The sequence below is a fragment of the Rhopalosiphum maidis genome, chromosome 1 (genome assembly GCF_003676215.2).
Source record: "Rhopalosiphum maidis isolate BTI-1 chromosome 1, ASM367621v3, whole genome shotgun sequence".
NCBI lineage: Eukaryota > Metazoa > Arthropoda > Insecta > Hemiptera > Aphididae > Rhopalosiphum > Rhopalosiphum maidis.
In genome coordinates this window covers 83,940,755-84,084,634 of record NC_040877.1, presented here as the reverse complement: position 1 = coordinate 84,084,634, position 143,880 = coordinate 83,940,755, and the positions used below count along the sequence as shown (strand labels likewise).

The 143,880-nt window shown below is 26.6% G+C and overlaps 8 protein-coding genes across 19 annotated transcripts; 2 read left to right on the top strand and 6 right to left on the bottom strand.

Moving 5' to 3' along the window:
• Positions 1-6,004: 6,004 nt before the first annotated feature.
• On the bottom strand, positions 6,005-13,154 carry LOC113555984 (transmembrane GTPase Marf). 2 transcript variants are annotated; one of them, XM_026960647.2, is made up of 12 exons: positions 12,903-13,154; positions 12,309-12,540; positions 11,350-11,479; positions 10,355-10,517; positions 10,059-10,292; positions 8,524-8,631; positions 8,428-8,445; positions 7,945-8,237; positions 7,295-7,472; positions 6,803-7,228; positions 6,573-6,719; positions 6,005-6,516 (listed from the first exon to the last, which is right to left on the bottom strand). In XM_026960647.2, the coding sequence occupies exons 2-12, from the start codon at positions 12,487-12,489 to the stop codon at positions 6,115-6,117; spliced, it is 2,280 nt and encodes a 759-aa protein (XP_026816448.1). In that variant the 5' UTR covers positions 12,490-12,540; positions 12,903-13,154; the 3' UTR covers positions 6,005-6,114. The 2 variants fall into 2 exon arrangements, with proteins under 2 accessions (XP_026816448.1, XP_026816449.1); XM_026960648.2 differs by lacking the exon at positions 8,428-8,445 and having other exon boundaries at positions 6,006-6,516.
• A 6,502-nt stretch (positions 13,155-19,656) lies between these two features.
• Positions 19,657-24,325, bottom strand: LOC113557192 (vesicular glutamate transporter 1-like). The gene is given in 8 exon segments (XM_026962561.1): positions 19,657-19,934; positions 20,444-20,818; positions 20,878-21,024; positions 21,116-21,339; positions 22,443-22,518; positions 22,520-22,762; positions 23,811-23,998; positions 24,221-24,325. Coding segments are annotated over 8 exon segments (1,413 nt in total). The 5' UTR covers positions 24,228-24,325; the 3' UTR covers positions 19,657-19,781.
• A 5,817-nt stretch (positions 24,326-30,142) lies between these two features.
• LOC113557191 (vesicular glutamate transporter 1-like) lies at positions 30,143-37,109 on the bottom strand. Of its 2 annotated transcripts, XM_026962559.1 has the most exons (10): positions 36,990-37,109; positions 36,697-36,902; positions 36,303-36,536; positions 36,161-36,245; positions 32,757-32,983; positions 31,876-32,022; positions 31,693-31,825; positions 31,439-31,594; positions 31,101-31,186; positions 30,143-30,400 (listed from the first exon to the last, which is right to left on the bottom strand). In XM_026962559.1, exons 1-10 carry the CDS (start codon positions 36,994-36,996, stop codon positions 30,209-30,211), a joined length of 1,473 nt encoding a protein of 490 aa, XP_026818360.1. In that variant the 5' UTR covers positions 36,997-37,109; the 3' UTR covers positions 30,143-30,208. The 2 variants fall into 2 exon arrangements, with proteins under 2 accessions (XP_026818360.1, XP_026818361.1); XM_026962560.1 differs by lacking the exon at positions 36,990-37,109 and having other exon boundaries at positions 36,595-36,718.
• Positions 37,110-54,807: 17,698 nt separating this feature from the next.
• LOC113557071 (sialin-like) lies at positions 54,808-80,930 on the top strand. Of its 3 annotated transcripts, none has more exons than XM_026962366.2 (10): positions 54,808-55,194; positions 76,247-76,371; positions 76,524-76,729; positions 76,994-77,230; positions 78,106-78,190; positions 79,320-79,540; positions 79,616-79,765; positions 79,853-79,985; positions 80,068-80,309; positions 80,395-80,930. In XM_026962366.2, the coding sequence occupies exons 2-10, from the start codon at positions 76,302-76,304 to the stop codon at positions 80,602-80,604; spliced, it is 1,554 nt and encodes a 517-aa protein (XP_026818167.1). In that variant the 5' UTR covers positions 54,808-55,194; positions 76,247-76,301; the 3' UTR covers positions 80,605-80,930. The 3 variants fall into 3 exon arrangements, with proteins under 3 accessions (XP_026818167.1, XP_026818166.1, XP_026818165.1); XM_026962365.2 differs by lacking the exon at positions 54,808-55,194 and adding an exon at positions 68,761-68,934 and having other exon boundaries at positions 80,395-80,604; XM_026962364.2 differs by lacking the exon at positions 54,808-55,194 and adding an exon at positions 68,761-68,944 and having other exon boundaries at positions 80,395-80,604.
• Positions 80,931-82,764: 1,834 nt separating this feature from the next.
• Positions 82,765-93,116, top strand: LOC113555576 (lipopolysaccharide-induced tumor necrosis factor-alpha factor homolog). Of its 4 annotated transcripts, none has more exons than XM_026960013.2 (5): positions 82,765-82,997; positions 90,230-90,336; positions 90,566-90,748; positions 91,381-91,507; positions 92,599-92,704. In XM_026960013.2, exons 3-5 carry the CDS (start codon positions 90,571-90,573, stop codon positions 92,702-92,704), a joined length of 411 nt encoding a protein of 136 aa, XP_026815814.1. In that variant the 5' UTR covers positions 82,765-82,997; positions 90,230-90,336; positions 90,566-90,570. The 4 variants fall into 4 exon arrangements, with proteins under 4 accessions (XP_026815814.1, XP_026815813.1, XP_026815815.1 ...); XM_026960014.1 differs by lacking the exon at positions 82,765-82,997 and adding an exon at positions 90,015-90,157; XM_026960012.1 differs by lacking the exon at positions 82,765-82,997 and having other exon boundaries at positions 90,003-90,336; positions 92,599-93,116.
• LOC113555575 (m7GpppX diphosphatase) lies at positions 84,496-90,015 on the bottom strand. 5 transcript variants are annotated; one of them, XM_026960008.1, is made up of 8 exons: positions 89,712-90,015; positions 87,518-87,767; positions 87,284-87,441; positions 86,979-87,218; positions 86,797-86,914; positions 86,050-86,187; positions 85,538-85,613; positions 84,496-84,694 (listed from the first exon to the last, which is right to left on the bottom strand). In XM_026960008.1, exons 2-7 carry the CDS (start codon positions 87,759-87,761, stop codon positions 85,567-85,569), a joined length of 945 nt encoding a protein of 314 aa, XP_026815809.1. In that variant the 5' UTR covers positions 87,762-87,767; positions 89,712-90,015; the 3' UTR covers positions 84,496-84,694; positions 85,538-85,566. The 5 variants fall into 5 exon arrangements, with proteins under 5 accessions (XP_026815809.1, XP_026815810.1, XP_026815811.1 ...); XM_026960009.2 differs by lacking the exon at positions 89,712-90,015 and adding an exon at positions 87,838-87,981; XM_026960010.2 differs by lacking the exon at positions 89,712-90,015 and adding an exon at positions 87,834-87,954.
• A 1,109-nt stretch (positions 93,117-94,225) lies between the features above and the next one.
• LOC113557452 (mediator of RNA polymerase II transcription subunit 24) lies at positions 94,226-102,162 on the bottom strand. Its single transcript, XM_026962981.2, has 20 exons — positions 101,856-102,162; positions 101,582-101,720; positions 98,331-98,456; positions 98,167-98,268; positions 97,872-98,100; positions 97,666-97,762; positions 97,416-97,596; positions 97,017-97,348; positions 96,829-96,955; positions 96,526-96,762; positions 96,297-96,466; positions 96,047-96,224; positions 95,872-95,972; positions 95,732-95,815; positions 95,521-95,671; positions 95,310-95,446; positions 95,119-95,254; positions 94,810-95,061; positions 94,600-94,745; positions 94,226-94,543 (listed from the first exon to the last, which is right to left on the bottom strand). The coding sequence occupies exons 2-20, from the start codon at positions 101,687-101,689 to the stop codon at positions 94,534-94,536; spliced, it is 2,904 nt and encodes a 967-aa protein (XP_026818782.1). The 5' UTR covers positions 101,690-101,720; positions 101,856-102,162; the 3' UTR covers positions 94,226-94,533.
• A 3,652-nt stretch (positions 102,163-105,814) lies between these two features.
• LOC113555661 (dynein heavy chain 7, axonemal-like) lies at positions 105,815-126,881 on the bottom strand. The gene is made up of 41 exons (XM_026960143.1): positions 126,606-126,881; positions 126,329-126,532; positions 125,402-125,691; positions 125,216-125,338; positions 125,005-125,158; positions 123,341-124,004; positions 123,155-123,270; positions 122,807-123,085; positions 122,519-122,749; positions 121,783-121,948; positions 121,573-121,718; positions 121,242-121,490; positions 119,673-120,005; positions 119,394-119,573; positions 119,188-119,319; positions 118,679-119,107; positions 118,161-118,609; positions 117,945-118,092; positions 117,521-117,733; positions 117,148-117,462; positions 116,971-117,087; positions 116,761-116,901; positions 116,544-116,702; positions 116,188-116,417; positions 115,155-116,131; positions 114,862-115,090; positions 114,629-114,782; positions 113,556-113,689; positions 113,289-113,480; positions 112,518-112,923; positions 111,904-112,086; positions 111,627-111,810; positions 111,392-111,543; positions 111,157-111,306; positions 110,363-110,514; positions 109,913-110,289; positions 109,679-109,845; positions 108,332-108,569; positions 107,848-107,999; positions 107,350-107,487; positions 105,815-106,168 (listed from the first exon to the last, which is right to left on the bottom strand). The coding sequence occupies exons 1-41, from the start codon at positions 126,873-126,875 to the stop codon at positions 105,815-105,817; spliced, it is 10,077 nt and encodes a 3,358-aa protein (XP_026815944.1). The 5' UTR covers positions 126,876-126,881.
• Positions 126,882-143,880: the final 16,999 nt, after the last annotated feature.

Sequence of the window (143,880 nt, the reverse complement as noted above, 5' to 3'; positions counted from 1 at the left end):
TTATTGTTTTAATCGTAATGCGATTATGAAATTTCGTTCAATTATTTTTAAAAATCAATATTATACTTTTGCATTTTGAAATTTGCTACAATATTTTATAATATTATCATTATCATTAGAAAAAATGCAAAAATGTATTGGGCGTCGAAAATTATCTAATCTCCACCATAAATTATTGTAAAAAATAATTTATGAGTCAAAATCCAAGAAAAAAATTTTAATTTTTTGATAGTCATTTTTTAATTTTTTTAAATAAGTTTATTTTATTTTAAAAATCGGTTTTTAATCGATTATTTTTTTTTTATTATTATTTAATTAAGTGATTATTTTTGTAGTCCTTGAGCATCAAATTCCTAAATACAACCTTGCATCGCGGTACTGCGGGATACAAAGTGGTATTATTGAATACCTATAATGGCTATTACAAATAAGTGCACGCTCCGCCGACGGATATATGGATCGCGTATCCTGCTGCTGTCCGTGTGCTCACTGACCATATCTATACACACACACACACACACATATATGTGTGTTGTACACTATCAGCACATAATATAAGAGTATAAGGATGAAAAAGCGCCATTACTGTGATGACCCGAATGCTGAAACCCACTTCGGTGCCCGTATATCACGCACGGCGAATTCCATCAATCGGCGGTCGTGTCTGTGACTCGCTCGCCCTTCTCACGACCACGCACCAAACCCGCATTTCCATTCGAAAACGACCGGCGAGCGAGTGCACCTAATGTATATTATAAGCTCTCACGTTTTACTGCGACGTAGTTGCACCGCCACCACCGCCGCCGACAGGTTCTTTAAGATTAATTGTTGTATTATGCAGTTCGGGTTTTGGTGATGTAAATCCTATTAGTTCGGCACCGTTGCGGAGGGCGTGCGGTCCGCGCGTACCTATAACATACACATATATATATATATATACAAGCTATCCGCACTACGATAATAATAATATATATTACGCCGTTGTACGTTTCGAGGAGGGTTTCATTTTATTTTTATTTTTTGTTTTTGGCCGCGAGTTTTAATTAAAAACAAAATCGCACGCAGTTTACGCCACTGTGCAGTTTTCGCGAGCGCGTGTGAAAAAGACAGATCGAACAATAGTAAATAATTATATGATAGAAACACAACAAACCGCGGTTCTGCCGGACGAGCTTCGACAATAATTGAAATGTCCTTTATATTATGCACCACTGCAGCAGCTGGTATAATATATGCGTATAATAATATTATACGTTTGAATGTTAATTGCTTCATTTTCCGCCAACGATTTATCGATGATAAATTAACGCTGTCCCAACATATGTCACACTAAAAATGGCTCTTGTGTAGGTACCGTATTATTTAACTATAAAATAATAATATACAATGATATATACTAACACGTATATTGTCCTATAAAATCGTTTATTATGTCGCATTATAATGTCGTGTTTCGTGTAGTAATTAGTAGATATACTGTGTCATTTTTAAATAACGAAGAATAATCGCGGTGTTAATATCATTACAATATTATATACATAAGCACCCACCAACGTACTTGAAAAATAAGAGCGAAACTTTTATTTGTAACTCGCCTCGGACACCACACGCCGATAACCCATCACTATTTTTCATTTTATCGTGCGTCATCGGGATATCGAAATTATTCAATCAGGTTATTTTTCTCCTTGATTGCACACTGCGCACGTAATTGAATAATCTTTATAAAATATGTTCTATAGTCCTATTGTCAAATACCTTTAACTTAATCTGCAAAATTGGAAGAAACTCTGAGCAAATGAAACATTTACATTATTCATGATGGATTGGGTTTCGTATACTTACTAGTTAAAAATATTTTTACCGTTATTGGATCGACACGTTTACCACAAATATTTTGAGCCTCTATTATAAGATTTTAATATTGTGTGTTATATAAGTTATAGGAAAACTAAACTTTTTCATTGTTTGATGGAAGGTATTCAGTCAGTTTCGTTGTGATGGTTCTCATCCTTGTTCGCCATCACCATTTTTCGTATTTTAATATGTTTCTTAAAAACTTATTGCATTTGATATACTTGGGTGCAATAATTCCAATAAATCATAGTTTCAAGTACTTCAACATTAATACAAAATACATCACGTTAATTTTGGTATACCTTAAAAAATAGACCACTCTGACAGTAATGTACCTATTTCACCTATCGATAACGCCGTATGATAATCATATTGTATTAAAAATGTGTCGAGGTAATACTATTGCAGCATTATCAGTATTATTATAATACAAACTATATTACTACGAGTACATAGCATATAATTATTATATTTGGTATAATACGGGTAAGTGGGTATGTTGAGTTAGTTGTGATAGAAAATTTGATTTATGGAGTTTTCAAAATCTATTTACTTAAAGACTATATTTTCAAATTCTTGAGAATTTTTGTGTTACTTGTAAAGTATTTTGTAGAGATACAATTAAAATTCGAACGAGTAGTTTAGTTTTTAGTTGTTTAACTTTGTGTATCTAAGGATAATAGGTCTATACAATAAGTTTGGAAGAATTTGAAAGTGATTTAATTTGAAAATGTTAGTAATTAATATTAATTTATCAACATTAATAATCTTAATATAAATATTTTAATAACTGAAAAATTACACTCGTTTGAATTTTTAATGAAGTCCATTAAAATTGTTTAAAATGTTATCCATTAAATAATATACAATAAAAAAGGAGATTGTTATTTGAAAAACAGAAGTTTGTATAGTCATAGGACTTCTAAGATCGTTTTAGTACAACAAATCTCAAGAACTTCAAAATAAAGTCTTTAAGTAGGGTTTATTTAAATTTAAACAAATTTATTATCAAATAAAAAAATGGAAGTAAACATGGATGGTAAACAGTGAATCATCCTGTATATAAAATAAACATACTAGATTTGAATCGAAATATATTAAAACTGTACACAGATTAGACGATAAATTAAAACTAAACGCAATTTATTATGTTAACATTAAACGGCGAATATTCGTTATAATAATAAAGGAAAACTATTTGTTAAATAATAGATTTGCATAGATACATCAACATTTTTAAAAAAGTATTGTGGTTTAGGTCATGAAATTAAAATGTTTATTGGATATGTCGCCGTTTAAAAATTAAAATATGACATTTAGACAGTGGTTTCAATGACAAACATGTATAAGGACCAAAAATAAATACAACGTAAAACGTTAAAATTGCATGTGTCTATTTTAAATTTTCCAAAAATAAATATTTTGAAATAGGTAATGAACGACAACGTTCATTGAATCAATCTATACGTTGTTCTCGTAATATATTATAATTGGTATACATCAATATATTTTCCCGTCAATTGGCACATATTTTGTTTACACTCCCAAACTAAAATCAGACGTATACTTCACGAATGAACCACTTTGTATTGATGAGAGGGTAAAAGTTTAAGTTATATTATAATACTATGTTTACGTGTCATCGCAACAACAGCGTATTCAAGAACAACAATATGTGGATTCGCGAAGTGATTGACAGCAAGTGGTAGTAGATACCTATATAAGTTATAACCACAAAAATAAAATATTCTATGTTATGCCGTGAACGGCAGTTCACTGTGGCGGCGCATGGCTGGCGATTAACAACAGAAACCCGCGACCTCATACATTATTATTATTATTATTATTATAATTATTACTATTACTACATCGGTTTGGCGCCATGACCATTGATTCCAGCGACTCCGCGTGCGAGACTGTACAATATATTATTGTGTGCGTCTTATATGTACACCCACCTCCGCCCACGCAGATCGGTTGCGTTGCCGGTAGCAACCGAGACGGCTTTCCTCCGGTAACGCGTGCGACGGTATACAGCGGTTCGGGTCTTCTGTCTTTGATTCCTGCAATTATTATTCACCTACCCGCCCGTTTTGTTCCGTCCAAAGGGTTCTCTGTTCTGGATGATAATAATAGTATTATGACGACTACTGTGCGTGTCACGACTTGCGAGTTTCGCGGGCGGGTGTAGACGCAGCAGCCCTCGAGGGTGGTTATAAGGGCTGAGTATGATTGTGATTCACTTGATTGTGAATATTATATCATATTTCAAAATAAATAGCGCGCGCGCGTATTTGACATGTATATTATTATTATTATTATTATAGCGGATATAGGTACCAGCGCCGGGTCTAGGGGAGTACAAGTGTGGGGTTCCTCGCCTCAAGCGCCGTTTTACAGTGCGTCTAGACATTTATTTGAAAAATGAAATACACCGAGAATTTAATTTTAAAAACTGAAAATTCCCAAACTATAAAAAAAAAAATGTATTATAATATTATCACTTATCGTTTATAATTTATTTGGAGTTGTAGTACCGTAACTATAGAGTATAGTGACTGTATACCCATAAAGTAGGTAGGTAACTATAGCTGTATCTGTGTTATTACTTTGCTATACAATATATTCGTATACAAACTAAATCCGAATGTATACGATAAAATTACAAGAACAATGTTTAGTTATTATGATAACAATATTGTTGCAGAAGCCTAAAAAAATTAATTAAAAATATTTAATTCACGCCTAATTCTAGATTCTAAGCACGGCTATTATATTATTTTATTTTATCTGTCATCGCGCCTTGGAGCAGAAAGTATTTTAAACATATTAAACATCGAGCATATAGTTGCTGGTAGCAAAATGTCAGCAACTTTTAATTGGAAAAACTAAAAAAAAATTCAGAAAAAGAAAAATATTTACGCATCATCAGATTCTAATAAAAATATTGTTTTTTTGTATAATTCATTAGGTAATAGCTATGATAGAAACTTTAAATTTTCACCCAAATAGCCTAACTAATTTTTTATGTGTCTATAGTATAGTTCTCAAAGTACTAAAGTTCTTTTTGAACTATAAATAAATATTTTCAATTTTTTTTTATAAATATTGAAAAAACATTTTCGCTCAGTGAGAATGTTTGAAAATGTAATTCACGGTTGCTCAAATGTTTTGGTTAGATTTTAAAAATATTAAAGATACGTAAGCACAATTTTTTTTATATAAAAATTCAGTTTAAATTTGAATTATTATTCATACCGTTCAGTGTGGCATCTATGATAGTATGATCTGTATTTACTTAAGTATACATTATAATTATTTTATAATGAATGCATTTTTGTTGTCAAAAATTAGTTGAATCTACCGTATATAACTTATAGAAAAATAAATTACTAATATAAAGCATTACAATCATTACATCTATAATATATTAGTCCTTAAAAATTCGGCTTAGGTAAAGATTTTTTTCAATTGATGGCGGTACTTTGAAGTAGTTTTATGCCTATACAATGATTTATTACTGAATTCAAATTTAAAACTTTCAATATTATTTAACTATTAAATACTAAAAATAAGTACTTTTAAAGCTAATAACTTTAGAGTAAAAATGATTATATTTTAATTAAAACTTAATTTTAAATTTCATTCATTACTCATAACACATAACAATTTAAATTGTGCATTTTTTCCTAAGTGCTTATCATAACAGTTTAAAGTACTTTATAATGTATCAATGCTCATACTATATCTCAAATAAATTGATTAAATTATTGTTCAATGATAATAAATGTAATATATCATTATCAATTTATTTTCATCGTTTAAATTTGATAATAAAACAATTCATTATAAATATTTTAGTATTTATAATCATTAATCAATGAAAAAAACCCAATCAAATTAAAATAACTTATGAAGGTATTACCTATTAAATACTATTTACCTTTTTATCTTAGAAACCATAAAATATACAATAAATTATTCAAGTATTCTTTATTTAATTTTTTCAAATATAACAATCATTATTTTGGTGATATTATGTCATTCAACAATAGTCAATATATTAATCAATGGCTTTAACTAATTTAAAAAAAAAAAAAGAACTGAAACAATTATAAATTCAAAACTTTTAAAAATGATTGAATTAGGTAATGAAGTAACTAAGATAAAATAAACATTATACACCTACTCTAAAAATAACAAAGAAATACTCAACAAATAGGTATAATACAATCATTTTACATTTTGACTAACTAACTAATTTTTTACACACAGGAAAGTATCATCAAATTGCTTCAATTCTACTTTCAAGAAATCTGCTTTATTTCTTAGAATCTTTGCAATTTCAGTAGATTTAGTTAACATGCTGAGTTCTCGATCCAAATTTTTCATTTCTTCATTTAAATCAGTAGCTGATTCATCAACCAATTGACACAATCGTGCAAAAGTAGTAGAAAGTTCCTGTTGTACTTGATGGCTACAATTTGCAGATGTGAGATCTACAATTAAACGGAGCTTGGCAGTAGCATGATCAACATATTGCCTTTTAAATTCTCGTTCTTTTGCTTTTGTTGTCCAAGACAAACGCTCATACAGATAAAGCACTCCGTAAATAGCACCTGTAGCTATGATTAAACGCCATCCAACTGTTTTTAGCATCTAAAAAAGAGAAAATTCAAATTCCATTCAGAACACAAAAAATGTTTAATACTTACAAATCCTGCTAATACAAGTCCTCCCACAGTACCTTGAGTACCAACAGACGCAGCTACAACACGAGATATCATGGATAAATTTTGTTCCACAGCTAAACTACTGAATGAACCATCAACAGCACTGGTTGATGGATTGTGAGATGGGGACTAAAAATAATAATGTTACAGTTACAATGATGTTTGAACAATTAAAACTAAAATAATATTTAAAATTAACTAAAAATATTTACTATTAGAACCCTTGATTGATTACGTGACCAATTAGCTAATGATGATATACGAGTAACTAATTTGGATAAGCCCCAAGAGAATTTGAACTCAAGCTGTTCATGAAAATCACCACATAGATTATCACAATGTAAACGATATAAAACTTCAAATGGTTCACGTTTGGGATTTGTTACATTTATATTTCGTTTATCTTCTGGCAATAACGTTGACATCTTATCAATCATTTCTCTTTGGCTTTGATCTATATTCATAGCCAATGCAGTGGATAGTCTAGCTCGTAAATTGCTACCAAGACCTGCTTCCACATGGCTATGGAGTTCTTTTTTATAAACATTTAAAACTAATGCTTCTGGGTGAAATGGTAAATTGAATTCATCAACTAAAACCGATAATCTGCGAATTTCATCATTCAGCGCTTTAGATACCTAAAAACAAAATAAAAATACAAATAGTTATTTAATAAACATTTGGATAGTATAAAGTAAATTCACTTTATCCTCCACATCATCAACCATTTGATGGATTTTCATTTTCATTTGATTTGTTATATTTATAAGTTGTTGTTCAGTAAAATTCAATTTTTCTTGAAATTCTTTTTTCTGACACATTTTTAAATTTGTTTGTTCTTGACTTCTATTGTAAATTGTTTCCATAATTTTAAGCATTTCTCTAAAAATAATACAAGAACTTTTAGTATTAAAATAATGCAAATTATTTAAATAATATTTTAAATGTTTATTCTCTATACTTCTTCACATTTAAATGGAACCTTGGTTACTGATTAATGCTTATGAACATAGATCTACTATAGAACAGGAGCACAGAGCTAACTATACTCTGTTCCAAAAGAGATTATACCAGGTGGCGACCGATTTAAGTCCAGCAGTACACACCGCCTACATAATGGCTAACCTAATTGATGTAAGAGGAAAAGTGTGGATAACTGGTGTATTCTCTTTTAGAACGGAGTATAAGTAGGGGTGATAACTAGTCACCAGGGAAGTTTCTTCTTAAAATTAATACAAAATGGAGTATAAAGAATAAAAATTGTAATTACTTTTTTATAATAATATTTTATAAATTTTTCAAATATATGAGTAATGTTAGTAACATTAGCATTAATAATCGATAAAAATCTCACTTGACTAAATGTTTCCCTTGCTGTGAATGATTTAAAAACTTAGTCTTGATTGCAGATTTTGAGATACACTCCTCAAATCTACGTTCAAATTCTTCAAACTCCATATATCTAGCACTAAAACCTTCAGCTAATGCTCCACTATTTAGAGGTAATCCATTACGTTCTTTAACACGAGCCTGCAACACTTCTTTAGCAGAAATAAAAAATATACGAGACACTGCTTCTTCAGGTGTGCAAACTTTCAGCTCCTTTACTAAGAAATCCGTAGCACGCTCCATATGTTGTTTACGCACCTAATAAAATTATTTAAATGATAAATTGTTGAATAATTTTTTTTTTAAACAAGCAAAATAAAACAATCATTATAAAACTTCAAACTTGAAATTGTAAAATGTTGATATATACTTATATATACTTGTATTACAAACATAACACAATAATTATTTTTTTAGAAAAATTTGGCAAAAACAATGCTTTTCTTACCTGGTCTTGGCTATTAAACTGGATGGAAAGATAATAACATAAAAAAGGATAGGTATTTAATAATAATATTTACTTAAATATGATCAGAAAATTTACCTGATCTAAGAACTCTGGTTCGTTAGCAGATGCATCCCAGCGATTGTTTAATATAAATATATTTGGCTTTGATAATTTTGTTGAAACCTTATGAAAAAAATTTTTCTCCTGGAAAGAATATAATTTGTATTGTTAGTATAGATTTATAGCTGATTATTATTATTAAAAAATCTAATTTTGAAATTATAGTTTTATAAGTTCAATTATATAAATTATATTGTAATTAAAACAATGCAATTTACAATGTCTTCCAAAATGACACACAAATAGTGATATATTATTATTACTATCGTTATTTTTAATATTTTACTAGAAATGCAACCAAATATACTCATCAAATACATTGCAATTTAAATTTAATATAGATTAAAAATTGTTTTATAAAATAAATTATTTCAAATTTAAAAATTATAAACATCATTGTGTTCTTGTAAGAAACACTTTAAGTTAAATTACAGTTTAAAACCACAATAATTCAAAATTATAATTACCATTCTACTAAATTTTTTCAACTAAGAAAAAGTAAAGCTAAAATGCTTTTAAAATTAAACTCTATTTTGTAATTAATTAATTAATTAATTTATGGAAAAATAACTTTTAAACCAAAAAATGAACAATTTAAAATGTATTAAAATTTAAACATTTAATGAAAAACAATAAAACAAAAATAATATAAATCATACTTTTGCTAGTATATTGACATACACTTGTATAATAATATTTAAATTTTTAAAGTAATTTCATTCAAATTAATGAATTAAAAAAATTATTCTTGACAAAAATGTATATATTTTTTATACTATACTAATATAAACATAATATATATTATATATATAAAGTATTATAATCAGATCAATTTTGATTATTAACCGTTTAACATTTAGTTTTTAATTATTGTCATGAAAGTCTATGTATGATAAGAAAAATGACCTCAGGTACTTTTTTAACTAATTGATTTTTCTCATTAATTTATTATTGAATAAAACACATTATAAGTATCATGGCAATATAGACTATAAGATTAATCAAAGTTAACAAGCAACAATAAAAAATAAGACGATGAAACAGAACAACTTAAAAAGAATATTTTGTAATATGAAATAAGGAATAGAAGTAAATGTGCATAGGTCCCTGGTATAATAGTGATACAATCATCAAACTGCTACGATCACAGACATTTTAATTAAATATAATAACATTTATTTGTGTCATCTGTGACCGTCATCAGAACTATTGAACAGAGCCAAGCACCAGGGTCCTAATAATTTAAACAATAACAAATGCATTAAAATAAAACTATTTATATTCATATAGTCTAATAATATATATGATTTTAGTTTAATTATAAATTTATTTATCATATTTTTTTTTAAATAATATATTTTTGATTGTTAAATATAGAATAATGATATTTAACCTAACCAGGGGTACCACTAAAAATGTTGGTATATTAACTCAACTAGACTTTAAATACTAATAAAATACTACATTAAAAATTGTTGAAATATTATTTATAATATACACAATTGACTTACAGTAACCATCAATGTTGATTCAGCATTAGCCACTAGCACAAAAACATCGGCATCAATGCAATGTGCATCAATCCAATCATCCAAATGTGGTGTAACATCTACTCCCGGAGAATCAACTAAAGCTACATCATCTCTTAATAAGCTACATTTGTCTTTTGGCCAATATACATGTACCAATTCTTTTTCATTCAATTGTTTTTCATAATTCAATGCATGTGCCAAATGTGTAACGGACTAAAAAATAAATTTTATAATTTAAAAATTAAAACATTAATCAATAATAAACCACTACTTACTTCTACATTCTGTTTTTCATTACTACCTTCAGTAACTAAGTATGCATCACCAGTTTGAGACCCTTCAACTTGCAGAAAACAATTAGTTGTATGACCAATACCACTTGGAAGCACTTTTTCTCCCAACATAGCATTTACAACTGTACTCTTTCCATTGCTTGTTCTAAATATTGTATTAATGTTTAAATTAACATTTAATCGATAAACTAATATTTAATAAGATATATTATAATAATAATTTTAGACTCCATATAAACATGTTTAATAAAGAGTGTGAATAAGCTCAACACATTAGCTGCGTAGCATGTTTTAAGTTTATTTGTTGTTACACTAAAAAAATTGTAGTTTAAAAAAATAAATTTTAAAACATCAATGAACAACTTGCACATAGTGATACATTTTAAATAATACTTGTATACTCTATTTCAAATAAGAACAGTCTTTGGCGGCCAACGTGTGTGCGTGGGCGTGGCTTTACAATACAGCTGCCACAGAGTACGTGGGAGGTAGGTTAGGACAAACGGATGTTCTCTGACCACCAGCCGACGTAAACTGGTTGCCGCCGAACACTATTCTTATTTGGAATAGAGTATAAAAGATACTAACAATAAACCAGTAGTTCAGTTAACATAATTCAGCATATACAAACTATGAATTAACACCATTTAGTGTCATCAACAGTGAACATGTAAAAAAATTTTTTTTAACTTCATAATACTGTGATTTTTCAATTTTAATTCTTAGCAAGAAAATATAAACAAATTCATGTAATTTGCTTATCTGTTAATAGTGAATAACGCATGTAATATTTATAATATAGTGAAACCTTCTCGACAAACATCTCTAAACAGTTAACAACTCTAAATAGAAAATGTTTTTCGTGATCAAACTACAACTGAACTCTCTGAAGAGAAGAAAACATTTTAGAGACCGAGAGTATCAGGCTCTTAGAGTTTTCAGCGTATTGGTAAATTTCAAACCAAAAGTACACAAACCTGCCAAAAAAAGCAACTTTCATATGATCACGTGTCAACACTTCACAAATTCCTTTGACTTTTGATCTATAATCCAATATGGATTTTAATTCATTTCCATTGATCACATCAGGACATATTTTATTCACATCTAAAAAAAATATAATTATAACTATAATATGAATAAATAAAAAAATTTAGAATTTTATGAATGTATCAATGATAAAAAGTGTTATACTAGGTTTGAAACATAATACATTAACATTAATATTTTGATTTTTTTTTTTTTAATACGTGTTATAATATGATCTAAAATTATAATAGTTTATCACTAAGGAATGTTATAAACAATCAAGAAAAGAAAATATTATTATTGTCTAAGCAAAATTCTACTGTTCATAATATATAATTTAATACCTATACATTTTTATTTTAAATTATTTTAAATTTTAATTATATTTGTATATATTAATATAACTATTATTAATTGACCAATATATAATAAGATTTATAGAAAATTTGTATGTAAGTGCAATAGAAATATATTTATTAACATCATAACCTAGCTACCATTAAGACTGACAAAGATTGTTTCGGTTGTTTATGATAAATAATCTGCACAATTTATTAGTCAATTTATAAAACACTAGATCATAACTCATTAGCTATAACCTAATAAATGTTAAACTACAGTGCAATAGAACATAGAATGATTTTCCTAACTCCCTCTTTTTAAATAGAATACATTTTACAATCTACTAAGCAAAATAAAATAAGACACTGAAAAGTAGATTATAAATAAAAGTTCCATTGACATATTAGTATTCAGCATAAACATTTTCTATACTCTATATTTCATAAATATCCAATAACTATCCATAATAAATTAGTCAAAGAAAGAGTCTTACATAAATATATAATATCTATAAGGTAGTATAAAGAAACTATAATAAATTGTTAACAAATTTAATAATAATTACCAATCATGCGTTCAGATGCGTCAGCCACATAGTCTTGAATATCAACAAAAATGTTATTGATTTGTTTTTTAGCTTGGCCAAAGACCTGTAAAGGTGAAGAAATTTGTTCATCTGTTAATGGACTACGAGGAGCCACTAAGGAATCACCAAATCCAATTGTGCGATTTATGTAAGCAGCCATTTATGAACAAACTATGAAAGACGATGATAACATGCAAAGCTCAAATGCTACCTGCCAAAAAACAAGAAAAAACAAACAAAACAAATTAGAAATAATAATTGATAAAATAACTTAAGAAACATAAAAATAATATAATATGTGGTTGAGTGAATACCCTAAAATAAAATATATCCTATAGGTACTTTTAATATCGTGCATGTTTATAACTTTGGAATCATACCTGTTTATTCCAAGACATTAATACTAAACAAATAGAATGTTATTATTCATTTATAAAATCAAGTGAACTTTGAATGGGTCATAGTTGCATCATATATATTAAATAGATTAATCTTGGTCTAGATGGGGTAAACTTTTGGACCATAATCCAACACCCCAATTTATATCGGAATGGTTGTATCATAGATACTTACGTTAATCGATTTGAGAATATGTCAATTAAAATAACCAATATAAAGTCGGTGGTCTATCTTCAATTGAAATCGTATAATACAATTACAAAACTCATATTTTCCACAGAATAACAATAACGTCAACACACAATGTTACCGTGACAAAAAATGAATATTACGCCGGGTTTTTTTTAATATCTTCTTTTTCTACGACGTTTTCTTGGCAGTTTTTTGCAAAAGAAAAATAAATATTAAATTATTAAATCCGTGCGGTCCGTGCCTAGAGATAGCGTAAAAATGATAATAAGAAATACGATAAAACTGAACAGGTTGACCAAGAGCATAAAAATACTACTACTACATGACGGAGAAATATTCATGCACTTGTTGGTGAGACTGTGTGCAAGCACCACAGCCGATATTGCACAAGGCGGCATTTCGTTTAGCCCATCATCGTGGTTGTAGTAGATTGGTTCTATTTACAATTCTTTGACCAACGACTGACTACTGACTGCAACTACATAGTCTTCAACCGTGGATCAACAACAGGCACTCGAATTTCTGTATTTGGTACACGATTTGCTAACAATAATTTTAACCGCAACAGTCGGTGAAATAATATCTTTTTATTCTATCGAACCAAGAATCAGAATCCACGTACCGTGCCTTATGCATACCTGTCTAACTAAACGCTTATTATCTCCGACCGACAAACGCTCTCATTTTAATCTAAATCTCATAAATCAATGTCTAAAGATATGCACAGGTACCTACGATTTTTGCTATTTATTTCTACGAGATATTTATAGCCAACAGGTTTGTTCTGCCGACTACCGCGAACCACATACTGCAAATGACGGTATTTGCACGAACCATGCCATAGTCAAGAACGCGCTGATATAACGTGACGGTGGCGGTGGCTAATCAAATCTCGTTAGAAGCGTTTTGCTGAGCGCCTTCGAGGACCGTGCAAGATCGTCGTGACCCCTCTAGCACACCCGGTCGTTTTAATACTACAGCATAGGTCGAGTCTGGAAAAAACTGAGCGCTTAACTATGTATATTAAGTTGCCAATACAGTAAAACATTTTCTTGATTTTTTTTTTTAAAAACTATATTATAGTATATATTTATTGTATTTGTAAATTCTTCTGATTAAATCACGAGCAATGACATTTTATATTACCTAACCCTTTCTTTTTAATTTAATCTGGGCATACGCCGCTTACCTCGCTTGCCCTGACTGCACACCACCGATGCAAGTGTGGTATACACCTACACTTCGGGGAGAGGTATTCTTGATTCTTATGACCATTTTGCAAATTCCTGTTCATCCATCATATTCTATTGCTGCTACAACACTCTTTAGTACCTATATCTAGTTGCTTATTTTTCTCAGTCTTCCCGGTGTATTCTTACAAGTAATGTTCTTCTCGATAGTTCTAAGTTCTAACTACTATCTAATTGTTGAACCTATTTTGCTGCCTTTTCTTTTAAATCTCTCTTGCAATAAGCTTTGACAATTTTTAACGATTTTCTAAGTCGTTAGTTTTTAATAATTGATTTATATACACAAAAATAAAACAATAATTCATTTTAATTATAAAATTTATTTTTTAGTCCGTTACACATTTGGCACATGCATTGAATTATGAAAAACAATTGAATGAAAAAGAATTGGTACATGTATATTGGCCAAAAGACAAATGTAGCTTATTAAGAGATGATGTAGCTTTAGTTGACTCTCCGGGAGTAGATGTTACACCACATTTGGATGATTGGATTGATGCACATTGCATTGATGCTGATGTTTTTGTGTTAGTGGCTAATGCTGAATCAACATTGATGGTTACTGTAAGTCAATTGTGTATATTATTAATAATATTTCAACAATTTTTAATGTAGTATTTTATTAGTATTTAAAGTCTAGTTGAGTTAATATACCAACATTTTTAGTGGTACCCTGGTTAGGTTAAATATCATTATTCTATATTTAACAATCAAAAATATATTATTTAAAAAAAAATATGATAAATAAATTTATAATTAAACTAAAATCATATATATTATTAGACTATATGAATATAAATAGTTTTATTTTAATGCATTTGTTATTGTTTAAATTATTAGGACCCTGGTGCTTGGCTCTGTTCAATAGTTCTGATGACGGTCACAGATGACACAAATAAATGTTATTATATTTAATTAAAATGTCTGCAGCCATTTATGAACAAACTATGAAAGACGATGATAACATGCAAAGCTTAAATGCTACCTACCAAAAACAAGAAAAAAAAACAAATTAGAAATAATAATTGATAAAAATAATATAATATGTGGTTGAGTGAATTTTTGGTTAGTTTGTTTTTTTTATTTTTATGTTCAAACAATTTCATGTTATGCAGATACAAATACATTTATTCAAAAACTAAGAATGATATAATATTAAAAAAATGTTATTAATGATAAATATACCTGGATGTCAGTGAATGCAGTAAAATTAGTCCATGCTTCCTAATGATCTTTATCAAATGGATCTTCAATAATTGATACTATTGTTAAATGGAAATTATTTAATGATTATTTGTAAAAGTCTCTTAAAGTTTCAGTTGAGATAATTTGACTTTTGTCTTATCTGTATGTCTTTACCTTATTTTTGAAATCCAAATCGTACTTTCCATCACTGAAATTATTAGTTATTGGAATTCATGTTATAAATCATATCATACATCATTAAAGCTATTATACAAACATTTAACTAAAATAAATTGCTTTACACCTGAAACTCAGAAGCAGTAACGTTCATTCCAATTTTAATTTTTCCCATATATCTAGCATTTTTAATAGCTGTTTCAATTAAACGCAAACATTCTTTGCTATCAAGAATATTTAGTGCAAACCCACCTTCATTACCAACTAATGTAAGTAATGTAACATCCAATCCATATTTACTATTTAGCCTTGATAACATTATTAAGATTTTGGTATCTACAGATCTCATTAAAAAAAGTTATTATACTGCCAAAAAAAGAAAAAATTATCATTCAAAAAAAAATTATCGTTAAAAATATATCATTGAATTTACGTAAATAACACTAAATAAGAAAAGTTCATAATTCAAAAAAGTGGACATAATACTTTTAATATAATATTTAAATTTAAATTTAAAACCCCATACCTATTTGCAACTATGGCCAAATACTTAAGTAAATTTTATGGTGCTTTATTTTTTATATAATGTTTGTGTACAATATTCAAATTTTCAACTTTTTGTAATTCTTCCTTCGATTTTGGTTTAATTATTTCTTTGGAATTGATAAACGGATTTACGATTAAGGCGTTAACCTAAATATTTCACAACGTTGCTTAAAAGTAAAAATTATATAGCGCGCGCAATCGTACGCCTAAAAAGGTACCGCCGATAAGGTTCGCGTGCAATCGTGTCGTACCCGTTTGTCGAGAGTGGTAAACTGAGTCCTGACTAATAATATTTTTCAATAGAATAATTTATAAAAAACAACGATGTACCTATTTAAAAATAACAATTCTCTACATTCAATGAGTACTATAAAATAACTAGTCACCAATTAATGATTATCGATTACCGATTTGCTTATTTAAATACATTCAAAATAGATACATATATAAAAATACATAGCAAAGAGGTAATTAAAATGAAAAAAAATAACAATAGAAAAAATATTTTTTTAAGACAAGAAATGTTGAAATATGAAAATAAAAATATTTAAAATTCATTAAGAACATATCAAACTACATTGTTACCATGTACATAATAACAATAAATAGAAATAAATAAAAAAAAATGACTTAAATTTGTATATTATATATTTAATTAATTGTGATTTTTATGTACAACTATGTAATGATTTATATTAAATATTAAAAACAAAAAAAAGCACATTTTTAACCACGCCAGTTATGTTAACATAACAGATAGTATTAAACCTGTAAAAGAGAGAAAGAAAATGTTCTGTTTTAGAAACTAAACATATTATAATCAGGGACTCAGTTTACCTTATACCTTTTCTAATCCGGGATTCAGTTTACCACAAAAACGGTATTTCGGACTCAATTTACCTAGCCCACCCCCCGTTTGTTCAGATGAGAACAATATACCTACAATATAGGTACATACCTTTCCCTATATATGTTGATATATAAATCTTTTGAATGGAAAAAGACAATAGATGAAACTACTTTATTATTATAAATAATTATGTAGTAAAATTAATGTTATAACATAAATTTTAGTCATTTAGAAGATTGTGATACCATTTCACTCTGAGATTTATTATGGCAAAAATATAAATTATTAGAAAAGTTAATACATATTATTATAAATTTATTATTTAAATATGTATAGGTATATTTTTAATCATAAATTACTATTTTAATTATCTACTGATTAGGTATAGGTACAGTGTAATAATATATTTTACGTTTTAATAGTATCACTGTAATAAAAATACAAAATTGAGTGTTTGCTTTTTCATAGAAACGAGTGTTTTCGTGAACTACCTATTCATTTGAAATTTGACTTAGTCATTCATCCAGATCTTAGCTAAAACCATATCATACTTAGTACTTATATTACCCTCAGGTGATTTCTTGGGTCACCAAGAGTTCTGGGAAAACCCTTGGGATTTTTAATTTCTTTCTATAATCGCCATCAAAAATTAATGAAAAATATAAAAGAAAAATCAGTGACCTTTAAAAAAAAAAATTAAATCGTAATCTAGGTAATACTCGTTAGTTTTCAATAAATATAAATGTATACCATATTTGACAGCATGTCGTCGTTCCAATAGAATAATGATGTACGACTGGTGCGCAAATCGGTTTTCAATGTGTAGGTATAAATCTATGTAATATGTAAGTATAAAATATTTGTACAATATATGGCCTCCCTTTGTACAGTGTAAATTTGTCGCTTTGCGGTTTGTTTATAATCGCATAAGTATTATAGGAAAATATGGTATATAAATACCGCGCACGCACGTCATGTCGAAAGTTGCTTCAATGTTTTTCAATAAACATCTGTAATGAAATTATACATTTATATCAACTACTTGTGTGCACAACAGTAACGAATAGAACTTTCACTGAATTTGATAATTTATTTTGGATTTAGTGGGTTAGCGAATATTTTTTTAATAGGGTAAGTACTTGGGTATGAATAATTTTTAAAATATTGAATTTAAAATAAAATGAAAATGATATAAATATTAAATTTTGATGCTTGATCAAATGGAAAATTATAAAATTATTTACCAATGTGAGAAGTCTATGATAAAATCGGATTAACTTTATACTGATAGTCGTATCCGCACATGCTCGTCGTAGCTAAGCTATAACCAGACATAAGAAGATATATTACTCCTAAAGTATTCCCCGCCTTAGTTGCGATAACACAATGAAAAAAAGTCACATGTTAACTATGTAAATTACTCATTAAATGCTCATATTCCACTTTTACATATCAATGCTAAACGACATTTTACTCCATTGTGACATCGTATGATTGAAAAAATAAATATAATAAGAGTATGTAATTTTTACCGTGGGTACATTTCACTAGTTTTATCTATATGACTATATCCTATGCCATAATAAGAGAAATAAGTTAAAAAATATATAGTATCTACTCTAGACAGAAAATCCTGAGCACGTTTATGGTCTTTAAAGAATATAGAGTATAATTTATTATATACATCAATAATACATTTAATGAATATAATATTAGGAAATATAGCTTTTTTTAAATTTTCCGGTTAAATTTTAAATATCTTATAGTATATAAGTGTCTTGGAGATTCAGGATCTTGGCTACTCATCCACCATTTACTAAACTTTAAAACTTCTAAAATTTGCACATTATCTTTAATAGATTAGTATAATAAATTTCGAACACTGATAATTGAGAGGGGGGTTAAACTCTATGATCTTTCTCCAATAGGTCTGCCAGTAGGTTTTACCTGCTTCTTAAATGTCAATACTTGGATATCACCGCCAGTCCAATTCACATTAATGTACTAAATAAACGTACACTTTTTGTATTATCAATATATTTATATATTCTTATATAATAAATGGATCAGGGACCACCGTGTTTTTGTAATCCATAATATGTAGAACCATAGCTGCAATGTCGACGCGAGGTTGCTTTAATAATATAGTACGGTATGTAATATAATATAACTTGTATATGTAGAGGCGTTGGATATAGGGACACATCAAGTATTTATTTTAATTAATTGCCATAATAATTATTTATAAACATTTAAAAAAATATTATTTAGAAATATGAACAACCAACAAGATATAAAGGAAACACGAAATAGACAGCAACGTAGTAGAAAAATGTGTGTAATTCAGCCAGTTTACATTTTCTATAAAAATATATAGAAATAAAAACAAATTCATTTTAAAAAAATTCATTAATTTATATTTACAAATTTTACAACTGCACATAACAATTATTCAATGATTTAATTCTCACAGAAAATTAGTATTATCCGACACTTTAAGATAACATGGTCAAATAGAAACACAATTAATTTAGGTAGGTACTGAAATTTAAAAATTGTTCCTGAAACATATAGGCGCTACTTTATTTATATAAAATAAGATAAATCGAAAAATACCTACCTATACAATAATAACATATATATATATATATATACCATATATTGTAATTTAAATCATTTTCATATATACTTTAAAAATATTAGATATAGAAATATATTTAACCTTTTTAAAAATAATATTACTTTTAATTTTTATGGTATTAAAGTTTAAATAATTTTAATACATGTCTTTGTAGTGTATTTATACAATGTTTATTTCTTAGACGTACTTTTTAGATTTTAGATTTCTCACGATCATACTATAGGCTGAATTTCCTTTACGTCCTTTTGTTCCTCATTATTCCATTTTTGCAATTTAGAACTTCCAAAAATCAAAAATGCAATTCCTGTTAATGAACAAAATGCCGCTGATACAATGAATACTTTTTTCCATTGTTCTATGGTTTGCTAAAAAAAAAAATAAGCTAAAATTAAACGATTTCATTAAAAAAAAAAATATATTGTAATCAGCATAATGGAAATTTATAATAAAATTGAAATTGTCTATAGTTTGTACAATTCAATCTTATTTATATGTAGATTATTATAATATTAAATATGATGCACTACTATTAATACCCTCAATATCTTTAACTTAAGATTAAACAATAATGTACTAATGTGAGTGTTTTACCCTATGGACGTGTATCTAAGAAATAAAAATATGAGAATGAGGACAATTTCCTAGATTATCATGCTTTCTAATATAAAACATCAACAGTAAATCTCCAATATTAAATACTTTTTAAATTACTATATTCACTATATTTGTATTTAATATAATTACTTATACACTTAACATCAATACATCCATATATTTATGAAACTAGTCAAATTTTATATCTATAATGAGTGAAATGTAGAAAAATTTCAAAAAATTACGAATTAGTAATTAAAAAATCACAATGATATAATACCTGTTGAAATGTGATCAATCCTACAATGTATGGTGATATACTAATGCAAAATATCACAATTGTTCCATTTATGCCTTGCAATACTCCTGCAAAATTTGGAGCTAAATCGACAATTCCTGGAAGTGCTCCTGAAGAAATCGCACCGCTTACGACCACCGCACACACCAAATTAAATATGACAAAGATATCGTTACATCCAGAATACGCAAACGTCAATATAAATAGGCCATGGACTATATTGCTGAAAACGCAAGCTAATTTGCGAACGTTCGTTATAGACATTATATTAGCTTTAATTAAATAATCACATAAACAACCAAAACTGAATGCAAATGGCCATAGAAACAAATGTGGTACACCAGACCAAATACCTGTCTAGTAATGAAAAAAATGTATTATGTCTATAATTTCAAGTAATGAATAAACAAACTTACCTGTTTCAAGTTGAAACCCAACACAAATTTAAAATACGTTGGTGCTTGGAGAGATATTGTGTACATTCCCCAGTTATAACCTATTTGTGATATAATGTTTACTATTAAAGGCAAAGACGTCAAAATTGATTTCCAAGGAGTTGAAGACTATAAAATCATTTTAAATATTATGAAAACATAAGTATTTTACCTAATGCAAATATAATATGAAGTGTAATAATAATATTATTCTACTTACGGATACATTTTTGACGATAGAGTTGCCTAGACTGTTTTCTATGTATTTTAGTTCTTTCTCAGTTATAGTTGGATGCGTTCTTGGTGAATCATATATAAGAAAAGTCCAACACAAATGCCATAGCAAACCAATTGATCCAGTAATATAAAATACACTCTCCCAACCCAACCAATCCATTAAATAACCACATACTATATAAGTTATAGCCGTTCCAACGGATGTACCTTCACAACACACGCGATAAACATATAACTTTTAAAATTTGTTTTTCTATAAAGTTTATGTAATTACAATTTTGGATTTTTTAAGTTTATATAATATTATATATTATGGGTAATAATTAATAAATAAATTATATTACAGTATAATATGATTCTATTATGGCATTTTGATATTTGAGTTACACAATATAATTAAGTAGTAATAGTATGTAAATGTACGATTTATACATAATATTAACAAATATCTGGTTATTCAACATTAAATCTAATAAATAAGCCGATAGCCTATGTGGGCATACGTATAATTTGCTGAGGCATATCTAATAATTATAAAAAAATGATGTAAGATATTAAATGTAATCTAGCACGTCTCTAAATACTAGGCCTGCTCGTTATATCATTTAAATAGTTAATTTAAGTCCATTATTAAGAACCCATCCAGCAATATTATGTTTATAAAAATAGAAAAATATTTCCATGACAGCTTGCCATAATTATTATACTTATATATACTTATAGTAGTCTTGCAAAGGATACTTTTTCTATTTTCAGAAAGTCAGAATAAATCAATAAAATAGGCATATGCCTATTGTAGATTAATCAAAAATCTGTTGGAGTGTATATTTCATATTATTTGCATTCATTATTTATAACCAAATTTCCATTCAGCTGCTTTTTTTTCAGGATCTTGGCCATAGAATAATATACTGTTTCATTCAAATACAGGTGATATAATATATTTATATTATGTAAGTGGGTAGAAATAATGAGAACAATATTATACTAATTACACTATTTGGGTCTTTGCCGAATTGGATAATTTTGTTATTTATTAAAAATAGATAAGTTGTTATAAGATATTTACACAAATATTTTCATTTAAATACATAAAAAAATGTAAATCGTTGTATATATTTTATCGAGTGATTAATTTCGAAATGCGAACCTCATATTGACAAAATAATTGAATTTTTCTTAAATGCCAGACCCAGAGTACTGAGCATCAAATCAATAAATTATCATATATATATATATATATATATTAACTAATTAAAAATTATATTCTATAACTAATTGTGAGTAAACTAAAGTAAAAATTTAAATACCTAAATATGCTGACACGAAACGGCTTCTTTCGTGAGGTGGTATCCATTTACCCGTCATCGTTTGCATTGATGGCCACTGCTAATCCAGCTATGAGGCCTTGAAAAATTCGTATTGAAATCAAAGCTTTGAAATTGAATTTGGCCGATAAAGGTATCACACAAGTAAGTAGAGCAACTAAACCATTACTGTAGCCAAATATGGATTTAGCGCCAAATTTTTGTGCTAATAAACCACCAGGAATTTGCAATACCATATGTAACCAAAAAAATGATCCCTTAGCCATATTTTGTTGGTGTTCATCCCATTCGAAATATTTGTCCTGAGGATAAACAAATCGAATCATTTTTTAATTAAAAATTAAAAATATTTAAAATATAATATTCTAAATAAAATATTTAATTTAAAATCAATACATTTAAATAGTTAAAAATTGATTTTCTGTTTTCTTCTTATTCTAATATTTTGTATTATAGCTACCAAATAGTGATCTGTATTGAATAATAAAATGTACAATATTAATACTTCACATATAAATATTGTTATTAATTCTTATTTGTCGTTACGTTTAAGTACATAAACAAAAAATTACCTACTACAGCTATTTAACAACAGTTTTTATTTTGTATAATATTAATAAATTATTATATTTTTATAACACTTTTGTATTTTTTTTTACACATGACTATTTATTATATCCAAGTCAATACATCATCATTTGTCGAAAGTGATATTAAACTTTTCTCATACTAAGAATTTGCTTTAGGTAATTTCTTAAATATTTTATTCAAGATAACTTTTTATTTAATATCGTATAACTGTAAAAGTCGTTAGAACACATACGGCACCAACTAACATCGCTATAGTAATTTTAAAGAAATCAGCATTGTAAAATTAGTTATAAACATCAATCATCAAGATTTGATGATTGTAAAATATACATGATATTTTTTTGTTACATGGATTGTTGATATAATGTTGTTTTATTACATAAACCTATTCTACCTATCTGTAAACAAAGGTTTACAGCTTAATATATACATGTAACATTGGTGGGGAATGATCACTTTTATATTTAAAATTTCACTGTGAATGATTTAACCTGGCTCAATTCATACCGGTTAGGTACTATCAAAATTTAATCAATATAAAAACTATTAAATACTTAACTAACAATAATAATTGCCTGAATACATACATTAATAATAAATTTACCTTTAAAATTTACAAAAAATAATATTATTTTAGCTTTTGGTATCTTTTTGTATTTTCAATCTTAAATTCGTAGTGTAACTAAAAATTTGAACATTGTCAAAACACATGCCATATATCACACGTATTTTATAAATATTTGTAAAAATAATACTTACATTATCTATACTAGTGTCAATTAGATATGAAGTATTCTGCAAAGCACTACGGTTTTCATAATATTCGATTTTCAATCCGCTTTTCACAATTGGTCGAACCATAGACACTATTGCTATGTTGAGATTCATTCGTAGCATGAAATTCATTCCAAATCCCCAAAAAGTCATGTACCATAATATTGTTCTTTCTAAAACATAATAAGTAGTTACGTTTTAAATTTTTAATAAACAATTTTTCCGACAATTAAGAATAATTCTATGTAAAATAAATATAAACTAATAAATCGAAACAATTACAAGTTAGTCACGATGAAATTCATAATTACGATTTTAATATTATTTAAAAATTTAAATTGACTTAGTTACTATTTTTAAACGCAATCAAAAGTTATTTAAGATATTTTACCAACTCTGCATGTTTTAACTGTTAAGTTTTTGCTTCACAAATATTTGATCGCTAAATATGCGTGAATAAATCACCACTATGCGATGCTAAATTAAACTGTTAATTGATACATTGCAAATATGATTATAAAATATGCAATCTTATTTTATTGCCGGATTACACGTGCAACTTGAAGAGCAAAACAATGTTAAAACCACAGTATATCTTTAATCTTTACCTTTGATTGTATAATCCTCGAAAATCCAATAGTTTCTTAATATTTTAACAGCTATATATTTATTAAGTCATGCGAATTATGACAGTTATGAATTTACGATACTAAATTATTTATTTTATATATAAAAGGACAATCTATTATTTTTCAATGATAACTAGAAATAAATATCCCTACGTATAATATACCTATAATGAGTTAGTATACAATATTATGAAATTGATTTTTATGATTTTATTTATACTCGCACAGATCAGAGTATAAATAAAATCATAACATTAGTCAAATTAGACATTTGAAACATTAGAAATTGCGATATTAATTAATTTGATATTTTATACTGATTGTAGTTATGATTTTTTGATTTTATAAAAATATATATTGTAGTATATCTAGCCAGTAGTTCTCAACTGGTGGTGGTACACGTCTTTGAGTAATTAAGAATATTAAACATTATATATTAAGACATTAATTAATAAACATGTATACAAATAAACAAAATATGTCCGATTTTAATAACGGTTTTTCATAACGAAGTACCTTCACATAGAATCCTCTTCACTCGTATGTTATAATTTATTTCACTTTATCTTGCTTATTGATAAATATTTTGTAACAGATAGTCTAGATACAAGATTATGTTTAAAAAAAAATTATATATATATAATGAAAACAAGTAACCCGTATGATTTTTATAATCATATCAATGAAGATATGTATTATTATTATTATTATTATTATTATTAAGACACAAATATTCTTTCAAGTGATATATAAAAGTTTTAAAAGCTTGTAGGTGGTATTGCGATATACTAATTTTAAAAACCACTGGCATATACCAAAAATAGATATATGTACAATTTAATTAAATTTAAATATAATAAAAAGTTTAAATCTTAAAATTATTTTTGATCTGTTTTGGATTTGTTTGGGCAATAGCTTTGTTTAAGCCTTGTAATAAATTTTCAAATTGTTTAACTAAACATGAACATTGTTATCAACATTTATTAAAAGTAAATCTAAAATTTTAAATACTATTTTTTATTTAATATAAAATAAATCTCAACATTTTTAAATATTATTGTAGATAATTTATATAACAGTAGAATGTTTGATGGTTAATATTTTTTGAATTACTATAAAAAAACTAAAATAATTATTTTTAAACCACTATTATAATTGAAGTTTGAAGAATTTTGTGTTTTACAAAAAATGCATAAAAATAATAAAATAAAAAACATAACTTTGTAAAACCAATATATTCATCGCTATTTTTAGAATTTAAAATAGAATATTAATAATTTTTTTTCATCCATTGCCACTTAAAAGTGGCATATTGATGCACGTGATTAATCTTTTGCTGAACTTGAGTATTATTCACATACTTTTATTTTAATAATTATAATCATGATATAGCAGTAGAGTAGCCATGGGGGGCAGTAGCTATGCTCCTCCATCAGTTGTATCAACTTAATATAAAAATGAAATGTTATTGTTAATTGTTGATTATGTTATTTTTTAGTATTTTTGGTTTCTCCTCGTCCATTTTAAAATTCTGGCTACGCGCCTCCCGATTAGAATATATTATGTATAAGCATTATTATATTATATTATAATATAATTTAGACATTCAAAATGTATACTTACTATAAGTTTCTTACTGCATTTAATCACGTCTAGTAGATTCCATATTTTTTCATTTTTTTCTCATTAATTCTTTTGACATTTGATTTTGAAAATTATTATATGATATGTTAATAGCCAACAATGAAGTATTAAAATGCACATACATACAATCTACATATCTAAACTCAGAATGATAATATTATAAAAATGTTAAATTCAAATTTAGGATAGCCAATTTATAGCTAAATAAATATTTTTAAAATTAAATTATAAATGATTGTCAAGTATTTAAATAATCATGCAATTTAAGACTTCCAAATAATAGGTAGAACACTAGAATAATATATTATATAAAACATTAAACATAAAACACCTGTATACGTCTGAAAACATTTTAATTATTTTGAAACATTAAAATGTATAATATTTTATACTTTTTTTTTTAATGACATAAATATAAATAATATAATTATATTTTCATATATTTTATTTAATATTCAAGTATTAATAATAGAACATTTTATTTTATTAATATTAAATTTTAGTAGAAATATTACCCACTTTTCCTTATGTATTTGTACTATAATTCTGTAATTATTTTATATAAAGTTAGTATTTAAATGAGTAATGAAAAAATGATTATATTTTTACAATTTATAGAGTGGAGATGACTGTTTTAAAAACATGAAAATAACATTGTAATATTAAAATTAAATGTTATTAAGGTTTTAAAGAAAATATAATATTGTATTTCATCAATTAGTACCCACTTCATGAAAAGTAATTGGATAATACAATGTTCATATTTTTAATATGTAAATTATGTAATTAATAAAAAATGCATATAAATTCAAATAAAATAAGTAACTAAACAGCAAGTTATAACAGTGCAATTTTTAAGTAATTATCTGCAATATTATAAAAAATAAAGACTTATCAGTTATCATTCCTATATTTACAACAATAATAAACATTACCCCTTAGGTAATTTTAAGGGTAAAATAAAGTATTTATTAATTATAACCAAGAATCAAAATATTGTGATATTTTGATAAATTCCAGTCACTGGTCAGCTATTTTATGAACTGGTAAAATTAATTGTTCTATATAAATATCAAATAACAAAAATTAATAATATTTTTAAATATCAAGTACTTTGCAGTAATATATGTAGTAACTTAAGTCTGTTACTAAATTTAAGTAGTTTACAAAATCATAACTTATTAGTTAATATTATTATTATAATAATATTAATAATTAATATAATTATCCATGTTTTATATTCAAATATAAATAAAAATTTATTATCAAAAGTATAAGAAAAAAATGGTTTAAAGCTTGAAAGTTATTAAATAATTTACTTTAAAATTATTAAGGATGAATCAAATTAGAAGTGACTTGAGAAAAATATTAAGTTACCTAACCTAACCTAACCTACATCATGTTTGTTATTATTGATAATAAAGGTAATTATGAGTTATACCTGCTTCGATTATCAACAAAATACAAGTACCTATCTACATTTTAATAAGAGTGAACAATTCTTCCTTATACTTTCCTTTAACTAATGACATTTTAAATAATTATATCGATATGATAAGACTATAAGAGGAATAAAATATATTTTCCAAAGGAAAGGGTAAAAAATACATAGGTATCGACTAAAATGATTAATTTATTAGTTATGTTTTTTTAAATCAAATTTCTTTTTTTAGTACGTCAGTGGTCGTCGTTACCGCACACTTACCGTTCATAACCGCACATTTTACACCATTCAATAACGCACACATTTATTCTATTGTTAAAAAAGGGAAAATTTAAAAGGTCGATAGTTCAAATCCACACACATTTGATTGACAGTCAAAAATTAAACAACAAAATCATAAAATTATTTTTCATCTAGACAAGTAGCTATATAACCTCGACAAACACTTTAAGAATCAAATGTGATGGTAAATAAGGCGAACCAAAAAAAAAAGTTTTAACCATAATCCTGATTGTGAATTTTTATCAACGTAATTTTTTTTTAATATTGGAATACAACAGATTTTTCTGTATAATCCCAAGTTTTATTTTTATGATTTTATGATCTTGATTAAATATGATTAACTCGTGTGCGGTATTAAACGATAATATTATTTTAGATAAATGTATTTATTAATAATATAACTCAATATGTGCGATATTGAACAGTTTGATTTAGGAAAAATATTCGGGATTACGGTATAAAAGTGTGTGGTTATGAACGACATCCATCGAAGGACAGTCATAACTATCTTTGGATTGATATTGAAAATTGTATATTTACATATATACCTAAAGTTAATTTTTATTTTTTTTATTGGTTGGTAGAAAAACTACGAATATTTCTAATAAATATATGCATTTACAACACCTACTAGCTTTCAACAACATTAATTTTAGTTATTAGACATTAGTTCAATATTATCAAAAAATAAAAATGATCGAGTAAACATAAGAAAATCCTTGCCAAACCAATAATATGATTACATCATGATCATCATGATACTAACACGATGGTAAATTAGCATAGGTACATTCCAAGTGTATTAGTAGGTACCTAAATACTATACTCTATGATATACTTGAAAATGTTTATAAGCCCTTCAATAAACTAACAACGAAAATACGTACTAATAAAAGATAAGTATGCATCATAATAGATATTATTTCAAGATCAATAAAACCATATTTGATTTATTATATAAAAATATTTTTTTTGTTTGGTAACTATGTAAATATTAGATTAGCTTATGTGACGTTATCCTCGATAATGGTCACCCCCTTATTGCCATATCTATAGTCAAAACACACAGATAACAACATTTAAATATAAAAAAAAATCAATATATGGTAGTTGGTACAGAAATTATTAATTAATTAATAATTTTTATTCGATCGAAAATCTTGCACAATGTTTAAACAAAAAAATGGTAACTTGCTAATTTTATAAACATATCTAGCTCAGTTTATTATTACGTTTCAAAAATACCTACTATCACAATAAACATAAATCATATATAATCTCACAACTATTCACAATAAGATAGGTATGGAATAATTATACGTGGATTATGGATAATATATGAAAAATATTGACATTCTTTCAATAGCTTTTATATAACATGAAAACATACCGAAAAGTGCACAATATAGTAACATAAATCATAATACCGATTAGCAACTTTAAGGATTCTATCCAAACGGATTAAATAATTTTTTAATGATTTAATTTTACAATAACATTGGCAATTAATGCTTACAATAAACAATTTCACAATTGGTGCAACTCCCCTATTAACCTAAGTCTCAAATTTCTTCCAAGCCCCATTCAATGCAAAATATATTACTTAATACTGAGCATTAATAATTTCTATAAAATATTATAGGAGAGAGGGATAAGTACGTCTTCGAAAAAAAATTCCAGGAGAATTATGCCTATGAATTTCAACAACATATAAATCAAATGAGAAAATATTAAAAATTAAATTTAAACAAGATTTAATTTAATCATATTTTAATTTTCAAGTTACTTACTCACAAACATAATATATTTTCCGCCTAATAAAAATTATAGAAATATAAACTTTTTCAGACCATTTATTGATGATAATTTGACAATTGACTTTTCTTTTGACATTTCCATCAGTCATCATCCATAAACAATTTAAATTTATGTTCAAATTAGGATGAAAAAACAATTTTTTTTATTAGCGATTTAACTAGATAAATTAATATTTTATGGTTGTACAATAATTTATGCTTTATTTTGGTTTGTCTTGAACCTTTTTTTTATTATTATTAATGGGAATGGCCAACATAGGTACTGCAAATATTTTTAGTAATTGTAAATAAGATAGGTAAGGGTAACACTGGTGATAGATACATTTATATATTTTAATAGTTATTATATTTATATAATTAACAATTAAGAACACAACGTCATGATATTATATAAGAAATTAAATAATAATATATACTTATTTTTATATTTAATGTTTATTTTCAAATAAAAATTCCAAATATTATTATTTAGAATATTTAGATTACTAAAAATAATACTAATGCATGAACAATGTGTAAAAATAAATCCACTAATTCTTCTTTACTATTACATAAAAACCAAAAAACCTAAGTATCCAAAGTGTAAGAACTATTAGGTTTCTTAACGATTAATTTCAATTCTTTTTCATTTGAAACTGAATCATCGTATGTATTCCATTTTTGTATAGCTGATGTTCCGAAAAATACGTAAATTAACCCAGTACCTACGCATATTGCTCCGGATAAATGAAATACTTTACACCATTGACTTAATGTTTGCTGAAAACAATTCACGCATTAAAGTATATTATTTAACATGCATACATAATAATACACCAAGACTATTAATGGTTATGGTTAAGATTTTGTCATCCAACGATCCAATGTATGTTAGTTTTTAGTCATGATCATCTGACTTTCTTCCATAATTCTAACACACGAGGTCGATGTTGTAAACATTACATTTACAGACTATTTACTGATTTTAAATACCAGAAAAGTATAAATACGATGCGAATTTGGATGTATAGCTCTCTCAGTTTAATTTATGAAACTAAGGAGAACTATTATCCCAACCACGTTTTATGTAATTATATAAAATACTTAACTTTTATTGTTAAAACCTAAGAACCATGTTTCTTGAGAAAATGTATTAATTTGAAAAAAGTTTGTGTTTTATCGGTTATCAAATTAGTTTTTAAATTTTGATAAAAGCGAGCTATTGGACTATTATGGAGGTTCAAGCTTTTATAATGATTGTTTTTATATTCCAATTACATTTACGGTATACGGCTAAATATTTGAATTAATTATTATAATTTTTATTAAATAAAACAGCACTATTATAACTTAAGTACATAAAATATTTATTGTAAACGATATATCATGTACCTATGCCATTTATAAATTGAAAACCCGTTATTACTGAGCTTATTTTAATCCTAAGTTATATTATATTAGGTAAAGATAAAAAAATCACCTGATTTAAGGTTAAATAACCAACAATTATGGGAGAAATGAATCCTGAGGACGCGGAAACAGTTCCAATAATTCCTTGAATCACTCCTACAAAGAAAATAATTTTTCAGATTACAATAATACATCAAAACTATAACTATATTACAAACTTAATAATTAAAATCATATTATACTTAAGTTATAATATAAAGAATTCCTTTAAAAAATCCTGTCAAAAAGATTCTTTGCGTTATATACATTATATTAGTTGTCTATAGGTTTTAAATTAGAATAAATAAATTAGCCAGTTAAATATTACTAATATTAGATACACAATTTAAATTTATTTAAATAATTTACCTGCATAGTTTGGTGCAATGTCCACTACTGCTGCGAGTGCCCCAGAAGATATTGCACCGTTCACGGCAGTTGCGCTGAAAAGCATGAATACTGCAACCATTGAATTACATCCAGAATAACAAATACCCCAAATGAATAATCCTTGTAAAATATTACCTATACCCAATATGTACATTTTACATAATATAAAACAACAATTAATTAGCTGTAATACTTTAATATTTAAAAAATTAATTAATTTTTATATTTCTTACAAAAGCATGTTGCCATCTTGCGTACATTGGTCAAAGACATTCTTTTGGATTTCACTAAACGATCGCATATCATACTAAATCCAAAAGAAAACACCCATCGAACCAAATGAGGCATTCCAGACCATAAACCTGTCTGAGAAATGTTAGTTTTTACAGCTGTGATTGCTAATTTTCATGTTATACCTGTTTTATATTTAAACCTAAGACAAAGTTAAAATATGATGGAGCTTGAGCCGCAAGTGTAAATAAACCCCAGATACCTCCAGTTTGAGTCACTAAATTAATCAACAGTACTTTGGATAAAAGCAATGATTTCCAAGGTATCGGTAACTGCAACAATATTTAAATAATAATTACACAAAGCAACAGAATAATACAGTTATTTTTATATATTGTATGATAATATTTAGAAGTATTGTAAATAATTTATGTAGACATCGTATCAATATATTTTATCCAAAACATGTTTTTTTTGTAGTGTTTTGAAAGACATTTTTCTTAATTTTAAGTCGTAGCTATGTATTTTTAAGTAGATTAAAAGTATATAAGGGTATTCTATAGAGCAGGGGTGGCCACTAACCTTAACTTTGGGAGCCACAAATTTATAAAGTTGATTCGAGGTGAGCCACATTGTAAAGCAATGTTTATAAAATTGAGATACATTTTTCATTTTAAATCAAATGAAGGAACATTTATTTACATTTAATTTTAGTCTAAGTTTGGTTCAAGAGCCGCATGCGGCTCGCGAGCCTCGTTGTGGCCACCCCTGCTATAGAGTAATAACAATAGCTATAATTCTTCAGTTGGTGAACAACTAGATTTTTTGTAAACAATAGCATACAACATTATAATTTCATTAAATTTAAATATTTTTCTTTGTGTACTCATAAATAATAATCCAGATTTTGGTTTCGTTAAATTATCTTTTGGAAAAATATTAATTATGGAATACTGATATATTTGTATTTTTAGACTAAATAGATTATCGTAATTAATATTAACATTATTAACATATATTTTAGTTAACTGTAGGAACATTGTCTATTATTTTGGATTTTCCTTACCGGTTTTGATCTAGTTTGTATGGTTTTACCTAGACAATTTTCTATGTATGTCCTTTCTCTAATACTGATAGTAGGGTGTTTGGCTGGAGTATCATAGACTAGTAAAATCCAACAAATATACCATAATAAACCTAGTCCTCCGCTAACATAAAATACACTCTCCCAACCAAACGTGGCGATGAGGTATCCACACATGATATATGTTACTGCTGTACCGATCGAACTTCCTTTGCATACAACAAAAAATAAAATACATGAATACCAGAACACATATTATTTATATGTATGTATATGTTAATTATGGTAAAAATGAAACTTTAAGTCTGTAAAATCTCGCTAATTTGTTTCAACTAGACATGCATGCGTTTATCATTGTAACAATTAACCTACTTATATGTATATCTATATATATATATATATTATTTATATTACACACATAGGTAAATATTATTAATATTTTTATACATTGTTTAAGTTTCTGGAAATACTAAATTAAAAATCTTTAAAGATTATACTGGAATGTTGTATAAATAATGAGTATTTTCATTTTCAAATATAGATATTAAAATTATGAAATATAATCAAAATAAAATGTGTATTTAACTTATCATTAGAAGAAAATTATAATATAATTGTAAAAATTACCAAATCTTTTCAAAATAATCACAAAAACAAAAAAGTTATTATCCTAACCGAAATACCTATTTACGTAAAACTAGTATATGACTAATTAAAATATATTTTTTTTAGTTATAATTTAAAAATGTGAAAAAACTACTGAGTATCTTTCCACTCTATAATTTCCTGTTATTTTAAACTGTTATAAAAATTATTGATTGTACAAAAATTAATTTATAAAACGTAATTACGCTTTTTAATAAAAAAAAAAAATTTGGCTGTTTTTGTGTTATTTATAGATATTTTTAATGTTCTACTATTTTTTTCAGTTATTTAATTGGTAAAAATCATGACAATTTAATTTAAGGTTTTAGGTTTGCATAAGTTATTTTTACAACAATTATAAAATAAAAAAAAAAGTTATTTTCATAACAATTTTTTTATAAGAAATTTGTTATGGAATATATAGAAATGTATTTTCAGAATCAAAGCTAGAGAAATAAGGACGAAATCTAACACGAGGAAATGGTTCTTTAGTGAATAACACAAAACATGTGATTGCTGACTGGTAAACACTTCTCTTCGTATACCTATAAGCTAAGTACATTAATGCCATACATGGCATGATTCAGATAAAATATAAAATCTAGAACTTTAGCATTGTATTTAATCTAGTTCACGTTACCAAATTTTTCCATATATTTATTTATGTAATTTAACTGTATTTTAAACTATTTTATTATTTTATTTTACCATTAGACGAATTTGCTTATACTATATACACTGTAGTAGATATATTTAATTGTATTATTATGTATTGCCATTTACAACAGGATTCGTATTCTTATTATATTATAATTTTAATTCTAAAGTTATAAATAAATAAAGTATTTTAAATTTTGATCAACACCACCACCATTATTTAAATAAACGCCATACAATTTTATACGGCTTTAGAAGAATTTTTTATATAACCGAGAAAAATTATTTAAAAAAATTAGCTCAAAACTTTCAATTTCTCAATGATCTAACGTCAAAGATTTTAATACAATTAGAAAAATAATAAATTGAAGAACACTTCGAATTGTTAGAGTTTTGCCGAGTAAGATAACTTAATCAAAATTCAATAGTATTATTATATAATTATATAATATAATATAATATTATGTATACTACAATGTTGACTTTGCCAAAAACGTAAATTTAATAATTTTATTAAAACAATCATTTCCAACTTAATTTTAAATTGATCTCAATTGAAAAGGGTAACGCCCGAAGAAGAATTGTAACTATGATATATCCGATAGTTTTTGCAAAACATTGTCCAAAATACCGTAGAAAAATAGGAATGATAATTATAAAATATCCATAGAAATAAAACTGAACACTGTGACTCAGAATCGTCATTCGTGTACAAGGATTTATCAATAAATTCAAACTCAATACTATAGTGACACTCGATACCTACTGTATACATCAGAAGAGCGACTTATTTAGTTTTATCTTTAGATTCTGAGTAGAGCAACGAATGCATTGATTTGCCAATAATCAATAATATTTATTTTGTTGTTTTTTTTTGTGTCTGTGTACAGCTGTACACGATAAGTAGTTGAAATTGAAATGCTTTATTTTCAACTTTGAAGGTGGTTTTGGCTAGACAATTTTTTATAGAGGTCAAAATTAAATATTCATAGTACTCGAGAAAAACAAACAAAAATTCAGAAAAAACGGACATTTTTATACTAAATACGTTTTTAACAATATTGCATTCTTTATTTTGTTATAATTTAAAAACTAATAACCATAAAAACTTGAAATTTCCACACCAACTATAAACAGTACTATTACTTTTTTATCATAGTATAGTTTTTAAAAAATGTTTAAATTATTTATGGGTAATTCAAATTTCTGATTTATTTTTAGTTTTTTTTTTAAAAAAAATATGAATAAAAAAATGTATGAATAAGTTAAAATGCTTGAAAATATACTAAAAGGTTTTTAGGTTCCAATAAAAAAATATCAAAAATGTATAGTCACAATTTTTCTTATAAACATTTAAATTTAGAATTTGACAAAATTCATCAAAAACTTAAAATACAAATTTTTTTGTAGTTGGTAATTTATAAAAACATGTCTGTTTATACCTAAGATTTGAAAATTTAATTCAAAGCTCTTTATACTTTTTAAATCTATATTAAAAAAAAAAATTACCGGAAATAAGATAAATATTATGACCGTTTCAATTTAATATTTTTATGACAATGGATATTGACCAGGATAATAACTATTTCTTCTCAAACGATTTTCGTATTTTCTTGTAATTCAAAAACGAATGATCGTAGATACTTGAAATTTTTATATAACGCTTATATTATCATTTTATCATTTTCTATACACGGTATAATTATCAAAAATTTTAAACTCTTTTATATAGCTATTTACAGGCATATAAAACATTTTTTTTATTTTTTAGTTTGTTTTTCTATAAACATCGATAAAAAATTATATATTGGGTTAACATTTTTGAAAATTTAATAGAATTTCTCACTTAATTTTTGTTATATGTATATAAAAATATTTAAAATGCATAGTCATAAATATTTTCTATATGTATTTGAAGTTAAAATTCTAACGAAATTTCCTTTGCATACTTTCTATATATTATCGTAATTAATAATTATTTGTTTGATTAAGTTTTCTTTCGTATCATACTGTTGTACAATTTTTAGTACTTTAAGTGATACACACTTATTTTAATGAAATTATTGAACTATATTTTAAATTACCTAAATAAGCTGAAACAAATCGACTTCTCTCGTGTGGTGGTATCCAATTAGCGGTCATTGTGTGCATTGAAGGCCATGCACCACCCTAATTAAAATAATAAAATAAAATATGTATCGTCTATTTAAAAAAAAAAAGTCTTACGGCTATGAATCCTTGAAGAACTCTAAGAGCCACAAGTGCTTTATAGTTGAATTTTGCCGATGCAGGTACTGCAAATGATAATATCGCCGCCACGCCGTTACTGATACCAAACACGGTTTTCGTTCCATATCGTTGTGCCAAAACTCCACCTGGTATTTGCATGATCACGTGTAATGTGAAAAACGCACCCAGTATTGAATTTTGGTGATATTCGTTCCATTCGAATTTGTTGTCCTTAATAAATTAAATAATATATAATAATATAAGATAGACTAACGATTAATATCCATACTTATAGGCAGCAATATTGGTCGGAATTTTAATCACGATACACTAAATTTAAGATATATTAGATCACAATTATTAAATTATTAATAAAATAAATATTATTTACATTAATTAGATCCGATGAAGATATTTGTGCAATAGTATTATTCGAATTCAACAATTCAGTGTCCCTAAGACACTCATATATAATTGTAACATTTGTTTTCGATATTGAATGTTTAATCATTGACACGATTGCTATATTAATATTCACTCGAAACATGTAATTAATAGCAAACCCCCAGAAAGTCATGTACCATAAAACTGTTCGTTCTGTAATAATATTTGATATTTATGTTAAATTAATATATATATTATATGTATACATAATATTTAAAAGAAAAACAAAACTGTACTTACTTTCCATGATTGCTGTTAGTGTAGCAGTAAAATCTCAATCACATAGCTACCTTGTAATATTATAGTATTCTCTATAATGAACAAATACAAACAGGTAAGTACTTAATCAGACATATCACATAATGCCTACTTCATAATGATATATTGATATATTAAACATACTAAAATATCATTATCGACAAGCTATTAGTAAAATGTTTACTTTGTAGCTAAATTAGGTACAATGTTTAAGAGTAATTTTATAACGTACCGTAATAATATTAATTGTTAAAGATTAATCAACTTTTAAAAATCATACCATGTCATATTAATAACTGATAATTTTCAATGTGTTTAAAAATCTATTATTCGCTGTTTAGTTGAATTTCACATACTAATAAAACAATACAATACATGTATCAATAATTTAAAAAAATATATGTAAAGTAAATGTGTTGATTGATTAGTAGTAATAATGCTTTTTTAAAATTGATTATTTTTCGATGATAAGTGTTTTTTCATTTTAATTGAATAACATATATTGAAATTAATTATGAATTCGGTTATAGGACTCAATTTTCGTATTCAAAATTTAGTTCAAAATTGCTCATATTCCACACTTCTCAATTATTTTAACTTTCTTTGCACATATTATTCACTGTTTCTGATTTTACTATCAACAATACCCATACTACGGTTGTAGACAGAATAAGTTTCATTTATACGGATGGGATATGGTGGATGGATTCAACCTTTTTTTTTATATCATTTTTTGAATTCTAAAGAATTATTTATTGATATTTGAGTATTTTTTAATGCAAATAATCATAGGTGTCCGTAGTAGGTGCTTTCTATAATTTGCATTTAATTGTTTTGACGACGAATATGAAATAATAATAATATTTCATGCTCAAATTCCTATTTAGAAAAAATATGAAATATATTAAATGTATATTGTACATAATATACATAATATATGCACAATTATAGCAACTATAATTATAAATTAGAATAGCTATATTCAACTAGCCTAACGATCATACACGAGGAATAGACTAAATGAATAATTGTGTTACTACTCACTGGAATATAAAAACTATGCCAGGCGAAGTCATAAAAATATCAAGTAGAATTTTGTATTATATAATATGTTATTATGACTATAATATGACAATTGACTATTTATAAATATCATAATAAAGTAATAATATTTAAAGGTCAAATATTTTTTTAATTAATTATATGGTGTTATTTTGTTTCATTAAAACATAATATTTTATTTCCTGAGTATGATAACCGGGTTATGCATAATATTGTCAATGCAATTTTGTTTAAAATAGTATAAATTATATTATAATTTAGCAGAATTTAACCTAATAAAAAAATATAGTATGGAGTATAAAACAAAATGTATTATTTATTGTATATTATGAAAGCTCCTATAATACTTCTGTAATACCAACTGTTGTACCATATTACGTACTTGAGTACTAGACGCATGTTAGGTTACAGTATTTAAACGCCTTTTGTAAATTATTTAGTAGATAAAATATCGATAGTGAAAAAATGAAGGCATCCTACAAAAATTTACGGCATAGATATCATTGGGCGTAACACGATTGAGCACTTTTTACCTTTTTTCTTTAAGCAAACATAAATATTTAAATAAATATCGATTCAAAAAATTTACCACATTAATAATAAAACGTAATACGTAATATAGTAAAAATTAAAAATCTTATAATAATTCATCATAGTAATTACGCGTCAAAAAAAAGGAATAATATGCCGATATTCGTCTATAAAAGTAAACAATTAAGATGTACTCATAACGACGAAAATAATAATAATTAATAACGTAATACGTATAGTCACAATAGGCGGGATCGGCCTGGCCAGAGTCGGAGGGCCGGGATTCCTGCCGTATTCTTACCGTATTATAGTTCCTGGGCCCTTGTACTGCATGTGTTACCCCAAAATACAGTATACAATTATTGGGCCCCAGAAAATAATTCCTGCCTGGGGCCTCAGGTACCCAGTCCGACCCTGACAATGGGTTCCAATTATATACCATCTGATGCCGCTTTTCTATCGATTTTATAGGCAACTGAAACTGAACCTTCAACAGAAACAAGAACGACCAATGGGCCAATATCTTTTCATAGCCATTATAACGCTCAGTTTTATACATTGCATCCATCTATTTATCAAATTTTACATATTTTATTGGTTATTCAAAGTGAATCTTATTTAAAAATATATAATATAAAATAACAAAATATTAACAAGCCTCGAAAAGAGCAAGAAGAGAATATTGCATTTATTATAAATATTTGGAAAAAAATATAAACATAATGAGACATCTTTAAATAATTATTTGCTGACATTAGGACCACATTTGTATGCTAAAAAGTTATAAGAACTTGATTTTTGTTATATATATATATTTTTTTTGAGGCGTAATAATAAATTACTGTGATGATTGTGATGTATTATTTTTTTTTTTTTTTTTTTTTTACTACGTTATTATTAATATTGATCATTTTTTTGAATTTATATTTATTTAAATATTTGTGATTGCTCAAAGAAAAAAAGTAAAAGATGTGCAATCGTATTCTATTTTCTTAAATACAAAAAGGTAAAAAGTGCGTGAAATCGTGTTGAACCGTTATTATTATATGCATATAAAATAAATTCAATATTTTTAACATTAAACATTTCCTAATTTTATTGAATTTTTGTACAAATAATCCATACAAATTCAGACGATTTCAGTAGTTTACATAGTAGTAGAGACGGGGCAAGGGACATAGTAGTATTTATGTGTAATCAAAAATAAGCCTGGCCGTGGCCATTGATGAAGCTTTACCCTATAATGATATATTAAATTATAGATGTTTTAGTTAGGTATTTTTAAGAATAAATTACAAGACTAGGAGTTTCGACTTTCCTTTACCTAATCGTTTATTGTTTATTAATGCCTATATATTATTACGATTTGTCGGGATATTACATACATATAATACACATACACATACATATTGATATTATTTCATACAGATTTATGAATATTATTTACCTTACACTTTTTATGTTACACCTGAGTCTGCGTTGTCTTACTTAATAATGATTTTTTTACTCTGGATATATAATTATATATTGATATATTTTATTACCTGATAATCGTCGTAGACTAGATGATAAATAAAATCTAAACGAATACTTCGGTATTGAAAGAGATGTTTTAAAATAAAGTCAAAACAACAATAATTCGAATTTGAATATTAGTTTATAACTTCATAACAAGAAAAAGGTCAATGATGGTATTTAAGTCAAATAAGCTTCTGCTTTATAAGTAAGACAGTGTAGAATTGCACTGAACTAGCTGTTGGAATGAAGCAGACTGTGCTGTTGAGATCCGACTCAGCTGATGGAAGCAGACTAATTTGAGAGTCGAATATACTTATAGTATTGACCTTTTGACTTGTTGTATAATACATTTTTATTGTTTATTTTTACATTGGTTTAATCAAAATATGATTTAGTACATTTATAATTAATTTATAATTTTGGTTAATATAATGGGTATATAGATATTTATTGTTTCTTTTGGTGATGACATTTAATGGTATTATGATGATATCGTATCATGAAGTCGTGTAGACGTAATGATGTGGATATCATTGCATAAGTATCATAAATTAATAAATCATAATGATATTCTAGCATTCGAATAATCGTCAAGTTTTTTGTAAAAAACGTGTGCCATGCATTGTACAAATTTTTTTGGAAATTAAAATACTAAACACGGGACATCAATGATTTCTGAAAAACGAAGTTTTTACATGTTCTCAGAATTAAACTATAATAAATTTCTACATCATCGTGCGTCATCATATTCCAAATTTATCTCGACAAATAAATCTTGTGGGCTACCATTTATAGATTCAGTGACACTATATCGTTATATTATTATTGTCGTCTCTACACAAATTCAATTCCTTTTGGCTTTAGTCTCACGAGATATTTAAGAGGCCACAACGCTCGCATGTGTTGCCTCCATCTTACGAGTACGTAACATATCAAATTTATGCTCAGCAGATCACGTTTAGCTCCGCGGGTTTAAAAACTAGAGTGAATCGACTTATTATGAAACTTGATGGTAAGAACATTATCTGTGTTTGTATGTTGGGTTTTCAAGTGAGTTATGAGCATTTTTAATTTACGCTATGTTATGTACGCATAACTTACTAAAAAATTGAACTATCGTAAAAAACCAACATACTAACACTGACAATTTTCTTACCATCAAGTTTCATAATAGGTCGATTCACTCTAATTTTAAACTGACGGAGCTATACGCGATCTGCTGAGCGTAAATTTGCCATGTTACGCACTTGTATGACGGAGACAACACATGCGGGTGTGACGCCCTCTTAAACACTATAATTGCAGTAAATCGTGTGCGGTGTACCCATTCTATCCTGCTAATATTAAATAATATTGAAAACTCATTCTTTTTTAATCCAAATACCTATAATCTACGGGCAATACCGATTAGATTACTGACGACGACGACGACGACAACAACAATTACCCATCCAATTACCCGTGGAAATAAATTCTTAAGCCAAAAGCCTAAGTCGCGAGGGGGACAATTTTCGCATATCGGCGGGGAGGGGGCACTCGCGCTTGGTCGTACGGCTCTATTCCGGCCGTGACGAAATCGTATAATGTTTCTGCCGTCCCGGCGAATGACCAGAATCGGTTTGCCTGGCACCCCCGGGAATACACATCGCCTCGGTGACTGGGCGACGACAGCATGCGGTCCTGGTGGCGGACGGTGCAAATAAATGCCGTGCTGCCGAAACGTTGCCGTACGCCGACGCGTTGGATACGCCGAATCGCCGACGCGCACCAGGGCCGTATGGCACGATCGGTGCTGCGGCGTGCGACGCCCACCGTACGGAACACCGCGGTGTTCGAATAATAATTATTATCTTATTATTGGACGGTCCCCTACATGCGCCCCTGATCGCCGTGTCACGTATTATTCAAGAATAACGTCGCATCGATATCGCGTCGACATCGCACTGTGACATCGCTTCGATGTGATGTGTTCTCAGTGTTGTCGGGTGATCACTACCGCGATTATTGACGTATTGTTCGAAGTCGGGAAACTCGGCGAGTCTGATTTAAAAATATATTGATGGCAATAATAAAAAAAACAGAGTACACAGGACGTCGCGCTTAGGAATGTTCGAGAAAACATTCAAACCGCATCAATCAAAACAATGTTACCACAGGAACCCGGTCACGCGCTACGATAAACCGACGAGTAAATCCGCCATCACTTTGTCTACACGTTGTCGTTGTCGTTCACTATCAAAATATTATTACTGATCTTCTTTCCGTCGAAATCCTTTCCGGCTTCGTCACTACCGCTTAATTTCTCTAGCCCGCGTACAAACAAACGCATTTGAACATTGTTTTGTTGAAATTCAAAAATGTGTATCCGTGAGGTTTTGAAACATATCGTATTATATAATATATTTACATAATCTCGCTGAAACGGTGACCATTGGGTGATATTGACAAGGTTTAAAATGTATAACACGCAGGCGTAACGATGTAAAAATCGTGGTAAATTTAAACACTAAATAATACACGGAGGAGAGTTATGTCTTGTCGTGTAGATTGGAGACGTTGATGAATTCATTTGAAGCGGAAATACGTGGAGTTGAGGTCTTGGTCGAGTCATTCCGGAAGCATAGCGTTTTTTCTCTGCCTTGAGTGTACTACGACGTTCTGTGAAAATATGTTTATTAAATTATGATATTTTATAGAACATTTAAATTAATTTCATGCTATTGTCTACTTATACCACGAACCTGTGAATAGTCACACACCCTCGCCGTTCTGTGATAATTCAGTCGTATTATTGACTCAAAAGTGTCAAAAGTTAATAAAATAATAACAATAGTGAGTAGATATATCCATATCAGCAGATTATGGTATAAATATTTTATTACATACTACTGTAATGATTAAATAATGTAATGAATGCAATGTTTTCGATAAAAATGTATTCAATCGTTTCAATCTACCCTGTACCCACCGCATTATTAGTAAAATAAATTACTAAAATAGCAATATAAAATACATATCATATTGTAAATTTAGTGACATTGGCTGAAGACTGTCAGGCTGCCTTTGCTCAGAATTATTTTTCGTTAGCAATGATTTATCATTGAATTGAAATTCAACACATACATTACAGTGACTTGCTAAATGACAAGGTACACCTACTGTACACAGCAGAACGGTTAATCACTTTTTTTTAAATTTCATATCCTGAAATCAGAAGTAGAACAATGAACAATACACGTGTTATTAAATAGTTATTTATTGAGTGTTCTCTTATAAATAATAGAATGTAGGATGTGTTTATTTTGTTGGCCTACCTACGTACAACAAATTGACATTACTTCCACTAGTTCTATTGTAAACGCAACATTAAATTAAATAATTTTAAATCAACATTTGTAAAGATATACGACCTTTATTTTTATTTTGTATTATATGAACATCGTACATTTTACGTGGTATATTATGATTGAGTAAGTATTTCAGTAATATTATTATTTATTATTTTTATTTTTTACACGCCCTAATCTAAAAATTACGTATAATTGCTTATACTATACAGAATATAACTTATTAGATAGTTATCGTTCATACAAGAATATTGGTCAACATTTAGTATACAATATCATTGATATTATTTTAAATAATAAATAAGCATAAATGTATAATAATATTAAAATGTGGGTGTAAAATACAATTATAGGTATCAGTTGAAGGTTTCAAGTGTTTTGACCATACAATTAAAATCAAAGAATTTTCCAATCTCAAGTCTGTTCACATAGAAACTATTACCTATGCACATATTTTTTTTAAATGTTACCACTTACCAAAATATAAAAAATTATCTTTTTTGTTAAATGTACTTCAAATTTAATGATTATATTTTTAAGAATTTGTAAAGATACATTATGTATTCGTGTTAAATTTAATATTTATCACAAGACTTGGATTTTTTTTATTATTTCTAATAGATCGATCGAATTGTATGATAAGTATAAGATAAACACTAAACACGTTTCGTATATAAACAACAAAATGCAAATTATATTTTTATTTATTTATTTTAATTTTACTATTGTACAATGTACGTGTGTACCTGACTAATTATTAACCAAACACCGTGAAAATTTTAAAATTTTAATTTTAAGCGGAGAAATATAAAGTACGTATTGGCTTTATTTAATATTGTTTTTTTATAGTATAAAAAATACTTTATCAACTCTGGAGTAATTTCAGTATTTTGGATCTATTGTTGGTACTTAATATTAGTCCTAACTCCAAATAATTAACTGAATAATTGAGGAAAATTAAAAATAAGTTATGAAAATAGAGGAATACGAGACACGAGTAATAACATACGTTTTTTACACAATCGATATCGTTATTTTGGTGTGACTTAAAAAAGAACAATTGCAGAGAATTTAAATTTTCATAATATTTGATTATGTATAATAATATAATCTGACGATAAGTCTATTTTATACACCCAACATTAAAATTACATTATATGTTCAAGACTCAACAAAATTATATATTTTAACGAAAAATCGCGATTTTACTTATCTTGTAGTTATTCAAAACTCATACAGACGTCAGACAATATAGTCATATGCTGTAGACAATTTAGATGTTTAGTCACTACGTTCATGGTTCATTAGTATTATCTATTCCTATACAATACTCATTGTAAATTCAAAATATTATAGTGCAATCTAGAGAATTACTAAAAGAAAAATATGAAATTTAAAATATCTATAATATGTTTAAATTGCTAGTCGACCGACTGACTCCTCTCAGAACTGTTTTTCACGTGTAATGATTCATCATTTATTTTATTTAAGTAGAATTCATATAAATTGAACTATCTATTCCATTACAACTTTATTCTAACTTATAAGTTACAAGATACATTCCATACTTTTATATAGGTAGGTACAGCAAAACGAATTCCTCGGTTTTTTTTTTTATTTTTAATTATATAACAAACTGTACACAAATTAACAATTTTAATTAGTTCATGTTGTTTGTATTTTAGTCTAATATTATATAATTAGCTATTATAGTTAAATTATTAACCGTTGTATTTGTTTTAATTAGTATTGTTAGCTAGTATTATTAGTACATGGTTGTGTCATGAAGCGATTAATAATCTGACCATGAACAGTTAAACACGGTTATTTATTATACGATAAACATAATATAAGTATATATAAATTACAAGTACAATCGAAATAACTTATTTATTTTTTAGAATTAATTATTATGTTTGTGTACATCAATGATTTATTATTTTATATTTATTTTTCAAAAACATACGTCATTCAATATTATAAATTATAATATCATAATTTGCATTATGGTTCTTTGTAACATACTCTTTCACAATATCCTTAAAGGTTTTAATACTTACTGATATTTGGACCTATCTATGTCAGGGTCTCAAGTATATACAATGGCTAAGTAAACTGGGCAGTAACTTACGTTCTTCTGTTGCCCTTATACAATTATATAGGTAGCCAAATATTAATTGTTGACGGCAGCCACCTCGCATAGTCACGTCTAAACCCACAAAATATATGAACATTAATTTAATTCCTAATCAAATATAATAATATAATATTTACAAATAAATAAAATGATACTTTTTTAACGATTTTTCACTTGGAATACGAAATTATTTGTAGTTTGATACATTCAAAAGTCTTACAGTACTTGATAGTGGGAAAACTTATTACCATTTACCAAATTGATAACCGAATTGATTATCTTAGATTATTCCTTAAAACTAAAAAAGTTCATTATTTATAGGAGCATAATTCCATTGATTATATTCTATAAAAAAATTAATAAAAATTAGTTATGTATACCTACGACCTACTTAAATTAATAAATACCTCTAGACACATTACGCACAGTACACACAAGTTAAGTTAGTGTCTCACACGATTAAATAGTTTGTAATAAGATATGTCGAACACTATTACACTAAGTGTTAAAGTGTCTATATTATATAGTAATATATAGCCTATAGTAATTTATAGCCTATAATATCACATTATCACATACTCGCGTAAACACAATTTCTGGACTTTAGGTATTTAAGGTATACACTTTTATAGAACAATTTATGTATTTAAAATTATTTAGCAGCAATAGCTATAGCGCAGATTTAATATACTTGAATAATTTATATAGGTACTTAATCGGTAATACTATTCCATGATCTTGAATTTTTAATTTTGAAGCGATAATACAATAAATAATAAATATAAATTATATGCCATTATATTATTATATATATAATTATATACGTGTATTTTTTGTTAAATAAACTTTTCAGCGGGGTTGTATATACAATCCTAATTTTAGACTTGTTATTGTATGACGTAGACTATATACTATAATGATAATGTCCAGAGTAAAAAATGAGAAATTATTAGAAATAAAAAATTTTCTGGATTGTATAGAATATTCTGTGTTTTAAATTTGGTTTAATTAATACCTAGTTTATATAACATAACGATTATAAAGTAAAATTAACTAAAATTAACTACTCGAAATAATTTTTGATCAATTTAATAATATTTGCCGATTGGTATAACTTTAAAATTATTTATTAAAATTTACCAATTGTATTACATAATTATGACGATGACGTTTCGTATAATATGTTGGGTGTTGCAATAAATTTACCTAATTTATCTTACTTATTAGTCAAATAAATTAAATAAGCCCCATTTCTTTATATTTTCGAGATGAAAATGTAAAATATTTAGCATTTTATTTCAATGAAAATAATTATTATTGAAATTTAACATTTTAGAATTTTAAACTATAGAAAGTATTTTATAAATTGAATATTTTACTTATTTTACTATAAGCCTTAATATTGTATTATATTGATACTATCAAATGTTATTAATAAATACTAAATTTATAGCTATGGTGACCATACGATAAACACTACTGGACTACTGAGTACAGGACAACTAAAAACAAAACAATATTGTGGGTTTTCTGGATAGGGGGCTATTTTACAGAGTACATATATCGGTGCCTCTATTTGACCCATATCGTACGGTATTTTATAATTATGGTGCCAGTACAATAACAACCAAAGTAATAATATTATTTATCTAATAAAATAAATAATAAAGTACCTATTAATTGAGTATTAGTGGGACAAATACAATTATACAATATATTTTTTCTTATCATTAGAATGTCCCACAAGTATTTATTTGTACCTCAGCTTTTGAATATTTTGTTCATTCTTTAAGCCGTTTATGAATTTTCAAAACACTGAATGGTGGGAATTACAACTTATTAACACATGTATAACTAATGTATTATATAAAATTAAATAATAAAACTGGAGAACACTTTAATTTACCTGTGAACCAATGCTTAGATTGTTTCGTATTTTCTTCAGTAAGATATATTTAATAATTTGACAATTGTTATTAAAAATGGACGTCCGTATTTTTAATTTTAATGTATATTCCAATTCTTAGGAATTTCAAGTTCCATTAAATAAAAAGAATTTCGATGAACGTTCTATTTTTTCTGACGTGCTCTTTGTAAATTACGTTTTAATTTAAAAGTGGAATAGCGAGAATATTTCCGGCTACACCTGGCATAATTCGACAACTGACAATGATTTTTAAGGATTATTAATTATATACCAATATTTAAATTTTTTTAACTATTTGTCTAGTATCAATTTATTAATGTCGGGGACATTATGTGTATGATCTGAAGGAACTTTTGAAATTGACTCATCTCTAATAGTAATCAGATCTTTACAATTTTTACCAATATTAATTTTTTAATTATCCAATATACTAGTTGTTTCGTTTGTCATACGATCTACTCTATACATGCAACCTTTGTGTACTAACAAATTCTTATTTTTATTACTTTATATATATATTGCATTTTAAGTTAATAAGGTACTCACGCAGAAAATATGTAGCTACACTAATTTAATATTACGTAAAATAGGTCATATACATTAAAATATAACGTCGAATATATCATCATTCATCACTAACTAAACCAATTTTATAAACTTTTGAAAATAAAATACTAATATACTTATTACGAAAATTGTAACCGCTGTTATTACCTACGTGGCTTTATTTGTTATCACGGTTTTACCGTCGCTTTAATGATTTCGCTCTTTTTACCTAAACTCAATTTTGTAATCCGTCCAATGTTTATTCTAAGTAGGTAACTTATAAATTCCAATAACTTTATAATAAACTTAAAATAAATTTCATTTAAAACCTTAATTAAATATATTAGTAGTAAATCTGGAAAAATACACTAAAATTTAAAATAATCAAAATATGCAACATAAAATTTTATATTTCGAATCCTATATGGCTATATGTACTTATTATAATTATATATATATATATATAGCTTACTTTCAACTTTGCTATTTTTATTTGTATTTTACAGTAACTACTAATTAGCAAATACTATTAAATCCAAATTCTACAAATTAGTTATTTATAGTATAATATGCTACCGCTATGTATGGTGTATATATTATAGTATTATACAGCTAAAAATGAAAAAGTAATTTTTATTTATATCTTCAGTAATTACTTAAATACTGCATAATTATATTGTTTTTCTTATTTATTATTTCGAACTAATAGTCGCCTAAATCAAACAAAATTACAAACCAATTTAAATAAAGTTCACTGATTCTTATACTTATTAGTTATTAAATATTTTCTGATGTTTTGATTAACTATTGTAGATGTACCGTTGCGTATCTATTGTTGAATTTAATATCTTAATGGTGAGTTACTAGTACTTAGTAGTACATATCTGTTATAAATAAATTTTATACTACGATTTTTGTAAAATTAATTTACTATCTGGCTCAAATATTATGAGTTATAATTCATAATGTTTAAAATATTTTAGAAAAATTTTGAAACAATTTTTAATTTAATGAGTAACGGTGTAGACAATGTAGTTATACATTTATAACTAATTAATAGTTATATAGAATAGTATTAATAATTAACTAATTAATTCATAATATATTCGATTTATATGTATCTAATTTAAACCTACAATCGTATGTCACTTAAAAAGTAAGTATAAGTATTAAGTAAAATATTATTAAATTATATATCTACAGTATACCGTGGTACAGATTATGATTACAAATTTTAAAGCTGTGGTGGTATACCACATAGCTGTGATTGGAAGTTAGACTAACGAGCTCTACCTACCCGCTGAAACGTCAGACAGATATTTCGCCATCGAAGTAATGATTCTTCGAGACGATTACCAAATAAATGTTTGTCTTTTTAGTTATTGAATATTAAAGCCCTCCTCCCACTAGAAAAAATATTGAGTTTAACACTGATAAAAGTACTATTATCCTAATAAGAAGTAGTTATTATATAATTATGTATATATACCTAGTACCTAGTACCTAAGGTTATAAATATTCTGAAATTTGAGTAAATTTCAATTTGCTATTTGTTACATCATAGAATAATATCCTTCGTCAAATTGTTAGTACTTACTACACAGAGGAAAAAAAAATTGAATAATATAATTTAATTATTGTTGATAATATTTTAATGTACCTATCTCAAATAAGTAACGTATGCCCAATGTCAAAATTACATAATTTCCAATCAGTTAAGTTATCCGATGTTCTCCAAATGTGTTCCAACATAAAAATGATTATGCTAATGAATTGTAGTTTCATAATAACTTTAGATTTGCAATAAATCGCTTCAAAAACATCAAATTTCATAAAACTTTGTTCAAGGCTATCATCAATATTTACAACTACCTATAGAAATTTTAGTCTGTAGTAATAAGATACCTACCTCACCGCATTAGTATAATATTAATATTACACTAATTATTTCATCCATGATCAGGATTCTTTGTAATATTAAAATCTAATTTATCAGTTAATAGATTTAAATCATTTAATAGTTTATATACCTATACACAAACAAACAAATACTCTATGTTTAAATTAAGGTAAGTTATATTCTTTTATTTTTTCTGAATAATAAACAAATATATAAAAAAGTATTTTAATATTTGATTGTAAAATTATATTGACAATAAATAATTAAAAATGCAGTTATACTAATAATAATATATAATATAATAACGTATGCTATAAAATAATTTTAATACTTTCCGAGCCTCGTAAATACAGAGTTTATGTACTAGCCACTAGGTAAGTAGCTGTATATACAATATGTATTATAATATCTAATTACTGATATTAACTAAAATTTTAAACATTAAGTTATATTAAAACAAAATTATAAAAATTAAATTTTAAGTTACATATTTTTAATTTTTTTGTTTATCAGTTTTTAATTTTAAGGGTTTTATACAAATTTAAATAATATTTCCTGTAAATTTAACTGTGTTGATGTAAAACGATCTTTTTCTTCAACGCGACAATGCGACGCATTAAAATTGGCTTAAGACCAAGATATATTATTGGAGTGATTTGGAAATTTTAAACATTGAACATACCGACGCCGAATACCGAATACCTCTCATTTATAAAACACAGAATACATATTACACTTCAAAATTCAAACAATCAAAGAACCATCGTTTTCAATTACATTTTTGAGTAATTAACTTTTTTAGTTCCATTATACCTATTAATTTACGAAATTATGAACAACCAATGTCAAACATATTAGTTAATTTGGAGCCAACATGATCACGATCCTCATTTCTCAGGACATAATTATTTTTATTTAGGTATGATTGAATTAGGAACTTTCATAAAGATTATAAGATAATAATTTACAATATTTATAATTAATAATTATTAACACAGAAGTATATACATATAATAAAAAACACGGTACACTCATACAAGTTCCGGTCGAAGCGATTACCTATTCTCATTTTAGATACATCTCTAATTTTAATAAAAATTACTCAAAACTGATTAGCTGTAAATACCAATAATATTATATAAAATACTAAATACTATATAGAATAGTAGTTGATTTAATGATAGTACTCGTACTCGTACTATAGGTACATAATGCTATGTATTTAACATTCAACTCATTACATTTCCAAGTATAAACTATGTTCAATAATTATGCATGTAGTGTAAAAAGTTAATAAAGATAAATCAAGGTCATTGGTTTTATCTTTTGTATGGTTATTTAGGTTTTATACATTTGCAAATCATACAATACCTAAGAAACCGCAAAACCATAGACCTTAATTTATTTTCAACAGAAGTGTTGACTGTTGACAACATATTAAATATATGCACTTTTACCCCAATTTTAAGTTATTCGGCGTGGTAATTTTATTACATGTTATTCTGTAGCATGTACATCACGAACTCTTGTACGCACAATATTCAACTTACTCGTATTTTTACTACCAGGTAAGAAAACACTGATTTTTGATTATACATATTGTGAGTATTTTAACGTATATTGCCAGTCTCTAGATGTAAGAAATTGTTTTAATGACATTACATTTATACACAGAATATGAATTTTGACATTATTATAATAACTAATATTAAGTAAATTCACTGAAATTGCCATCAAAAACAATGCCTAAAATATAAGATTAATATAGAAATAGTATGCGTATTTGTAATTTTTTTTTTATTTATAATAGAACTCCTTTTATTATTTAGTTTTTGCTACATCACAGTTTTAGGAAAAATATAAAGATATAAAATTTAGTATACCTAATACTAGAAAAAAAAAATGAAGACGGTTATTTTTTTTGAAAGTGATAACTGATAAGCGAAACTCCAACATCTAATGACTACTTTTTTATCACAAATAACTAATATAAGATAAATGTTGTTATACGTTTTTATATAATATGCATATAAGTTGTCGGAGAAATTTTTTTCATGTGACATCCAAACACAATCTAATTACAGCATTTTTATTTGAAAAAAAATGCAAGTAAGATATATTTGTAACTATGTTAAAAATAACCAACCAACTTATGTCAGCAAGTAAGTGTTATCGTGGTTTATTAAACACAGCTGATAATAATATCAATATATTTCTTATGGAACTTGGCATATGACATCAGCTACGAGATATTGTGCAATAGTTTGCTAACATACCTAATTATGTGTCAATGCTGCATAGATACACACATATTTTACTTATCTATACAAATTAGATAAATAAAAAAGACTGAACAAGCAGTGACGCTAAACCATAAGTCAAAATGTTGGTGTATTATATCTTTTTAGTGGGCGACGGTAGTGTAGTACCATTGGTTTGTATTAGGTACCTAATGGCTTATTCCGAACTAAATATTATTCTAAATTATGGTATAAAATGTATAATACTATAATTTATAACATACACAAGAGTGTAAACTATACACAACATTATATTATAATTCAATATATAATTCGATGATGAGTTTATTTATGAAATGTATAATTTTGCAGCATGACCTAGAACGAACCTTGTTGTCACTGTGAAAAAAGTATCAACAAATACATGTACCCGTAGAAAAAATATAGTTTATTACTTATATTTCAACTAATACAAATTGATTGTTCAAGTCCAACGAGTGTACGAGACAACAACCATTTAACGAACCATATAGTATTATCATATTATATATTATAATAATTGATAAGTTTACTAATAACTATTATAATGTATATGTAATATGTCCAAGTCCAATGACTGAATAAAGTCGACGTTACACAGGTAAACTTGACGTTATACAATATTATGTCATTAACCCGATGACTTGGCGGAGGTTTATGCTAAACTTTTTTTTTAAATACATGGGGTATGGGCTATGCGTCCAATAAGATATCATGGAGCTACTTCTTATTTCGACATAATTTTATATGATCTCGATCAATCAGGTATCGCGCTACGGTTCTCTTAGTCTTAAATATCAATAATACGTTTGTTGCACACTGCAAGGCTTATATTATAGTACTTGACGTATTTACTTATCTACAAATATTATAGTACTGAAAACTTAAGCTAGATACAAAAATTATATAATGTGTAAAAAAAAAAAATAATTAATAATACCTAATCACTGAGTAATCAGTTATTGTAGTTATAAAATTATCTCATCGTGTTATAAAATAAAAATATCATTAACAAATACAAGTTAAAATTAACAACAAAAACTTGACTTGCTTAGTTATTACCTATAGCCTATAGGTAAATTTATTATTTATAAAGATAATTGTTCATTATCGTATACTGTGAGTATGCTGTATTATGTATCCGAGTTCAAAATTTAAATCTAAAAAAATAATATTAACCACTGTCGAGACGAAAAAGAGTGTCATATATTCCTCGGTATCTACATAGGAATCGTTGACTGGGGAGAACTTTTAAGTATCGCAGAGGGCAGTGCGGGCGGAGACCTATATTGTTTTACTATATAATAGCACAACGCATGCTTGCCATTTTTCCGTTTAATACACCCGAGGGTGGTAGGAAACCTCAAACACGCATCGTGCTTACTTATATAGCGGAAAATCCGGACACAGGTGGTATATTTCGAACAAGTCGCGTACTTCTATTAACACGGTTTTTTTTTTTACGGGGAAATTGTGGAAAACAAATGCAACGGCGTACGATTTTGGATACACCTAATTTTTCCAAGAATATCTTATCGCGTACAATAGATTATAATATATAGTACAATATTATATATTATTATTGTCATAGCTTTAAAATGTTTAATAGAACCCATCATGTTCACTTTTGGTGTGAGTCACGTTAGTGAAAATGCGTCTTCGTGCAGCCCCCCCCCCCAAACATAAAATAGATGATATAAATATACCGATATACCATGTGTAAAAACATGACGTTCGCTACAATTATTTTAATAACGCATATAGAGATCTTATACCGTATATACCCGACTAGGTTTTCTCTTAAATCGACAATTTGTATTTATAAATGGTTTGGTATACTCTGTACCGACTACACTGTGTATGAAACGTTAAAAATAATTGAACAACACTCGAAGGCACTGAAAGTTATTATTCGGAACAATATTACGTAGGTATTAATGAAACGCGTATTAATCATATATATGTATATATATAGGTCGACCATAGAGAAAATTAATAATTGCATTTCTGCATTCTGTCGATCGCCGGACGTGTGTGTACCGTCGAAATTCAAAAATTTGTCGTGACACACGGGTCGGCGGGCATCACTGCATCGAGAGGCTGCCAAGAGCACACGCGAACGGGTCGGCCGCCGTCGTCAGATATTTGCCAAATGGCAAACGCGCGCGCCGTATAATGTGCATATTGCGACGAATAGTGTAACAGTAATAATAACGCCGAGACACGACATTTTATACCGTGTGGCCGCACCGTGCGGTTGGCCACACTGGACCTCTTGCGATGCGGCGGCGGACGTGGTGACGGCCGGAAGGCCGGACAGCCGCGGCGCGAGGCGTCGCGCCGGCGGGCGGACGGCAGAGCGAGCTATAGCGATCGAGCGGGGGAGGTGACGGGAGCGTGCGACGCGAACTCTAGCGTGACGACCGGGGAACCCCATCGATCCGGGGGGCTGAAATGCCGCGTGGGTGGGTGCCTCGGGCCGGCGGGTGGTGGGTAGCGGCGTAGCGCGTCCGCACGGCGTTCCGTGGCGTTGGCAGCGGCGCCACCCGCACAATACGGCCTGGCCGCACACCGTCGCACCACACACAGTGTGCGTTTCGCGTCGCCGCCCGTACCCCGTAGTCCTCCGACACGACCGCGGCCGGCCGCCCGCAGACATGTCATACGGCGGCAACCGGCGTGGACGGACCGACAGCTGCTGCAGTCTGTGCTGCAGAGGTCTGACGTGAAAGCGACCGGTGGACTCGCACCGCACCGGAACACGGCCACGGCAGCGGCGACCGCGGAGGCGGCGTCGGCGGCAGTAGTGGCAGTAGTGGCAGTAGTGGCAGCAGCGGTGGTGACGACGTCGGCGGTGGCGGCGGCAGTGGCACCGTCAGTGGCAGTGGCAGTGGCCGAGCGGCTGCTCAGTGCCCCGGCACACGTACACCCGCAGTACAGGTAATGCTCGCGCCCGACTGCCCAAATGCAGCCCGTTTATGTTGTCCTATTATTATCATAATACGCCTGTAAGCAGCAGTATAAGCCCATTCGTTATTTAATGTATTATTATTGATATTATTGTACTTCCTCCTACCTGCCTTGCACCCGTCACTGACCGTGGCCTGTCTTGGCGGGAGGTCGGTATTATTATTATTTGTTGTCGTATTGCACTGGAAAAATACCGAGTTTTTCGTTATTTCACGGTGTTCACTATATGCAATTGAATTGTTAGTCGTTAGCCACTACTACGACTCATCTGCGGTGCATTACATTCTGTTATAGTGATATTGTACTTTGTATAATAACCGTTTGTGCTGCGGTATAGCATTTCGTATAAAATGGTTTCGGTTCATAACGCGTCATAGGAATCTTTAGCACAATAATAATATGCAATATGCATTTGATTATTATCCGCCAAGTTTACGGCGTGCCCGAAACACGTGTCGTAGAAAATTACCCGTTTCGTTGACCCACCCCCGTAAGTCGTACCCCTCTTTGTGGCTTGGTCGAAGTATCGAATTCAGAGCGTATAATTTCAAATTGTCATCAGCGGTTTCTGTTCGGCAACATACTGATATTATAATACGTTTTATAGCATATGGTCAACGTCCGTCCGTCCGCACATAATACATCATTAATACATAGCGTTACACATCACAATATAATGACCTAAATCCACTAGACCTTTACAAAAAAAAATAAAAGTGATCGCACGTCTGGGCAACCGATAGCAACGCTGATGCGACCTGGCGAGCTTAAGAGGGTGACAAGGAACTGACAACCCTCTGGAGGGTGAACTGTGTACATTTCCGCTGTTCAATAAAGTTGTTTTGAAATAACACACCAATCGCTAAGACGAGAAATGCTATAGAAACCGATAATCTATACCTGCGCGCTTGTGTCACACAACCATGTTTGGACATTTCACTGCGTGCGATTCACTTGCATAGTGACTAAGCATATTATTATGTATTCCTCTCAGATCCACTGTTGTATAAATTGCGGACCGTTGTGTTGAACGTATGCTACGCGAGGACTTTTAAGCTTTAGGTGCTGGAAAAAGTATTATCGGTTTTACGGTGTATAGTTTTTTTTCTTCTGAAAACAACGAAAAGAAGGAGACTTCATAAAAAGCATAAAACGTTTCTTTTGACTTGCAGTCACCTCAATAATAATATGTCGATTGTTTATTATATCCAACATACATTTTAATACTATACTTAACTGCAAATTTTTTTGTGAAATTCCCGGGAATTTTCCATATAATCTATTAGTATATTTAATATTTTTTCACTGAATAAAGTATTTGAAATAAAAACGCATCTTATAATTTTTAATTGTAGATGTATAAGTACCATATGTATATTTTACAATTTTACATGACTAAATATCTTTAATTAACATCTAAAATCCAATGCGATTATCTAGGATATTGGAATAGGAAGTACAGAATAAAGGTAGATTTATTCAATTGATTAGGTAAAAACTAAAATTGCTCAAAAATGTTTAAACAAAAAATGAAATTTTTACCATTTTTATCTCTATATCTCTGTATAAAAACATTTTACTAAATCTTCTAAGAACACGGCTTTGGACGACATTTTTAATTCGAAAAATGTTTGTATTTTAAAGTTTAAACTACGAACTAAATATTTTATTTGGTCATGGTTTAAGTTATTGGCTTTTAATACAATTTTTATTTTTAAGAAATTTGTAATTCTGATCGTGATATATTATATGCTATAAAATAATAATTATATAACATTATTACACTGTTTAAAATTAATTAAAATTGTGATTACTTCTCGGTGTTTTAAAATACATTTTTAACTTGGTTAATTTAGGTAGACATTTTTAACTACAATAATACACTATTATAATTATTTTATTGTTGTTATTAGTTTATTACGTATATTATATGACGTTTGTGTGCGTTTTAATTCAAAGAATTATTCTTATAAATAATAATTATTAATTATTAAAAATATTGTGTTCATATATAGTTATAACTTATAAATCATAATCAAAGTTGCTTATATAATATGGATATATTCTACCATACATCATAATATACGTGAAATACAGATTTTGTAACGCGAGGGATAAGGTTTTTCTGGTTTTATTAAAAACGGCAACGAGTGGTAGGTACTTACAGAACTTCCACAGTTCTCTTTCTATTATTTTCTCACACGTACAACCACCTCTTTATAAAACGTGTTATACCATCATACGTCCATACATTACTATCCGTGTTTAATTATTGAAAAAAAAAAAACGCTTAATTGTAAAATCAATAGCTCACTTTCTTCGCACAAAATTTGAGATATTTTATATCTTATCACATAATATATGATTTATATTGATTCGTACACATTATACAATTAACTATAAAGTAAATCACGCATATATTTTTATAAATTTTAACTATTATAGTTTATATCAATTTCAGTAACACGAAACTGTTTTCCTTTATGGGCTCATGTAATGCTTCGATATGTTAAATAGTAAATACATCCAGGTCAAAATAATCATAGCAGACTAAAGGTGACTATACTTTAACAACTTTTAATGCTATTGATTTATAAAAATAGTGTATTCGGACCTCATAATATGTTAGAATTGAATAGATGACTTATTTTCATAAATATTTCTATGGTTTTCATAAATATTTGGTGATTAGTATTGACTGGACAAGATTTTTCAAAACGTAAAAGTATACATATAATCAAACAAATCTTACACGTGATTGCTTTTGAAGTTTGGATACATAAATAGCTGTTAAACTTAATGCCAATTATATTTTAATTTACCATATTAATACAAATGTCCAATATAGAGTTCGTACATAATATAAACTTAATAATATTATTATTATTATTAAAAAACGAGTGCGTATGGTTTCTTTCAAAATACATTACGTACTTATGGCCACTAAACAATTTACAGACGTACAGCTCAATTAACGAGTCAATTATTTTAATTATGTCATCGATGGATGATTGTATTTAATAATACAGTCTATATTAACTATTTAAAGTATTTGTAATTAATTTGTAACTAATCATATGTTGAAATATATTTGCTATATGCTAAAAGGATATTTCAATTAAACTTCATAAAGCAATCTTCAACAACGTATTGTATTATAGGCTGTAAAGTGTATAGTAATTAATTACTGTACATTATGTTTGTAATTATTAGTATCAATATATAATTTAAAATTGAATATCATTATACCAATATATCACAGTAATGTACTTAGTTGATGCATGTGGGACCGCAGTAACATCTCTAACGGGCAGACCTAGCAAGCCCAGCTAACCCAGATTTTAAACCCTTAATAATTTTTTTTATTATGTCATAATTACATTTTTAAAACAGTTTTATATTATTAATATTATAAAACAACACAAACTTTACCGAAATAAAACCAATCGGAATACTACTTTTGGCACTAGTGATTATCAACACGAATAATTGCCAGAAAATAATCGAATTTAATACCTATACTATAGATCCTATAGTTTAGTAGGTACTAACAACTAATTATATGTAACGGTTGACAAGTTAGCGAAGTGGAATGTGTGACCGAAGCGTTTGTTTTAAATTTGTTTCAACTTTATTGTGTTTTTGTTTCTTAATAATATACAATATGCATATTTTTCATTTCGTTTATTTTATTTATTATAATTTATAATATATGACAAGTAATTCAAATTAAAACAAAATTACTATAGGATTTTAAAAATCTGTTACTACGTCTATCTTACTATACTATTTCTTGTATATCTTTACAAAATGTCGTTAGTAAAGTGTATTGCTTACAATTTTACCTATAGCATAGCACAGAATAATTAATTTTTTATCGTAAAAATTATTATTATTATATCAAATATTGCGGGAAACAACTCATTAAAATAAATTTTTAGCAATATTTTAAAATAAGTTACTGACTTTTATAAGATAGGTACGCACTTGAAATTACATGTACTTAAAATACAATAAGTCTAAACAGTCTAACACAATTTTACATAATAAAATACAATTACAAATATTATAATATTTTTTCTATACTAAAATCCACATATAGATACACTAGATTAACCTCCACATAAGATTCGAGATACAAAGAAATATCGATCATGAATAACGAAATTTTAGATTAAAGACTACAGACGTAATATCACCTGGTGGTGAGATGATAAATATTATACAGTTCGGACAAATAAGTATCTTTAAATGACACTGACCGCAACATCATTAAATCAAACAAATTATTCATCATAAATTCGCATTGTATTATATTAATACTATTAGATATTTCTATAATACACTAAACATACCAGGTCAAAAATAATATTTAAAAAAAAATCGGGGAGAGGGACACATCACATTAGTGTCTATAGCACTAATGTATACTATAATATTTAAACATTTTATATTTTTACTAAAATTTGAAATATATTATACTTGTTTGTTTAGTATTTTTTTTTTAAATTTTGAGTAAAGCAATAGATATAATATGAATTTTATAGTATATTATAATAAATTAAAAACAAAAGTTTATTATTATAAAAATAAATTTGGTTAGTAACTTAGTACATTGTAATTTACTAAACAAAATTATATCATTATTTTAATAATATTATATTTTTTATATTGTTTCAAAATGTAAACATTTTGTGTTTATACAATTTTTGTAAAAATGTATTAACAATGCATTTATGATTTATACAGTTAGATAAACAGTTTGATTCATTGTCGCTTTTATTCTTATTTGTATATCTTTTTAAAATAACCATATACCCAGTATCTATTCAAATACCAATAATTTGACATGTGTTCATGAACATTTTATGTGTCAACTACGAAATAATATATGCTACTGAAATAGGAACATCCTTAGTGTTAAAATGTACAATTTAATTTGTGTAGGTGCCATCATTTTTATTTATAAACATACAATTTATTTCCTGCATTTATTTATATTAGAATATTATTTTTTAACGAAATCGTGTTGATAGTTTTTGTTGTGACTAAATTAAATTGTTTAGCCGTTGAAAAATAAAACCGTTTATTATAATTGTATTATGTATACTCTTTGTAGTTTAAAGGATGTATGCAATATTGGGTATACAAAAAAAAAATTAAAACACACACAGTCTGTAAATGAATACGTATCAAATTGTCTAGTTCGTTAACAGAATAGTTAAGCACTGTCGAATATAATCATTAACCGACTTTAATCACTATGTTTAATGAGTTGATATTATTACAATTTTATTATACATTAGTCAATAATAAGTCTTTATAAGTTTAAAACCTATTATAGAATTATGTATTAAAATATTAAATATGTGAAATAGAAAAGCAAAGTACCTACCAGCTACCATATATGCATTACACACACACGCACGTTTTTGTTATTTGAATGATTTCTTTAGAATTTGTCTACACAAGGGTATATACATAATGGAACTTGGAAGCCGTTAATATTTTATTTAATGTATTCTAGGATGTCACGGTCAGGAATTTTTGCTGACGTCTTTTTAAAAATATAAAAATATGCTGATAGCGTGAACACGGATAAAAAAAAGTAAATACTTATATTATGTATAACAAAAATCGTATCGTTTCAGATAGATAAAAAAATTGTAATTTAAATACAATGCACATTGAAAGCGAATAATGTAACTGCAAAATAGAAGATTTTACTTCAGTTATTTAAACTTCCGATAGTTATTTATAATTTATGATTTGAAAAATTGGAGTAAAAAGTATTGATTATGTATAATAGCTTTCAACACGTATAATACCCGTATGACGTATTATAGGTCACTTTTGTAGATAATATATGCTTAAGAATATAAATAACTAATCACTATACAAAATATATAGTATTATATAGAAATAATCAAAAATATTAATAGACATATAGAAGAATAAATTTCAGTATATTTAAATAAAATTGAAAGAACAGTAAACAATATACTTTTTTTGTGAATACTGCGAGATATACTTTAAATTACTTGATAAAACAAATGTTTTTGTATAATGTATAGAAAGTGAACACCTGCGTCTTAAAAATACCAAAAAATATTTAATAATTTTATTATGTTGAAAAATAACCTTTTATTTAAATACCTTGGATTAATAAATGTTATTACTTAGGTGTAAAATGAATTATTTTACATTTATCGAAATGTACAGTAGACAAGCATTTATTTTGAGAACTAAAATATACATCATAACCTTGTTCTTCTTGCCGGTTGCACAACTTGTGCAAAATTCTAGTATTATAGTAGTTTTAACTTTTAAAACACGTTGACTACTACACCTATTTCAGTTTATTGACCATCTTAGTCACAGCATTTTTTTTAATCTATCTATAGCCTTACTATAATCATGGAAAATGTAAATATTTTAATTCTAATTGAAGCGTTTTAATCAATGGATAACAGTGAATCTAATTTTACAGTTTTTAAACGATAAATGAATATATATGAACTTATAAGAGGCTAAAAAGACAGAACAGTCGTGAGTGGACAAAATTACCCCTTATAACCCCCTCAAATATTCAGTTAAGGGTCGAAAATTATCCCCATGTTTGTCGACAATATACAATAATATTATAAACTATTTTACTATTTTAAGTAGAATAAGATTTTACTTTTGTATTATGAATGGATAAAAAATTGTTCATACATGTACTCATGTATAAAAAATACAAATAGTTGATCTTTTTATTTATGTATAAACTAGGTAACAAAATAATATCTAAAAACTAAACGCTAAACTTAAATCAATGTTATTTGATACCTTTAATGTAAACCATTTATTTACAATGAGATATTTGTCTCATTGAAACATTTAATAAACACTAATATAATATGCCGTAGATCAAGTAATACCTTATAGACTATGATAATCGGTATTCGGTTATTATAAGTTATAACGTTGGTAGCTATTTATAATTTAATACAATTTGTAACAAACAAACCAAAATTGTTTTAGTATTATTTTATTTGATACATACTTGGGGTAAATATTTCCCTGCACTCATACATGCAAATGTACTTGAATAGTTATACATTTTTAATGTAAATATTTAAATTGATATTGGATGCTTAAAATGTAATAATTGACTTTATGTTTTTAATCGGGGACAATTATTATAATGAACAACTGATAATAAATTAAATCAAATTAATTCAATAAACACTTTATACTGCCCACATCTATTATCCTACGATCGTAGGAAGATAAATAAATAAGTGAAATATATTTTTTTACTTCCTACATAATAAATAAATATATATACACTAATAAATCAGTAGATAAAATATATATATATTACAAAAGACATACACATGTAGGTGTACCTATATAAATTTTAAAATATTTTATTTTAATTTCAGATTTGATTTTGAAATTGAAATTGAGTTATCTATTTTTTATTGTAAGATTAGTATTCAACGAATACTTTTGGGAGTTAAAAAAAATAAAAATATGCATCTTTAATAAAAAAAAAAAATGCAATATTTATCAAAATTTTAAAATACTACAATGAGTAGTAAGTACATTGAAATATTAAATTACTTATTTATAAGATTTATTATTTACAATATTTTTGTTTGTTGATTCTTTTTCCTAGAAACTTTTAACGTTATAATATTTTTTACAGAATATCCAAAAAATATACATTTATGTACAACAAAATTTGTCCTGGTTATTGATAATAATTCATATCATATTATCATATAACTATACAAAATGATATACATACTTAAAACACATATTACTAGAATGTTTACATGTTCTGAATGCTGTGTGATAAGTGCAAGAATGCTCATCCCCACTTTTTTTTATAATGAATTTATTCAAATTTAGATTTTAGAAATTTTTAACTACTTATAAATACCATATTTTAAATTTAATACCATCATTTTTTTCCTGTTTATTGTAAAGCAATTTTGTGATTTATAAAAAATGTAAAACTTTTCCGAATACAATAAATACTATAAATTCAGTATTAAATGTATTTTACTTTTATTTTTAAAAACCATATTTAACTATAAGGATTATTATCGTTAGAATATACAATTTTAATAACTTAGTAACAACAAATTTTTATCTCGATACATTTTGAAAAAAAAACCATCTGTTTAATAATTTACAGAAAAAGGGTTGATTATCATTTGAAAAAAAAAATAATTACGGAAGAAAATATAGTCATGTTTAAAAATTCCTGAATTTGAATGAATTCATTATTAAAGGAAAAATAAGGATGAGCATGCTTGAGTTTATTATCTTTTATACCTGTTTAAATTTATTATAAAAAACAGAATATTTTTGTCTAGCATATAATGGTGCAAAATTCGTATTAATTTTTTAAAAATAATAATAACATGAAATAGTCAAAATTATTTTTTTAACATAATTATTTTTGGCAATATAATGCAATGGGGTTTTATCGATTCCATCGTTTTAATTTACATTTTCTCGAACATTTTAATAATAATAAAAGCAATATATTTAAAAAAAAACACCAGTAGGTACTACCAGCACATGTATTAACTGTAAATTTCAGTTAAAGTGTATAATAATGATATATGAACCTGTAGAATCAGCATAACAAAAGTTTAGCGAAGTCGATAAGTCTCGTATAAGTAAAAAGGCCATTTCGCCGAAATCGATATACAGCCACTACAATAACATTACCTCTACCAAGTACCATCCACAAAAGTGGATCTTCAAAAATAGTAACCACCCATCGTGTAGACTGTAGAGAATGCCTGATTATCTAATACTTACTTAAATACATACATGATATAAAATAATCAAAACATAATTTATATAATTTTATAAATTAATATTGTTTATTATAAAAAAAAATATTAAGATTACAATATTGTTTACAATAATATTATAAACATATTATGTATAGAAAAATACATTAAACCGTGATGTAAAATCTTTTTATTTTAAAACACTACAACAGTATTACTCGGGAATAAAGTGTAAAAATTATAAATTATGCATATATGTTTAATATTTCATATTTTATTCACTATTATCATAACATATTCACAGTTATATCCTCCAAATTTATATAAAACACCTACATCATTTAATTCGTAAAAACAATAAAGTTTATGTATAGTATAAAATGTTATCTGCTTAAATATAAGTAATAAGTACCTATATTGTTTAATGAAATAGCTCTTGATTGATACGTTGGTTTATTGTAATAAGTAAATTTATATTTTCTTAAAAAATTTGATAATATCATTAGACTATCTTGGATAAAAACATAATACTATTATATTAAATCATGTATTATTATAAATATCGAATTTCTTACGCCATAATAATTTAATATTTTACAATATTCGTATACTCTATAATCTATAGACATAAAAAAAATTTAATATATAAGTAAAAATATCGGTCAATGGCCTAAATGCCAATAAACATATCTGAATAATAATAATGAAAAAAATGTTTGTATTATCAAAATGAAATATAATTTTTAAGTAGAGGCTTAAAATTTAAACATAATACTTACATAAAAGTTCTTTTTAGTGAAATATGATATTTTTTTGGCCTAATTACGCCATATAGCTTAATTTTAGAACTTTTGATTGTGTTAAATATATATTTAATGAATCTTTAATCAAAAATGACGAATAGATAAAAAGTTATTTTAGTACTTAGGTACTTAATTATTTATTCTATGAAATAATATATACATTATTTTAAATTTTAACAATCATAATTTTATTAAATTATTTTAATAACTCATAACTTGAATTTATTATATCAGATCAAATTTCGTACTTCTATTGTTAAATAAATACTCCTAACTATTCTTACTTGATAAGTAATTTAAAAACGTGAATATATTATTAATTATTAAACTTCCTATAGCTAGTTCTTTTATTCATATAGAAAATAGATATGTCGGTATAGAAAAAAAAATATGCAATTAAATTATTATACTATAGAATATTAATAAAATAATTTTGATAAATTTATTATTGGAAATTATTACAATGTACATAATATGTGTACATATGTGTATGTTTATTATATATTAAAATAGTTATTAAAGTTATGATTGAACGGTTATTAACCTGTTATGAAATACTATTAAACATTATGAATGTTGTTTGCCAACATTTTTTTACGCAAAATGTCTTTGTAGTTTTAAAACAACCAGTATTACCTTATATTGTGTATACCTACATATATCTTATAAACTAACATAGATAATATTTCTATAGTTTAATACGTCGTAAGTTTAGGTTTTTTATTTTTACATTTCTTTAAATGTATGGTAATAGTAAAATTGAATACACCTAAACCTAATTCCTTATTTTATAGTGTCCCGACTTTTAAAATACAAGGTTAAAAATTATATTTTATGTGACATTTAGCGGGTTAATTGACCTCGTAAGAATAAATACATAATAATATTTTATTCTAATCTTATTCAATTTTGATTTATACAAATATATAAAGGATCATACCATAATAATGTTTAAGGTATAATAATTACCTAGCTACAAGAAAATAAACATATTATACCTAGTCATAATATAGTCGCGTGATATAACGAATAAACCAATAAGAATTATTTGGCTCTCAGTTTATGTAGGTTGTAGGTTTAAGTACTATAGGTTACAGGTACCTATTTGTTAATATTAATTTTCAATAATCAATAATTAACAACTTTAATTCGTAAATAAAATATTATAATTTAAACTATAGTACTGTTGGTAAGTATATGCAATTTTGCCAATTTTATTAAAATATTGAAACTTTAAAACCGCCTATATCTATTCTAAAAACAAAATTATCGTAAAAATATAAAAATTTATCACAAACTATTTATTATTAATGTTTTAATATATTAGTATATGCATGGTAGATATGTCTCAGTTCTCAATATATGTATATTATTATAACGTATTTAAAGTACACTTATAATTTGTACCTATATCTATGTATAAGTTACGCATTTAAATCGATTAAAAAAATTTATATATTTATTTTTGACAATCGTATAAAATATAAATAATATAATACATTTATAAATATCTATAATTTATTTATTATAAAAATAATTATTATTCTATAGAAAAAAGTATATCTATAATATATGAATATGATTCTTAAAATTTAATCCAAAAAAATATCTTTTAAGTCCCAGGTCAATAAATTCAATATTTATATTTTTCTATGATACGTATGTCATAATTTATAACAATACTTTTAGATGAAGTACTTAACTGGTAATGAAATATTCTTAATCCACTTAACTTTTCTGTAGAAAAATGGAAATAATAAATCACAAAATAATAATATACAGTAAAACTTCGATTTACAGCGGGCACCAATAATCAATTCCAACCCTTAACGCAAAAAAGTCAGTTATTCAGTTATTAAGATAATTCCTTGTATTAATTGAAGTCTAGAGAAAAAAAATGGTTTTTTTTTTATTTCACAGTAAGTATATAATATTATATAAACTTTAAAAGTCGATGTAAAATGTAAATATTATTATTATTAAATTAACCAATGTACCCGTACTAGCTAATATGACCACAATCACAATTTTAGTCCTTAAAAATCAAAAATTATTTTAAGAACCCATAGCCGGGTTCATTGTAAAAAACCGCGTCGTATCGAGTTGAATGTAATATTCAACTTGTAGGTTACCAACATTTTGTTACTTATGTTTGAATATACGAAACACTACACTCCCGGCTTTACACTGCAGGTGTAATTGGTAGGTATTTCATATACAGGTACAAGTGTACAACGGTAACCAGGATGATTACATCAGAACACGTGTTTTCCTTCTCGTGTCCTAAAACCTTTAAATTATACACTTAGATTTAGATAAATATAGTTAATGTATTTTAAATTTGAATATAGGTATAGGACCGTATAATCTATATAGCATGACAAGACAGATGAAAATTTTGAAATTAAAATCTAGTCACGAAACAGTCCAACTTTACGTGGGGGCTAGGTGTATACTTATTACTTACACTATATTAAATAGATAGGTACCTAGGTACCTACATTAATTTAATTGATTATTGCATTCTTAATGTTTTTATAAAAATTTATTTTTAATAAAATTTGGAGTTCACTCTCACTCATATCATGCATTTATGTGACATGCATTATATACAAGTTAAATTCAAATTATAAAGCTTTTGATTGCGAAAATCATAAAATATACCAAATAAATAATAATAATAAAAAGAAACACACGACCGATGTTGACTGAACAGTGAACATAATTTCCCTTTGTATGGTATTTCAAAATGCGTATAAAAATTCCGGCAACCGCGTCGTTGATGAAATAAATCAATTCTGCAGATCGATAAAACGGTCAAACACCAAAAAACCATTTGGAAAAAGGTCACGTCGTTTAACAGCGATCTGCCATAATATATTGTATATTATATAATATATATATTTACCCAGAATGAGAATAGTAGGTGTATAATGTACAGAGTGTCCTTCGTGCATTTGATACTCGTTCATATCTATTACAGCCCGCCTACCAGTAGACCCTTGCCCAAACTTTAAAGCTTACACGACTGATTTGTAAAATGTATTTATTATACTTATGTATAAATTTACATAAAAGAGTTAATGGCTCTAAAAAATATAAATTATTGACTATCTCGCGGTATTTGATAAAACACAAAAAAATTAAAATTAAAAAAAAAATCAAATTTAAATTAACTCAAAGAAATAGATAATCAACAAGACATTAAAAATGATAATACTAGTGATGAGTTGTGACTATCTACTATTTCTATATTTCTATTTATGCTATACGCATAGTAGTACTTAGTTTTTCAAAACCGTATATTTAAAAAATGCGTATAGGTTAATTCATGTCGAGATTTAGTTAAAGGGAAAAAAGCCATCGGTTAGGACAACGAATACGGTGAATCGCCCTGTATAATACATATTATACAAAGGTACCCTACGTTGAGAAATCCTGAACGATTTAAAACGATTATTACCCGCGCAGGTATCTGCATGACGTCGCTGCAGCCGTGTACCTATATCCTCATACCTAAAATGTATAATAATAATAATGATGATAATGATTTAAAATGATTATTTCATTATGAATCTCGCTGTCGTGTGCATTAAAGTGGAACCCAAGTGTGCCGGTTTTACTTTTTTTTCGAGGCTCGTCCGCATACTGGTTTTCTCCCCGCCGCGGCCTCCCCCGCCCGCAATCGTAGCCGACTAGCTGTTGCCACCGCACCACGATCGTGTGCCCTACTACAAAAATAAGCCGCCGTAACGGGTTCCTCCAATAGTCCAATGGATATGGAATCGTATATTATAATTATTACTATTTTGAAGTTCGAAATCGGGATTCCGCCGAGTGCCGCCGAGTAACAACCAGCCAGCCAGCCAGCCAGCCAGCCGCGTGTTGGGCTCGCCCCGTCCGTCATCCGTCACGCCGCCGTCCGTCCGTGCGCGACGTTCGCAGACCGCAGTGCCAGTCGCGCCGTGTGCCAGTGTCCGACACGTGCGTATCGTGCCCGTCCAAAACTCATCAATTTTTTTATACTCGTACAATTTTTTTTTTTTTTTAATTTTTCGTGCCGTGTATACCATTGTGTCGACAACAATAAAACAATTTACTTATAGGTACGCCTAGGTAATACGAATATAATATTATCTAACGCTTTTATTTTTTTTTTTATATTTCCCATTCATTGATATTCGACGAATTTCCCGCGCGTTCGTCCGCATGTCTGCGCGTCTTTTTTTTAGTTACTTAAACTACTCGTAGGTACGCTTACTCGTGTAAACATGGATGTAATACATACAATATTAGATATATCAACTAACAAATAACAATTAAATAACAATTAGAATTAAAATATAATTAAATATTTTATTTTATACCTACGTACTGCTTATAACTAATAATGATATAACATATTATATTTAGGTACGTATAATATATATATATAGCATATTATTATTTTTGTTATTTTTGAATCTGATTTCAGACACATGGGTACGTATTATATTATTTTACATGTAAATATTATGTATTTATTCTGCAGTTATTCCCGGCTAAACGATACCTATGCTATAGAATTATTGATCTTATAGGTCGACGATTGTCATAATATCTCGAAATAGAAGGGAATCTTGGGTATCTACCTACCATTTATCTATGTATCTTTATCAATGTATGTGTTGTTTTATTTTATTCACTTCCTCAATAATATCTAAGCAGATTTTCAGATAGTACCCATGTGCTATTTTGTCGTATCGATATATCTATACGATTTTTTAGATTTTTATTTCAATAATTTTCCGTTTAAGATTTAGTTATTAATCATTTCCATTATTTTCAATGTTAGTTTAAGTGCATTTATATTTCATTAGGTTACACTCATTAATTATATGAACATTTTAGTTGATACGTTTTTTTTCTTCAAACAAATTCGTTGGACAAGATATTTTTCTTTGAAGATTTTTTCGTTCTATTGATTATTTTTTTTTTTTTTTTAATAGCTTCTATAGTTTACAAACTAAGATAATATCTCAACAATTAAAAAATATTATCAACTACTTTTAATAAGATTTCTTTTAAGAATACTTTAAGTAATATTGAAATGATTAGATGATTTTTCAGATTTATAATTTGATTTTTAATGCAGTAAACCTAAGAAACTCCAGACACTGCATTTAACTGTTTATGATGTAACATGTAGGTATCTATATTACTATTAATATAGTATAATTGATTGTAAATTTATAAATTCAAATATACAATTTGTAATCAATGATATTTGATATCTGGTATATAACATACTTTGTCATATATAATATAAATTATGACATTACGAGTTGTTCATAAATGTTAAAATTTAGAAGCATGATGTGTTTTGAATGAGTATTTGAATGCCATATAAAGTTGTATTAATAATACAAAAAATAATTTGAATTATGTATAAATTATTAAATTATTTGCAAAAAACTTATACTATAATTAGATATAAGTAATACACGAGGTTTTATTTGAATTTCTATTATGCTTTTAATAAACTTACTTATCTGCATTATAAAGTATGAATTATGTAATACCTATACCTAATTCTTATAACCTATATATGTAGGTATATTTAAAAAGTATAAAAATATATTAATATAAACCTAAAATGTAGATAAGGTAATAAGTATATGACATTATTTATTTTTTATTACATTTTAACGAAATGCGATTACTTAGTGTAAAATATAGGTACCTACTATAAATGTTTTTTTAAAAATAAAGTTATCGTTCGTCAGCATTATTAATACCTAAATCACTTATGTTCATTTAAACACGTAATGTAGGTAAGTTATATATTTTTTTATTTCGATCGGTTCACATAGGTTCAAACGTTATTTTAAGAAAAATTTAGTGTGTTCGTTTTTTGTGACACTTTTTTTATTAACCAATAATATTAGTATTACCTAGCAAATACCTATACACAATGTTAAATACTTTGTATACAACAATGCAACAGGTGTCAATAGTTATATAGACACGCGTTCGTATAAGCTAAATCATAATTTTATTATACATATAACATTTGCCAATAATATTATTTAAATATTTTAAGCTACGTAATGAACGATATTTTATTAGAATGCTTCGACATTTTTTACCAACAATTAAATATAACTAATTTATAAGAAAAAAAAGAAATATATTGAATAATTCTGATTTTTAAATCGTAAAAATAATCAGAAAAATTTGTAAAAATTAATAATATTGATATCGATAATTATTGCATTTATACATAACAATGGCACACGGATATAAAACATAATAATATATAGCTACTATTACTTAGTAAGCCCACCTATGTAATAATATGTGTATTGGCTGGTGTGTGTGTACCAAATACCAATTGTGTATATACGTTCGTTAAGTTCATCATTTAGTTTTCAACATTAGGCATTATACATTGCTTACATTTTTTGTAAAAATTATGTTCAATTGTTTGTTCTAATTAGAAGACAAATAACCTCTTAATATATGTTTTTATTTATACAATTTCTTAATACTAAACATTTTCATTTTATTTGTTTATTATCCTGTCATACATTATCACGCATTGGTAGCAATGTTACATTCATAGCTATAGGTAGCAAACGTTGTTTTACTGGTCTATTTTACTCCCAAAATAAGATAAAAAGTTACCCTAAAATTTGTTTTGGTCAAATTTACCTGTCTACTTACCGCTTTTAATCATCAAGTTTTTAAGATTATTAAAAGATATTTTAATTGTTTTGTTGTATGCTTAAATAAGAGTATACTTAAAAATAAATAATGATTACAGTTTTCTCAAAAACTGCTTACTAAAAAACTCTAGAAAATCGATAAAAAAATATTAATAATATATAACTTAAAAGGGACACTTATACTAGAACTACGTCCTTCAAAAATGTGTCATTGTGGCATTGTCCTAAATAATTCCAAAAGTTGATATTAACACTTGTAGTTTTTACATTTCTCGCCTTGCGCATACCACAAAACGATCTCAACCTACAAAGGTTGACACAGAATATAAAGCATAATATGAGATTTATATTGTGCGTTTTTATATTAATTCGGTATAAAAAATATAATATACAATATACAAATATAGTGGTATACTACTATGGTCACTATGGATAGTTTAATACGTTGTTAGTTTTATGAAGTTAAGCGCCGTAATTATGCATGTTTTTCATTTATTTTCATACATATTATGGTATTTGATTATATTACCATGACAAAATAATTCTTGTACTGTCTAAAATTAAGATAATTAAGATGAATACACTAGGTATGTAATTATCTTGTATATATTATTATATTCACACGAAACTCATTATAAAATAGTTAAAAATTACAAGTCTTTAGTTCATCAGATAAATTAAGTATCAGACATATATTATTATGTAGTATAATGTGCAGTACCTATTATAAAATAACCGATAAGTATCAAAATATGGTTGACAAAAAAAAAAAAAAAACAAAGAAAAAAATTACAAAAATAAAGTTTAGACTTTATATTTTATTTTTTATTATAAATTAATTCTGATTGCAAATCTATACAAATAATAATTTTAATTAAGATTATTTTTATCTGAAGTGCATTTAAGTATTTAAAAAAAATATTAAAAACTTTTTTTGGTTTACCTTACGATCCTATTTTGTTTATAATAATTTATATATTGTCATATTATATATATATATATATACATATATATTTATTATAAATATGACTTTATTTTTATTTTATTGGACAAATTAAGTTTTTATTTGATCGACTTTATTTTATTATACTTTTATATAGTTGTTTTGATTTACATGATCTATATTTCATTTATTAATTATTTATTTAGGTACATCCTATTTATTTATTTCATAATATAACGATATAAGTACGAGTATACTAGGATATCTAGCCAGTTCGATTATCAATCTAAATTTGTAATTAGAAAATTAGACTAATGCCAAAGAACTAAAACATTATAACATTATAGTAAAATATAAAAATTTAGTTTTTTTCCGTAATTGAAGAATACGGTGAATCATCAAGCATCCTCACCCCCATTTTTTTATTTTAATAATACGTTTATTAAAATTCTGATTTTTGAAAGTTTTAAACATACTTAAAACAGTAAAACAGTTAAAACCCTATTTTTACATTCTTGTGATTTGTTTTATCGACTACTTAACAGGGGTGGCTTTAATTCTTTGCCTGGGAAGCCAATATTTTTCGGTGTTTACTAGTTGCGATCAAAATCAAAAATTACGTACTAGTTGCGGTCAACCAATTAAAAGGTTACCTACTAATTGCGGTCACTGCTGTTTGCGCTTTTATAACTCAATAGTGGGATTGAAGCACAAAAATATATAAATATTTCTTAAATGTATAGTATTTTTATGTTTCAAAAACAACAGTGATCGATTTCAGTTAACAAACTACGATGACGATTAATAATCATTTAAGATTACTATACAGAATATTATATAGTATAAACTTACATCAAATGGTATTTAATAGCTCTAAAGTCAACTCCAGTACAAAAGCATGGTACATACCAACAACATTTCCAGATTGGATTACTTAAAAGCTGTCAGCTTTAAATTTCAAATTACATTTTTTAGATACTTATTATAAAATCATGCTAGTTACAATTAATATATAATTTCAATTCTAAATTTTTTAACTCATTTTATTATCAGTGTAAAAGCTCAGTCTTTGCTGTGACCGCAACTTAAACATTACCTACCTACAATTGTACCGACCGCAACTGTTATATGTGCTTATCTCAAAAATCATCCATGACCGTAACTAGTATGCAGCCATATTTTTTTTACATTTATATTATAAAAATTAAACATAATTAAATCAATGAAAATATTTGACAAAATAAAGAGTAAGATGTCTTGGGAGGCATGGGACGGCCCCCTAAAAGCCACCCCTGCTACTTAAGGAGTGTCTTGTTGCAATATAAAGTGTTTCCAAATAATAATTCCCCATTTTTACTGCACATTACGTATTTACTAGTTATTTTCTTTTTAATTTTATGTATCTACCTAATTCAAAATTCGAATGAGTAATTTGTCAGTTATTAAAATCAGTGCCGGATTAAGAGATTTGGCGCCCCTAGGCCCGTATAACATAACGCCCTTAAAAAACATTTTTGTTTATTAACAAGTAATAAGGACATTTTGTCCAAATATACTTATAAAAACTTCTTATACAACTTGTTTGCAAAATGTATTTTATATTACCATGATTTAGTTAAATTAAAAATTATATAAAATTCAGAAAAACAATAATTGTAATTAGATGTTTAGAATTTTAAGGCTCATAATATTCATATTCCTATACGAAAATACGATGCACTATGCTTGCAAAGCCATAAAAATATAACATATTAATTTAAATTAAATAATGAATTGTTTGGATGAATTTTGATTAACACAAATCTATCTTCAATAATATAATTTTTGATAATTACCCACATTTTTGGGAGGAATAGTGATTTGTGGAACAGATATAATGTGCTGCCTATTTGTGTTATAATTAAAAATTACAATTTATTGTAACTAAATTGTAATATTAAATATTAATTAAAGTAATGGTAAATTTATTATTTCCTTGATTTGCTATCTTTGCTTATCATGATATGTTTATTTTTATAAATACATATTGTAGTTATTCTAAGAATGACATAATATTGAAAATACTATTACTATATACTTATATTTAAAATGTTATTACTATTTACTCTGGTCAGAGCTATTACAAAGAAATGTCAATTTCGTATTTTTGCCACTTGTACTGGACGTCATAGACGATAGACAGCGTCCTTTATGTGATTTAAAATTAAGACGCCCTTAGGCCCGGGCCTGCTTGGTCTATACGTTAATCCGGCACTGATTAAAATGTTCATATTAAGGATAATATAGTCCTTAAAAATGGTTTGACAAAAATTAAAATAAATGTAATATCAAATCTAGTGTTAATATACTCGAACCATTTTTACAAACTATAAATATTGATAATATATCTGAATCGTTAAAATTTCTAATTACTGAAGTCCCTACATCTCCCAAATTCATTATCATGGATCTAATTATTCTTAGTATATAATGTTAAATAACTCAAAACTACACGTATGAATTTTTATTTTGATTCATTAACATTTTTATATAAATTATCCTCTAAATAATTAACTTTTCAAAAAAGGTTTTCATTTCTCAAGAACTAGAAAATTTAAGTACCTATATTTAAAAATTTAAAAACATAAGATTTTGAAAAATTGCATTATTGAAAAAGAAAAAGTGGATAAACGTGCTTAATGAATCACGCTATGTATAACACGTGATCACGTGATCAAAGAACAATTCTTTTTTAAAATTAATTCGACTAGTACATTGTGGAAAAAAAATATTAAAATATTTTCAGACAGATTTAGGCATTCCCTTTTGGTTTAGATAACATTATATCCATATAGGGTTTAGACATGGGCGCCGCGATGGGGGTGCAAGGGGGTGCATTTTGCACCTCCCTGGCTATACAAAAAATTAAATTAAATTTAAAAAATTGAATGGTATTGAAATTATTTTATTTTGCATATTATCTACATTATATTATATTATATTATATTACGTATTTAACTATTATTATTATTATTATTACGTATATAAGCATTGTATAGAAATTAGCGTATACTTACTTGCTCGATGCACCCCCCTGATAAAATTCCTGGCGGCGCCTATGGATTTAGATATTATTTTATAGTCTAATTATACATTATAACCTGTTCATAATCTCTATCGTCCGCGACGATTAGAAATAAGCACGCAGCATCGATGGATGCGGTTTATTTATTTTCGCGATATGTTTGCATTTTCATTGCAGTTTTATATGAAATACCACATCGGCACAATCGCCTTTATTAAAAGCTTACTATTACAATTACTCGCCAATAGCCTTATTGTTATACATTGTATATCCTACTACCTAGGTGACTTGTTTTATATCGACAAAATTTTCCATTCGATAATACGATTACATCACGATATTAATTAGTCAATCTCATAAACAATTCTATAATAAAAAAATATCCATTTATAGAATGAAACAAAAATAATCTACATTACCTACTACGTTAATGTTAAATTGTTAATTACATTTTAATGGTCTATTCCCATATTTTATTTGTAATATAATAATATTCTACACTATGATACGACTATATTGTGATGTACTTACGGAAATGCATATTGTCAGATAGTAATTGGCTGTTTATTTTTATGCCATTTAGCGTTATAAAAAGAAAAAAATATGTATACATTTTTAATTTATTTCATGTGTAATACTTACTAATTGTTTTAAAACCAAAAAATAAGGGCTGAAATAATGTTTATGATATTGCTATGTTTTAGATAACCAACGCAGTTGAGCAGATTAGTTGAAAGCATCACAAAGCGACCATCTATCATGGACGTCCCAGATAATCAAATATTAGGAATGGAGAAAAAACATAAACTATGCTTTAGAAGCATTCAAGGTATGTGTTAAAATGGTACCTACCTATAATATCTAACACTTCGAGTAGGTATATAATACAAACGTAGGTACATATTATCAATATTACCACAAGTATTAAGTTTTAGGTTTTTTTATTTGTATAATTTTTTTCAACAAATTTTATTATTATAGACATGATACCAGCTCGTGCGGTATTATATTTAATGTCATTCAGTGGATTTTTGGTCAGTTTCATGATGCGCACTGATATTAATATTGCCATGGTAGCAATGGCCAAAATGAGATTACGGTCTGAAAACTCGTCGAATTTAACCGAACTTTATTGTTACACTTCGGTTTCAAACGGCACACAATCATTTGAAGATCAAAAACCAATGGTAAAATATAATAATATTACTTGACTATTTACCGCAAATCTTTAATTTACATTTTAAAATTACAAATACAAATGTAGCTACTTTCAAATAATTTTAAAATTTATTTATGTATAATTATTGATTCTACTGTGTAGTAGGAGTACCTATAAGGCTATAAATATATATTTACTGGTATTTTTATGAAACTAATAAAAGTATAATTAAAAACTATTATAAAGGTGTAATAATATTATTTTATTCTTATTTAAATCAATATGTTTTCAGGAAGAGGGTGAATTTGATTGGGATTCTACAGTGCAATCTGCAATTCTTGGTTCATTTTATTGGTGTTATATATTATCTCAAGTAGTCGGTGGTGTCTTAACACAACGTTTTGGAACCAAGACGGTGTTTGGGTTCTCACAATTAACAACAGCAATTGCTTCATTGCTCATACCTCAGGCAGCTTCATTGCATTTCTCGGCAGTCATAGCATTGCGATCACTTCAAGGAATGGCATCAGTAAGTATAAATAAATAGTATATTGCAAGCATAGGTGCTTGTATACTAATATTTAATATTACCTATATACCTTCAAATGTATTTGTTATATTATACTTAGATAAACAAGTATCCAGCTACTATAAGATTGTTGTATGATGTAACTTGCATTAAAATCATCCAAATTAATGTTTTTGTTTTTAATATTATATAGATATTAAATAAAGGTAGTTCAAAATCATGATTATCATTCCTAAAAATAGTATTATAGAAAAAAAATCAAGTCCTATCAACGTTCAATAAAATAACTAATTTAATTCTTAAGTAATTCCTAGTTTTGTAGCTTTGTCAACATCTTTAAAAGTATAGTTTAACTTGAAAATTAAAGTCATGAAATTATTCAATGTTTCAAAAATACAATAAGTATATGAAAGGTATAGCTTTAAAAAATATTGTAAAGTTGATGAATTTAGAGTTACTCATGAAGATTTTTCCCCAGTTTTATACCATAACAATCAACTAGACCAGAAATTGATCTAAGACAGTTTAATTTGAGATTATTTAGTCTTAAGATTGACTATTCATGTAATACATATTTCATAATTTTATATGGCATATTTACTAAATTTGTATTGTTTATTTGAATGTTAAAATTAATTGTTTTCAACTTTTAAATTTAAATATAAAACTAATGTAACAAAATAAACATCATGCACTTACTTAAATAGTTAACCTAGCTAAAAGTTATGTCTTATTGTTGTATAGTAGTTAACTAAAAGTGTAAATAGTTATATTAGATTGTATACTAGTGTCTGGTACACATTACATACCAATCCTGATACTATACTTCTTGACTGTATACAATGTTAATTAAATTTGTTTTTGTAATTTTCCAGGGACTTACTTGGCCTGCAATGTACGCACTTGTTGGTATATGGATACCATCCAACGAACGAACCAGGTTCATGTCATCATTCCAAGGTATGAAATTGTTCCGAATCACATCGGTGCTTTAAATAGTATTAGATTATGCCAGTTTGAAAAAAAATTAAAGGTCACTTTGAAGTGTATTAAACTAGGCGATTTAATTTGTGACCCTTGTAATTAAAAGAAAATCATATACATCAAGAAACTTTCGAACTATAGGAATGTTTAAGACTTACTGGCAACAGGCCAATTTGAGTATTGAATTTCGAGATGTCCCTTGTTCATTATTTGGCATTACATGCCATTCAGATTTTATTTCAACATACTATGATATTATATCTGCTATAAAGATAATACTTACTTAAATATATTTGTTACATAAAATACATAAATTATATATATTTATATGTATGTATATTCAATTGAGTATATGTATATATATTTATATATAGAATAGGTATTCTGTTAATTAAACAAAGTCTTTTTATAATTTTGTTATATATATTATATAGGTACTATATAAGTAGGTAATAATTTTGGGAGACATATGTTTAACATTTTTATTTATAGTGAAGGTTATCTACAATAATTCCAGTTACTACACATGCAGTGCTGTAGCTGTTTTTTTATAAATTTTATTTTACATTTTAAACTAACTTAAGAAATATTATTAAAATACTTTTTTTTTTTTTTAATTTTTATACATCCTTAATTTAGGAAAAGTATCAAATTACTTAGAAATTAAAATTGTATTGTATATTGAGAACTTGTTATAATTAATACAATAGAATTTAAAATTAATTAAAGATGAAATTAACTAAAATTAAATTATTTTTTTTGTTTTTGTATAAATTATTTTAAAAGTATAAACAATATTTTATTTTCAATGTGAACTTAGATTTTTTCACTTAATTTAAAATTATTTGATCATTAATATACCAAATCAAAAGTATAATTTATAATTTCATTATCTAATATTAATTAAGTACCTAAATAAATGTATAGTTAGTCTTTAAGAAAAATAGTAAAAAAAAAAAAAAAAAAATGATGAAGGTATGAGTGGTGATGTGCAGATGGGAGGTCGCAACGGGTAAACAAGTATATTTATCTATCTGTCTATTTGTGATATATGTGTAACTGGCATCTAGGTTAGGTGGTAATTGAGCTGTTGCCTGGGTGACAGGGTTTAGTTTCGGGATTGGACTGACGTACATGGTATGCGGTTTCATTATTGGCAACTATGGATGGCGAGTGGTGTTTTACATGAATGGTTCATTGGGTGTCGCTTGGTGCTTGCTATGGTGGTTACTAGCTTTTGATCTGCCTCACAAACATCCAAGAATCACTAGACGTGAACTGAATTATATCAATGCCAACATTGGAGAAAATATCATTAACACAAAAGTAATATAAAATATTACAGATCTTTCTCTCTTATAGGTACATAATTTATTTAAAAATTGTAATTCTATTTAATAGGATTTAAAAGTCCCGTGGTGTTCTATTATGACTTCCATTCCAGCATGGTCTATTGGTATAACAACATTTGGCCGGATATGGGTCCATTATACATTTATAATATACGGTCCATCTTACATGAAGACAATATTAGGTTTTAGTATACAAAAGGTTTGTTTGTTTCATTTATTTTTTTTATACTATGTATTAAAATAAAGAATACCTATCTATTATTAAAAACAATATTGAAATTTATAGAATGGATTTATGAATGGAGCTCCATTTTTGTGCAGTTATCTTTCTTCTGTAGTTTTCTGTTATGCAGCTGACTTCATTATAGGTCGTAATCTTATGAGCTTAACTAATGTCCGTAAAATGTTTACAGCTATATGTAAGTAATTGGTGTTAATTTCTTTAACGATTAACTGTATATACTTAAATAATAATGTATACATATTTTATTATTTTTATAGCTCAAGTCATTCCTGGCCTATTAGTTCTGACTATAGGTTATTTAGGTTGTCAGATCACATTGATTTTGATAATTTGGTTTGTAGCAGTTACACTGATAACTGCATCATATGCTGGAGCAATGGCAAATGTAGTTGATATTGCACCAAACTTTGCCGGACATATATTAGCATTTGCACAAACTATACATATGTCTGCAAGTTTTTTGTCTCCTCTTGCTGCAGCCATTATGCTTCAGGACAATGTAAGAAAGTTTAATAATAGTTTTTTTTAATATTTTGTACATATTTAATTTGAATATTAATATCTATTGACATTTATCTATTTAGCCAACTTTGGAGAGATGGCGTAGAATATTTGCTGTGACTGCTTGTGTGGCGTGTGGAACTTATGTAATGTACCAGTTTGGCGGTACGGCAAAAGAACAAGTCTGGAACAATCCAAATCGCAAAAATAATTCTGGTTCTGTTCGTGTTTCACCTGAAAACAATCAGCTTATTGTCAATAATAAAACTGATCCAGAAAGAGGAGATGGTTAGAAGTTGAGATGAAACTATTCAAGAAAATAACAATGGCGTACTTAGGTCCCCCACTTATAGGGGCAAAATCAAATTATTTTTACGAACGTTAATTGTGATATATAATATAATTTACAACAAAAGAGATAATTAGCGCTGATTACAAAATCAGAACTTCAATAAATCTCATCATTCCAAAAAAGACAGTGTTCTAAACTTAATATTATATTTTATTATAATTTAAAACAAATTTTAATGTTTGTAATCATAGAATTTTTAAGTGTGTGACCTTGTGTCCTCTAATACGAATTAAGTAGAGTAGATATATCAATCAATTACTATGTATATTTAAATAGGTGTTTTATTTATTAGAACTAAGTACTAGAAGAAGATGTATGGACATTTTCTAAAAAAAAAAAAATGAACAAGTGATTGGACAGTAATAAGTTGTTAAACCTATTTATTAGTATAATTTTTTCCATCAAGTATAAAAAGCCATTTTAAAATTTACAACCTGGTTATTTCTACTTGTGCTCATATTTTTAGTTAAAATGTTATTTATTACTAGAATTGTAGATCAACAATGTGCCTTACCAGATTCATTTTAGAAAGTTTTTTTGGATTCAATGATGTTTTTCAATTTTAAGTTATCTTTATTTTATTGCATATTTGCATTTGAAAAAAATAAATATATTTCTTTTTACTAGTAATACTATTATATATAGTATTACTATTATTCTAAGTAAAACTTATATGAACAGTTCTAAACATTATTCTGCAATCGACTATATCTTTTCTTTTCAAAAATCAAAAAATTAACCTTAAACGTTTGTATTAAAACAAATCTACCTCCACTATCTAAATATAATGTATTTATTTTTCAGAATATATGTATGCCTAGATATTGTATTTAATGAGTTTTTTAACTGGGCAAATGTAGTAGATTATATAGCCTAGATTAGAACTCTATTGTGCTTGTTTCAGATTTTTTATTTTTATAAAATATTTATAGATGAGTTTTAATAAAATGTAATAATAATAATTAGGTGAATTATTTAAATAAAATGAGATTTATAATATACATCAAACTAATCATTTTTAAAATTAGCAATAAAGAAAAACCATTTTAATAAATAAAAACCCTTGGATCAATTTTGTTGTTTGTGAACATTAAATCAAAATTCATCTGAGTATTTTTTATTTATTCAACACTATATACTGCTTAAAAAAAAAAAATAAGTAAAATAAAATTGATATTATTTATTTCATTTTAATTAGTTTATATGTTTATAGTTCTAAAAAAAATAAATACACTAATAATGTACTTACTTTAACTGTAAATATGTACACATTTTTTTGGAAGACATCTTGATTTTATTTATTTACTACATTATTTGAAATATATATTTTTAATAGATTTATCAAAATTTAATAAACATTAATAATTTTTTAGCTGTAATTGTGTGAAGCATATAATTACTACTAAACAACACTCGTATAATATTGCATGTAATATTTGAAGTATGGTATGAAAATTTATAGAATTACTTTAAATGTATTGATGTATCAAAAATTAAATGAGATCAGGTCGTATTATGTACTAAAATGAAACATTTATTTACTTTTGTTAAAAAACAATGTATCAAAATTAATATTGTGTTCAAATGTTCGAAAAAAAATATAATAAATTTTAAATTTTAAATTGCATCTTTTAGGTAATTATTTTAAATAATTGGTCATCGGTTCAACACCTCTGTAGTATTTACTTATTTTTATATCTCAATTTGATACATTCTTTGTGTTATTTTGATGACTCCTCTTCTTTATTAAACCTAATATATGATATTAATTTGTTTTAGTACAGACGATTTATATTTTTGTACATTCATAGTCTAGTACTTTTGTTTATTTTTCAAAAGCTATATTATGCAACATCTTACTAACTTCACCTTCTAAATGCATTAATTAATTTTTCAAAAAAATACCTGATAGATACCTCAGATCCATATTCCTTTGAAAGCAATCAAGCCTATTTGCTTATGATTTGTAAATATTATATACATTTATACATAGTAGGTGAAAATATATTATTATTCTGAATGTCAAAATAATAGATAAGATAACATTGAGTAGGTGTTCATAAAAAAATGAAATACTTAACTCTTCAGAAAATAATTATTGATTATGTACCTATAAAGGTATGCTTAAATACCTATTAAATTTACAAAATCCTAAAACTAGATTTCTGGATTTGAATTATCAGTTGCTTTTGTTTTGTGCATAATTCTGTAATTACTTTTGATGTATATACACGTTTTAAATGTGTATATAGTACACAAGCACTTTTGATTTTGTAGATAGGTACTGCCTACAAAAATAGAGGCTGTTAACACTTACTGCTGTAAATTATCAATGTAAGTAAATATATTATTCAATTTATTTTAATAAACTGTTTACAATAATATATATTTATTGAATAGATTTAGGACATATGTACTTACATATAATAAATAACATTTAAAGCAGTAAAAACTAATAAAGCTGTATGTGTTTCCATATTTATTATGTGTAGGTATGTAAAATCGAAGGCATTGCAAAAACTTATAACTTTAAAAATCCAAGTTTTTCAACCTTTATCTTTACTAATTTACCAACAGATCTAAATATATTTATAATGAAACTCTCCTCAAAGTCAATACTATCATTACAACAGCTAGTATTCTCTATAAAAGATTTCTTTTTTACATTTTATCACAAACTTCTTATTTCTCAACCAATACCTTTCTAGAAACCCAACTGAAATACTTAAATGTAGACAGTGAAGAAACTTCAATTATAAAATATATTTTAAATTATTCCTAAGTCTTTGTTCATGCTTTGTTAACATTCCTGTTTTTAAACAGTTATTGTATTAATTATTTAAACATTATTTATTTTCAAAAATAAAAAAATAATATACCTTTAATCATATGTTATATCTATGCATTACCCAAAGTTTTAGTTATTATTATGTATGTTATTATGCTAAATATCATTCTGATTTATATTTACTGTACATTTAGATCAGACTGTAAATTTTTGGTTTTTAAATAATTATTTAATAACATGTTCATTCCATATATCTATATTAAATTCCTCTTCCTTAGAAATAATATATTTTATCAATAGATAAAAATATAATTGCTTAAAAATATACCAAAGTAAATAAAAAATATGTTGATAAATTCAACCAATTTCTAATATTTTGACTACAGTGACTAAAAGTAAACTTAGGTATATCTAACTAATTAGAAAATCCTTTACTCTGTCTTATGTTTTTTAGCATATTGTGTGTAATTGTGATTAACACTGATTTTTAGGGTTGTTAATTAATTATTTATAAAATATCTTTGTATGGTTTTCCCTTTTTTTTTTAATTAAACAAGAAAATTACACCCTAAATACACAACATTTGATAGTTTATGCTTTAATTCATTAAACAATGTAGTAGTTATGTACTTATTAAAAGTATGTTATTGGATTTCTGTAGCTAAAATAAAATTTATACTAATCATCCTTAACAATAGTGCTCTTATTCTAAATGTGTAAGTATTAGGTAAGACTATTGAGTATTATTTACTTTAGAATTTGATAAAGCTGTATATTTATTGGTTGGTGATTGATAACTTGGTAAGAATAATATAAAAAGAGAAAAGTAGCAAACTTTTAGCACTATTCTATTTTACATATAAAAACAATATACATCATAACTAGAGTGTAGAAGCTATTGTAAATTCAAATGTGAAATTAAAATGGTTTTAATTAATCAACATATGTCATAAAAAATAATATAAACATTTAAAAGCGTTATAACAATATTTTTAATTTTATTATTATAGTCATAAAATCTATTATTTATTATATGTTAATTAATTGTCACATAATTCATTATATTTAATCATTGTTCAAAAGTCTTCATGTTTTTCTAGTAGTAAATCATTATTACACAAGCAAAATGTATAATATAAATTGAATTTTAATAATAATAATAAAAAAAAAAAATGTAATGATTGAAATGTTTTATCTTAGTTAGCGCTAGAAAGCACAAATTTTCTTTATACCAAGTTTGAACCTAAAACAAAATTAAATTGCTTAAATATTAAATACTTTTAATGCAGCTATTATTTTTTTTATATTTAAATAATAATACTAAATATTACAATTTAATGAATCCAGAATAAAACTATAGACAATTTTATTTTATTTATTCAATTAGGTCATAGTATAATTATTTACTTGGAATACTATGAAGAGTAAAAACTTTGAAAAAGAATCAACTTGCAATGATTGAACTATGTATTTGAAATAACAATCAGTAAAATCCCAGTGCTATCATCATTCAAACCAAAAAATTAAATTATCAGAGAAATATATAATAATAATAATCTATGTAATATGTATGCTTACTTAAAATGCAAAAATTATTATCATACTTTAATATAAATTTACATGTTTTGAGATTATTATTAAAAGTAGACAGTATTACATTGTTACAGGATATTATTTTTATTAATATTTAAATTTTACAAATAAGTAGTTTGAGATTCGCATCAACAGTTAAGAAAATTAAATTCCTAATAAGCTAAGATGATTTATACAACGAAGGATATTATAAAGTTATTATAGAGGGAAAAAAGTATAGAGATAGACAAAAAAAAAAAGTCACTAATAGAGAATCATTATCATAAAAATAATTAAATTCCTTGCATATATGGGATACAGATAAAAAAAAAAAAGATAAAAGTAATGGTGAATTTTTGAGAAATAATCTATAATACAATTCAAATTAATTCAATCTGATGGTATCTAGTTTTGTTTTATAAATTATGTAAATTATACTATATTTAAACACAAATTATAAATTAATAAAATCCTTGAATGAAATACATTTAAAAAATAATTATAGGTGACTTACTTAAAATATATAGTTGTCTGGTTGTTGTCTTATACAATACTAATTTCTTCAATAAGTTTGGCTTTACAAAGAATACCTACAAATATATAATATTTTAAACATTAATACTAATAAGTAAACTTATTAATTAGACATATCTTTAGTTAACTATATCAACTAAACAGTTTTATTTTATTATTATTTATTGTCTTAATTAATTAGAATTTTTAGTCAACAGTATAACCACTTGGTGAGGAAGGATTGATAATTTGTTAAATAGGAGAAGTTTAACTAAGATTTTATAATTTGGTACTTAAACTGATGCCATGAGTAAATTTTAGATTTTTTTAGTGACTTAAAACAATCTATAATTTATACAACCAAAACTATAGTCAAAACAGTCTAAATACCATTTTTTTTTAAATTTAATTACTGACAACTGCAGTATCATTAATATGATACATTTTAATACAATTTATAAGATAAGTATATATAATAGAATTTAAAATGATTATTTTTTATAATAGTATTACCTTTTTCTTCAAAACGATTAAACAATGGATCACTTTCCTTAATAGTATAATCTAATGTAGCTTTTTGATAGTAGTTGCCTTGCATTTCAATATTATTAATTATTGTTGTGAGTAAATGAGCTCTTCCAACATTTATTCCTATTAAATAAAATGATTTAATTAGAATATTTTATGTAATATACATACATTATAATAATACAAAACATATAAAAATTATATAAATAAATAATAAATAAAATTACTCACTTCTTCATATAAAAGCAAAATATAAATTATATAGTATACATTTTAAATCAATAGAACTAAATATGCAGTTTACAGTCCCCTCGATTTTTTTGATATTTGCAACATGTAATTTCTATAGTGAAAATTGCCATTTTAAATCACTCAAAGGCTGTTTTTAACACCTGATTAAAATGAGTTGAGATAAACAAAAAATATCCTATGAGTTGCATTTAAACTTCTGAACCAAGTCTAAACTGTGATAAACAAAATATAAAATTAGCTGATGATAAGTAGTTTTAACATATTATTATAAGTTAAATTGTAGACAGGTATACCTTTTGAACAATGAAATTAAATCCTGATTTTACAATACATAAAAAATTTGGAAACTTATGGTTTTTTTTTTTTTTTTAAGAATTGTGGGGACCGTAAAATTCAGTTGAAGATACTATAGTAAATTGTATGTAATAGATAAATCTTAAATTTGTTAGTATTTCATAAAATAAATTAAAAACTACAGACCTGGAGGTGTATGCATCAGATATGTAAAGTGAACATGAAAATGATAAAATGTTGGTTGATAATGGACATAAATACGTAACTGAGATTGTTGAACTCCATATAATTTATAAATAGCAGCCTGTAAAATAATTGAATATAAAACTAGCATGGAACAAAAAGAAACTTATGAATTTAATACATACTGATCCTTTATTTAAAATATTTTTTAGTAATGGTAAATGGTCAATTGTTAAATCTCTAAGTGATTTAATGTTTCTTTTTTTAATAACTGCCAATAAGTACAATTCATTCAATTTCCCAGACCATTTTAAGTCTGGTAAAAGTAAAAAGCCAATATCTTCATCATCTTTTTGATTTTCAGAAGCCGTATCATATTTTATTCTTTCCTTTTCTGATTTATACTCCAAGCAATTGTATACCCACTGAATTAAAATGTTGATATAAAATTAATAATTTTTTCTAATAAATTTAATGATAAAAAACTCACTTGTAGTGACAAGCCGTTATCCAATATATGATGTAAAGTTACAGTTTGATACATTTCTTCAGTTTCTTGAACAAAATACATAGGTTGACTTGTAAACTTTAAAATATGTTTGTCTGTTGCAGGATATATTATATCCATTTTATTGGAAGGAATTTTTTCTATAAATTAAAACAAATATTTAAATTATCATTGAAAAATAATAAATATAATATACAATTGCATTTTAATATTTACCATCATATGGTGGTACACAACTAAATGATTTATAAATATCATTTTCTAAATTTTTTTTAAATTTAGTATGAGCATTGCATACATTTAAAGCAGAAGCTTCATCAAACGCATACTTTTCTAGAACAACAACAGCTGGTTCCTGTAGTCCATTGAAATTGCCTTCAACAGCGATCATTTTACGTTGTGTATCATTCATCAAAATTCGTTTAAGGCAGAATTGATTAAAATTTTGTTCAGGATCCATTATTAACTTAATGATGAAAACAAAAACTTAAAATTAAAATTTAATTAAATCTTATTTAAGTCAGTGATATACCTACAAGCGTATTTTAAAATACAATAAAATTATATAAAAATCAAAATTCAAGACGCAATTTCTAAAGATAAGATTCAAAATGTAGGTATTAAAACTTTAAATTAAAAACAGAATATTTAAAAAAATATATAAATCAGTTATCTTTAATAATTGTTGCCATTCTTTATCGTTCATGTTCGTAGATAACTATTATCATTGATTATAAATAGTACTTTGTATAGGTAAAGGTTTAAAGATTATACTTCATTTATAATTCTTATTTGTATTTCTTAAGTTTTTTACTTTTTTTTATGACATTTTTAATTTTTAATTTTCTAAGTAGAATATTTTTTCAGTATTTAAATAGATACATAAAAATAGTAATTTGGACGAGCTGCTTATGAGATAAGTATTTTAAGCTTTGGTGAGTGGAATAGTAGACGCATCATTTTGTGGGGTATCTCCGTACCACTCACCAAATTTTTAAATACTACTTAGATATAACTCAAAAACTACTCGACAAAATTCTTTGTGTATTTAAATACTTCGAAAAATATTTTGCTTGGGAAAATTAATAAAAATATGTATGCTCTTGCTGTCGCTCAAAATAAGTAAAAACTAAAACTTAAAAAATTATATAACAATAAAAAATATTATAATGATAATAATGTACTATACCTAATAAAATAATAAGTAATAAGTAAATATTACATATAGTTGTAATATAGTATCTATACTCTATAGTATAGTAAAGCCGCGATAAGCACGGTCTAGAATAATAAGCGATAAGCGATTGTTATAACTTGTTGATTATTTATTTCCACAACATCTATCTATGTTTATTTCCAAGTATTCGCAGTTTTCAACTCTTTTTCGTTTATGACTGCATTAATCAGTCAATAATTTTGGTACTGGTTTGTTATAGCCCCGCTGTCTGTATAACAATAAATATATCGTAATATAAAATAATGAGTTTATTTATTGATATTAATCTAATAATTCGATAGGAATATTGATATAATATTAAAAATATTAAAATTTATGTGGCGATCAAAATTAAACAATAGTGATCCGTTTGACACCGTCTTAAAAGATATAGCAGAATTTTGGGAATCACAGAATCCATAATTTTTAACATAAACATTTTTATACATTTATCATTGTTTTAAAAGTATTATTATTCCAATTTTTAATTTAATTATTTTATGTTATAACAATATATCTATCATCGAATTATTAGATTAATATCAATAAATAAACTTATTATTTTATATTTATACGATGTATTTATTGTTATATGGACGGCGGGGCTACAACAAACCAGTACCATAATTTTTAATGACGCGCCGAACTGTTCAGGGCTCAACAATCTTATAAAATTCAGACCATCTAGATCAGCTCACAAAAAATAAACGATTCGTTTAAAAGACGTTAGAATATCTGATATCACTAATTGATTGTAAACAATTGGGTAAAAGACAACAAATAAGAAAACTAGTGTACCGACTGTACCTATCGAAACTTTTTGTAATTCAGATGAAAACGTACAATCCGTTCGCAAAAGACGCATCTCTTGTCTAGAAACTCGTAAGTCTGAAACTATAACCAATACACATCATCATTAGGCGCAACTAGATGGGAGCTTTGGTGGGCTTGCCTCACTCAGTTTTTTATGTACCTCACCCAATTTTTTTATGTTAATGTTAATAATCTATACAGTGGTGTAGGGGCAAAGCCCCCACGGGTCGCAAATATAAATTTAGCCTACTCAGAAATACAGCTCTAGTTGCGACTGTGCAAATCACAGAGCGAACGGTAAGAGCAAGACCCGTTCTCAGTATTCAAAATCTTGAATCTTGACACTAATACACTCATTTAAATATTTTAATAATTACGCACGTCTCATTATCATTGGGCCGACCACTCGCCGAGTGGGAAAATCTCAGTTAACACTGCGCTTGATACCATTCGTATTTATATCATTGCGACTGCAGGTAAGTGTTTAAGTGCAGTGACGAGTGATGTATTGAGAGTATTGACGACATCGACGTCGCCACGCCGGATAAGTGCATTGTGCGTGACGCATACTCGCGCCGACCTTGCGTAACAGTAATTCGAAACAAAACACGAGTCAGTGTGTCACGGCAGAAAATATACTATTATCTACAAAAAAAAAAATATATATGCTATGAGTCACAAAATAATGCCACAAGACTCACACGACCAGCGTTCGCCTCACCACAGTATCAACTAACTGAACTAACAGTCGTGAGACGTGTTGTACTGTTCTGTGGTAGTGTTGTATAGTCGAGTACGGTCTAGACGACAAGGGTGTACGGCGTGTAGTGCGTACTGCGTAGTGGACTAACTGTGTGCTGTACTACTGTTTATAAAATCATAAATTATATCATTTTCAGCGAGTTGGACGCGGAGCAGAAATCAGGTGATATACTGACATTCGTCAATCAATCCCGGGTTTGCCCCAAAGCTGTTGTTTTTTTGGAGCAGTTTTAATTATTTTTGTGTAAGCGAGATTTGTTTAATATTGTTCGTTATTATTTTCTCATTATTACATAATATTTAATATTAGGCAACTACCTGACGACCGCGATTGTAAAGCCATCAAACATAATATTGATGTCCATGTTTTATTTAATGACTCGTTAATTGCCAATATTGCCATAACAACCAACTTCCCCTAACAATAATTTTGAATTAAATATTAATTTATTTTTTTTTGTTTTTTATTTCAGTCGCCATGTATCCGCAAATGAACAAAGACAATTTGCCATCAGCTCCACCATCCTACGTGGATTCGATGAATGCTCCAAAGTATGAGATCAATAATCCGAACTATATTCCGACTAACCATTCATACAATGCATCTACAATGGGGCCTCCTCAGGCCACTCAAGTGGTTGTTGTTCAAGGGAACTGTAAGTGATCTAAAATGTATTTAAATTCTTAAACTTTATATACCTTCTCTGTATTATTAATAGAGACAGAGATTGAGATTTTAGACCAGCCAAGGAAAATTAATATTTAATGGTTCATTCTTAGCCCATATGTAGGGTAAATACTAGACATAGTAAACTAATGAAGGAAGTAGGCAACATTTTAACTATGACTTCTCTAAACTAACTACTATAATAAAGTTTAACAATTTTAAAAATGCATTACCTACCTTATTAACTTGCTTCTTAAATTTAATTACCAACTCTAAATATATAATACATTTATAACTATTATATTACTGTAACACTGTGTTGAGACTACTAACATTTTCTAAATTCTCCATTTCTGTATTGTGTCAATTTTAATCTTAAAATAAATTAATGAATTAATATAATTAATTGAGTTATGCTATTCTATAATTATAAATTTATAATATAATATTACTGTAACACCACGTTGCGATTACCAACATTAACAGTTATTACTTATTAACTTATTATTCAGTATTTTCTGAATATTGCATTGTGTCAATTAGGTATAATCTTAGAATAAATTAATGAATTAATAATTAATTAAGTTATGCAATTCTATAGATGTTATTTAATTATTTTAGTACCACCACTTGGTCCAAGATCAGTGCAGTTGACATGTCCTACATGTAGAGCATTGGTGATGACAAGAATTGAAGAAGAGCCATCTTCTAGTGCTTATTTCTGCTGCATGTTGATGTTTATTGTCGGGTATGTAAAAAAAAATATGAATAACCATATATTATAATGATTATGATATAAATTGTGATCAGTGGCTTATGCTTACAAATCTGAAGTATGGACATACTTATTTATTATAATGTATTTTAGTATTACATATTTATCCCAAGATTAAATAAACTAAAAAAGGTTTTACTTTGAAATTGTCATATACAATACAGTCAATCATGAATAGTACAAATCATTGATAAAGCATAATCGAATGAAGGTGCCCTGCGTGTTTAATAATTTAATATTATAGAATTTATTTTATAATCAATGGTATCGCGGCTGCTAGCAGAGCTGAACTCTCTGAATAGTCGGCATTTCATAGTGATAACAAGCATTGTATAGCTTGCATACACAGCCATTGTATGCTCTGTCAGATAGTCTTAAACAGTTTTTTTATTTTTACTACTTTTTATTTTTAAGCATGCCTAGACAATTAGCCACTGATTATGATAACTTAATTTATGACATGGACTAAGATATTAGTATGTCTAAATGTTAGTCCGTGGTTTATGAAATTTTTTAATACAAATTAAAAGCAGATAAGTTACATGATAATTAGATAATACCAGTGTTTGGAAAGAACGACATTCATGAACGCACATTCACGCGTTCATTTTTTGAAAGAACGTGAACATGAACACGTTTGTTTGAAAAAAACATGAACGTGAACGAGTTCCTTTTTTAAGGACTGAATGTGAATGAATTCATTTTTTTAGTGATAGTTCCAAACACTGGATCATACTATACTCTTGTTTTACGGGAGAATATACTATCTTGTCAACAAAAATGGGTCAGATCTACTATCATATTCCCGACAGGTTTTCGGTGACACTTGGCACAAAGCAGATACAATAGCTATTTAGTTGTGCAAAACTGGCATGCTTTTTGTTGAACAGTTAAATAAAATTTGATATTTGTCTCTATTATAATTTAAATTTGATCATTATAATGAATATTGTATTTATACTCATAAATGTGTTATTAATTAATTTAATATATTAACTTTAATAGTTAATGATCAATAATAATAATAACTAAGATATGTTAAGTAATACACTTTTTTTTTCTAGGTGTTTTGTTTGTTCATGTCTACCATTTTGCATGGACAACTTTAAGAATTGTAAGCATTCATGTCCAAATTGCAATTCTTTCATAGGAGTTTATAAGTCATCATAAGCCAATAATGTTATTTTAACTGTAAATTTCATTAAGTGTACCAACTGCATACAGATACAATATTTTATTCCTTATTATATTATTATTTCTAACTTAAATGTATTTTTTATATTTCTTGTTTGGTAAACTATTCAATTTTCAAATAATAATACACAAAACTCTGATTGAGTTTTTGGTGAATACAATTATCTTTTAAACTATTGGGATATTTTTGATCAAATGTTATCTTACTCTGTTAATACAATTAATATATTTGTGTTATACAAAATAAATAAGACATAAGGAATAACTGTTTATATAACTAGTTTTACACATTGAAGTTTATTTTATTATATTTACCTTTTAATCAAATTATATTATATAACTCTAATTATTAAGTTACAAGTTGTGTTTAATAAAAAGCTCATTGATAAAAAAATTGATTTAATTATTTATTCATTTTTAAAAAATAAAATAATCTATTATTAGTGTTACATATTGTCTATAAATATCATGAAAAAATTCTCATCGATAAACACGATGGTAGAAAATAATCTTTTCTGATGCTATTGTAACATTATATCTATAATATATATCTATTTTGTAATAATTTGGCAACTAATAAAAACTTCTTTTTTTTTTATTGAACGCTTACTTTTACAACATGGGGCATACTAGACGTTTAGTATTCTATACATGCATATTTAAATATAAATATTTGTTATATAATTAAATTAAAAAATATAATAATTTTAATGTTATAAAATATTGCCTTGTATATTTAAAGAAATAAAAAATTAAGTATTTTTAGTTATGTTTTAATAGGTATTAGGGTTTTTGGTATATTTTATTCTAAAAACTGATCTTTTTTTTATAGCCCGAGCCAAATATAGGGCCAATGTACACAATTTTTATAATTGTGATTATTTTTTCATAACTGTTGGAAGTATTATTAAAATTTGACAAGAATAAATCCTCAACACTCGTGTTGTCTTTAATTACTCTTATCACTTTTTTTCAATGTGAATCACTTGTTAGTTGCACGAGTAATATTAAACTGTACCAAACTTACAAATCAATTAAATTATGATTTTTCTGTAACTAGAAAGATATTGAACAATGCACATTTGAACAAAAAAAATATATAGTAGGTATTGTTGTAGTGGGGTTGAGAAGGTAACCTCAACTTGAGAATATATTGAACCACAGCCAAAAATACTTATAAAAATCCAATTTTAATTTTAAAAAAAAAAAACTTTTAATTATGTAAAGCTTATAATTTTCCAGTGGATCAATTTGAGTATTTTATAGAATACAATTTTGCTATGTAAACTGCAATTAATTTGTTCTTATTATATGATATAATATTATTAAAGTTATCATGTTTATACCTTTAAAATGATTAAAGTGGTGTTGATATTAAATCAAATGCAAAATCTATTTGAATAATATTTTTGAATGACAAATTAATTGAGTTTAAAAAAATATGTTCAACTAAATAATATAATATATAATTATACATTATCAAACTATTAGTTTAACTTATAACCTTAATCATTTACTTGAACACAATATGAAATATTATAAAAGTACAAAAATTAATTAGGTACTTAATGCAGTTACAATAAAAATATATTTTTATTTAACTTAGTAGCTTATAGGTAATAAATAAATATAAATAATACACATTCCATGCATTTGCTGTAATCTGTCTAAAATATAAAAATATTGAACGTTTGTAATGTATGTTTATCATTATTTTTTGTTTAAGTTGATCAATAATAGTATTAAACTAATAGTTTATTCCATATGAATTTTCTAAATGCCGCTTAGATTAAATTTATTGACGTTTACAAGCACCTGAATTAATTAATTATAATAAGAAGTATTGTATTGTATTATAAATTAAGCATTACTCTGTATTTTTTGCACAACGAGTCTTCTGCAATAGACACAAGTCACTAGTGGCAGCTTTACGGCCAGATGGCCAATTCAAGTCATATAGGTTCAAAATTAAATCTACAGTAAATAAATCTGGAACGCAACGTATCAAATTTGGCAACTAGAAACAGAATGTGCAAATTACAATTAATGTAAAAGAAATTAAAATATTAATAATTTCTAACCAGAGTTGGTGGCAAATGTCTGAGAATAATTTGTGATGATCCTCGTCCACACATAACAAGTTGTTCAAGTAATCTTAACACAAAATGGGTTTCTCTGCACAATTGTTCATGTCTTGAAGCAACAACAGCAATGCGACGAAATAGAGCCACAAGCGCTTTTAATAGTATTCCATTTATACCAGTACCACTAGAATCACAATCTCCATTATCCAAGCGCATAATTTTATTTGGTGGCCATGAATTGTCAATGTCCTTGAAAAAAAATAAATTAAAGAAAATTCAGGTTTATAGAACATGTATTATTCTTACAATGTCCATGTTGTTAGTTGTTTTATGAACTTCATTTTTTACTATACTGTTTTGCTGCAATTCAACTGATGCGTAAATGCAATATGAACACAATTTAGCCAGAGCAGTCTGTTGAGGTTCAATTAACTCTACATTTCTGAAAAAAATTTAAATTTTAATGAATTAACATAATTTTTTAATACACAACTTACATATCTGGGTTAAACAGGTACTGAGGCATCAGTTCTAATAATGCAAGTGTACAGAACTCAATATCAAAATGAAATATGGCAAATAATAAGTCAACAGCTTTTTCTAATTCATCGCGATACTGTAACTTCATCATTTCCTGCAGAAAATGTATTAGTAAATTGTATACAATTATGTAAATAAAAAAATTCTTCAATAAATAATAATACTAACCTTGATTAAATTGTTTACAAACCAATCTGATCCAGCTGTAAATAATGTTGTTTTTAATTTTTGAGCAGCTTTTACATTCAACCAACCTTCTTCCAGAATACTCTCCCAAATGGGAATAAGTTGTTCAAGGATTGAGTCTTTTGATATAATACTACAAAAAAATAACTTAAAAATTAAATGTTATTAAAATGGATAGAAAAATGTATGTTACCTGTGCGAAGGTTTGGACGGCATTGTCGGAGGATTCAAATCTTGCTGCATTTTGCGTATAATTTGGCACATCAATACTTGACGACTAAAAATAACAGATTTCTATGTAACATTGGATATCTTAATATTTATAATTTTTACCATTTAGAGTAGTTGTCTTGACTTTCTTCAGTCTCTGGAAGAACATTTAATAACTGTTGTACCATATTTAACGGTTTAAGCAAAGCGTCTTGATGCAATACCTAGTTAGAAATATCTTTAGTTCTACTATAAAAAAATGTCAAAATGTATTTATATTATAATATAAAATGTATACCTGCATGTAAGAACAAAGCCATGCCGCTGCACAAATAGGTAAACAAAACATTGATGAACGCATTGAATCTAAAATACGTTTAACATCATTACTGCTCAATGTGGAATTTTCCCAAGCAACTAAAACGTCATGTGTAGCTCCAATTATAGATATGCAAATTTGGTCCCAACTTGTATCACTAAAGAATATTTTTCAATTATTAAATTAAATGTAAAATAATTTTAAAATATTAAAATATTTTAATACAAACCAATTTATTAAGTCTTCTCCATTATCAATTGCAGTTAATAAAGCTTCTACTTTACTTGGATCACATTCACCCATCATAGTTTCATGTGATTTGGGATTTCCGAGTTCAACCATACACTGCCGGCACCATTTTTCAAAAAATGTATCGTTACCACCATCAAGGAAAATTGACTTTAAAAGAAAAAAGTTTATTTTTATTTTTTATAATTATATTAGGCTATATGATTTACTTGATATCCATATTTTTGAGTTATAAAACAAAGCATCAAGAATGTCATGTCAAACAATACTGCATTAGTGCGTACAGATTTAGCACCATCTTGTAAATTAATTTGCTTGCTGAATTCATTAAATTTTATTACTTTAGAGACAAACATGCGCAATTTTCCCTCAACTGATGCTGCTGCTAGGATTAACTCTAAACTGTTTCCAGCGAGTACTTGACTGAGCACACTAACTAAAGCCTCCTAAAAATATACATACATTATTGGTACTATAAAGGGATAAATCAATAGTAATAAATTAATTCTTACTTGAATTTTTGAGTAGTCAGAATCTAAGGTCCTAAGCATTCTTTGTAAAGTGGGTTCAGTTCTCATAATAATGGTCAAAACATTCGAGGGAGGATTCGGACTGCTAAGTGTAGAAACTACACTGGCTCTAAGTAATAAACATGATCAAGTCATAAACTGTTAAAATTATAAATATAAAAAATTGGTACCTCCTAGCAATTATCGAACTGCATTGATTTTCAGTTACAAAATCTAGTTTCACTAATTCATTGAGTAGAAGTTCTATACAGCTGCAGGCTGTATGTGAATCGATGAAATCTAACAATGGAAACATTTCCAATAGCATCTCAAAACCTTGAATAACTTCTTCAGACGCTTTGAAACTTTTGGAGTCCTCACAGAGATGTTTTATGATGTGTGGCAACTTTATAAATGTAAATGCACCCCACTGTGGTCCGTGGTCTTCTTTACTTAAAGAATCTCGCAAACACATAAGACAAGCACGGATAAGTTCACAGTATAACCGTGGATTACTGTAACCCTTTAAAATGAACAAAAACAATAGTTATTAAAAATTGATTATTTTTATTACTATTAGCAGTACTAACTTTAATTTGACGAATCATTTTTAATTTGTCCACTAATACTTGAGTCTCTGTTGTAGGGTTCAACATCACTCTAATGGCTAACAATGGTTGTAATACATAAGTAATTGGTTCATTATAAGTTGTTACTGATTCCATTGCTGTAAGTTTTGTCGAATTTTTAAATTCAATATTGCATAATTTTCTGAGAAAGAAATAAAGTAATTAATAGATTTAATCATTTTTTTTTTATGTGTATAATAAAATAAAATACATTAAAACATTATGCACGTGTGGAATATTTGTGTCCATTGAATTTTGCACATCTTGACTAATTTCCTGACACTTATTTACAATGACCAAATACAGTTCTAAATCAATAAAAAATTATGATTTATTTATTTTGAAATGTGATGTATAAATAATATATTGTATATTAATTACTAGCTATTAAATATTAATAATTATTATATAACTTACCAGCATCATCATGCTTTGCCAAATAAAGCATAGCAAATACAAAATCATTATTTAAAAGATATTCTAAAATTTGAATAGATTTATTTGCAATACGATCTTCAAGACGATTGGTGGTCCCGTCTTTAGGTACATGTCCACTACGAACACATGTTAACAGCCAATCAACTAACGACAATAATGCTACAGCTAGTACACTCTCCTCTGGTTTCCCTCGACATGTTATTCCATGCTAAAAAAAAAAGATAAAAATTAAAACCTAAAATTTCATATCAAGATATTATTTGAAGGTACGTACAAGTGTAGATTCAAGAAAATCAAGTAAAATAATAACACATGATCTTTTTTGAAACTTATCATATTTACTAATCCGCTGAAGGATAGCTGCATAAGATACAAGCTAAAAAAAAATATATATATATATATTAAAACTGTTGTTTACATTATTTATCATTTACCTACTTGGCAGTTTAGTGAATGTCTTAAATAAGAAAGTACAAGTTCATTGGGATAAGAACCAACTAGCGCTTGTGATAATATTATGTCGGCCAAATTATAGACATCTCCACTAACTCCTCTGGGCAGAACCTAAATAACACATAATTGTTTGATTAAATAATTAGAATACCATTGATAATTTAATTTAATATTTTTTCTATAAAAGTTAAATTAAAAACCCATAGGTACAAGAAGATCATATAATTTAAATAAAGTATAGTCGGTATAGGTATTCATCTTTTTTTTTTTATCAACATTTAGTACTTGGTCAATATATTTAAATTTTATAGATGTCTTAGGTACTAGGTACTATTAACAAAATATAACTTTTAACTGGAAAGTTTTATTTCAATATACACCGTACTTATTTAGTGATAAACATAAATAAAATATATTTGTATACATATATCTGTACCAGTTATAGTTTAAGTACTAGAAATTGACCACTGAAAATGAAAACATTTAAAATTAAAAGTTTGAATACAAATTTAACTAGTTGACACTTCTGATTATTCAATAATTATAACATTACTTGTTTTTCTTCTTAAATATTAAATCAAATAGCTTTTCTGTTTGTTATTTTAACAATATTACTAAACTGTTAGTTATATTGCCATAGTAGTAAATGGGGTAATTTAAGTTAGAATATTTATAAGTTTGAAAATTCCTTTATTTTATAAATGTTACACAGTTTTAAGTATTCAATACATAATTAAACAGCTGAAAATTATATTTTGGACATTATTTATTTAAAAATAAAATGTTTTCTAGTGATATAACTTAGTACAAACATGTTACCTATGTAAAAATTATTTTAAATTTGAAAAAAAACATTAAACAATATTTTATTTACCTTTAATAGATACATTATTCGGAATTTAAATAAGTATATTAATATTATAAACATAGCTAGTATAAAATATTGCATTATATTAGATAAACAAAACAATGTACTAAGATTTAAGATATGCATAAATTTTTTGTTATTAGTTATAATCAATAGCTTAAATCTATTTTATTATATTCTATTAATCTAAATTACTAAACAATAGCCAAAACTTGTATATATTTAATTAATTAGATAAAAACTACAAAAAGTTACTAATTTTTATCAAATTTAATTCTTTCAAAACGTTCATAGACAATGGGTAAAGTATTAGCAAAGCTTCCAGGATCAGTTAATGATCCAGATTTTCCAACAGGTATTTCTGTTGTGTATAATTCTCTACGGCAAACTTCTCTCAATACATAATCCCATTCTGTTTCTTTATACAGACGTGTATCATGTATACGCATCATGACACCATCTACACGTAAAAAATATCGCAGCAACGCAAAAAAACCACTAGGCATACAGCGTATTTTCACAGAACATACAGCAACACCGTTATCATGTAATTCATCTTCAAATAAAGTCAAATCTGAGTAGAAAAGTATCTCTTCTTGAACTTTGAGTTTTTCCATGTTTATACGTTCATCAGTGGCTTCAGCAACTGAATATCCAAATAACGTCCCTTCATAGTATGTTGAATATGTCCAATCGAACATATTAACATCTTTATCTACAAGACCACTATCCATTCTAGATTCTTTCCATTCTTTTGAACAAGCAATTTTTACAGGTGCTCTACAGGGGTCAACATCCCTAAGTGAATCCAAGGCGCAAAATCGTATTCCAGATTGACCATCATATTTAATTTCTAAAATATTATTGGGAAATACCATTTCAGGCAAATGGTGAAGTTGCAATTCAATAGAAAAACGACAAAAGTCACAACATGATAATGATGGTACTTGACTGCGCGAAGAACATCCTGATCCTAGAATATGGCTTTTGGAAGATATAATTGTCCATTTGTTGGTTTCAAATTGTTCACATTTGGCAGTCATTTTGAGTGGATGTTATAACACCTGATTAACAAAACGGTTTATACACTGTCACTTCACTATATTTAATATAATAACAAATAAAAATAAATGAATAACTAAAAATGTAATAATATGTTTGTCGATATGAACAGATTTGTAGACAGTTCCAAATTTTTACATTTTTTTACTTGTTAAAATTTCTTAATAATTTTTACAAATTTACACTAATAAGATACCATTGAAAAATATTTATTATGGAAATTTATGAAAAAAATAAAATATTTTTTTTTTAATTTGAAAAATTTAAATAGGTATCTAAGTGTATTAAGTAGTTTAAAAACTAAAATAATACAAATTATTAATTTGTATACTATATGTATACAAGTAATATATATTTTGTCAACTGATAGCTGTCACATAAATAAGGATATTAATTTTACTATATATATTACAAACTAAAAAATGAACCAAACCTGGCACACATTAACATTAGTTATTTATAAAACAACTCTTAAATACTACCTATATTTATATTATATTGATTTTAAAACAGTTTTAAATTTGTAAAAATAGGTTTTCTCAACAGATATAGGAGGAACAAAATTAAAGTTTTGTAAAAAGACATAATATTATTATACCTATGGTAAACTTTTGCCTTTAGGCATTATTACATAGTTAAAGATCAGCACTAATTATTATTTCAAATTTTAAGAATACAATATAAAAGTTGACAAAGTCTTACATGTGACATGTTCAAAAATTTCTCGAATAAAAAATAATAATGAAAGCTATAAGACAAAGGTAGAATTTGTTAAGAGTTACCAATGTTTGATGATTCATTTTAGCGTGATACAACAACTTAAATTCATGTTAAAAAATCTTTTTCAACATACAAAGTTAAAGTTTTATTGATAAAATAATTAAACCAAACAAATAAATAAATAATTATTATAAATAAATGTAATAAAGTTATTAGTAAAGAAAAAAAGTGGGTCTTTTTTATTGCATATTTCATTGTTTCTAATAATTTTATTCATATACCATGGTAAATAGTATTTAATAATGATTGAAAATATAAATCTGGTAGTGAAAAGATGGTTCAATTAATGTTCAATGTAAATCTCATTTTATTTAAGCCACTGATCAAAATTAAAGTACTTAAATTAATCTCAATTGAAACAAGTCATTCACATTAGTTTTGGCTGAAAATTAAATAAACAATAGTTTACATCAACTGTCTGTTAAACTAATACTAACGACAGTAAACATAACATTATTTTTATGATACATTAGGCCATTAGTGGTACTTTATTGTAGCAGGACTATTTACAGAAAAAAGTATTTACCGATTTTATAGATATTCCCCACTGAATTTCAGTCCAACGTTCACCCCACGCTTTCAGCACCAACGATTTCAAGCTACTGGTTTTACTCGTGACTTTGCTTGGCTCCATTTACGACAAATTTTTAGCAACCATTTCAATTCTGAGGAAAAAGAAGTTATAATAAAAATAAAATCAACGATAAATTTAATGTTTAACATAGCATTTTAATGTCATGAACGATGTACAAAAAACAATTAACAACTACGATATCATATAGTGCCATGTAATATTTTACCAAGTTCAATTGATTTTAACGGAAGTCGAAAGCGAGATATATTGAATGAAACGCTGTGGAAAATCTACTTGCCAACGATTTTCCTTTTTAATGTCTTTAGTCGTAATCTTTGGTAAACAGATTTCAAATGTTGAGCAATTTACTTTACGTAAAACGAAAGTATCTACAGAGTACTTGATTAATATTTAGAAATTATTATTAACTATTTTAGTGTATTAATAAAAAAAAATAATCTAAAAGAGGTAAACGACATACGCTAAGATGGATTATTCTCAACTCTCAGTCTTAGGCCAGTGCCGAAACGTAAACAAACGACAACGGGTTCGGGGTTACTGATAACATTAACCGTATACCAAGGTAAGTAAGTACAAATGATCCAATAGTTACAGCGGTTATACTGCTACCCTACTACTCAACCCGAAGTGGTGCCAATTACATTTTGATCAAAATTTAGCAGGGCGCACAAAAGATCGCGACTTGACCGGTCGGCGTCCGCGAGGACATTGGTGTTTGTGGCTTGTTTATTTATGTCGATGTCTGCCGGTGATAATGACTGAGTAGAAGCGGGTGAAGCTGTGTGCCGCTGAGTCGTCATTACCATAGACATAATAATATAATATAATGTATTATATTATGTCTATCGTGCAAGTTGAAGCGAATAACCAGAGTGCGTTCTGCACACGTGTGCAGTCTATGTGGCCCACCACAAAACTTAGATAAAATAAGCGTAATGTGTTTGGGAAAATTACCTTTTTACACTTATAAGAAAAACAATATTATATAACTGTTAAGTGGTTAAGTTTCAGATATTAAAAATTATCACCCTAATACATTATAATGAAGTAACTAAGTAAGTATAAATAATTCATGTATAATACATTATAATGAAGTTACATCGTTTAGATAAACGTCAGCCTAATTCGCAATTCGCATATTGATTAGTTTTCCGGAGAAACAAAAACGTTTCATTAATTAAAAAAAAAAACATTCGAGACTTATGTTTATCTCTTTGATAATTTTAATAAATAATAATAATTTTCTGGAAATGATGATTAAAAATTATTCGTTGGGTACAAAACTTATAAAATTTCTCATTAATTGTTATTTCTCAATAAATTAAAAATTATTGAAAATCTATTGTCATAACATTTTTGATAATCGTTTAAAGTTCGAATTCTGACAAAATTCATAAAAAGGTGAATATTAGCAAATTATTTTGTAGTTAAAAATTCTTAAAACTTTTGTTTTTATATCCAAGGTTGGAAAATATAATACAAGATTCTTCAAAAGCAGCTCACAATTTCACAGGGAAATCATAAAATTTGTGACATTTACGAAAGTAATTATTTTTTATAAACATTTTATGTACAAAATTGAATAAATTTATAAATACATAATGATGTTAATATTATTTTGTTATAATTTAAAAACATTATTCGTGGGAATTTAAAACTTATAATATATTATATTATAAATTTTACTATTTGCAATTACATTTTTGATTTCTTTCAAGGTATTACTATCTATTTATACTAAGAACATATTTGTTCTATTTATAGTATTTACAAAGGTTTGTTATTAAATGTTGAGTTATATTAATTCAAATAATATAGTATAATTTGTATAAATATAATAAATGCAATATTTCCAGAAAAAAATTATATGAAACTATTGAAAATAATGTAATACTAAAAGTAAAACGAATGTCCTTTTAATAGCTATCTGCCTGCCTATATCAAAAAATAAATGATAAAATAATATACTTGGTGATATAGACTTACAGACCGTCTCCGCTCAGTCATTTTTGTATGCAATGATATATCATTGAATTCAAATTTAACACATCCATAATAGTGACCCACTCGAGTACTCGACACCTAATGTTCAACAGAGTACCTAGTATCCACTTACCAACCTTTTTTTATTGAAAAACTTGATGCTGAGCACTAGAACATATAGCATTTTGTTGCCAGATATTTTTTTAGAGGGGAGTATACTTAACCACTTGACTTAATAATTCTATTAAATTATTTTTACATTCTCGATCTATTTTACAAATGTATGTTTTATAAGTTTATAAAAAGCCATTATACAGCTAGGAAGTAGACATTTATATTATAGTTATGTATGTGAATGAAGGATGAACTATTTATTTCTATGAAAATGAAATTGTAATTGTTTTGTTTTAAAACTTTTTTTTTGTGTAGTACAAATAATATATTATTTTATAATACATCAGTACGTTTTGTAATTTACATTTTTATGTTTGTATAAATATTTCATGTAATATTACAATTTACAATACGCGGAATAAATTAAATATGTGGATAACAGTTGAGCAGTAAGCACTCGTTCTACTCATATTGAAGATAATGTACGTACTTGGTGGTATAATATTAATGTGATGGTAATGGAATAAACATTTTGTAAATTGTAATTTTGTAATATGTAATTACCTATTCAAAGTTAAGCGTCTTATTTTAACAAATATTGATAGATTATTATTATGCACTATAAATATTTTAATATAATAATTTTACATTATAATTAATACATAATGTTTTTATTCAAAATTAATAATTCAAAACGACATAAAAATAACTTTGGAAACTAAAAAAAAAATTATTCTTAGGCAAATTAATTTCGTTTATCGTCATTCTGATTTGTATTTTGTCACATAATTTTGTCCTTCATTATACTATTTATTTCTTTTGTTAAAAATCATTTAATTATGTTTCATGCAAAAATTGCTGTGTATACAGAATCCAAATGCTACACTTCACAAAATGTCTATATTGACTTATATATTTAAAAGTTTAATTAAATAAATAATCGTTTAATTTAATAAAAAACATAAAATAATATACTGTAATGTGCACAGTCCACAATGTGTCTATTATCTATAATATGGAGAAGTGGTCGAAATAGATGTCGTTATTTTTATTTATAGGGTGATAATTCAATCAAATGATTCAAAATGAATTTAAAATTGCGTGTTTGGAAACTAGAAAATATGTATACGTGATACACCCTAAAATAATATCGTAATAGTATGTGTATATTGTATAATGTATATACATTGGACATTTAAACCGATTATTTATTTATCCACTTGGATCTGAGACGATTCGATTAAATAATGTCTTTTAAAATAAATATAACAACAATTCACATTAGAGCAGTCCCACAAACCTCAATTTTATTCCATATATTAAACATATTATTATAAACCTTGAAAACTATTTTACATCAAACAATTCAAATACGTATAAATAATTCATAAATATGTGATATTTTTGTCAAGTATATTTATTTTTATCTGCTTGTTATATAAATATATTATATACCTGTGATATGAGAGGGAAGTTCGAAGTTAGAATGTCACTTTTTGTTAATTTTTGAATGACTATGTTGACATTACGTTTAAAAAAACATCAGTGGACGCAGAATAAAAATAGTTTAAAATTGGAATTATGGATCGTTATGATCTATTGATGTGTAGGGGTATGAAATTATAATTATGTGCTAATAATTTATCGAGAATAGGAGACAACCACAATAGTAGTAATGAGATTTTTATGTGTACCTAATGTTTTAATGACACTGGACCAATCATTGGAAATAATGAGATCAGTCGCATTGTGTGTGTGTGTTGGGGGGGGAGGAATTTTCTTACTTTTAGTTTATTTATCAATTATTATTAATTCCATAGGAGTCCATAGGACCTTCACACTTTTATATAAATCTGTTAGGTATATAAAATATAAAACTTAAATTACATTATAGAACTAGTGTCGATAATAAATTGACTAAACAATCATTTCAAAGTCACGGCTTGGTGAATCGGAAATTAGCCACGCGTTACAATATTATATACTGCTATCAAAATGTTAGATATATTTATATTGTAGTATAATAATTATTATTGTGTTCTCGTGAGACATCATTCGTTTGGGTGGTTATTGGGACAATTGACAAAGAAGAGCGACGCCCCTCATGGTCCAGTGTTCGGGTGATCCGTCAATGGGCACAGACATGGCGATCACGAAATTAGTAGAATGTCCGGTGGTAGACAACGTGCCTCTCCGCTCAGCCGTCTTGTACATCGGACACATATACACTGCGATGGGTCTTGCGATGGACCTCGTTGACGGCAGCAAGTGGATCAATGGCATGGCGCAGAACAGCTGTTTCGGTTTCGATTCCTTCAACACAGCCTTCCGGTCGCTCCACCGGGCACCATCCAAGTATAGACCGTACACATAAACACCGTCAACGGGCTCAACGTCTGTCGCCATGGATTTTTTCAATATCTACAGTTCAATAATATATCATTATTCGTTATCTATATTATTTATTTATAATACAACAAGGTGGATATAGATCATTTATTAAAGGGTGAGGGACTGAGGGCGATGTGTGGATGTAATTCCCACCTTTGAGAATTGTTTTTTTTACAATAATAAAATCGTCGAATTTGAACTAAATAAAATAAAAACAATTATATAAATCAATAGTCGTAGGTATTAAACATTTTTAATATACAATATATTATACAACTACCATAATTGCGGACTAGAAAAATTCTCGACCTAAATATCGACCGAATATCTCTTAAATTGTATACTATTTTGGTTATATTATCCATCTAGTCATTAGTATTGCAAATTCTTTGTCATTATTTCTTATTTTATTAAATTGATTTCAAATGACTCTATTTTTGAAAGTTGTTGTACACCATATATTATAGGTAGGTAAGGTATATAAGTACAGTACTGTATAGTTTCTTGAGCAGTCATTATTTTAAAAATGTTGTGGTGTTATATTATACTATTATTGTCTTAATATCACGATAATATCTGATGGACTAACTATTGAAACTAACCAACTATTGAATATAACTTCAAATTGTCCTAATTTTCTCTAGTATATGCATTAACGTTACATTTAAACATAAATTAAAACGTACAATGCAACTATGAAATAATAGTTTATATAGGAAATAGTTATGTAACTGCAGATGTATTTACTATTTTATAATTGTGGTTTTCTTAAAATGGCGTTTCTACTTTTTTTTTTTACTGTGACAGATGTTTCTGTAAATTCATTTTATTTTTAATCATGGGTGGACTGATTATTTACGTATTTTTCAAATGTTTTTTTTAGTGAACATAGTAATTTGTTTAATATTATATATCGTTGAAAGCTGTTATTATTCAGTTTAAAATATTTAGTTAATATATCTTGTATAACAATTTTGTTAGAATCATATTAATAAAAAGAAAAAGAAAAATATATATAGAATAGTTTTATGTTAATATATTGTGGTTATTGTATAACATATATATGTGCTCATGTGTAGTGTACCTACAGGTTTATATTTATAAAAGTTCTTTAACATTTACTTACCTTATTTAGAAAAGTAATAGATATACTATACACTTCAATTACTATAAAATATTATTTAATTTATTTAGTTAATAAAACGACATACTTTATAATCAAATGTCAGTAAATCGATCGGTATCTTATACTTTCTGGCAAAATTTTGTTGCGTCCCGGTTAAAAACGCTTGCGTGAAATAAAATCCGGACAACCAGAACAATTTTGGAGCATCATTATCGTACCATTTCTAAATATTTTAACGAATAATACTATTATTACCAATCTGAACAACAATAATAATGTGTTATTTATAATTCGAATTTTAAGTACTTAGATATTATGTAGGCGCATAAAATCAAGTCTGATTTTTTAATCTTATATTTAGATTTGATGGAATGTAAGTCATACAGAGATAAATTAATTGATAATTAATGAAATCGTAATATTTTAAATTGTTTAAATGTAGATTCAATTATTAGACCTAATACTTTAGATTGATCGAGACTTTTCATTCTATGTTTAAAATTTATGATTTTACAAAGTTGATTTTTAACTGATTTATTGTTAAGAAATAAAATGTATACTATATAAAAGCTAATAATCTAACTTGCAAAAATGCCATTCTTTGTAAGAAATCTTTCACATAACTCCCCAATGGTTTTAAAGATGGATAGGAATTTCTTGCCCAAGTTGACGGAAGTTTTCCGTTTATGATACTCTGACACAGTTCTTCCAGTTCATTAGATATTGGTATTAGACCTGATAAAAAAAAATTTATACATAATATATTATTATTATTTATGAAGTCAAAGTTGAATATTTTGTTTTGTTTCAAAATAGGTACCTATCTACCAATTTTTTATGCGCGTGTTCACAGAAATATTGATACAATACGAGTAAATTATTATTTTATTATGTTTAATAAAGAAGATGTAAGTATATAAATATTATAGTTTGATGAATATCATAAATAATTATCAACAGATCGGTAATTAGAATATGTTTTTACGGTACGATATTTCAATTTTTTAAGTACCTACTAAAAGTTCTTGTCTATCTTAAATGTTGATTTAATTAACATCGTTACATACCTTTGATAGCTTTTTGAACATTAATTAGACTTGAACTTATTACATTCAAAAGATTATTGAACCGTCCCATTTCTTGAACCAAAACTGTGTTCATAGACTGATTGTAGCTAGTAGGGTATTTTTCCAAGGCAAGGACTGTATCGAAAGGAATCGGAAGTTTATTTAGAACGTCTACAGCAAATATAATGATAAGTTCTTCTGACGATACTCCTTTTCCTTCCTTTGAACTTGCCATATTCTAGATTTTGTATGCATTTTAACAAATATATATGCTATACTAATATTATTGTGTAATACTACTAATACTTAATAGTTAATGATTAAAATATAATATGCGATATTTTTACGTTATTATCTTCATAATAATATTTTGATTAAAAAAAATAATATGGAATATTAAAATAAAGTTATAGATTTAATAATTTAAAAATTTAAAAAAAAATCATTACATTAAAAATTACTAAAGAATTAGGTAAATGTTTTTTTAGAAGAAAATATATTATTACAATTTTACATTAAATTTTGTTATTATGAAGAATTTCACTATAAATATTAACATAATTATCTATTGCATGTTATTTTTGGAGCTTTCACCAATATTTTGTCCATAGTACATAAGTTCTAAGTACAGTCGGTGGGCATTCTAACATACCGATCGTCACAAATACGCTACAATACAGTACGTTTGACGTATGGGGGTCATTACAATGGAGCGTCTAACCTCCCGCCGACTCTGCGAGCTGGAGTTATGTGTTACTGGTTGCAATGAGGCGTACAACACGTGTAAACTTGTCCAATCGATCTATTTTTGGTGACCTTATGATGCGCATTCGGTAATAACGACAAATAATTATTACAACATAATGTTTCTTAAATTCACGTAAAAATATCAAATGCCGTGATAAACTAAAACTAATATAAGCTAAGTGGTTATAAATTATATCCAATCGAGGAAGCAGCAGTAGGATCAAAAGAAGATAAACCACGAGACACGACAACCGCCGCCGAAGCCAACAATCGACGTCAGGCGTTTTTGCGCGACATCAGACTTTCTACAGTGCGTCGCCGCCGGGTGTTTCTAATGTTTATATGCGGTACTGGGCCTTCCCCGGTATCTCCCCACGCAAAGTTGGGTTTTTCCAAACTCTTTCCTTGTTACTAACGTGAGAGATGATAGAGCGCCTATAAATACGAATACGAAGCGCAAAACCAGTGAGTACAAGCGTGGTCATACAAGGACTAACATCCACTATCAACGGAAAATGAACTGACAGAATCGAATTAATTATAGTCCATTCAGAACGTAAGAGCTCACTGGAACAATAAATTGGTATACAAAGTACATACCTGAGTACTGAGAACAGAAGTAAGTAGAATGTCACTTTCTTGTTGTTCTTTAATGAGATCTGCGTTCTCGTTCATACCAAATATGCTAGGCCGAGTAATTGAAGGTAGATCTTGAATGTAATCAACGAACTGGTCGTATTTTTTAAAATTTGGGCAATAGTAAGTTCCTAATTACATATAATAATGAGTTTATTGTGACGTGTGAACCATATCTATTATTTATCTTAAATTTACCAGATTTATCAAATCTATAATTTTTGTATTTGACAATTTCTTGCGTATAGAACTTGTTTAAAAACGTATTTAGACATCTACGGTCCCAGTCATCAGTTACACGACCACCGTAGTTGCATTCACCGGTTAGATAACGCAAAGCTTCAAATTGAATTCTTGAATATTCATTAAGGAAGTTTTGTAACTGAACGACGCTAATTCTGAGGTCAGTTTCGTTAAATTCGTATGGTCGATTCCATCCGATTGGACCAAAATGACGTCGTTCTTGTATTAGAGCATGAAAAAAGCATAGCCCGAAAAGCATTTTCTTAAAATGACTACCTTGTTTACAGCCTTCAAAGAATTCTTCGTTTACAATAGGATCACTTGTAAATGATCTAATCCAAATGGTAGGTAGTCTTTAATGAGGTATGCAGTTTCTTAAATCGATTTAATAAAATATATAAATACCTGTAAAGGTTAGCTCGAAGTCCTTTTGGTGGTTCATTTGTAATTTTTATACTATTTTGTAAAACCGAAACAGGAAAGTACTCCACGGGATATGACGTCAACCAAAGTCTAAACTCAGGATGAGTGTGGTCACCATTGAAGCTTTCGCATATCTAAAAAAATAAAATATGCTACAATTTTTTATAATCAAATATATTTTATCTTTTATTTTAATAAACTGATATTTTGTTTGAAAAGTTACAAATAATAATTTATAATTAATACAAAGTTAAGAAAATAGGTTTCTGATGTTCACTTTATTGATCGACGCATTTTTAAGTTTTTGATTTTAACTGATTTTGTGTTTTTTAAGTTACGGATGACAAGTCCTCTATGTTAATTCTAATCTATCTACTCCATCTTACAAACTAAATGTTGGAATTCCATTTTCTAAATATAATGTTAGCCTGATAGACATTGGGAGTGGTATTCGATTCACTAATACACCACAGAATATCTAAGCCCATATAATTTGTTTAAAGTTGTATTGGATATTTTTTTATTTATTTGAATATAATATATTCTCCATTAGATATATGCATATTACATGTTATACACATTTGTATTAAATCCCATAATATGTAAAATGTAGATGTTATATACTCAAATTACTCATGCCTATTAATAAATACATATTAAAAGTGTAATTTTAAACTAAAATGGTTTTCTTAAAATACGAAACGTTTTTTTTATTTTATGAAGCCTTGAAAATTATAAAATATAAATTAAATATAATATGAAGTTAAACCGTGTACCATTTCAAGTTGTGACATCCAACTTTTAGCTAAATGACAATTTTGTAACAATACCCAGTTACCCATTCTTGTAGCTTCAGTTATAAGTCTTGAGGCTATTGGTCCTTGTCCTTGACCTAATGATAAAGCCGATAAACGGGTAGAAAATCCCTAAGTAAAAACAAAGAAAACTTTATACAAATGTTTAAAGTTATTCAACATATACTATAATGTAATGTAATGCATAGAAAAATACCAGTTTCTCTGAAAATTTTAGCAACATTGCTGTTGGATCTGCTCCAGGTGTCAAAACAAAAACTAATGGAGTCAAACAATTGGAGTCATTAAAAATTGTTGGTAAATCAAATGGTAGGGGAACTATGAATTTATGATCCAATACTGATTCGTCTGTTATAAAGTACGTAGATTATATCAAATAATTAGAATACCAATTAGTATTCATAATTCATAATACATAATAATTTTCTTACTAGCAACAAAATGTTGAATAGCCGGTATAATTTTATCATATCGAAGTAAGCGTAATATGAGACATTTTTGAAAATAGTTTAGATGTTTATCCCATGGATCAGGAAATGTTTCTAAATGTGGTTCCAATGAATCATAAATTTCTTTCCATTTGCTTGTGTTGGTTTCGAAATTCACTTTTATATTCTTAATAAAAAGTTTGTTTTTTTAGTGCGTTATATTTAAAAAATATATGCTGGTATGATTAAATGTTAAAAATAAAAATGTATAAAATAGAACCTTGAATTTAGGAAGATTTTCAAGTCTACATAATTCGTCCCAGCTTTTATTTTGTAGCCAACTAATCTGATTTTTAAACGGATTATCTAAACTAATTCCACCAGTAAGGAAGAATATCCATTCATCTGTATTAAATTCTTCAGATAAATTAATTGCCATAATCAACGATAGTAATAATTTGTCCTAACAGAATAGGTAAGTGATTATTAAAAAATAAAAAAATAAAAAATAAATATAAATATAAAAAAAAAAAATATTATTATTATTATTATTATTATATACCTAGTAGAAACACAAATTAATCTTTCTTTCTTTCATTTTATCACAATTTATATCTAAATATATATTATTTGTAAAATTTAATTTTAACAACATTTTATTCATTAAATTTTAAAATGTTTATACTTATATATAATAATATATAATATATATTGTATTATATTTTATATAATAATAATAAAATATTATATTTGTACAAAAATGTTTAAAGTATTTTATTAATTTTAGATTATAATTCCTCATTAAATAAAAAAATTGTTTAAAAATGACTTTTCATTTGATTTTATATCATTGGTTAAAATCAAAACACCTATTTAATAATCGGTAAAAATTACTTTTTCAAATAAACTTCTGCATATGTTAACGTACAAGGAATATGTAAAATATTTAATCAATTCATTTGTTCGATCTTCAATGTTTAAACGCTTAGGGCTATTTTTTATAGCTACACTGAATAATTGTATAAACCATGCTAGAGAATATTGATACATGGGATCAATATTTGCCAATGTATCTATAGTAAAAAATAATTTTGTTGAATGTGTGGCAACAATACGATATTGTTGCCTTGTCTTATCTATTATTCGTTCAGTGATTTCAGATTCTGCTTGTTTTTCTTTTATTTCGGTTGCCAAAACTTTTGAAGAACTTAATATATTTACAGCACCTTCGTCTTCCAAAATATTTCCTTCAGTAGAGCTCAGGACTTGCAATATCTTATCTTCAATATCTTTTAATGATCTAAAAAATGTTTTATTTTTTAAGATTTATTAATTAAAGTGGACTAGATTCTTAAAACTGAGTAATGGAATATTATCGCTGATTTTCTAATGTATAATATAATTTGTAATTCATACATTGCACATAAGCTAATTTTAATATTCTTTAATTTTTGATAAAATTAAAAATAATGAAAATACGTATAACTGTAATATATTAATTATTTTTATAATATCTTAGTTATTTCTAATCATTTTATAAATTTGTTGAAATCATAATATTTAATGAGAAACATTTTATAGTTTTATACCATACGTGAACATTAAACATTTCCGTGAACAATTAATTTATTGATCGATTTAAAAATTATGAATATTTTTATTTACTTGGCATTTTTAGCACCTTGGATGATTAATTCATTCTTCACAGTTTCTAAATCAGGTCTATCTTTAGCCACTACTTCACCTAGCAATTGATCTTCTAGACCAATAGGTGTTATCATAAAATTTAATAATACTACTTTTACAGCTACTTCTGGTAAGTAATGTGGATTTTTAAGTTTAGTTGTTATATAAAACCTTAAAAGACATACAATGATTAAACAAACAATTATATATATATTACCACGGAATCATGAGAGTCGATATTTATACCTGAAATTGTGATTATATTCAATGACCGAATCGCCTAATGTTAAGCAATAAGTTCCACCAGTTAAAAATATCTGTGTTAATAACACAGGGTCTAATATAGGATCTAATTCTTCATAAATGTTTTCTAATAAAACCTAAAATGTATTAGATTTAAAAATATTTTTTTGATATTATACATTTTTTATACTTGAATAAAAGTAACTGATTTATTATGCTCTACAAATAAGATGTGTAGAGTGTTCTAAAGAGGAGTTCAGCATGATAAAGATGAAATATTGAGATAGTATAGTACAAGGAATGTCAGTGAAGGAAGATATTGTAGGAGGTAGGGTTATGAATGGATATTAAGAAAACGATAAGACTGTATGAGAAGGTACACGGAGGTTATGGTTTTAGAAAGAGTAATGTGAAAGGGAAATAGTACTAGATTTTGATATGGATAATGGACATATAACAATTATTATCAATTCATTCTAATACAATGGAGCTATAGGTAAAGAGAAAAGCATTAAGTAACTGGGCGTAGCGTAATTAGGAAGCTGAAAAATAAGAAACTGATGAACTCCAAATGTTGTTTTTATATGTTTAGTCGTATGTTACAATGCAAAGATTGAGTAGTATTGTAGTCATTAAGAAAAAAAAAATATTGAGTGTTAAGTAAATACATCATAAACATTTGTGTATTATTTGGGAGGAAGCAATCAAGAAATAGGTCAAATAATTGTATATGATTGGGTGATAATCTAGTGACATTAATAAGTTTATGTACTTAGATTTGGTTGTACAAAATAATGGAAGTTTAGAGAGTGACGTAAGAAATACAATTATGTGTGTATAGATTAACTGAAGAGAAAGACCAGGTATTTTGTGAAATAGGAGGATGCTGTTGAGTTAAAAAAGTAGAGGTAACTTAAAAACAGTAAGAGGGCTATGGTGAAAAAAAAGAGAGGAAGAGGAAGACCGAAAAAGATATCAATTTACAGTAAATAAAAATAGAGGTGTAGTGTAAGGGTGGTCGACCTTAAATAAACGAGAAAAAATAATAAAAAGCAAAGAAGAAATTTATTTTATACTGGTTGACCACTGGTGATGGCATGCTCCAAGATCGTAATGTAGTTGGGTGAACTGAAGCGTATTGTGTTCAAAGAATTTTCCATTTCCATTTTCTTGATCCATTTATTGGCCTGTCCCTGGGGATCAATCATTAAAGCCGACCGTCTAGCATTCCTAAAGGAAAATAATTAGAATTTATAACACTCGAAAGTTTAGTTTCAGTTTTTTGTATCGAACAATGTTATTATCTTACATGACAATAATACCATTATCTATAGAAAATAAATCCGTTGGCAATCCAGCCACATTCCAAGCTCTAATTACGACTGGCTGTCCAAGTATTGCACTTAATTGAAAATCTTTAGAACATATGATTTCATTTTCGCTGATTTTTTTTACCCAATCTTTGATCTGCCGGCTTCTGTAGTCCATTGTGAATGGACCTAAGTATGCAATAATACCGGAACTTATTAACAAATCACCTGTAACGAAACATATTTATTTATTTTTATACTAATCAAACATTATAAAATTATGTTAACATACCCGTAAGGTTTAAATATCTTTCCCCGAGATTTATAGCCATTTGCCCCCATCGTTGTTTTTCCCCTCCTAAACCACCTATTAAATTTTCAGCTCGTATCATTTTTGTTTGAACTTCATCAGCATTATTTTGTAACTTTGTCATTTTTCGTTCATTTTCTTCGAGGGTATCTTGCACAACTTTTAGTTTCATTTCGACTTCGGCAAGCTGTGAACGTTTTTCTTTAAGTTCACCCATTGCATTGTTATACATGGCTTCTGATTCAGCTAAAGCAATTCTTTTTGGTCTTATTTCTTTTGCCACTTTGTCATAACTAGACATTGCTTTAATCCATTTGCATAAACCTTCTGCAGCGTTTGAAGCTTTTTTAATTTTTTTTGGATCAAAATCTGGGTTTGCCACATATTTTTCATTGATTACTTTCATTACTGCACTTGGTATATTATCCTTATCAAAATTAATGAGATGCTCTAAAAATTTCATGTCGTTAAGTAATTTTTTTGATGGCCCCCAATAGTCTTCCACCATTTTTCCAGTAGATGGGTCAGGAATTTTGTCAGGTTTTATTTCCTTTATAGTACAAATACTTTCCATGACTAATTTAACCGCATTAGGAGGATTTTTCATGGATTTTACAAATGTAATATCTCCAGGAGTTAATGTGTTTAATGCAGCAAGAGCAGCATTCAATACAGGTTTTGCAGCTTCCATATGAGCTTCACATTCATCCTTTATTTCCTGTGCTTCAGCTGCAGTTATTTGTGCATTTTTTTCATCTATTTCAATGTTTTCTTTCACTTTTGATATTTCTATATTTTCTATTTCTATTTTCTGCATGATTATTTTAACCTTTTTTGAAGCAGCTATAATTTCAGGTTCTAAATACTTTAGTTCTTTTTGCAAAATTCCTATATCGTCAGCTGCGTTCTGCAACCTTTCTAATCCAACTTCGTACCGACGTTTTGCAGTTATTATTTCTCTGTTAAATAATACTTTATAAATTACTATAATATTGTTTTAAAACTGTTAACTTACAGTCGTTTTTTACTTAAAACATCTTTAAATGTGTTAATCATTTCTAAGTAAGAAGTAGGCGTTACGTAAGTTCTACGTTGCAATTTAGCATTAAATTCTATAGATAAATCTATAGTTGTCAAATGGAATTGTTGACACATTTCAATACTAACATTACGCTCATGATCTGTTAATTCAACGTCACTTAAAAATGTTTTTGCAACAGCTATTAAAGCATCTGATGGCCAAGTCTATAATGAAATGAATAATTTTTAACACTAAAATCATTTTTAATTATACATGTATAAATAAAACATTTTAAATAAAAATAATAAAGTTAACTAGTATAACCGTATATGCTTATCTTTGTTATTCACCTGAAACCAGTCGATAGTACAACATTGTACAAGTGATGGAAATTGTCTAATTCTTGTTCGGAGGCCATTGCCAATTGGACTAAATGCTAACGATACGTGCAGTTGGTCTCTCACAGTTTGAATAAATAAATTAAATAAACCAGTTATACTTCCATCAGTCTAATTAAGTGCAAACTTTTCATTATAAATTCATTATTTAATTAAAATGTTTAATTACTTGTAATGTTTTGTCACGTTGTTTATCTAGCTCACGCATTTTATCACAGATCTCTATTTTTTCATCCATTACAAATAGATTTGGTATTTCTCCAGAATTTAGTAAATTATTTATGTCTTCAACCATTCCTTCATCTTTTATCTATACCATATCATTTTTTTATGTATACCTATAGTCTATATGTATTATATTTTATTATAATTTGTTTACTTCTGAGTCCGTAAACAGGAATATAACATTTTGATTGAACGCAATAGTAGCTTGTTTAAATATATTTTTCAAATCCTCATGCCATTCATTTACTCCATATAAGCGAGTCATTTTTATCTAAGTATAATAATATCATATTTGAATGAAGAAGAAGCTTTTCGTTTTTATTTTTAATACCTGAAACAGTTCATATTGTGAAATATGTGCAGCTAATCTTGTTAACGACTGGCGTCCCGATCCTCCTAAACCAATAAGTAAAGCATGTCCTCGTGGTTGATTCATTATGCGACAAATCCGAGATAGATGTTCGAGAGCAAATCTAAAGAGCACTAAATGCATAGGTTTTTTGCTGATTTGATTGAATTCATTGAGGAATTCTTCAACAGTCAATCGAAGGCTGTCTAAATCACGGATTTCCTTATAGTTTCTATCTTGGGAATGTGGATCAGAAAAGTCACAATAAATCAATTGACGCAATTCATTTTGAGTCACCTAATTATTGATAAAAAAAAAAAATTAAATTTGTAAAGTTATTTGATTAATATTTTACTATTTTTTTCTCCGTCATGATAAGATGAATAAACATTTGATTTAAGTCTTCTTCTAGGAATTCTTTACAGACAAGACGTAAATTGTCAAAAAACCATTCACGATCAGACTCATCTACTAAACGGTCATAGTATACTCTAAGTATTTCATGTACCCAAAGGCGTTTTATGGAAATTACATCGGTAATAGTATCAGGAACAGAAAACATAATTCCCTAATGGAAAATAAATTTAATTAAAAAAAAAATTTAATTTAAAATATGAACACCCTTACATCGATTGCACTCATTTATGTAGATATAATCTAAATTATACATTTTACTTATATTAATTTATCTACTAAATGTTGTACAAGTTAAATTTATACATTTTTTTATTGTTATTATAAATTATATATTTTTTAATGATGTTACAAATTATATTTACTTGTATGACTTTAGAAAAATCTCTTAAATTGAATAAGTAATGCGATTTAGCCGGAGTTGGCATTAAATATCCGATGCTTTTTTTATGTACCTCCAATGTTGAATTAATTAACTGATCAACAGATGAATAAAACTTTTTGGCAAAACCTCTATACAAAAATTCCAAATTTGTTATGAAAACGATTAAAATGTATTCTAATATTAAAAATTACTAAACTTGTTTTCTAAATGCCAAACTAAAATTTTGCTAAATATTGAAACCATAGTAATATCGTCAAATTCGTTTGTTACGATTATGTTAAAATGTCGACTAAACCTAGGAGTCACGGTATTTCCTGATGACGGAGGACCCATCGCACATAATATTAGAACATCTTGAAGGTGTATGGCCTCTAATTCTTTACGATCGTACCATGGAAATTTATCCATACATTGTCGTAATAGCTCGATAGGTGGTTGAGCGCCATAGTATTCTTTTAGTGGCATACTCAAATCGTCGATAAATATTATACACTTAGTACCAATTGGAGGTCCAAACACACCACGTCTTCTCTTTAAAAGTTTGCTCATAATTATGTCCTGTGTAATATTTGATGAAGTCTGCGCGGAAAAATTAATACACGAGGAGCTGTTGAATTCTTTGTCGATTTTTGTAAAGATGTAATTCTATAATAGAAAAAGTGTAAATATTATTTTAAATATGATTATTGCCGAGATGCCAGAGCTGCATCATACCATAGTGTAAGCTGATTTTCCTGTTCCAGTTTTACCTACCATCAATATAGGTTTATTATTTTCTAATAACATTGACATTAGTGCATGATTTCTTATTGTATCTACTGTCGGAACTATAATTTCATTGAAAGGGATGTCTTGCGGTATAGGTGGTTCATCTTCTATATAATCTGTCCACAGTTTCCATACTCCTTTTCCTTTTTTGTTCAGAACATATCTATAGTCGAAAACTAAACCATTTTTGGGAATTAAATTCGTATATGGTTTATCTGGTGACGGACATAATTCAAGTGGTATATTTAATGCATAAGCGACTTTTTTAGGAAATTTTTTTTCTAACAATGCTCGAAATAAGAGATTAAATTTTATTCGGCTTTTTGTATCTAATGCAGCTCCCATTGACCATATACAAGAAAAGAAACATATACACTGTAGAAAAATAAAGTTAGATACAATAATATTAATTATATTAGTTTGGAAATAAAATATAATATTCAATTATAATATACTTCTATTTGAGATCTCATATCAACCTCTGAGATTGTTTTTAAATGTTCTTCTTCATAGTATGGTTTCAAATATGTATCACACATATTTGTTAGTGATCTAACCAAGTTCAAATCACTAGTAGGAAACACTTCCTACAGTACAGTAAATTGAAATAACAAACATTTTTTTACTTATCTATTATAATATTATATGATACGTTATTTACGTTAATATTACAACGTCTTAACATGAACAATATTGATCGAGTGAATCGTAAGATATGTTTATGTAATGCTTCTTTGTGTTTCGAGGGTAAGTAAGGAGACAATTGGTTTATCCACGAAGTTACTAAACATTCCCAGCCCAAGGAAACTGGTTCCATATAAATCATACCACATCTTGAAACCTTAAATGATAAATATATGTAAATATTGTAGGTAAGATAATAAAAAAAAAAAAAAAAAAAAAAAATTATAATAAATTTAAATAAGTATCATTCGATTACCGTAGCTGGTGATGCAACATCCAAGTCCATAGGTTCGAAAATCAAATTAGTTGTGTTCGCAAGTTGTATAATTTCTCCAGATATCAAACATAGTTTTTTGTTATCGTCCAATACTGTATTCATACTTTCAATCCAGATGGCATCTACTGGACCATCAAAAATCAACCATTTTCTATCGAGAGTAGTTGAAGATGCAAATTTTCTGAATCCAACGGCTAAAATTCCGTCTGACCATTCGTGTGACGTTAGATCAAACTGACCATAAAGTTGACCCAATGTTATAGATTTGGGGTTTATTACCATAATTTCTACTTTGTGTTCATTCATTAATTTCTTTCAATGAAAAAAATAGTTGTTTATAATAAATTGTTAATAATTTTATAAAAAAATTCTTATTTTATGAAAGTGGTCTACATGATAAAATTAGATATGAATTTAACAGAAAAAAAAACATGAAAAGTTAGTGAATGTTTGAAATTATATTTTTTCATTAAGTCGTATTTTTATTTCATTTTAACCTGCTGATTTAAAAACATTTTTGTATTTTATTTAATCTCCATAAAATGTTATTACCTATTTAAATCACAGTAAATTATCATCCATATTTAATTAACGAATCACCTTTTAAAATTATTTTTTATTTATTTAATATCTTTACTTTTTTTTTCTACAACGAGATGAAAATATTAAGTTATAATATGTAATATATAGTCTGAATTATAATAGAATAGATATAGTGCAGGAGTCACCAATTAATATTTTACATTAGGAATATGAAAATTTTTCGTGGATCATCGAAATTCTAAATACATATAATAACACATATATTATTATATGTTGTCGTAATATAATATGTTATTTATTTTTTATTTGCGGGCCGGATAAAATTGGGCCGCCATTTCGTGACCCCAGATAAAGTGAGAAAAAATACGCTTGAATGATTTATATAAGGTATCAGTGGGCAATAAGCTATTGATTAACTATGAACATTTTAGTAAAAGTTGAATTAAATTTGGTTATTATTAGGGAATCATTTAATTCATGCATATAATTTTACTATTTTCAAATGTTTCACTAAATTGTGTAATTATGGGTTTAACATTTTAGTTACCTATTCAATTTCATTTGAACAAAAGGCTTATTACTTATAAGCAATAAAGATTAAATGAGCAGTAGTGCACCAAAATTTCAGAATGTCTTATTTAATGTTAAAATTTCTATAACAGATATTTAAATATCTGAAAATTTGAGTAGGTTTATGTCAACTATACACAAAAGCTGGTGTTTACTGATTCGATCCAATGGTTATAATTTATGGTTTATAAATTATAAGTTATGGAAAAATATTTAAATAATGAAATATGTGAGCGAAGACTCCAGATATCGAATACTGGGGACGTGATTTTGCCCTTGGATCAATATACTTTCGATAGATAAGTACCTAGTTCGTTCGGTGTGTCATTAGAAAAGTATTGATTGGCACAAACGAGAAAGTGCTTTTAGTACACAAATATGTCAGATTAAAAAAAAATAACTTAAGTTTAAGAGTATTAAAATGATTATATTTACTTTAGTTTCAATGATTTTCAATGCACCACTGAGTACTTTATAGGCTGATGTTTTACCACTAAACGGCAAACCCACAATCATAAATCCATGTCTAACGATCATCATTTCATATATTTGTTGAATTTTTTCCATAAAAAACGGGGTACTTTGTAGATTCATTATTTTACAGTGTTCTTTTATAGCGGCGTTTAGAATTTGATAATCTGGCGTTGGCAATTCAATTCCGGGGAACAAATCTGAAGTTAATCCCTATAAGTATGAGCGATTTATGATGTTATTATTATTATCTAGATTAATAATTGTATTCGATCTAAAATAAAAATGATCTTACTTTGAACAATGGAATATCATGTTTAAGAAACTTTGGTAAATTAACGTCATTTATAGAACGCAACATGAGTATATTTTCATCTTCTTCCGGGTATTTTAATTTTAGATTTCCGGCTGCTGTCAACACCGTTTTGACCGCTCTCATTCCTATGTAGGATATATTTTATATAATTATAAATTTCAGTTTTATAAGCATTGGATCTATTTTTACCGTAATCATAATGGTTTTGAGATGAAAGCTGTTCGGAACATAATTTATATGTTGCTACTATTTTTACTGACAATGCACGAGCTAAGCTAAATCCTTGGGAATACAAAACTATTTCAGATATCAAAGCATAATCGGGTACCATCATTGCTACTGAACGAAATAAAGCCTGAAAAAAAAATCAAAATATATTTAAATAAATAATAACCATTTCTGATAAATCATTAACACATATTTTAAAAATAACATTACGTATATTAAGGAGAAATAGTATTTTAAGATTAAGATTAGATAATAATAATAAAATAAATAACGTACATTTCACCAGCCCCACAAGTTGGAAAATCGTTGTTTATTTTTCCCCATTAATTACTGTGGAATTTGTGTGAATTTGTGCGAATATTTTCAGAACGTAATTACTGAGGTTGAGGGGTTGTGCACAAATATTAATTTTGGTCACATAAATTCACACTAATCGTGCACTAATTTTTGGTAAAAAAAATCTAAGAAAGTTGGTTTTTTATACTTAGGGAACCAGGGAACATTTCTCAAGCCTCCTACAACAAAGCTTTTTTGAATTTATCCTGTATCTTTGATCGCACAAATTCACACAAATTTCACACTAATTAATGGCGAAAAATAATCAACGATTTTTAACTTGGGGGGGACTGGTGAAATATACGTAATTAATATACATAATAAATTATAATACTTTTTATGTTTTATATTTCTCAATTACTTTCAAATTATCTGGTAGTTCTGAACGTCCAGCATAACCTGGGTTCATGGTTATAAATATAGCACAAGTATTATCCAATGTTAAATTTGACCCTTCAAAAAATATTTTAATCAATCCAGCCTGTACACCTCGTTGAATAGTCAATATTTGTTGTGCAACTACAGATAAGACTTCTAAATCTATGCGATTAAATTCGTCGAAACATGCCCATGCACCACATGACAATAAACCCTATAAATGATAAGCGCCTATTAGATTGGTATCAAGAAGTTAGTATTAGAATTTAACTTTGAAAAATTTCCCAAGACCAATATAGTCCATACTATCTGAACAATTGAAAACAACACATTGTTTAGCTATCGCTTTTGCCAAGTCTTTGGTAGTTTCTGTTTTTCCTGTTCCAGCTGGTCCTTCCGGCGCTCCGCCCAAATTTAATTGAAGAGCGCAAAACAATGTTCGATAACAACGGTCAGTAAGTGGAGTAATAACTAATCTTGCTGAATTACCTAAGTATTCATAACCATAATTTAATGATGCATTTATCATAGAGGTAAATAAATTCTCTTCCTGAAAATAAAATATTTTTTAAATCAATTTGTTTTTGTTAGCATACATTATTTATAATACTATATTTACAATCCAATAATATCGTAATTGACTAATCCATCCAAAATCATTCGTTTTACGAATATTTTTGTTTGCCAAGTCATCAACAACATCTCTAGCATGAACGTCGATTACAATCAATGCTCCTGTTATAGTGTGTATAATTTGTTTTAGTTAAATAAGTAATATATTATAATTTAATAAAATAAAACTAACCTAACGTTAATCGTGTTTGAACTGATAATACACCACGAACCAATTTAACAATTTTATCAATCTGTCTATTACACTTATTTAGATATAGTGAAAGACCTTCAGGATGTTGTTTAATTGCTTGAGTCATCTCAACAGTCCAATATGTACATGAAACAGCTAAGACTGCTTGTCCGGGCCATTGCATTACCCATTCATGTCGAACGGTATTTTGATAAGCTGATAAAGCTTTTCCGATTACTTCACGTACGGTAGTCTTCATTGATAGTTCTAAGTCTAACAGCCATTTCTCAACTTGACCTCTAGCTTTGGTTGTATTAATTGTTAATGATAAATTTACGATTTCTGCTTCACTAGATACCATAGATATAACATCTAGTTTTTCAGTAAAAATAAGTGTAGCAATTCCTTCGAAACATTTTTTTAGATGTGGCTGTACTCTCTTAGGATCTTTTGTTTCTGATATGATTTCAAGAAGTTCATCATTTGATAAAAAGAACAATCTTGGAAAATAAAGTCGTTTTGTTTCTAGATAATTATTTAAACCTTTTTGTACCAAATCTAGAAGCATATAACTTTTTTTTAAATGTTGTAAGATGTTTCCTATATTAACCGTTTGTAAAATATTCATTGTTTTATTAATATCTTTCATCAAATCTCTCCAAATCTAAAAAAATGTGAAGATTTCAAATTTTAAATATTTAAATTTTAACATGTTATGATGAAAAAAGAATCATCATTTCAAAGTAGGGTTGGCACGAAAAATAACAGCCCGAAAAAAACCGGGCTGCTTTTCTGGATAAAAAAAAAATTCACTTTTTTTTTAACTTAAGTTATTTTTTAGAAAAATTTACCATTTAGGTAAAATTTATTTTTCCAATTAAAGTATTAAACTGATTTGAAAAAAAAATTAATTATTATTATTTTAATTATTAAGTACAATTAAAAGTATAAAATAGAAAAAATTACATCTCAACGGTCATTAGAAATGTAAACAATTTTTTATTTTTAATAAAGTATTAGCATTAATAATTAAATTTATATTTACTTTTCCTGTAAAAACTTCATGAATAATTAAAAAAATAACAATTAACTATGTTATTTAAAAAAAATCTGTTTTTTTCAGATGGGTTTTTTACTTTTACAATAAAATCTACCGGGTTTTTTGGGGTTTTTTTGAAAAAACCTGAAAAAACCCAACCATTTTGAAAAAAAGCCCTGATTTTTGCCAATCCTATTTCAAAGCAGCTGGTTAAGTAAGTATTTTTAAAATTAAATATTACGAAGTTTTTATGATTGATAATATTTTTCTTTTAATATAAATGCAAAAGATCATTTAAAATTTTAAAATTGATTAGTGTTTTTTTAATTTTAAATGATTAAACTTAAACGAAATTCAGAACACAATTAAAGATAGTAAATATTTAAATTCTAAAAAAATGTTTAATAAATAAAATATATTTCACAATAATTGAAAAATTTTAATTTAAAATACGATTTCTTGCACATTTTTGCATCTTATTAATAACGCCTCTGAAGAAAATTTATGATGACGTGAATATAAGAGTATACAATATACATACTACATAAATAACATATACCTATATAAATTTTATATTTAAAAATTCTCCTTATAATTAATAATAAATAATTTATAGTACTTTTACCTTATCAACTGCATTAAATTTTTGTGATTCATCTGGCATCTGTCTCTGTATATCTGGAGATGAAAAAATTGATTCCAAGTACATCCATGTAATTTGAACTTTGACCAATAATTCTATTATTTCATTTAGAGAAACAATTTTAGCTTCCCATTCTCTAAAATAAAAATGTATCATATTATATTGTTCAATAATGTAAATTAAAATAAAATACAATATTTTTGTTTCAAAAGGTTTAACAAATGGAGAAGATTTCATTGCAGTTGTTTTTAATATGTGATCATCGAGCAATAATTGTACATCATCAATGCCTGATAAAATATATGTTCCTGAATCCCTAGAACATAAAATTAAATTATCGCCGTTCTATAATTTAACTTTTAAATTGTGTTTATTATACTTGTAGTCTAATATGGTAAAGTTTAAATCTTTCCATTCATCCACCATAGTATTTAGTCTCTTTTCCAAATTATTTTCTTTAGAAGCTCCATCGCTGATTATTTCAAACTGAGGTACAAATTTACCAAGATTGAGATTTAAAACTTTTGATAGTGTTAGATTTTGATCCGGAAACATTACAAAACCAACTATATTTGAAATTTCTTGCCAATGACGGCGTTTAAGACCTAAATTTCCCAATGTTAATATTTCTGGAATTCTTTTTTTAAATGTTTCGATCGATGATCGCACCTGTATACATTATATTATTATGTTTAACAATTTAACATGTGCATTATGTACTTATTTGGTTTACTTGTATGTTTATTATATAAAAACTAGTTTAATGATGTTTATATTTTTAAAAACTCTATAGTCTAATTTAATAGTCAAATATAAAATAAATAATATTTGTGTTGATTTAACGATGATATTTAAAATTTAAGCAAGATACTTCGGAAAAGGTTAATATCTATGGGATTGAGTAAAAATTTATATTTTTATGTTTATTACATGCTACGATTTATTTCTTATTATTTATACTTTCAATAAACAAAGTAACTTGGTAAATATGTATATAATAAACTTTGACTTTCATGAGTGTTAAAAAAAATTTGTTGTAGGTTAGCGACATATGTTAAAATTAAAATTAAATTAAATACAACTTAAAATAAAAATTTTTACTGATTCAATAAGGCAATTTCGACTTTAAAATATCTAAACTATTTACAATAAAATAAAACTTTGTTACAAACATTGACTGATCAAATAAGGAGGTTTTGATTTTTATATGATTGGAATATTTTTAACTACTGTATTCAAACCTAATAATGTTGTCTTAAAACAAAATTAATCATTATAATTATACGAAACGATTTTTTGTAATCACCGTAGTCGCAATAGCTAATGGTGCAGGGATTTTCATAAACGTTCGTTCAAGTTTTGTTAGGTTACGATAGTAGTTGGTCACATTTTGATCGATCTGCTCGGGATCGTATGTACCAATAGTTGCATTCATCCAGTTTTCATAATTTACTATAAACTCTGAACAGTTATCATAAAGCAGTTTGTAAGGCGCTAAAGAATCTGAAATCTTAAACACACACTCGCTGCTGTAATACGTCATTCGTATAACAATTATTTCTACGCAATTTAGGTATATTTACCGATTTTCGAAGTGGATATACACTTTCGTTCATCTGAAAGTATTTTTCTTGTTTGTTAAAATCATCAATTGTTTCCAAAGCTTCCGTTAATTTATCATCCAAGTTTTGAGATTTTTCTGCGTATATTTGTATATCATTTATGTCCCCTAATTGTCGAAAATCATCTATTTCCAATTTATAGATGTTCAGATCATCATTGAACTTTTTAATACGCGCCTGTAGTACTTCTTTAAATTGTTTCGTTTTATTTAAAACCATTTTAGAATTCATAGAAATTATATCGTTAATATATTTGGCCCAGCGGAATGTACTAGTCTTTTCTTTCATCTCTTCCTTCGTAAATTCTATGAAGTCCATCAGAAATATATCGCATGATAACACTTCGATGGTTTGTTTTGATAATTTAGGTAAGATATTGTCTCTAGTATCAGCAACAAAAGCAATAAGTTTTATAAGCTCATCGGTATTTTTTGGTGGTGTTAATATTACTTCAATAAAATATGAGTATTGTTCATTTAATCTAAAATAATTATTGTAACAAATAATTGTATTAGTATGACTATAATATGTATTCAATTTAATTTAAATTTTACTTTTTTCCAATAACTAAATAAGCAGACTTCATATGAGCAATAATATTATTCTTATACGTGTTTCCTTGTTTGTATAAACTATTGATTATTTCAGTGAAATCGATTTCAAATATCCCTATACTTGCTATTGGGAGTATGTCAATCAATATTTTCGTAGAAATTTCATGATATTTAATTATTGCATGTTTATATTCTTCAAAAGTATGGATTTTGGACAAAAATATTTCCACTTCCTTTTCGGCTTTTCCGTTGATTAAATAAAGGTATTTTACGACTTTTTCTTTATATACTTTTCTCTGTTTCCAACAATTATCCAAGTATGATTTTAGATTTTTAATATTCTCACAAATAATTTCACAATCTAAATCAACCTGAGTTATAAAAACTATAATGAATTATTGTTTTTATTAATAAAGTTATTCGAGAATTTAGCGTTGACTGATTAGACGCTAATGATCTAGAACTAACTTTTTTAGTTATTTTGATGTAAAATAATATTAATTATACTTACTTCCAAAAATGGAGTTGTATGATATTCTCCATATAATAAATGTTCAATACGTAATAAATTTAATGACATTTCTTTTATATTTTCATATATTGATGTAATAAAATCATGTAAACGACCATACGACGGCAGATATTTTAAAGAATTGTTTCTATATACCAAACTTGTCTTAAAAACTGGATGTTTCTTTTCAACCCAATAGTAATTATGAAATAAAAATTTCGTAAAATTATTCAAAAAATAAAAAACTGTACAAATCTTAAAGTTAAATATTTCAAGTGCTAATACTGACTATTTATTGAAATACAGTTAGTTCCGCTTAATGTGATCACTGGTTTATAGAATCAACCGTTTAGTGGAATCAAAATTGAAAATCCCAAACCAATTCTTATGTTACTAATGTTAAATTAACCTTTTTTTAGAATCACCAAGTACCGGATAATTGAATAATTTTTAAGAGCATTCTTATCGTTTTAATGGTATTTCAAACCATCACTAAAAAGAAACAAGAATTGTTTTGAAAAAGTTAAAAGGAATGATCTGAACCAATGTGATCACATTAAGCAGAACTCATTGTACAAATGTATATTAAATGGTAATTATTTTCAATTATTATTAAATTTTAAATAATAAAAACAGTAATATTTTAAAATTAAAAGTATTTTGTAAAAATTAAAATTTATTATCAATAAAAAATGAATCTAATTTCACTATTTTAAGTATATAACATGTAATATAATAAAATGGTTGTACAAATTAATAAATTTATTTGTTAAAAATTTGCATAAAATAAAATATGAATTTTTGGTACTTTCAAATTATCTTTGTTTAGTATCACGCAATAATTTACTTTTATTTCCATTGTTTTGAATTTATTGAAATAGGAATAATTATTTTTTCATTCATTATACTGTTTGTAATATGTATTTAATATATTTAAAATAAAAAGGAATACATCACATTTTAAATATCTTAATTAAATTAAAATTAGTTTAAGGGTTTACCTTTGAATATTTGATAACTGTAATTTTACTATAGATTATTAATTGATAGAATAACATTTTGAATTAATAAATTATAATAATAAATAATCCCATTTACTTATTTTTTCATTAGTAAATAAATACATTTGTATTGATTTAAAATTTTTATAGACATACAAAATAATTATTCAATAGTTGTAAAATAAATAATAGTAATTTACATTTCATTGCCGTCGTGCAAAAAGTGCACTTCTTTTATGTATAACAATGTAATATGAAATAAACTACTTTATATAAATAATACATAATAATATTATCATTACAGAAACTTTTGTGTATAGGAATAAATGATACACAATACTTTAAAATAAATAATAAATATAATAATATTTTTATACTTATGTGTATAACAATGTTACATTTGGCCATATTATTATTACACATTTTTACACGACGGCGATGACATTTTTTGTCAATACTGTATTGTATAAAAACTATCTAAGCTCACTTGGTAATATTGAAAAAACTGATAAAATAAGTATCAAATATACATGGACAATTTTCCCGCGTAAAAAAAATAATTTAAACACTTAGTCAAAATACAACAGCCCATAATGTGGTATATATTTAGAATTTCTACTTGGTCATTTTTTGCACTTAGACACTTTTTGCACCAGGGCAATGATTTATTAAAATATAAGCATAAATTATCAATAAATTATTTTATTTTTATATATTACCGTATGGTCAGTCATAAATTCCGTATATTCCGTAATAGTCTTTTGTATAATATATTTGTAATAAATTTGCATGACGTAAGCAATAAAATTAAAAAAAGTTGACTGATTTTGTTTGCTTTTCGCAGTTGGTAATTTTGTAATGTATTTTTTCTAAAAAAAAAAAATTACAAATTAAATTTAACAAGTAAAATAGTTAAATTAAAAACCTAACTTGTTGAAATAATTGTTTCACACGATGAAACCATTCATTTCTCATAGCATCGTTGACAACTTTTAACTTCGCCAACATATAACTTATAAACTCTGTTATATTATAATGTATATGTTCTTGACTTAAATCATCAGCATTTAAGAAAGTTATATATCTGTAACGAGAAGGTTTTAAATTGAACACAGTTGAATCTTAAAAGGACTATTTATTAATATAGACTGTATAATATGTTAGATTTTGATAGTATGTTAGCCTAGTGAATTTAATGAATTTGTATCTAATAATTTTTTTATTAGTTATGTCAATTAAAAAATACTATTAATATAATATTATTTGATTTGCAATAAAAGAAAGTTATTGATTTTTTTTTATTTTAATAAAATACAATTAAAATTTGTACAACAATTTTATGAATATTTAAAGTCATGTAAAGTAAGTTTTTTCAAATGGCATTACAGTAATAACACTACAAAATACGAGACAATGATGTGTTTTTAATCATTTAAGAACGTTGTAAACAACTAATATATGTATATGATCATATATATTTATATAAATATTCATGAAATACTTATGTTATTATTAAAAAAATACAAAAATAATAACAATAATCTTCATGTGCATTTGCGTGTGGATCCATCTTTGCAATGGAAACACGATTGAGGGATATCAAACTACCTGTGGATTTTAAGAGTATGAAATTTGAATTTCGACTGAGATTAATGCGTCATTTATAAGTTGATAAAATCAAATAATTATAATAATAATAATAATATTTATATTATTATATTTTAATATTTTTATTATTATTATAATAATACATTTTAATTGTTTACCCTATTATACATTCACAATATTTTTTTTATAACCTCATTAAATTCTATAAGTATGGTTATTAATTGTTTATGACTATTCTATTGATGAAACTATAAATTCCTTAATTTTCACGCCATACGTAAGCAGACCATTGTGGAAAATAATTTTTCTTTTGTATTTAATTAAACATTAAATATTTCATTAATATCGTTATTGCAACTATGATATGAAATATGATTTTATTTATTTATTTTAAGCTTTTTAATAATAATTCTATGCATATAATTTATATTAGACAATTTATTTATTACCATGAATTAGGTGAGTATCTATTTATTAGATATCTATTTTGTATAAACTCACTTAAAGTCTTCGTTCCATAATTTCATCATTTGGACGATTATTGGATTGAATTGCAGGATCTTTTTTTCAAGATTTAACCTTGAATGATTAATTGATTCTTTACATAGATGTGCAGTTTCTCGTAATTCTATTTTGGCCGGTGTATCTACCAATAGCTTTTCATGATCTCTGTATAGATCATTGAACGCTATTTGAATTATTGTCTGTTTTAATGTTTTTTTGTGTTCCTTTAAAGCCATTTAATCATAATAAATAAATAATACATTTATATTATACGAATCTCAATAGAATAATATACTAAATTAAAATGTTTTACTATACTTAGATTATGAATATAATATAGAAATAATAAATTGTAACCGATATGTCTACGTAAAATTAACTTACAGTAACTTAAAAATAAGTAGGTACACCAGAATTAATGGCACTGACAATACATAATTTAAAGAAAAAAACGTATTATATTATTTACATTACATAACAATTGCAATAGTAAAACTTAAATAATTATTTTGTGTAATGAATATAAAATAAAAAGTAATTTAAATTAATAATTCTATTACAAAGATTTTTTTCAAACTTTATTCAGTCATAAGTTGAATTTAATCTATAAATATTGCTTTCATAAGTATATGTTATTACTTATCATAAATATTTTTATTCAATAAATTTCATACGACAAACTGATAAAAACAAATCTATGACACTTCGTGCTTAAATCTATTTGATAAAGAAGATTAGAAACTCGTATTGCTCATTTACTTAAAGATATTATAAAGACATTACGATTATTAACGTGATTGCATCTATATATTTTTCAACAACAGTTCGACTCACAATAATAATATTAAATTAGTATCTCGAAAGTATCATTATGAATGTATTTACTTACATTTATTAAATCTTCTATTAGTGGTGACGTTTGGTATTTTGTTGGTAAACTACACACAATTCTATTCACTGTATTTTGTTCGATTGGAGTGTAACTATTCGAATTGATTTCGACGGCAAACTTTATAAAGTTATAATAATTGAGTAATGGATCTTTGAATTTATCCATCGGAACTACGGGTAATAAGTGTTCGGTGTAATCTAAGATTAGTTTAGCACGAAAATCTTCTTGTTTAATACGTTCAGTAGCCGTCATCTATATTTATTAATAATTTTAGGCATTATTTTTTCAACGCATGTAAAATAATAACAGTTGTAAAGTAATAAATTGATTTATGAATATAACGAATTAAATTGTTATATTTTCCAAATATATTTAAAAGTATTATTAATCGTAAACTAACAAATTTCCATTGTAGTATTTATTTGATCTATTTAACAATTATAATTCTAACACCTTTGAAATGAAAAAATATTAATCACGTATAACATAAGTGCTATAAAAAACTGAAGTAAACGTGTTGTAAATTTGTTTAGGTATACTTTTCGATTATCAAATATTAACCATTTTACTTTAAACCCATTAAGTAAAATACCATCAGAATCTACATTTGTAACATTATTATTTCATCTTTAGCATTACATTATTTTCATTTCATTTGTATTTTTTGATTATTACACAGTCACATAGAATAAATATTATTTTTAAACAAAAAAATAGATCCTGTTCATATATTATCTAAACTCAACATATCCAGGAGCACACATCGACATTTTTTTGTTAAGTTGATTTCAGTGCTGAACATCTTCCAAAACACATTTATTTTATTTATTTATTTTTAAATAATTTTTGACTCCTATAAACAATATTATCAGTATTTTAACTGATTTTGTTTTTAATTTATTTGAGTAGGTATCTATACTCTATAGACTCCTGAACGTATACGTTATTATATAAAGTATTTAATTAAGTTTTTATACAACTCTATGTCTCTATATTACCTAAAAAAATAACAAATGGTAAAAAAAAAAAAACTTTATTGAGGTCATGAACGTATTTAATTTTTTAATGCAGTTTATAATTTATTGTGTCTTATTAATTAATAACAATCAAAATTTATTTTATTTTTTTAAATACGCAGAAATTTAAATGAAGATATTACTTGTATGGCACTTTTTCGAGTATTACGAAGAGATTTTTTCTTGGCATTATTCATAATGAAAGATTGATTTAGACAAACTTTTTTTAACGATTGATATCTTTATAGAAATCTGGATAAATAATTAAATTATACATATATACATATATTATAGTTTATAAAAAAATATGTATCAATATATTATTATTATTATATTATATAATATCATTATAATGACCAATATATGTATATAAAATAAATATTCACAAGGTATTCAATATAATGATTGAGGTTTTGTAATAATTGAAAGTAAACTTTATGGTAATAATAAGTTACCGATATTATTGAATACTTTGTTTAATTTTATATTATAAATATAAATAGTCGAAAACAACCTACCTGGTATAACACCAAAAAAAAATTGTTTAATATAAAATATAACAGAAACTAATCGTTAATTAGTTAATAAACAAATTAAATACATTTTAGTTTCTAAAGAAACTGTAATATAAATGCAAATATATTATATGCGATGATAAGAGACAATATTTTTCCGAAAAATCTATTAATTTTAAAAACAGCTAATCACTAATTGCTGTTTAATCATCAAAATTCTAACTAGAATTTACATTTTTTGTAATCATTATTGGTCGGTAAATTGTGTTAAATGCAATAAAATGTACTTCAATTATTCACTCGGTTGTGATAGTACCTATTGTGAAGCATTTGAGCTAAAAACCGTATCTAATTTAATTCATGAAAATGTGTTATGTTGAGATAAATATTTACTATATCATTCAGTTCTTTGTAATCGTATTATATTACCATTACGCTCAACTAACTACTGATAAAATAATACCTACCATTATGTGATGTCAAATTATAATCGGAATAGTTGAATTGACCATATTGGGGATATTTTAATTAAACTGTTTCACTTATGTTACTTACTATGAATAATTTATATACTAGTTGAATAAGAATATTAGAAAACAGCAATGCTAAATACATTGCACAATTGAATGATGCAAAATTGTAGCTATTATCATTTAAATAATTGTAAATGAAAAAAAAAGAATAAGCACATTTATTTTCTTATTATGTATTAAAATTAAATCATAATAATAATACAAAATGTTAATCCTTTTAAATGGTTGATTGCAGATGATATGGTATATTATATGGTCTTATGGAACTTTGTAGTTTCAAAAGATTTTTACTACACAATCATATACATAATATAATTTATAATGCCTACTTTATATACCTACTAATAATATACATTAAATGTTATGACGATCACACTTCTGACTTCGAAGGATGTCTAAAGTACATATAAATCTATCATTGTGCTCTGATAAATTTATCACGAGAATCCATCACATTTTTAATAAAAATCATACTGTTGCAATGTTGCTCCCAGCGGCCAGCACTATAAAAAAAAATTATCCAATAACAACGATATCAATAATAACAATTCTATGAATGACGCATCATTATCTAAATGTATTTTTGATTTAACTTCGTGATTAACCCCCTCCCTGTTTCCTGTAATACTGTATTGCACAAGTTATATGTACTGTGGTGTAAGTGTATACTATTTGTATTTCAGTCTTTTAATCATTACCATAATGTTGTCAGTAGATTATATTAGTTGATAATATATAATTAGTCTTTGATATCATATTCATTGTAATATTGCACATTTCATTGCTATATTAAATAAATTTGTATTAATATTTTACTTTCCTTATTATCTATATTTTATCTACATTTATTAACCGATGAGCTGTAATAATTTTTTATTGAAAACTAATCATAATAAGAATAAGAAATATAAATAAGTATTGCAATTTTCAAAAAAAAAAAATAAAATAATAATTTTAACTGTTTGTTTTTTGTATAGATTGAGTAAGTATATGGCAGACTATATATTTATTCATGAATTATGAATTTAAACATTTAATACAATGATAAACCATGAATATTAATAATTAATGCATTTTTATACTTTACATATTTTATCTAGTCTTTATTTAACACTTTTATGGAATTTTTCCATGCGGAAACCAGTGAAAAAATTTAATAAACGATCTATTCTGAGTATTATATTATAAAAATAAATATTATGCTAGTCTTCCATTATATAAAACGCACTATTTATACAACTTTTGAAGCGTTTTTCCTGTCTAAGAAAGGGTTCATAGTAAACTATTATTAAAATACGAGTATAAATAAAATCATATAATAATAATAATTATTATTATTTTAAATTAAAATAAAATACATTACTCGTTTCACTCAGTACAGACTCTAAAACATCTAAAAGTAAACCGAACATGGTTTGTATGCATTTTAAATTGCATTTATTCAATATAACTCTCTATGAAGCAAAATTGATTGATGAAATACTAATAAATACCTATAACATATAACTCGATTATTCTTCCCGTTCGTTATTGTATTTTCGTGTTGACAATATCAACTTGTGTATTATAATAACGGACGTTATGCAAACGGACAAGTATTTTGTAATTTAGCAAACAAGTTGTCGTGTGATTAATTTCTAACCACAATAAATACTGTATAGTATTTAGATTATCGTTTACAATATTGTCACTAGACAGATTTGATTAATTAATGATAACAATCCTGTCATATTTTAAAATATATAGGACTTACTTCTGGCAATAAAAAATTATTTATTTTGTGATTAACGTCAAGCTAGAAATCATTTTATTGTATATACCTAACAATTACGTGTCGTGTTGTACTTCTATTAATACTCGACTGAACTAAATCCGAAATGTTACAATAATAATACGAAAACGCGGATCGAATAAAAACGTCATCGATTAATATATTGTTTATATTTCATACATATAAAACAAATATATATATATAATTTCTGTATTAGGGTAAAGTCGATTTTATACACGAAATAGGTTTACGGTGGATATCATTATCGTATCAAACTGTATACGGTGCGGTCGGCTAGACGGCCGTTCTTCGACGGGTGCACGAGGGTGCGAAATCCATTAGTAAACTGTCATCGTCAGGCCGCGAAAAAGTTTTTCAAACCCACAAAAACCGAGTACAATATACAATCGAGTGTATGGTATAATAATAATAATAATAATAATAATATAATATTATGGTATTGCTGAACACGGCGCCGCGGTTGTGTGTGTACCACCTATTTATACAGGCGCTGAGAGAATTTAAAACTTGGCCGGTGGAACTTGTATATTATATTATTACACGAAGTAATAATTCTTTTAACCTCCGCCGTCACCGCCTCAACCACAACCACGTCCATTGAAACACTACCTCCTCCGCGCCACCACTTACACACACATACATATATATGTGTATAGCTCACGGCTCACGACCAATGTCGAACACTTCTTTTGCACACATTATATTATATATATTTTAATCGGATTTATATAATCTGCGGTACGCCACAAATATTAGAGGGACTGATGTTTACAAAACGCCCGTTTGGATTATAATAGTGAGCTGCAATAATAATACTAAATAATAAACTATCCCTCTCGCGTTCCTCCGCTCTTCGCCCTTTCCACACACACACATACACACACCAACACCCGACGTTGAGCTGTGAGGATAAAAATTAACAGCTGCCAATAGTCATAAAAGAAAGAAAAAATCCCCTTTCCATCGCTCGATATAGGTATATGTATACATGCACGTTATGTATATAACCATGCGTTGCCGTTTAAACTGACAAATACGGACTTAAAAATACGTAATATATTTTTTATATTATTTTTTATTTCATTTATAAACACGCCTGATCATTCATTTGCACGTTGGGTATTATATACGAACGTATATAGTATGTATTTATTAAATGGCTTACACAACGGAAATTATTATAAATTGTTTATATTTTTTCAAAATGTCTCTGTGACAAATTTACGACTATAGCAATATTTTTCTACTAGCTTCTGAGTTTTTCCCATACATCTAGAATCTAGATCTTAATATAATATAATAGGAAAATATCAGTTTATAATTCAATTGATTTTAGATTAAATATGGGTGAAATTGAATTATCCTGAAATATTTTAACATTCTACTAATTTTCAATTTTTTTTTAGAATCCGTGAATTGGTGATGTCTAATAGATTCTAATGCGATTTTTCATAATTTAAAAATACGAGGGTTACAGACTAATACAGGGAATTTCGATTTAGTTTGTTAGAAATGTGCCTTAATTATTAGTTGTTAATACTTAATTATTATATTAAAAAATATATAAACATACACACGCATATATATAATATGAGTTAACAGTCGTTAAAATAACATTTTAATAAAGATAGGTCACGAATAGCGCGATGTCGTTGAATTAATAAAATATAAAAAGCTTGAAGAACTATTGATTTTTTTACTGTTACTAGTAACTATAAAATACAGACGATCCGTTTTGTTTATACAATTTATGTCATGCTTTTGATTTTATAACAAAATAATTCTTACCACTGATTCAGTTATCTACATGGAATATGTATATATAAAATCAAATATCAATGAAAGTATACAAACAAATAATTTAATAATAAATCATATTTAATACCATCTTTTTCAGTAAAAATAATTAATAATGAATTACAAATTTTAATATTCTGTACATAATATAACTGAAATATGGGTACTAGTATTTATAATTATTTATCACATCATATTACTATATTAGTCCAATAACTGAAATTTAAAACCAAAGTGATGCTAAATTGGTATTTGAACTTCGAAATTAAATTTATACTCCCTCTTATATACGTTTCATTTTAAACAGGTTACTGCAAGTTCACCAAGCAGACAGCAGTATAAAACCGATCAGTTACGCACGAACGAATAACAACACTAATCCGGCGACTTGAATAGGCAATATAGGTACACTGTTGCGTTAGATCGATAACACGGTATAATATTATAATCTTATAAACTAATAACAAAGTCATAAAATTTATAATATTATTATTATTGTATTAAAAATAAAATTATTATGAAAAGTTGTTGTTTGTCTATTCGTACATTAATTACCATAATACATTTTTTTATTCAAACCATCCGTTACACAATCTAAACAATACGCTGCTTAATAGATAAAATAAATAATATAATATCGTAAAATACTAATTTCTCATTAGAACAAATTATTAAATTAAACATATATAGGCCAAAGTAGTGTCATACATTCATAGTTTTAACAAAGGTTTTCTAATCATCGTGTTGTTCATTATTCGCCAATAGTTATTGAATATTATTGTTCGTTTGGTCATTGTTCAAATATCAATAGAAAATGTGTAGTCTGTTTTCGAAATAACATAAAATATGTTAAACCACCGAACAGTCAATGTAGACGTTTGTGACATATTTGAAACGCAATTGCCTATAGGAATTAAGAATTTCAAACGGTAACCCCGGTGGATCAAAATAGAGACACGCAATCCGACATGACTGGATTTATAACGTAGGCAATAGGTATCTTGTATATAACATAAACATTCATATACATATATATATATATGTAATATGTATGTGTATGTTTATGTCAGCGTGATAGAATTTGAAGATGAATGAAACAAACGTAAGCCTAATTGCTGTGTGTCGTTATTATTTTTGACCGAGGGGTTGTCTTACACGTCGTAGTATACCGTGTACACAAATGATAATGGTTACACACATATAACGGTCGGATAGGCATAATGATGAGAGTTTCCAGTGTAGTTTTATAACGACGTGAGTGTATTTTTAAGTATTTTCGCTTATTCTGAGACCTGAATACAATAAGGACTATTATTATTGGTTTGGGTTTTATGTATTCACAAATTGTATTATGTATAAAAATATAAAAATGAACAACGTCTAGAAATAAAAATATACGTTTTTAATTACTGAACCGTTGATTTAAAATATGATACAGTTTATACAAGAATAATATATTTATTAGAATCGTTAGAATATGAAAACAGGTTATAGTTATTCATTTTCTATTTATTTATAAGTATACATTATTCGGTAAGGGTATACTCAAATTTATTAGCTCAATATAGTAATCAGACATAAAAACGGGTTTCAAGCATTGATACTAAAATACATAGTTATATTAGAAACTTATATTTTTATTATAATATATAAAATGTATAGTATACAATTTACTATGAAGAGCAAAAAAAAAAAAAAATTCTCAATATTTTTTCAAATTATTATAAATACATAAAACCATCAAAAATACTCTAATTTATTTCAAAATCATATTCTATTTTTATAAATAAAAATGTAAATAAAAAAATTTGTTATTATTATAAATAATTTTTAACAGTTTCGAGTATATAGCATCAAATTATATATACAAATGAAATAAAAATCGATTTTATGAAATATAGATTTGTGTTAAATGTAAAAATATTTGCATGTGTCTTCAGGTGATAATTCCTTACTCATTAAATGACTATGAGAAAATAATATCTAAAAGTACATTCTATACTAAATTTTTCCATCACAAATATGAGGTTATGTATTTCCAATCTTTCTACCCAAAAGTTTATATTTACCAAAATAAAAGTTACACTATATTGAAACTCATAAATTCCTCGCTTTCGTTATGTCCTAAGTAATAGCAATACAATTGTAAGTTATAAGGAATTTAAATTCAATCAATTGAAATATAATTTTTTTAAAGTATTTTAACGGGTTGACTATTTATTTGTTTGCCAATACACGTCGCCAGTTTACATTGTATTACTCTAGTACTACAACTCATAGGGCCATGGGAATTCATTCTTTTATCTGTTCAATATTAAAAAGTGCAGTTCATGTCAACAAGAATCCATTCATCGTTCGACGAATGTAATCAACAAAGTACTATTGGTATAAAGAATAAAGATTACTCTGTTTGAAAGTATCCGTGAAAAGCAAACGAAAAAATCATATATATATATATATATATGTATTTATACATATTATTTACTATCTTATAAAATAAAAAAAAAATTAACTACATATTGACTTGTAGTTTGTAAATGATAGATGATTTGTGCGGATGCATTGCCGTAAGAACTTATTATATAGTTATGTATAAATCATTTATAGTATTCGTGGGGGGTGGAAAAATTATAGAGTGTACATATTATATTAGTTATTCGCACCATTAAAATAATGAAAAAATTTACCTTTTCAAACACGAAATCAAGAACTACGATGATATATTAAAGTAAAATAAAATAATTATAAAAAAAAACTATTTTAGACACTTCTTGGTTATTATAGTGCCATAATATTCAAGTATACGAACAGTATTAATATTACGATCATAAAATACATACGTGCGCGTAAATTAACAAAAAAATTCCAAATAATTATTTTTAATTTTTTTTTTTTCATTGCATATTATATTTTTATAAGTATAATAAGTAATAGACACTAATACATTATGAAAAAAAATTGAAACAAAAATGTAATATATAAAAATACCACATTTTCAAGATAGGTTATATTACTACAATTTTTATATAGATTAAAAGGATATTATAATTTATAAAGTATATTTGAATATTTGTAATATGTAAAATAACTATTAACTGATATGCGTGTTAAAATTATAGTGAAATATGGAATATCAATAACTCAAAAACACTCCAAGTTAATTCGTATTTTGTAATAAGCAAAATCCCGTTTTAAACTTAGCCATCTTTAAATTTGAATGCAGTTGGAAAACTTAGTTCTCAAACACATTTGGCAAATTCGCAGAACCGATAATCGGGTTTCCAATTCACATCTTTGTCCCAACTTTTAAAGTTTATTATATTTTTTCACCATATAACTTTCCACTTTTTCTTTATTATGGTGTACACAATATATATATATATATATTCAGTTTAACGATTTCTCTTTATAAAACGAATTAATATCTTGAGACACCTCAGACATGGTCACAGTGGACTGATAAAATAGAGCGCTTTGTTCACGTTAGTGTATGAAGACTTTATAATAGGATATAACGATGTTGCAATCAGTGGTAAATGGATAAAACTACCCGGATACCACAGACAATTTTTGACCTTTAAGTTATCACGCAATGGTTTGGCCGTGAATTCCAATTACAAATACAATCTAAATGTTTTTTTATCGTTTCAAAGTTTATTACAGTACTAAAATAACGCACGCTATGTATCTAATACGTCGTTATTTAAGTTGCAAAGCTGTATTACATGGTTTTATCATAAAAGTTTATGTATACATATATTTAATTTGTATGGAAAATCGTTGTAACTTCCTACACGATCATACAAAACAAGCAGGTAAAACCATGTAGATATGTGTAAGTTACTAATATGATTATTCCTACATAAAATTAGATGAATAAATTTCCTTCTTATTTTATAAAATTATAGGTGTTTTCCCATACTTAAGACTTATTCGTTTTTAAGTTTGTTAACTATATATGTAAAATTATAAATAGAATCAATAGAAATATATTGACATGTTGTCAAAGATGTATTATTAGTAATAGAAAATAAATTACTAAATAATAATAATAATAATAAAAAAAATATAAACAAAATGCTTTAGAAAGAAATATATGAAAATATTTCAATCACATTTACATCGATTCTATTCACACTTTTTAAAACTTTAACCACACAAAAACTGCCTTAAGCTATCAATACTAAATTTGAATAAAATTAAAAGGAAATATATTTAATTTTTTTGTACAAATTAACAATAGCAATATTGCGACGTAAAGAAAGCGACGTAGGGACTGTTATATTTATTTTTAACTTGCACGTAATAATATTATTGTATGTTATGATTTTACCTGCTATACTCGTATTTCGTATAGGTTTTAAGACGATTGGTCTGTTTTCATCACGAGGTATTCATCAAGTGCATTCTGATTTCGTTATATATATATTTTAATCAATATAATAATCATTGTAGGTTCGTAAAATAATATTTTCACTCAAGTCTAGTCAACCATCTACGTATATTCTATATATATATTATATATTTATATAGTATGATTCACTAGCATGTTCAATGCCGTATTTTATTTAGTAATACATTTTTTAAATTCATGAGATTTTTTTTGTACTACTAGGCGATACAAACTTCTATTTTACAAATAAAATGCCTGTGTGTTAAAGTAAATTATTTATTGGATAATTTTTTTTGAAAGTATTGATGTACCTAATTCGAAATTTGAACAAATAGTTTTTCAGTTATTAAAATGTTTATAATAAGGATAATAGTTATAAAAGTAATTTTTCGAAAATATAAAATATATATAATATCGGGTTAACCATTTATTATGCTTGGACTATTTTTATAAATTATAAATATTGATAGATGAATATAAATTATTTTTGAAATTACCATAGCCCATATTTTCTAATCTCATTTGTTATATTTAGTATATATAATTAAATAACTCAAAAACTACTTATTCAAACATTGATTTTGATACTTCAATATTTTCAGAAAAACGTACAGTAAAAAAGAGAAATTGTCATTTAAAAAACATAAGTTTATATCTCCACCAAAGTCTCCCCTGAGTAATAAAAAAATCATATTTTAATATGTTTAAGAAATTAAAAAAATCAGATTTTAATCATCTGCAATATATAAGACAAAAAAGAGGTTAACATGCTTCGTAAATCACTCCTCTATTACACACTTTCAGTTTTCAGTTTCCACGAAGACATAGTTGCTTATTACACACTAATACAAACAACGCGGGGCCTGAACAAATATAGACTTACTACATTATTATTTATAATTATATATAAAATATGTGTAAGTACCTATATATGTCTATAGAGAGTGAGAGAGAGTAGAGTAATATAAACCTTTTCTAGTGTATCATGCGTATACATCAGTGAAATTCCCGTATGGGAAGGATGTTATATATATATATACCTACGTGTCCAGCAGCACACGCCGTAAGTCCGCGATTACCGTTAGAGAGAGATAGCTCTGCAGAGTTCGAGTAGTAATATATGGGGAGATGGACATTGAGGGCGAGAGAGGAACTATATATGTATAATATACGTTGGTTGTGCCGGTGGGCGAGGCATGAGCGATAGTGTTGGCGGTGGGAGGTGGCAGCGTATAGGCAGTGAATGATTAATAATACTCGACCGAATAATATTATCGTTATGTTTGCTCGGCAAATTAATACTGCGATTATTATTACTATTATTGTTAAATGTACACTTGGCGCGTTTTCGAGTCCATTTTTATGTGTACTTGGGACTAAAACGACTAAATACGCAACCCAATATAGATATAACAATATATTTTGTTTAATACACGAGTGCATAATAATAATGAACATGAAAAAAAAAAAAAAATGAAAATCGTTGAAATCGTTTTACATATTGTTATGTATTTATTATACGTATGTATAAAACATATCGACCAACTCTCTTTCCCCTTCTCCGTAACATTGCCAACAGTTTTTTTTTTATTTATCAGTAGATCGAGTTCTCGTGTAATATGGTAATATATTTCTAAAGCTTGTTTGAAAAAAAAATAATAATAAATAATAATAATAGTAATCAAATAATGTTATATATTTTATATAATTTTTTACCTTTTCCTGCACACATGCCGATTATAATAGGCCTGCTAACTATGTTATATACTTTTCACTGATCACCGTTGCTCTTTTAACGGTTCGACGTTATTAAACTTTATACGTCGACCAATAAAACGAAATTATTCCTATGCTCCTCTCCTCCACACACGTTCGCGATTAGGGTTGTCTGAGTGCATTTGATTTTGATGTTCAACGTATTGGGAATACCCAACAAAAAATAATCAAATAAATACATGAGCACACACACACACACACACACACACACACGAGCGCGCTCGTGCATTATATATTTATATGTGCGAATAGTTCCATTCCAATTAAAACTAAAAATATGCACGTCGAAACCGTAAATGTAGATTTAAATTCATGTAGTATAAATTATTCCACTCGAAGTTTGA

What these genes read in the sequence shown, in the direction of transcription:
- LOC113555984 (XM_026960647.2), bottom strand. Translation starts at nt 12,489, where the DNA reads ATGGCTGCTTACATAAATCGCACAATTGGATTTGGTGATTCCTTAGTG. An exon ending in TTGATGATGTGGAGGATAAA is followed by an intron (nt 7,229 to 7,294) that starts GTGAATTTACTT and finishes TTTTGTTTTTAG; the next exon opens with GTATCTAAAGCGCTGAATGA. An exon ending in ATCAATCAAGGGTTCTAATA is followed by an intron (nt 6,720 to 6,802) that starts GTAAATATTTTT and finishes TATTATTTTTAG; the next exon opens with TCCCCATCTCACAATCCATC.
- LOC113557191 (XM_026962559.1), bottom strand. An exon ending in TAGGTTTAAATATAAAACAG is followed by an intron (nt 31,826 to 31,875) that starts GTATAACATGAA and finishes AACATTTCTCAG; the next exon opens with ACAGGTTTATGGTCTGGAAT. An exon ending in GTTATTTAACCTTAAATCAG is followed by an intron (nt 30,401 to 31,100) that starts GTGATTTTTTTA and finishes AATTGTTTTCAG; the next exon opens with CAAACATTAAGTCAATGGTG.
- LOC113557071 (XM_026962366.2), top strand. Translation starts at nt 76,302, where the DNA reads ATGGACGTCCCAGATAATCAAATATTAGGAATGGAGAAAAAACATAAA. An exon ending in ATGCTTTAGAAGCATTCAAG is followed by an intron (nt 76,372 to 76,523) that starts GTATGTGTTAAA and finishes TTATTATTATAG; the next exon opens with ACATGATACCAGCTCGTGCG. An exon ending in TAAAATGTTTACAGCTATAT is followed by an intron (nt 79,986 to 80,067) that starts GTAAGTAATTGG and finishes TTATTTTTATAG; the next exon opens with CTCAAGTCATTCCTGGCCTA.
- LOC113555575 (XM_026960008.1), bottom strand. Translation starts at nt 87,761, where the DNA reads ATGGATCCTGAACAAAATTTTAATCAATTCTGCCTTAAACGAATTTTG. An exon ending in TTGTGTACCACCATATGATG is followed by an intron (nt 87,442 to 87,517) that starts GTAAATATTAAA and finishes TTTAATTTATAG; the next exon opens with AAAAAATTCCTTCCAATAAA. An exon ending in TAATCGTTTTGAAGAAAAAG is followed by an intron (nt 85,614 to 86,049) that starts GTAATACTATTA and finishes ATATATTTGTAG; the next exon opens with GTATTCTTTGTAAAGCCAAA.
- LOC113555576 (XM_026960012.1), top strand. Translation starts at nt 90,571, where the DNA reads ATGTATCCGCAAATGAACAAAGACAATTTGCCATCAGCTCCACCATCC. An exon ending in GGTTGTTGTTCAAGGGAACT is followed by an intron (nt 90,749 to 91,380) that starts GTAAGTGATCTA and finishes TAATTATTTTAG; the next exon opens with TACCACCACTTGGTCCAAGA. An exon ending in ATGTTGATGTTTATTGTCGG is followed by an intron (nt 91,508 to 92,598) that starts GTATGTAAAAAA and finishes TTTTTTTTCTAG; the next exon opens with GTGTTTTGTTTGTTCATGTC.
- LOC113557452 (XM_026962981.2), bottom strand. Translation starts at nt 101,689, where the DNA reads ATGGAGCCAAGCAAAGTCACGAGTAAAACCAGTAGCTTGAAATCGTTG. An exon ending in AAATGATTCGTCAAATTAAA is followed by an intron (nt 97,349 to 97,415) that starts GTTAGTACTGCT and finishes TTCATTTTAAAG; the next exon opens with GGTTACAGTAATCCACGGTT. An exon ending in CTGACTACTCAAAAATTCAA is followed by an intron (nt 96,763 to 96,828) that starts GTAAGAATTAAT and finishes GTATATTTTTAG; the next exon opens with GAGGCTTTAGTTAGTGTGCT.
- LOC113555661 (XM_026960143.1), bottom strand. Translation starts at nt 126,875, where the DNA reads ATGAATTCTAAAATGGTTTTAAATAAAACGAAACAATTTAAAGAAGTA. An exon ending in GAAAATCAGCTTACACTATG is followed by an intron (nt 118,610 to 118,678) that starts GTATGATGCAGC and finishes TTTCTATTATAG; the next exon opens with AATTACATCTTTACAAAAAT. An exon ending in TATTCAACATTTTGTTGCTA is followed by an intron (nt 111,544 to 111,626) that starts GTAAGAAAATTA and finishes ACTTTATAACAG; the next exon opens with ACGAATCAGTATTGGATCAT.